The sequence below is a fragment of the Mesoplodon bidens genome (genome assembly GCF_964165515.1).
Source record: "Mesoplodon bidens genome assembly, chromosome: 16".
Classification (NCBI taxonomy): domain Eukaryota; kingdom Metazoa; phylum Chordata; class Mammalia; order Artiodactyla; family Ziphiidae; genus Mesoplodon; species Mesoplodon bidens.
In genome coordinates, this window is record NC_138173.1 from 70,187,880 (window position 1) to 70,330,683 (window position 142,804).

Sequence of the window (142,804 nt, forward strand, 5' to 3'; positions counted from 1 at the left end):
ATACCTCCAGACGTTGCTAGTTGTGACCTGGGGGGCAAAATTGCCTCGATGGAGGACCACTGATGTGGCCCTGCAACACCACCATGTAAGGTGCGAGAGAGAATGAAGCTGAGGAAGACGAATCCAAGAGGCAGGACGGATACAGGAGAAAGAGGGTTTCAGAAGCCAAGTGAGGGAGGATTTCAGAGAAGAACAAACTGGACAGGAGAGGGGAGGGGAGGGGGGAGGGGAGGGGAGGAGAGGGGGAGGGGAGGGGAAGAGAGGGGGAGGGGAGGGGAGGGGAGGGGAGGGGAGGGGAGGGGAGGGGAAGAGAGGGGGAGGGGAGGGGAGGAGAGGTGGAGGAGGGGGAGGGGAGGAGAGGGGAGGGGAGGGGAGGGGAGGAGAGGGGAGGGGAGGGGAGGGGAGGGGAGGAGAGGGGGGAGGGGAAGGGAGGGGGAGGGGAGGGGAGGGAAGGGGGGAGGGGAGGGGAGGAGAAGGGAGGGGAGGGGAGGGGAGGAGAAGGGAGGGGAGGGGAGGGGAGGGGAGGGGAGGGGAGGAGAGGGGAAGGGAGGGGAGGGGAGGAGAGGGGAGGGGAGGGGAGGGGAGGAGAGGAGAAGGGAGGGGAGGGGAGGAGAGGGGAGAGGGGAGGGGAGGGGAGGGGAGTGTAAAGGCCAGAATCGAGACCTGTCCCCAGGCTGCCTGCCCCCAGGGGTCTGACTGGACCAAGAAGGAGGGTGGTACTGCCACCCCTACAGTTCAGGGATGCACAGCCTCTCTGGATGGGGCTTGGGGTGACCCTCCCGGGGCTGAGCAGCCCCCTGCAGCAGCAATCCCCTGCCCACGGAGGAGGTGGCCGGGGAAGTTCTGTCCCCAGCAAGCCTCCCAGGGCAGAGCACAGGAGGGTCACGGGGTGAGGTGCAGGGCAGCGCTGTCTGCCCATCATGTCACTGTGTGTGGCCCAGTGACCCCGTTCTGACCGAGCACAAGCAGAGCCCCCACCGAGTAGCTGACCCAGAAACCAAAGCCCTTTCATCCTTCTAAGCAAATCCCTCCCCACGGCCCTCTCCATCCCTGCTCGCAGCCCCAGCTCATCCCAGCCCGGACCCTCCTCTCTCCTGTCCTCAGAGGCCCCTTTTTTCTTTCTTCTGTCTTGTCCGTCCTCTTGTTACTCATTTATTCCTGCATTCATTCATCCGTCTCCCCTGCACACGTACTGTCTCTGCCCGTTCCTGTCTCTGGTTGCCGTGCGTGTGTGTGCCAGGTTGGACTGGCTTCCTCTTCCAGTCTTTCTCTTGGGTATCTTGTTCCATCTTTCTGTGAGATCTCTCCTTGATCTTACTGGCTTTTTACCTGCCTCCATCTCTAGCTCACCCCATTTTCCATGTTCTGGATGCCAGGATACACGCATTGATAGAAGCAGCCAAGAGTTGGGGTTCAGTTCACATTTACTGAGGGCTTACTAAGGGCCAGGGACAGCTTGAGCACTGTCACGTGTCTGAACCCATCTTTTCTGTCCCCAGCCTGGGACAGGAGGGAGAGAGGTGCAACTGTCAGCCCCTCTTACAGGTGGGGACATGGAGGTGGGAGCTAGTTTACTGGAAGCTATCCAGCTACTAAGTGGTGGTGCTCAGAGCTGAACCCAGGCCATTTGCCTCTGAAACCTGTGTGTCCCCTTAAGCACGATGCCCGCAGCATCACCCGGATGAAATACTAGTACTACAGTGCAGGTACTTCCCTTTGACCTTCCCCACATAACATAATCTCTGCAGGGGCAGGAACAGGGCCTTTTAACCTTTTATTCCCAGCACCTTGCAGATGCCTGATGTGTACTCAGTCAATATCTGGACCCTTTTATGGCCATACTAGCCCTGCAAGGCAGATGTTATTGTTGTAGTGAAGAGGCTGAGGCCCAGAGTGAGTTGTCTAGAATCACGCAGCCTCTAGGTGGTCAAGCAGGAATTGAACTTAGGTCCACCTGTCTCTAAAGATGGTCCTCCCTCCAGAGAGGTATAAGGAGCTCAGAACAGCCCTCCTCTCCCTGGGAAACTGTGCTGGTTAGAAGCCAACTTGCCCTCTTGTGCTGAGGGACAGCCCACCTCTGTCCTGCCTGAGGTTCAGGGACCCCAGCCCTTAGGGCGGTGGCGACAGGAGTCGGGGGCTGACAGAGAGTGGAAACTCACAGGGCATCTGGTTCCCATCCGCAGCAGCCATGGATGAGATAGAGCCATGGCACAGGAACTGCATAGCCTACAGCAGCCCCTGGAGCCCCTGCTCCGCCAGCTGCGGCCTGGGGGTCTCCACCCGCATCTCCAACGTCAATGCCCGGTGCTGGCCTGAGCAAGAGAGTCGCCTCTGCAACCTGCGGCCGTGTGACGTGGACCTCTGGCCACACGTCAAGGTGGGTCCGCCTCCCAGGGTGGGGCAGGTGTCTCGGGCGTAACAGACAAGCCTGGCTTTGAGCCCGGCTCCTGAGCTTGCTTGTGGGGGGCCATTTGTATAATAATTAAGCCCACGTTGTAGCAGTTTCTTGGGATAACATGTGTCACTGGGTTGGTGGGTTGTGACTTTCACTCAGTGGAAGTGGTGACTGTGTCATTACAACCAAGGTGGCTCTGGAGAGATCCCAGGGTCCCTCAGAAGTGCTCTCCTGTGTTGATTCCAAGGACCCCTCACCAACTGCTCCTGGGCCAGCCCCCACTCACGTGACAGCCACACGGGGCGGTAGGGGACAACGGGACTCAGGACTGCTGGAGTCCAATGCCCATCTGCTGCTGACTGTGTGTGACCATGGCCAATCTCCTTGCATCTCTGAGCCCCAGTCCCCTCATTGATAAAACACCAGAATTGATCTCAGACATCCCTTCCAGCTTTGAGAGTCAAAGAAAATTAAAATAAAGGATCAAGGGTGTAGTGGCCACAGTAGACTAAGACCCGGTCCTTGGAGTTAGAAACGGATCTGGTCTGCTTAACCCAGGACCTCCTTGCTAACGCCTTAGGACTGGTCATCTGCCTTGGTGTCACGTGAAAAATAAAGAGAAAGAAAAACTCAGCACCGATTCCATTTGGGGAGCCCTGGTGGTTTCTTGAGGATGCTGAGGAGAGGGTTGTCCAGCAGACAAGACAGCCTAGCTTCCCACAGTTCCTCCCCTTGTCTCTTTTCCCTCTCTGATTCATTTCCCCTGCCCTACTAGCCTTTGTATTCTTGGTGCTTGGTACTCAGCAAACATCTCTTAACTGAAAGCACGGAAGGGAAATGTACCAGCCGCAGGACAAAGAGGATCAGAGTCCTAAGCTGGGTGCATGCGCGGTGCATGCGAGGTAGAGGTGGGTTTACCACCAAACTAAGTCACGTCCCCTGCTGTTGGCTCATGCTTCCCACCCAAGTTCATTTCCATCATGATGTGCCTAAGAGAGCTCTCAGATCAGTCCTACAAGCCTCAGACCCACCCCACATCGCCTGGATCTGCTCTACCCTCGTTTCTGGCATGGTGCCGGTACCTAGTAGACCCCGACAACCATTCATTCAGTGAGTTTAGTAAGTGCCTACTATGTACCAGGCACAGAATTAGACGGCAGGGACACAGAAGGAGCCCCACTCTCGAGTGGCCCACAGCCCTGTGGAGACACAGAGCTCCCTTTAGATAATGCCAGTCCCGTTGCAGGGATCGTGAATGAATAAATTGCATGGAAAGGGTGTGTGCGTGAGTCTGTCAGAGGCAGGGGAGGAGGAGTTTAGGGTAAAATGCATCCCCCAATCAGGGAGGCCATGATGGTTCTGCCCCTAACCAGCGAGGGGTACTTGATTGGCTAAAGCAGCCGCAAAGGCATCCCGTGTTAGTGAAACTGACCGGGGACTGGGCATTGGCAAGGCACACAGGAGAGAAAGGAAACTGCAGGTTGAGAGGTACCACCACCGCAAGGCAGTCCCCTCCTGTGCTCTTGTTTCCTCCTGCGTAATATGACGGGGTCTTGCTGTATTTGGGGTGGTCCTTCCCAGTTGGAAGATGCTGCAAATCTGAAAGTGAAGTGGAGCGCGTGGAGAGGGAAAAGGGAAGAACTGAGGGCTTGGAGGGAAGAGAGTGGCTGTTGATCCTCTGAGCATCTCAACTGAAACCTCCTTTCCTGCAGGACGGGAAGAAGTGTCTGGCCGTGTACCAGCCAGAAGCGCCCGTGAACTTTACACTGGCCGGCTGCACCAGCACACGTTCGTACCGGCCCAAGTACTGTGGGGTCTGCACGGACAACAGGTGCTGCATCCCTTACAAGTCCAAAACCATCGACATCTCCTTCCAGTGTCCCGACGGGCCTGGCTTCTCCCGCCAGGCCCTGTGGATTAATGCTTGCTTCTGCAACCTGAGCTGTCGGAATCCCAACGATATTTTTGCCGACTTGGATTCCTACCCTGACTTCTCAGAAATTGCCAATTAGGCAGGCGCAAAACACGAGCTCGAGGCCTGGCCCCATGCTTGTAAAGCAGGCAGCCTTCTGAGGCCCGCACTGAGCCTCCTTTTGTCCACCTTACCCTGATCCAGACCCGTGGACCCCTTTCCTGTCTCCGACCACCCAAAGCACCCACCGTGGTGCCGCTCAAGCCCAGACAATGGGTCCTCTCCTTGACAATTCCACGTACACTCCAAGGAAAGTGCCTGTCTCCAGCTGTTCTGGTCAATACCCAAGCCTGATCTGGCCTGTCCAAGTCACTGGAAGTCTTGCTGGATCTTGCCCAAGTCTCAAGGAACAGAATCAGCTAGGCATTCAATGTCATTAATTCCTTCTTTAAATACCAAATCGTAAGACTCTCTGGGTCCATTCAGAAGGATAGATGGGATTTAGAACTACTCTGATCAACAGTTTGGACCACTGCACACCAAAGTATCTCTCATTCCAAAGATGCGTGCCTCCCAAGGTCACCCAGCATTTGCCAAGTGAGGTGAATTGCTGTTTGGGTTTGGTTTTTTTAATGAACAATTGTATCCATTATTCCGGGCATTGTTGAGGTTAGGTTTCTCTTCACCCCTGCACTGTGAAGGGTGTACATTGGGTTCATCCCAGTCAGAAATGCAAGATGATAAACTTCCTTCTTGTTCCTGGGAGAAGTCCCCAGTCAATACTCCAGGGTCAGAGCAAGGTCAGCCAGTTTTCAGAAGGAGCGATTGACCCCAGCACTGAATCTGCTGCTCGTGGACAGGGCAGGGCGCTGGGCAATCAGCCAGGCTTCTCACCTCTGGATCCTCTCCCTGCACGGGGGCTCATGGGGTTGGTGGAGTCCCCTGGGGTGATGTCTCTGACCCCTGAGAATGGTGCCCTGTGACATTCCTGTTCTCTTAGGGAGCCTTGGGTCCAGGTTGAGTGTGGGTCAAACCAAGAAGTGGTTTCGGAAACCAAGAAGTGGGTCCAGTCTGCATCAGCCTAGGGTGGCAAGGGTCCCTGGGCCCAGGACATGTCTCTTTCTGCCTCAGTGACCCATTTCACAGACTGTGGGTCTACTGACCCATAAAACCCAGTTCTGGTGCAAAGACAGAGGTTAACCAGTTGTTTCAAAACCGAAGTATATTTAACAGGGATGAAAAGCTGAAAGGGCTTGAAGCTATTCAACAAAAGGAAGAGGAAGTTGCTCTTAATGGAAATGAGGCTATTATTTATTTTATTAGTAAAATATAAATATTTACAGCTATAATTCTTTTGTGTCAGACGTTCTCAGTGCTTTACGTAACCGTTAACACTAGCTCATGGAAACTTCGAGGTCATGTTGAAAAGTGCCTGTTATTATTTCTGTTCTTACAAATGTGAAACAGAAGCTCAGAAAGGGAAGGGAGCTTGACTGAAGTCACCCAGCTGGTCAGTGGAGGAGTCGGAATGCAAATCCAAGTTGAATTGACTCTATAACCCATCTTTTCCCTCTACTTTTAGAGCTTCCAGATGTGTCAGAGCAGGAAAACATGTCAGGACAGGCGATTCTTGCATCATTTTTGGTTCTTATTGTTGTCTCTCTAGCTCTTTTCACAAGAGAAGAGAGTGTCTGACTTTCAGATTATTTACGTGCCTAAGAATCAAACAAAATCTGGGCTAAACCAAAATCCATGAATCCCCTACAGATCGTTCCCTCCTTCAAATCTGAACCAGCTCTCATATGTGTTTGAAGATGATTTTGTTACCCAATGCTGCAGACTGAGTGATCGTGCGGTTATTCATGAGGGAATTCTGGGTGGCGAGCAGAGGGATTCCTAGACAGGGAAAAAGGGTTGAGAATGTGCCCTCCTTATGGTGACCTCCCGAACGCCCGATGCAAGGCATACAGTGGTGCTCAATGTGTATTTGATGAATAAAGGAAATTGTGTACATGTCCGTGCTTGCATTCAGGAGATCTCTTTCTTCCAAAGGTACATGACAATCTGATTTTTATCAGCCAAATCTTAAATGCCATAGAAAGACATTTACTATTGAAAGAAATGTACATTTTTATTGGGAAAAAAAAAACAAAACAAAAGAAGAATTCCTGTGTGAAGAGAATTTACCCCATGAATAATCTCTTCTCTAAGTCTACATGGAACATGTTGGATTTTTGTAGAGTGAAATCACCTGCCACCTACAAACTACAAGGACTAGATGAACGCTGACCCCATTTGAAATTCAGCAGACACCCGAGAGCTAGGTTCTTACTGAATTTGCTTCCCAGTTTGGGAAAGTGAGCATGGCTTCCAAGATCATAGGAAGCCTGGTTCGTGGAATTGGGGGTTTTATCCTGGGAATGGGTGGGATGGCGTGGCTGGAATGCTCTGGTTTGAGAAATGGATCTGTCCTATTCAGGCCCCAGAGGGAACGTCTCAGCCCCGTGTTTCGAAGTCATGGGGAAGGAGCTATGGGCCCAGCCATGGTGTGCCCTGAGTCAGTAAAAGTTAAGAATAATAATCATAACAAAAAGCTTTCCCTTTATTTAGAGTGCTTGCTTGGTACCAAGCACTCTTTAAGTTTTGAATTATAGTACTAATCATTCACGGCGATTTGGAGTAAGCATCTCTTGCCCGTTTTATAAATGGAAAGTCTGGGACTCAAAGAGGCTGGGAAATCTGCCCCCCAAAGCAGCAACCCAAATCCCAGCTTATTCCACTCTGCCTTGCTCTTGGGGAGGCCTCCGGGGAGAGCCTGAATGAGCCCTATCGGAGTGTCACGTTGGCGGGGGGCTCAAATAGAGCAGGAAGCTTGCCACTCTAGTCCCTTGTGACCCCATGTTCTGAGGGAAGGGAAAGGTATGCTCAAGATTTGTCAACTTTTGGGGCTTCCCTGGTGGCACAGTGGTTGAGAGTCCGCCTGCTGATGCAGGGGACACGGGTTCGTGCCCCGGTCCGGGAGGATCCCACATGCCACGGAGTGCCTGGGCCCGTGAGCCATGGCCACTGAGCCTGCACGTCCGGAGCCTGTGCTCCGCAATGAGAGAGGCCGCAACGTGAGAGGCCCGCATACCGAAAAAAAAAAAAAAAAGTTTTGTCAACCTTGGGTGAAGAAATTCATGTAGATGCTTGGAGTGAACATCTTTTGTGTGTGTAGGTGTGTGGGGGAAAGAGGAGACCTGAACTTACTGAACCACTGATGCTTGCTAGACCTTACCATTAGCATCTGTTGAGCACTTACCAGGCCTTATACTGGGTGCTTTACTGCAGTGGCTTATTTAATCCTCAGAGCAAACCTATGAGATATGGCATTATTATCATTTACCCATTTTAGAAATAAGATAGCTGAGGCTATTAAAGGTTAAGTTAATTTGCTCCTTGTCTTACCAGCTAATGAATTACAGACCAGGATTGCAAACCAAGGTTAGTCTGACGCCCGAATCAAAAGGCACAAGACGTGCTTTACTGACAATAGCTGCAATTTTAACTTTGAAAGTGATTCAGAGAGTGATCAAAGAAGGTAGATTCAAGTGATATGATTGTCTAGACTCTCATTGACATTGTAAGTACTGTGTATACCTAGAGATTGTGGGGAGGTAATGTAGAGCCTGTGACTATTATACTGAATTAGGTCACTGATTTTTAAAGACTTATCTTGATCCAAAGTAACTGCAATGATACCCCTGCACAGCTGGGAATCATGAATGGTCAGAATGGCCAGCTGTGTATTTCTGCACATATACATATGTGTTGTATGTATGTGTATATGTGTGTGTGTGTATGTGTGTGTATCTGTTTTCAGACTATGACTTAATATTTAAGTATTCCTACTGCCATTTTGGTGACTAAAAAATACATATGAAGAAATATCTTGGAATTTCCCAATAGAGGAAAAATAGCACTTGGGCAATCTGTCATGTTTTACAACAGTCCTCATTTTTCTCATGATTTGTGTAGCATGGAACGTGCTTATTTAATGTGAAGGGTTTTCACTGCTCAAATTCCCTGTTTATAGCTTTTCGCCTTAAAGCAATAAATCATCAGCAAAGTGACTTACTGGATTGGGTGAATTTTCTTGTATATTCAGTTATTATGAGGCAATGATGGAACACTGAACACGTTCAATAAATGTGAAGATGGTGGAAATTAGGTCCCAGATATTTTATACATGACAATAAAAATAGCTAAAAGTTTGGAAATGCACTGAGAAATATGAATTCTGGCATGTAGAAAACACCAGGGGTACAAATGTGTCCAGGCCGGAAGACATCTCATGTAAATATAAAATGAACATTTGGCATTCATTCATTCATTCATTCACTTACTCATTTATTCAATGCCTTTTTATATCCCCAACTGCCCTGTGGGTACCTGGAGGTCAGAGACCATGACTGCATCCTCTGAGCCTTGTACATGTCAGGGACTGGGTAGCAGGGGTTGGATGGATGGAGGGATGGGTGGATAGAGATCTATTGCCGGCTGCCTTGGGAGCCAAGGGGAGTGAAATGAAGTATAAGGAAGGTTGCATGACGCGATGGGACCAGTTCTGACTTTGGGAGTCCGGTGGATCTTTATATCTTTTATTCTTTACTGGAATTCCTCACTTAACCAATCTGTGCTTCAGCTTCCTCAGCTGTGAAATGCAAAATATGACAATACCTTCCTTGTGGGGGTGATGATGTGATAACCAAAATGCAAAATGCATGAAAAGCTTTAGAATAGCGCTTGGCACATGGTAAGCACTTAACAAACACATCTATTATTTAGCTGAGTTGGTTTCCTTATGAACTGGGAATAACCCGCAAGGCGATGGTAGGAATTGAAGTCGGTGTTTGTGTCTGCATATTTTACCTATTTAGTCCTATCGCAAAGGTAAAGAAAAAGTGTCACTGATATTCAGTTGAATGCTTTAATATTTCAATCCTATGCTTCTCGATCCCTTAACTTTTTATTTTTATGTTTTCATCTTATGCTGTAATTTGATTAAGCTCCCAGCTTCTTGAAGGCAGGAAGGGTGCCCAAACCCAGTGCAGTGCATAGCACATGCTCAGCTCTTTGAACAGATGTGCAGATGGCTGAGTAAATGAAGTGAATGATGCATTTGACACCTTCCAGCTAAATCCCCCTCATCAACCCAAAACACATTATGTTATCATAATAAAATCTAGGGGAGAATCCATTCCAGTACAAAAATAATTGCCCCATGAATCATTTCCAAGTACACTTCTATCCTGAAACATACTTTTTTCAAATTGGAATTCAGATCGTGGAGTCCAATGGATGCCTCCAATTAAGATGAACGTGTAAACTCTGGGAGAGATTTCAGATGATATCAGGTGGTTGAAGTTTTGGGAAAATGGGATTCAGGGAAAATGGCCAGAGCATTTTATTATGAAGGTTAAAAAGCATATAGCAGAGAAGTCAGTGTTCTCTCTCACCCTCCACCGATGAAATGAAAATGCAGAAGCATCCTATATATTCAGAGGTCCCAGTTCCAGCTGAACCTGGGTTCTTTCCAATGTAGAACTGAGCAAAAATGATTTCTAAGGAGATGAAAAAGCTGGCACCAAATCCACGTATGGTTTCGTATATTATATGCTGTAAAGAATGTTTCCAGATCTCCACGCTAAATCTTGTTTTTCACACACCACTAGCAAAAGTGGGTTTCTTAGTCCATCCCATAAAGAGGAAGAGGAAGCTGCTAAAGCCTGGCTTACTGAGGGCAATGAGAAAATTGTCAGCCTGCCAGGAGGAGACAGAAGAATTAAGAACCAGATGAAAGATACGGTAAAGGCTGGTCACCGCCTGGGCGGGACCACTTAATGGGGGGACACGTGTCCCCATGGGCAGTAAAAGCCGCAAGGTCCTCCAGTTTATTAGTCCCAGGAACTAACCAATGTTCTACAGTCCCAAGACGTCAACAGGTGGTTGCATTAGTCATGTTCTCAGCCAACTGTTTTCCAGACAAGAGGGACGTAATCCATTTTAGAAATGGTTGCACAAGCCACTTCATCTCTGTGAGCCTGGGCTTTCCCATCTGTGAAGCAAGGATAACTCATCCTCACAGATAAAGATAAAAAGGGAAAAGAAACTATAATAAACACTACATATTCCTATTATTAGTGATGCATTCTCTGCAGGATGCCCTTGTCACGAGGTCATATGGTCAGTGCTTCCTGGGGAGGGCGGTGTGTTCAGGAAATTTCTCGGAGCAGGAATGAGGAAGGGCCTTTCCGGCAACAGTGAGTTTGGCTGTCCGAGGGTTTAATGGCAAAGCACATAGCAATTCACCAGCTACAGCTACATCAATTACTCGGAATCCTGCTGTGTGTACGTGAGGGAGGGGACGGGAGTAGTGTGAACTAACCTCTGATCGCAATGTAGTGTCTCCTCTGACCTAAAGGTGGGCCACAAACCCTAACGTCACCCGTTGAAATCACTTACATTTTTCTTATCACAATGGTGGCAGTTATCTCGAGATGCTCTTACGCTCATAGTTGATTGGACAGCGAGTGGACACTTGAATCAAGCTGGTCCCATTCAATTCTTACCCTTGAAAGACACAAAGACCCGTTTGGTTCCGGGTCCAAGAACCAGAAGGTCAAGGATCCCATCGTTTTATGCGTTAGAGATGCAGGGAAATCTGTTCTTAGAAAGACGGAGGCTCATCTGCTCACTAGGCCCCCTCCCTAATCCCATCTCCAAACCCACAAGGCCAAGCTTCCCCGCTGCCCTTGGATTCCATGTGGAACACAGCTGAAGTGTTTCCATGCAGCCTGAGAAGCCCACGATGGATTTAGGCTATATCTAGGGACCCATCCAGTGACCAATAGTGAGGCTGTGTCTGAGAAGCAGAATGAGGAAGGTGGCAGGTGGCCCTCTGTTGCCCCTATAGAGCCTGCACGTGCTTGATCTTGGTGCACACTTGGTCTCCCAGCTGCTGCTGACACCCAAGGGTCTGGGGATCGAAACCAAAATAAGCAGCTAGGAAAACAGAAATAGATCCCCAGCTGGCAAAACAGCCTCTGGGCAAACCACCTCTAAATAGCATCTGATACATGCAAACACCCGCCACAGTTCATTTCTCTCGATGGAAGCCTGAGCTCCAAGGAGCTGATCGTGGCAGGTCCAGGGGGCCTCTGTGCCACATATGCACCCACTGCCATGGTGATTCCTTGCTGGCTCTCCTATGCCTGCCTTTCCTTTGTTCCTGACTCTCACACAGGGTCCGTCACAGGAAAGGCCCTTATTGTGAATGTAGAATAAGGTAGAGCCTACATGCTTCTCCTCCTGCATCTAAAGCAGGGCTCCTTAACCTCGGGTCCTTGGACCAGGGATCCATGGATTAAATTCAGGGGTCGTGTGCCTGGATAGGGGGGAAATGAATCTTTGTTTTTACTAATCTCTAATTGCAATGTGGCATTGTGGGCCACAAACCCTGATATCACCAGTTGAAATCGCATGCATTTTTCTTACCACAGTTGTGGCAGTTTTCTTGAACTGCTATTATGCTCATCACTACCTTGAAATTATATTGAGACCTGCCTCCGCATCTCTATTTAACTTTATTTATTTATTTATTTATTTTGCGGTACGCGGGCCTCTCACTGTTGTGGCCTCTCCCGTTGCGGAGCACAGGCTCCGGACGCGCAGGCTCAGCGGCCACGGCTCACGGGCCCAGCTGCTCTGCGGCATGTGGGATCTTCCCAGACCGGGGCACGAACCCGTGTCCCCTGCATCGGCAGGCGGACTCTCAACCACTGCGCCACCAGGGAAGCCCTATTTAACTTATTAATAAAGAAACGTCACACAATCGGAACATTTGGAGAATTACACTTCACTATCAGTGGTTCCTTTTGCACTATTCTGTGCTGTATTTCATGCGTTAAAACCCTTCCTGACGTGCACACCACACACGGTCACCTCATCCTTCCCTGCCCAGGCACTTGCTGCATGATGATGCAGGCTGCAAAAGTGTTTACAGCTAATTATGCTAAGAAACTCTTCAAGGTACGTGAAGAAAACACCAATATAATAAACAGTAAGATAGTTGTTTAAAAAGGAGGGGGGTGTTAAGTGTGGGCTGCATTTAGGGACTTGCTTCAAAAGAACAAGTATGGAAAAGCAGAAAAAGGAACTTAACAGTTGAGACACCTGGCAAACACGACCTCAGCCAGGCGATCAAAGTCAACCTCATCCGTGTTAAATCACGTTGGCCCATCATGCTGACAGCACGAGGTGATGAGAATGGCACTGAGCCTCTGAGGTCTTCATTCCAAAAACTCAGAACCCCAACTGAACCATGAGAAAACCATATACGCAAACCTCAATTGAAGGCCATTCTACAAAATGCCCCACCAGGGCTTCTCAAAACCATCAAGGTCATCAAAAGCAAGGATAGTCTGAGACTCTCTTACAGGCCAGAGGAAGCAAAGCAGGCATGACGACGAAATGTAACCTGGTATCTGGACGGAATCCTGGGATAGAAAAAGGACAACAGGGAAAAATGAGTGAAATTCCAAGAAAGTATGGAACTTAGTTCATAGTAATCTATCAATGTTGATTTCTTTGTTGTGACCAATGCACTGTAGTAACATAAGATGATAATAATAATAGGGGAAACTGGAGGTGGGGTATATGGAAACTCTCTGTACTATCTTTGCAACTATTTTGTAAATTTTAAACTAATTTTAAATAGAAATGGGAGGTTGTACCGAAACCTGTTGTGTCTACATTTTTTTTTAAAAAAATACAAGGGCCAGAAGCATTACAGGGATTGTCACTGAGTGGTCCTTCCACATGCTTTTCTATAATCAAAATAAAATGTGAAAAAAGATGTTTCCTTCTAATTACAGGTTGAAAAGCTTGATCCCTTTGTCACTGTATTATTCAGCTATTGAGAGCTTGAAACAGGGCTGGTCTGAATTGAGATGTGCTGTGATGTAAAACACACCCTGGATTTCTTAGTAGGAAGAAATGAATGCATGATACCTTAATAATTATATTGATCCTATGTTGAAATGATAATATTTTGGATATGTTGAGTTAAATTATTAAAGTTAATTTCACTTGTCTCTACCTTTTTTAATGTGGCTACTTGAAAATTTGAAGTTACATCTGTGGTTCGTATTATATTTTTACCGGACAGGGATGCTCTAAAGCAAAGAATTCCAAAGGTGAGGGGCATGTGGTAGGAAGCCCCAGGTAAGGAAAGACCCATCCCAATGCACGACCTCTCAGGCGGAGGAAAAAGACACAGGCCACTGCAAAGTTACAAATTTATTGGTCTGGAAATAAATACAAATATCTCATTAAGAAACTCCTCTGGAAAGACTTGTACACAACAGTTTCTTGTTCTGATTCAGCCATTTCTGCTTCCCAGGGGGTAGGTCGCAGATAAACGGACTCATTATCCCCCCAAGCTACCTAGAAGGCTTGACTATTCCTCCCAGTAACCACTAGGTCCCGGCGGCTGAGTCACAACGTTCCGTTCACTCTGATCAAACTTCCTATAAGAAGACCCACGGTTAGCCAAAGTAAAAATCAAAAGGCAGTAAGTAGTAGAGGAACTTGACAGCTACGCTGACGTTGCCCAGAAGTGTCAGTGGTGCCACCCGTTCGGCGAGAGGTTAGAGGGGCAGGGTAGAGGGGAAGGCAGGAGAGGGAAGGAAATCCCATGGAATACACATTCCAGAATCCTTGTATCTTCTGGGCCACCACTCCCCAAGGGAATCCCCACCCCCTACAAGAGCGAACAGTTCTATCTGAAGATTCCGGAAGGTCACCAGGTCAGAAATGTTTGGCCGTCAAGTTCAGGTTCAACCCGGGTTGTCAGAGATTGGAAGCTAGATTTAACTCAATCACACATGGTTCCTGGGAACCAGATGGGATCAACTGAAATCACAACTGCACTGGATCCCATCACAACCACGAGGAATCCTTTACATCTAATAACCAAAAATACCACCCCACCTCGATGCCCCTGCCCCCCTCCCCCAGCCACTGCATGGAGACGCATCACAGCCAGGCACGGCCCTCCGTTTCAAAGAAGCAACTACAAATCTACATGATCTTCCCCATGAATGAAAGAATCACTCGTCCATGTATTTGGGGTAGAAAGTAGGCGACGTGGAGGAAGAGGCAGGCAGCAGAATCAAAGCCTCAAACCCCCGATACCAAACGTTTGCCAAGACCATTTCTTTGAAAAACTGGGAGATTTTGTCGCCTGCTTCTGTTGTCCATTTAAAAAATGCCAGAAAAACAGGCTTCTGGCACCGGCACTAAAAAGTGTATATATGTGCAGACGTTAAAAATCTACTTCTTCAAGTTCATGACAGAGATTTGCTCTTCCAAACACTTCGGAGCCTCTGCATAAATTCCACCTCTTTCCCCGCTTCCTGTTTGGCTTTGTTAAAAGCGCTCGCCACCATTCCCCGCTCTCCCCCTCTCCCAATCAGAAAGGGTTTGGTTTCCAGAAACTGGGTCTGTTTTTTCTTTAGTTGGAAGGGAAACAGGAAGTAGGTGGGCCGGGCTTCCAACAAAATGTCCCTTCGCGCCAGGATGCTCAGGTCAGCCTAGCCTTGGATTGATCAAGTGTTTGCTCTGTGTTTCTTGTTTTTGGCAGTTTGGTGTCTCTGAGGGAGGGTGAGACAGTGGCCTCTAGGCCGCTCGCTAGTGGAAACAGGACACTGAGATGCTCCTTTCCCTTTGGTCCACCCCACCCCCCCCTCGCCAGAAAGGGAGCCCTCCACAAACCCAATCTCACTTTGTCCTCACCAGAGCTCACTCGTACAAAATAAGCTTTGGATTAATACCGAGCTACATGTGGTTGGCAGGCAGGGGCGGGGAGGGGCCGGAGGAGGAAGGGCAGCTACAGCGATCGATCCCAGAGTCCAGGGGCGGCCGTCCCCAAGGCCACCTAGCAGGACACCTCCGTGGAGTTGGGCCCTGCACTGCTCCCGGGGCCGCCGGAGTTGGGGACGATGTCCAGCCGGGCGCCCTCGCTGGTGTGGGAGCGGCTGCGGGCGCCCTCCACGGACGTGACGCTGGAGCCCGAGGCTGTGCGGGACCTCATCAGGCGCGTCATGCTGGCGGAGGGCACTGGGAGACAGGAGAGAGACCCGTGAGGGGATGGGCCAGCGCTGGAGGCACCTGCACACCGGGGATGCTGCCTGCTGTGTGCCCCACCCGCCTGGGCACCTTTGCTCCTGTCCATCCTCACAGCCATCTGGCTGCTGGGCTCCCCATCGTTTCTGTCTCTGCCCACAGAGGTGCAGCGCGAGACCCAGGTGCAGCAAGGACTTGCTGCGATCCCACAGCAGCGTGAACCCACAGCTGGTCTGAATGCCAGCTCTGTCTGCTACCTGCTACTTGCATCCCAGCTCTGGGACTTTGGGAGTGTCCCTCTCTGAGCCCCCGGTCCCCCCTATAAAATGGGAATACTACCACTGACGCCCTGGTAGCAGTGCCGGGGTGTGTGCCCACCACCCTGTAAGGTCAACAATTGCCAGAGCTGGGAGGACGTTCAAGGTCGGCCAGGCTAATCCCCGCGCGCCACAGGCTGGAAACCAAGGCCACAGAGAGTGGTCAGCTGTCATCTCTTCCTTCAGGGAACCTGTGAGCTCCCAGGTACTATCAACGGCACTGTCCATTCCAAAGGATTTAAAATGGTACAGCCACTATGGAGAACAGTATGGAGGTTCCTTAAAAAACTACAAATAGAACTACCATATGACCCAGCAATCCCACTACTGGGCATATACCCTGAGAAAACCATAATTCAAAAAGAGTCATGTACCACAATGTTCATTGCAGCCTTATTTACAATAGCCAGGACACGGAAGCAACTTAAGTGTCCATTGACAGATGAATGGATAAAGAAGATGTGGCCCATATACACAATGGAATATTACTCAGCCATAAAAAGAAATGAAATTGAGCTATTTGTAATGAGGTGGATAGACCTAGAGTCTGTCATACAGAGTGAAGTCAGAAAGAGAAAGACAAATACCATATGCTAACACATATATATGGAATTTAAGGAAAAAAATGTCATGAAGAACCTAGGGGTAAAACAGGAATAAAGACATAGACCTACTTGAGAATGGACTTGAGGATATGGGGAGGGGGAAGGGTAAGCTGTGACAAAGTGAGAGAGTGGCATGGACATATATACGCTACCAAACGTAAAACAGATAGCTAGTGGGAAGCAGCCGCATAGCACAGGGAGATCAGCTTGGTGTTTTGTGACCACCTAGAGGGGTGGGATAGGGAGGGTGGGAGGGAGGGAGATGCAAGAGGGAAGGGATATGGGAACAGATGTATATGTATAACTGATTCACTTTGTTATAAAGCAGAAACTAATAAAAAAATAAAAATAAAAAAATATATAAAATGCCCTTGAACACAGCAGGTGGCTTATAAGGTGGAATGAAGACAGAAAGTCCCCCTGCCTGTACTGGGTGGAATAGCATCCCCCCAAACTCATGTCCACCGGGACCTCAGACTGTAATCTTCTTTGGCAATAGGGTCTTTTCAGATCTATTTAGATACGATGAGGTCACCCTGGGTTGGGGTGAACTCTGATGCCATGGCTGGTTTCCTCTTAAGAAGAGGAGACACAGGTACACACGGGGAGAAGCCATGTGAAGACAGAGCAGAGATCAGAGTGATGCAGCTACAAGCCAAGGACTGCTGGCGACCACCAGAAGCTGGGACAAGGCAAGGAAGGATTCTTCTTAGAATCTCTGGAGGGAGCATGACCCTGCCCACATCTTGATTTTGGACTTCTACCCTCTAGAACTGTAGCACTGTGAGAGAATAAATTTCTGTTGTTTTAAGCCACCCAGTTTGTGGGGATTTGTTATGGCAGCCCTGGGAAACTACTACACCACCCAACTGAAGCATCATTGCCAAGGCCATATTGAATAATGGATATCACACACTGAGGCAGCTGATAAATACACAGGCATGTAGGGGTTACATTATTCACTCAAGGGGCATAGGTGTTGGCTTTCTGTGGCAGACACCCACAGACAGAATTCATTCTTGCTGTACCGAATCCTCTTCTTACAGAGCCAGTTGCTGAATCCAGAAAAAAATTGGGAGCAATCCTACATCTGTTGCTCACACATTTTCTCTGAGCCCCTATTTCTTGACCCCAGATCTGGGGGCTTACTGACCTTGCAGGGCTCTGGTGACCCTAGCATGGTGTCATGGATGCTGAGGGCTCATCATTCTGGCCCACTGCTGTGAGCAGGCACTCAGTAAATGAATGATTACTTTGTCTTTGGTTGATGCCTCCAGCTCTCTCTACTGTCTTTCCCTACGACCTGCAGGACCCTTCAGCTTTCTGGAAATAGAAGCTTATGTGGGGGGGAAAACAAGGCCTGCCTTTCACTTCCTTTCTCCCCAGAATGCACTTTCAAAGCAGAAATCTAAACCCAGGGCAGGTCCAAGATAAACGAGTTGCAATTCATGGCTGCAAGGTAAATGAAGGCCTTCTCTAGTTACTGCCTTTGCCTGCACATTTTCTCGGAGGGAGAGAGGCTGGAAAGGCAGGAGACCCACAAGCAGATGTTTTCTGTTGGAAGAGGGCACGTTGGGACAGGGATCCTGTCCGAAGCATGTAAATCAGGCTCATCCACTCTCAGCCACTCTAGAAACTAAACACAGCTGAGGCCAACCTTAAGACTGCAGTCAGTTGACCAAACATAACATTACTATTTTAAATGAGCAAACAGTTTAAGCCTCAGCAAAACACAAAGGGGGGGAAGTGATTAGACGCTCAGACTTCCTTGTTAAGGTGGGCACATGAATTATAATTCCAGGCAGCAGACAGAAAGAACCAACGGAACCACATCAGGGCCGGAACCGTGGCCGACACACCAACATATACCAACGGTGGCTGCTGCCCAGCAGTGTGCTTACACTTAGTGTTGTCTGTCCTGGTCATGGGACTGCATTTCTGAAAATGTGTCTGTGAATAAGTGTCTGTAAATAAACGATAATCATAATGCAAGAAGCTCCAAGTTCTTTAACTGTGCTTCTATTTATCCTTCAATTCCCAAACCTAATGATTTAGCAAAGACATGCTCTGTCTTCAATGTAAGTGACTTTATCACCCACTTATTCAGAGCTTTACAGTTTTCAAAGAACTTTCACAGATCCCCACTCTGCTTTTTACTTAATCTCTCAAAGCCTCAGTTTCATCATTTGTAAATGAGGGTAAGAGTATCTCCTAGGATTATTGTGATGATTAAGTAAGAAAAAAATAAAGGATTTATTAATCTTTCATCATCACCACCATCACTACCACCATCCTCACCACCATCACCACCACCACCATCACTGCCACCACCATTATTGTCATCACCACCATCACCACCATGACCACCATCCTCACACCACCACCACCATTATTGTCATCACCACCACCATCATCACCACCACGACCACCATCCTCACACCACCACCATCACCACCCCCACCATTATTGTCATCGCCACCACCATCATCACCATCATCATTACCATCATTATCACCACCATCATCATCACCACCACCATTACCACCATCATCATGATCATCATTGCCATTACCAGCAACACCATCATCACTCCAAGTCTCTTAGAAAGTATGTAATTAAAATTAAAAAGATTTTCATGGTCTCATTGTTTGTTGTCTTCTTGGTGCTCAGAGGGATAGTCCTCACCTAAACCTTAAAACATTCCCTGGTGTGAAACAGCTTCTGTTCAACAACGGAGGGAGAATGAGGCACTATGGTCTGAGGAGATACTAGAACCCCTGCCCTGCTGCCCGTCCTCCACACACCTCAATACTTCTTCCCTGACCTGCCCAGTTTGCAAAAAAGCTGAAGCTGGCCAAGGTGATACAGAATCCTGTACTCATCCCAACCTGGTTCCAATTCCCACACCTGCCTTTCAACCCACCGCCTGCTAGGAAAGGCCATACTCACTGTATCCCATGCCCTGCACGAAGTACTTGAAGGCCTCGGCAAGCTTGGCCGGCTGCAAGAGAGAAGAGGGAATGTGTGGTCAGTCACCAGAGGTCCAGATCGTGCAGCCGTGCCTGTGGTCACCTTCCTTAAAGAGCTTGGCCCAAGACAGAAAGCCACCTCAGGTTGATAGGACAAAACACAAAAGTAAAGGAAAGACTCTGGGATAATTATGGAGACCCAAATTAGCTTTGACCAGAAGTTACAGGACCTGTCTGAGCCAGTTTTCTCACCTATAAAATAGGGGCAGGGTGCCACACCTACTCCTGAGGGCTTCTCTAAAGAAGACATCATTGGATAAAGTGATGTGTCCAACTCAGGGTCTAGAATGTCATAGCCACTCACTGTGCTAAGGGCTTTGCAGCATTATCTCATCTTCCTGACAACCTTATGAGGTTAGTACCATCTTCATATATATTTCACAGCTCAGCAGACTTGGAGAGATAAATAATCCGTCCAAGGTCTTATGATTCATCAGTGGTCTTGTATATTAACCCAGGGCTTTCCAAACCCCATAACAGTTTACTCTCAGCCTCAGTAGCAGGCTAGCTGGCTGGATGGATGGATGAAAGGATGGTGGATAAATGGATAGATGAAAATGAAAAAACATGGAAGGAAGGAAGGAAAGAAGGAAGGGAGGATGATGGATAGATTAATGAAAAGAAAGGATGGGGCTTCCCTGGTGGCACAGTGGTTGAGAGTCCACCTGCTGATGCAGGGGACACAGGTTCGTGCCCCGGTCCGGGAAGATCCCTCATGCCGTGGAGCGGCTGGGCCCGTGAGCCATGGCCGCTGAGACTGCACGTCTGGAGCCTGTGCTCTGCAATGGGAGAGGCCACAACAGTGAGAGGCCTACGTACCGCAAAAAAAAAAAAAAAAAAAGAGAGCCACCCAAGGCCACCTGTGCCTGCTCACTCTGCAAGGGAGGCTCTCAGGGAGCTCAGGGGGACTCGTCAGGACTAGGGGGGGCACCTAGAGCTAAAAAAAGGCACACATCCGATTGAGAAATCTCTGGATTACCGAAGCTCTGAAGTCCCTTTCAGGACTGGAGGGAGAAAGAGGGTCAGGGCACAGTCTGGTGGAAAAGACAACCCAAAATGCACAAAATATTTCATAGTAAGATAGAGTGAAAACTGTAATGATAGAAAATTATAAGAAGAGATAAAAATTCATTCACTTGTTAGGTTGGGGGATGGTATTTATGGGTGGAGACTTGGAGGGGACAGTTATTGTGCAGCCAACACACAATGATTGATATGTTTATATGTGCAAACACACGTACACATGCATACATGTATACATATACATACATACACACATATACACATGTGCGTGCACAGACACACACACACACAAACACAGAAACACACCCTTTGGTCCATCTCCTCTCTGCTCTCCCTGCTTTGCCCCTGGGCTCCAGGAGCCTGTGGCTCCAGCGGAAGCCTGTGGTCTTTGGGGTCAGGCACACCTAGATTCTAGTGCACGACTGCCAAGCTGTGTCCACTTGGCAAATCCCTTCACCCCTGTGAACGCCAGCATCAACTACTCCACAGGGGCTTCTGGGGGAGGACCAAGGAAGTCCTGACGTGCAGTCGCCTTTTATAAACGGTAACAGGTCCAAATGTGTCATCAGAGGTAATAGCAAGGTGGGCGGCCAGCAGGCAGTGAGGGAAAGGGGTTAACATGTCACAGAGGCACATGTCCTCCACCTGGGGAGTGGGGACAGGTGTAACTCACCTGGGAGATCTGTGGGAGGCCTCCACAATCTGCCATCTGGGAGAAAGAAAGCTGGTTAGTGCCAAAGGTCTGAGTGGAGGGGATGCCGGCTCTGTGGACCAGCTCCAAACGGGCATCCACTCTGCCCGCTGCCCTGCCCCGGGCCTGCCTTGCTGAGGAGGGCCTGGACATGATACAGGTGGGGAAACACCCGCGTCACCTGGCATGCCTGCTTTGATTACTATCCGTCTCGGCATTAAACTCTGCCTTCTTGGCAACCATTACTTGCAGCTTACAACAGGCCTGGCGCTGTGCTAGGCCCTGTAGATGATTTCTCTGCTCCCCCAAAACCCTGGAAGGGATGACTGTCCTACTTCAGAGGCAGAAACTGGGCCAGAGAGAACTTGAGGAACTTGCAAAATTCTGGCCAGGGTCTGTCTGACCAGAAAGCATTCACTGCACGAGGCCCTGGACACACAATCTCTTTAAAGACCCCTCAGAAGGAAACTGCAGGATTCAAGGCTTCAGGCCTGATGGGGCTCCTGGTTGGCCACCCTTGGTAAATGCTATAATTTCCAGAGTTGCCAGTAAATCACCAAACCTAAAGCCATCACTGCTTAAAGCCATTCCAGGCATGTGTGAATATTTATCCAAAGCCCAGGGCTCTGGAGCACTTGGGCAGTAAGGTGAGGATGGGGAAATAGGACTGGAAGGTCTTGGTGAGACTGAGTGGGGCTGTGGCCAGCCTATAGCCCAGAGTGTCAAGACTAAATCCCAAGGGCTAGCCTCCAGGTCAGCTAACTTGGGGCAGCCTTCAGCCCAACGGGAATGCAGCGACAGAACTCCAGGGGCCCATTCAGCAGGGCAGGGTGGTGCAGTGGGGAGAGTCTGTCTAGAATCAGGCCCTGCCCACACAATTCCTATCCATCCCTCTTCATAGCACCATGGCCGGCAGCCCGTAAACCCCTGGGGTGCCAGAGAGGGATCCCCTCATCTTTGCAGCCTTGGGTTACCAGCCAGCACCCAATAGATATTTGTGAACAGACATATTAAATCACCATTTCTGTGATTTCTGACCACCAGCTTTGCCATAATCAGGCACAACTCAATTTTGCAGGAAACTTAGGGATTTCTGAGAAAGAACAAATGTAACCCTCCATCATTTTCCCTGTACCTTGAGAAGAGTGGTCTTCGTTGGGTCCAGTTTCGAGTTGCACTCCACCTAGACAAGAAGAGGGAGAAGAAATTTGCAAATTGTCTACTTGGAGCCAAAGTCATGAATTTTCGCCCTCTCCCTGCTACTCTGCCACCATCACCAGTAGCTCCAGTATTCCTACTGTCATGGAAGAAAGAATGTGGGCTTTGGGATTCAACAGAAGTGGCTTTAAATCCCAGCCCTACCATCACTAGCTGTGTGACCTTGGACAAGTTACTTAACTTCTTTGAGCCTCAGTTTCCTCATCAATAAAATGGGGATAATATCTTTTTCAAAGGGCTGTTGTGAAGATTAGTTAAAATGTAGAAGGTGCTCCAGAAACAGCTACTAAATGAATGGGCTTGTTTAACCAGCTGCTGCCAGTAATTCTTTAGATCCAACAACCCCAGTCCTGACAACCATTCTTCAAATGAAATCATATCCACCAAGATGGTTTCTTTCTTCAGTTTGTCAATGACCTTCTTAAAAGTGCATCGAGAAGTGGGCAAAATACCCACCTGTAACCTGTGATGTTCAAAATGCCTATGGTAGAGTTATCACCTCCCTTAATGTAAACAATATATCTTTATTGATGCATCTTATGATTATGTCCAGTGGACTAGATTGCAAGAAATTCATGGTTCATTTGGATACCCCAGGTCTTTACTAAATGAACATTTGCTGCCCCTGCTCTAGCCTACTGCACAAGGCATGTCACTACTCTAGGACTCTGCCCACTAGCCCCCAAGTCTCCCGTGTCCTAGGCTATGGGGGTGTTGGAAAGATGGAGTCCTGTTTTGCCTCCACCACATCACAGGTGGGAATTAGGGGGTGAAATGAGCCAGAAAACCTTTCCTAAGCCCCGCTCCCCAGTTGCCTGTCTGCCCCACCAGATGATCAGGCTCCAACCAGGTCTGAAAGCTCCACCTGATTCCCAAACATGCAGACAGTCTCCTGGCCAGGAAGCCAAGCGGAAACACGCCCATATAAACAAGCCAATGGGAGGCAGATCGGCAGGTGAGGGGGCCTGGGAGAGGAGACAGCGGCCCCACTGCCAAGCCACTAGGGCTGGCAGTCACCAGGGAAGGAGGCTGGTGGCTGGACCCTCTGACTAAAGGCCAATACGGCATCTAGAAGATGTCACTTGCCCTGATGGGAGCAAAGGAGGGGAAGAGGGTGGGCAGGGAGACTTCATACCAAGGTAACCAGAATTGGACGGTTGAGTTAAGCACAGAAACCAGTGGCTGATTTCTACATACCACAGCGTCCACAGCAGGAGAACTGTCCCCAACCACCAACAAAGCAGGACACCTGGGGGCAGGGAGACAAGGGGGAGTTAACACAAGGTTCACTGACAGATTCTCATGCTCCCAGCCCTGCCAGGCTGGGGCCAGAATTCTAAAAAAAAAAAAAAAAAAAAAAAAAAAATTACTTTGTTTTCCCCAGTACCTTTGGCTCTTTTTACTACCTTCATTCTCTATCCTCTGCTTTATTCTTAGGAAAAAACGGGTTAGTAGTCATTTACACCTTAGTATGAATTTCAGGCAGAGAATGTCTATGCCCTGATGTTTTATTTTCAAGCACCCTCTCCACAAGGAAGGATGAGTAGGATTTTGCCAGCAATCAAAAACAGGGATGAAAACGACACGCCTGACAAAGAAAATGCCATGTGCCGAGTTCAGGGGTCAAATAATACGGTTCACTTAAGGAACTATAAAAAGACATAGTTGTTACTGTTGGAATCCAGGTGGCTGTACCCACGACTGTCTTTTCCTTCTAGCTTTATAGGGCACTTCAGGGTGGGTCCTATGTCTTATTCATCTCCAGGCTCTGTGAAGCAAAGCCTCACACAGTATTGGGCACAGAGTAGGGGCTTCATAAATTCTGTCCAGTTGTGGTTATTAGCATTCCTTGTTTGAGGTCCAAGGCTCCCCCCACAGCTCTCGGGGACACCCTACAAACCAAATTCCTGCACAAGGAGAAGACGAGTGAGGCTGGGCCATGCCCAATCCCTGGGCAGAATCCACGCAGTTCTCGCTGACTGAGCTGTCCTAGCACAAGGCCGGGCAGTCCTGCCAAACTCACAACTAAGGTGCTGCCGGCAACGGTGAGCACAGCTAAAGAGACGGTGCAGGAGAGAAGGGTAACTCACTGCAGGGTGACCGCGTGGGTTCCGGGCATCGGCCGCTCAATCTCCAGGTCCCGCCGGCTACAGGCAAACAACAAACAAACACACCTTTACATCAGCAGACCCTCCCCGGGAGGAAGCCCCTCCCACCGAGCCGACCCCAGGAGCTCCTGCACTGGCCGCTCTGGCAAACACCCACCTACATCCCAAGCTGTGTGAGGTCCCACCCCAGCCTCTCTGGGTCCATAGAAGTGGCTTCAGAGACAGCGGGACTCATGGACCCCACCTCACTGTCCCCCATGTGCTTTTTTCCTTTTATGTACAAATCGCATCCTCCTCTACAGAGGGCCCCTGCTTCCCGCCGCCCCTGTAGAAGCCTCTACCTCCCGAATGGTGTCCAGCCTCTTCTCTTAGCCTCACTCCCACTCTTGCCCCCAACTCTGAGTCCTCTACATAGTAACCAAACCAACTCTTCAGAACTCAGACCTGATCCTTTCACTCCCTCATTTTAAACCCTCTCATGGTCTCCCACTGTACCCAGTGTGGCTCCATTACTCTCCCCTGCAGACGGACACCAGCCTCTCCCTGCCTGGCAGCTCCCACCATGAGACACCCTTTCCCAGCTCACAGCCCGGAGCCAGCCCGGCTGCATTCAAATCACGTTCCTCTGTTTCCTAGCTGTGTGACCTTGGGCAGGATGCCGAACCTCTCTGTGCCTTCGCTTCCTCAGCAGGAAATGATGGTGAGAGCACCCTCATCATAGCGTTTTTCAGAGGCACCAGTTCGTCCCTGCAGCATGTGGGGCAGCGAGGGGCTGTTGCCCGTCTCCCCTGGGTGCCCACCGCCCAGCCGAAAGCCTGCCCACTCCAGTCCTCACTTAGCGCCTGCTGAATAAATGGGCACTCAGCCTCCGTGTCTTTGGTTACACGCTGGGGCCATTACCAGTCCCCCCTGCACTGAGAGGCTGGGTGGAGGGTAAGAGGAAAGGGACACGAATGCCCTTCATGAAGGCCAGTGATTAACACGTGAGAGACACAGAGCCCAGGGGGCTTATTCCTGCCCCCTCTGTGGGAGCCGCAGGCTGAGTTCCCTGGAGATTCCAGAACCCCTGGCTGCTCCCAGTGGCCCCGAATTGTCCCCTCCCCTAGCTGAGCCCCAGACCAGCACTCAGGTATCCTTAAGAGGGCTGGGCCCTCGCCAAAGGCCTTGCTCATGTGTCCTTATCCTTGGAGTGACTCCTTGGCCTCCCAGCAGCCTCCCTGGATTCTTCCCGTCCTCCCCCAGTGCTTTGCTGCCCTCGCTCTCAGCTCTCCCCACACCCGGACCTTCCTTAGGGTCAGCGTTGGCACAGGCGTGGACGCAAACCCTTTGCGATGTGACTGTTCCCACTCGTGCGTGTGCCCCTGGTGGTCTGGAGTAGAAGTTCAGCTCCTTGCAAAGCACTCAAAACTCCAGGAGGCACCTGACTTCCCAGGGGCCCTTACTGGGCACCCTCGTTCTGTTCATCGATTTGCTCAGGGGCTGCATCTTATATTAATTTTACAATCCCTCCTCTCTTGCCCCATGTTCGTTCCGGACCTAAAAAATAAGCCTGACAAGCGGCCATCGTGTGGCCCAGCGGCGTCCTGGTACCTGTTGTAGACGTTGATGAACAGGTGCAGGTTGCCGGGGTTCATGTCGTTCAGGATGTGCTGGCGGCAGGTGTGGACCACCTCCACGTTAGTCTGCATTTCCTCCTGCATTGACAGACGGGAGAAGGTCGTTCGCGGGAACCGCGGCCGCGGGCCGTTCACTACCCTCACCATTCTTCAGGTTATTCAGCTACGTAGTGAAGGCAGTAATGCCTGTTCCATGAGCCTGCTATGGAGCCTGGGGGAACCTTCAGGAAAGCGGAAGCCGCACCCAGATGCAGACTGATGTCTGAATATCAGCTGGGAACAGAGGGAACGCAAAGCTGGGGGGGCAAGCACGCCCTTCTGGGCTCGGACTTCAGGAGTTTTGATCTGAAGTCAGTCCTCCTGGCTCCGTCACTGCCCTTTCGCTGGGCGAGTGCTTCACCTCTCTGAGCCTCAGCTCCCTTTTAAAGAAAAGAGTGGGGATGACATCACCCACTTCATCAGACTGTAGGATTTATCAGAGGTTGGCCACTCTGGAAAGCCCACTGACAACAGTAAACATCGAGGCGACTGTTAGCAATTACTATTATTTTCTTTTTAATGGGGAGAGGTGAAAAGAAGTTTTTCATGTTTGCAAAACAAAACCAACTCATGCAACAGGAAGGTGCCAGAATGAAGGGCAATCCTGATTTCCAGGAGGGCCAACCAGACCCTTGCAGAAGGCTGGCCACAGCCTTCTCTCTCCCTGGCTCCTTTTTGAATGTGATTTGGGACAGAGAAACAAGTTATGAGCTTGCTCTGTTTCTCATTTGTACAACAGCGGATGCTACAGGTTTCACGAAAGGGCCTGATGTGATTGACAACAACCAGATCAGGAGTGAGAGGGAGAAAAGGGGGCCCAGTGTCTCCCTGAGCTGTGTCAAGACAGTCCACGGTCACTGAAGCAACAAAGAGACCAGCTTTTCCCAAAAAAACATCAGGAAAAAAATAGTCCGAGGAACTGTGCTGGGGTTACAGATTGAAACACAGTTGCAGCAACTCGGGGGTACCAACATATACCCCAGGTAATTTGGGGAACAGTCAGGCAAAGTTCTTACTCTATACTTGACACCCCTCTTCCAAGAAAATACAGATGCTGGCTCTGATCTTTCCCGTATTGCTGTCAGATTCAGATTATACACTCAGGGTGAAGAAAATGTATTGCAAACCGTGAAAAGAAGCATCATGAGAAAGGAAAGAGGGCTCTAGTGGGCTACAAGGTGGCCCCAAGGACATGTTTCACATCAAATTCCTGGACTCTGCGAATGTTATTTGGAAAAAAGGTCTTTGCAGACGTAATTTAAGTTAAGGATCCAGAGATGAGGTCATCCTGCATTATGCCGGCAGGTTCTAAATCCAGTGACGAGTGTCCTTGTAAGAGAAAGGCAGAGGGAGATTTGAAACAGACACAGAGAAAGCCGTGCAAAGATGGAGGCAGAGACTGGAGTGAGAAACCACAAGCCAAGGAAGGCTGAGGCTACCAGAAGCCGGAAGAAGCAAGGAAGGATCCTCCCCTAGTACCACTGGAGGAGTGTGGCCCGGCCAACACTCGGTTTCAGACTTCTGGCCCCCAGAACGGAGAGAAGATATATTTCGGTTGTTTTAAGCCACCCAGTTTGTGGTACTTTGTTAGAGCAGCCACAGGAAACTAATACAAGGACCAGACACAGTGCACACTTCAGCAGCCCGGCAAAATCTCTGCTTCCCTGGGTGTCATATGGTCACACGCCAGATGGTCACACTCTTCAGCTAAGGAGCAAACAGTGGTGTGTAGGCCACACACAGTGAGCAGAGCAAGTCACCTCAAGCTGGGCAACTTGAGGGCCACACCAGACCCCTGCATCAGAGCAGTACATCCTCCAGCCCAGCAGGAGGTACAAAGCCAGAGTCAGGGGCCACGCTGGCCGGGTGACAGGGTAGAAACACACACCACTCACATGCTGCCAGGGGCCTGGCTCAGCCCATGCTCAGTGGGGATAAGTGCACCACAACCCGTCTGAGAGCCAGGCACCAGCAGAGGCACAGATGGTTACTGGAACCCACACTGGAGCGAGACTCATAGGTTCCAGTCCCAGCCCCTCTCGCTGGCTGTGAGACCTCACACAGCTCACTCAACCTCTCTGGTCTCAGCTTCCTCATGTACAACTGAGAAAAAAAAAATAGATCCATAACTAGGAACAAAAGGTCCTTCTCATATGGGTCATAGAGTCCTTAAGACCAAGGCTGACACACAGCAAATTCCACGGATGTGTTTGCTGTAGGCTTTGTTAGAGCCCAGAACTGGAAAGCACCCAAATGTCCATCAACAGGTGAATGGAGAAGCAACCTCTGGTACACCCGTACCACAGAACACCACTCAGCACTAAAAGGGGACGGACTCTTGATTCGCCCAGTGCCAGGGATGGATCGCACAATAATTTAACGTTGAGTGAAGGAAGCCAGATTTAAAAATAAAAGAGCACGAACTGATACTGTTTACATAAAAATCTAGGAAATGCAAATGAATCTACAGTGACCCAAAGCAGATCAGAGATTACCTGAGGAGGAGGGAGAGGATTCCCAAGCATCCCAGGGGAAGTTCTGGGGGTTACGGTATTTTGTTAGTCATCTGTGATGGCTTCAGTGATGGTTTTAGAATGTCAAAATTTGTCAAATGTGTCCAATTTCAATATGTGCAGTGTATTGTACTTCAACAAAGCTGTTAAAAAAAGACTTCTGTTAAAGGGAGAACAAGAGAGAAGGAATGGCGAGACGATTGTGCATGAGTAACGCTGGGCTATTTCAGGAGGGTCAGACGGAGTGGCCCCTTGCTGTGCCTGCGCCATCTCTGCGCTCTACATGCCTGGCAGCACACGACTGAACAACACAGCGCCAGGCCACGCTGCTCACCTTCCCGAAGAGGTGAGACATCACCATGTCTGGAAGGGCTTGGGTCCATCCGGAGATCTGGGAGGACAGAAACAGGGATTAGAAAGCCGGCGTTCACAGTAGCCGGACAAGGGCAGGCCAATCCCACTGCCCTGGGGGCGGAGCAGCAGGGTGGACTCCCTGGCACTCAGGTCTGAGGACACCCCTTTGATGGGAAGGCGGTTACCTGTCTCCAGTTAGTTACTGAACCTGGGGCCCCGGAAGGCAGGGTCATCAATTCCTTACTCTCAGAGCCGGGGGCACAGGAGATGTGGAGAAAATGCGTCTGAACAAAGACCCCACATACTCCCAGCTTTTGTCAGGCCTCAGCTCACCAAGTCCTCGGTAAGGGGGGCCTGTCCGTGACTTCTAAACACACACTGAGCTCCCAGTCTACACGCCAGGATCTGCTTACCTCAAACTATCATTTCTATATCATCCTCTAGATTTTCCCTCTTAAGCCAGTTTCCTCTCTCTGAAGATACTGACCTTCTCTTCTCTACCTGCTCCCACCGTCCATGCTAGGTATACCGCAGGAGCTCCATAAATGCTAGGCATACAGCAGGAGCTCCGTAAATGCTAGGCGTGCAGCAGAAGCTCCATAAATGCTAGGTACACAGTGAGAGCTCTGTAAATGCTAGGCATACAGCAGAAGCTCCACAAATGTGTGTTGACCAACTTCAGTGTCAGGCAGGAACCCACAGGGGTGAGAAGCTCTAGACCTGGGGGACCTAGGCTGACCCATCTGCCAGCTCCTAGCTGTGTGGCCCTGGGAGAGTAGCAGAGCCACTGGACCTCAGACCTCTCATCTGTAACCAGGATGCCAGGAGCTTCAGACTCACAAGGCCAAGGTGAGGGTTACACATGGCAACTACACATGTCACAGGATCAGACCCCAGTGCCTGACACACACTAGACCCCCAAGAGAGGCTGGGGCTGGAAAGGAAAGATACGGTGCAAATACTAAAACCCCCCAAACAGCCCTCAGGCTTCACTTTAGCCAGCGGTCAACGTCCCAGCCCCCATGTCTGGCTCAGAACAGCTACCAAGAAGCCAAACTGGCCGACCGCAGTGCCATTCCCTTTGCTGGAAAACAAAATAAAAAACAGGGAGTGTGTTCCACTCCTGAATAGCACACCGGTGGGAGGAAAGGGCTCCCTCATCCTGGTGGAATGTTCCAGGAAGAAATGAAGTATCACAGTGGCCAGGATGGGGTGGGAAGTAGGGGGAGGGGGGACCCCTTCAAACCCCCTGTCCCCAACAGCCGTCCCAAACTTGGCAAAAACACACTTTCAAAATGAGAAGCCAGGATCACCCCGGCTTGAAAGTCTTTGTCCTGTTAGAGTTGGAATGGTTTCCCCCTCTCCTTGGCAAATACTGGGGCCTTTATGAAAAAAAACAATAATCTCTTTAAAAGATAAACAAGGAACCCAGCCAGAGCACAGCTTCCTGAGACAGCTCAGGCCCTTTCCCCAGCCAGGGATGTGTCCTGCTAGCTCTGCATTCCCAGACCTGCGGTGCTTGGGTCTCGGCGGGCATTTGACACCTGCTGATGGAGAGACGGGGCCAGCGGTGAGCCCAGCTCAGAGGTGATTCCAAGGACCACAGAGTCCAAGGGATCTTGTTCGGCCCCAGTCCTCCCACTGCCTGGCTCTGTGCGGCCCTAGACAGCTTCCTAACCCCTGCGACCCTCAGTTTCCTCCTCTGTAAAATGATTATAACAATCCCCACTCCTGGAGTGACTGAGGATTGAATGAGGTCATGCAGGTATAGCCACGGAGAGTAGAAAGAGAACTTGATAAACATTCAACAGTTGTTAGCTAATAAAGAGAACTTGATAAACATTCAACACTTGTTAGCTAATTATTATTATCGTGAAGTTAAGTGGCATAGAATCAGTACCAGATACGTTACTTCTTTTTCATTAATAATATGTAGGTGACTGGGGTGACAGGCATTTGTCTTGTTCATCTTTTTATTCTCAGCATCTTGATCTAAGCCCCACATATGCTAAGTCCCCAGCGAACACTTCTTAACCCAGGCTGTCCTTATCAAAGCTGGCTCGGGACCCATGTCCCACTGGTATCGCTGGCTTGGACAGCAGTGTCCTATTGAGATCTGAATGGCACGTGGCTGAGGTCATATTCACTACCCAAAGCCAGGCGGAGGAAAGCTGCCTTCTTTGCTGGGGGTGGTGAAGGGGTGGGGCTAGGAGAGGTCTCTTGCATTTTGTGCTCCAGTCAGAGTCAGGCACACCTGCCCCTCTGCAGACTGGGACACCCCCTGCCCGACCCAGGCCCCCAGCCTCACCTTGGAGGCGGCCCAGTCCATCCAGCCTTCTGCACAAGGGTTCACGTTGATGAGGACGAGGCCCTCCACCATCTCGGGGTTGTTCAGCTGCAATTGGAGACACGAAGTGAGAGAGACAACCTAGCCATCTGAGAGACTGTGAACTTTAACGTCAAACCAAAGACTGAGAAAAGTACCAGAAGAGGACCCGTGTGGACCCCCAGAGCAGGCTGCTGCTCTCGACACTGCCCCCCTTCCAAAACCAAGGTTCCAGCTTAGTAGACAGTAAATGGGGTTCCTGAGAGAAGGGAAAGAGGAAACCATAGGAGAAGTAGGAGCACATGTGCTTGGCAGACCTACGTGGGACAAGTCACTTCACACGGCTGCCCCTCAGCTTCCCTAGCTGTGAAATGGGTACAACATACCATGGACCTCATAAATCAGACAAGTTAATCAGCTCTTCAGTAATCAGTAAGAATTCTATTACTTCTCAGAGATATGGAGATAGAGACCTAAGATACAGTTGAGACCTTATTTTATCTGCTCAGAGCCTAGACAGCCAGACCATTTTGTATTCGTGCCAGCATGCCTAACCTCTAGCAAAGTCCAGCAAATAACAGGCCATCAGATTACATATGGCTGAATAAAATGAGCATCACTGCATTTTGAAACAAATGTTTGGTAAGGATACAAAGGACCCAGCAGCACCTGACCTGGACCCCTGGTAATATAAGTGACATCTGTCATGTTAACACATATATCTCTGATTAGTTTAGAATTAGTCAGGGTCCAAGAGTTCCCTGACTACAAAAACTGTGCAGCTATCACAAAGAAGTAGCACAGTAGAGTACTCAGTGACATGAGGACCTGGCCACAATCACTGCAGAGCGAGCAAAGATGAACATGTCTCGTGCGGCATTTCAGTGAAATGAAAGAGCTGCTGGTGTGTACCTGAGTGCACACCCACACACCTCACGTGCATAGGTAACTCTGGGCCACGTACTCCGAAGTGCACTGTGGCTCTCCTTTGGGAAATGGAATTATTTCATTTCATTTCAAAAGAAATATAATCATTTCTTTTTCCCTTTGGGGAGTTTTTTTTTTTTTTGGTGCTTTTCTAATCTTCTTCCTTAATCTTGAATTAATTTTCTTTAAAACATATATATATATTGTGCATAGAGAGAGAGAGTTTTTTTTTTTTTTTTTTTTTTTTAACGAAAGAACTCACAGCAAATCGAGTGAGGATGTAGGCACCCGCTCCGGTTCCCATGCCAATGATGCTTTTCAGTCTGGAAGGAGAAATAAAAATTCATGTCCCAGAAGGAGTGAGTGATGGGAAGCGCCCTTTGAAAACCTTCCCCGCCCCTTGCCCTGAGGAACCTCATCTTCCCAAGGGTGTGTCGTGGGCATCGCTGAGGGTGGCTGGCAGGCTAGACAAAGTGGGACCACGCTGCCATACGTGCCCTGCGGGACCTGCAATGCATCATGCTTTATGTCTGGACAGAAGACCATGACCTTGGAAAGACCCATGCCTTCCCCTCACTCCTCTCCCGACCGTGGACAGGCTCTGACAGCCCCCTGTCATTTACGGGAAGGCCTAGTTACCAAACTGCTTTTTCCTGCTCTTCAGCTTTATTTTGGATTCTAAAACTTGGAATGAAAATGAATTGGGCAAGAACATGGAGGTGTTATCATCGTACAAAAGGCTCCACTAAGAAGTTTCCTTGAGCCCTGAAGAAATAAAGGCCTGGAGGGAGACGTTGAGGGTTCAGGCAACCCTATTCCAGAATGTTCCATGGGAAAGAGAAAGCAATAAAAGAAGAGAGGTGAGGAAAGGATGGGTGGAGTGGCTGTCATCGGGTGATGGATTTTGACTCGAGGAGAAAAGCCCGCCTTGCAAGAGGCAGATGGGAGTAAAGAGACTGCATGAAAAACAGTGTCTGCAGAGTGTGACAAGCTGATTTCCTCCCTGATCTTTAAGCATTAACCTAGATTTCAGTGCTGGGGCCAGATCAAGACCCCAGGAGAGGCAGAAGCTAGAGATCACCCTTCTCTGCAAGCTGGTGGCAGGGTGGATCCCTCACTCTTACCCAAACTGGTGAAGGACTCCGGGCAGCATTTCCGCCAGCTGGTCCATGGAGGGGTACATGTACCTTGGGAGAGGCCATGCAGAGGCAGTTAACAAACGCCGGGACCCCGGCGGAAATGAACAGTGCAAACGAAAACACACTTGATAGGCGGGGACCGTGCAACAAACCGCCCTGTTCACCCAGACGCCCCAGTCTAGTCCCCTCCCGTGGCCCCCATTCCGAGCACCCCACCGTGTACGCAGCCTGCTCCTCTGAGCAAGGATGCTCTCCATTCCAATTCCCCTACCTTTTACTTTGTAAAGTGACCCTTTACAAACCGCTTCCTATGTTCCAGGTCCCACAACAAGCATTTGATGAGCATTGTAAGCTCATTTAATCTTTACAACTAGTCTATGAGGTTGCTATGATTTCCCTCATATAAAGATTGTAAATACCATTAAGCCTAAGAGATAAGTGACTTGGCTTCACAGACAAGCAGGGATTTGGAGCTCCCAGGATTTCAAGGCCCAGGTACTCACTTACCTTCCCAAAGGAGGCCTCCTGGAAGCCCTCCCGTGAAGCCCTCCTGACCTTGGGGAAGCCCCTCCCTCTCATCTCCTCTCCCCAAGAGATGCTTGAGAAGAAGACTGGGAGACAAGGCAGAGAAGGCAAACCCACCCTGATTGGCTGGACACAGTGGCTTCGGGAAATGGATACCCAGGGCGATTTTAAGGCACAGAGATGCCTCGACTCACACATCTTCCGGGACCACTCCTCCTGTTTACAGAGGGCTGGGGGATCTCCTCTCTGTTCAGAACTGGCCCATGACAGCAGGAACTGAGGAGGGTGACAGTGGTGAGGACTCACACTGGGCGATCAGGGAGCCTGCAGGCTGCCTGGGTCTGTACATTAAGGCGAGGGCTTCCCCTTTGCAGGAAACAACAGTTTCCCATCATCAACTCCTTAGCAGGGCCTGGAAAGGGTCTCTTGTTCCCACTGTGCCCACCTTTCCAATGGGGACAGCAGAGGCCCACCTCTGGCACTACACGAAGCCACCTCCCAGGCTGGATCCTTCTTGGCCAGCAGGTTCTCCTTCCAGATTATCTACCATTTCTAGACTGGATCTCCTCTTGGCCTTTGCACATGCTGTTCCCTCTGCCTCTCCAGAAGCAAGTGTATGCTCACCTGCCTTGCATTTCCAGAAAGAAGCCCTAGAGCCTACGCCCGGCCAGGTGCCTACACCCCTGGCCAGAGTTCTAGCACATTTCCTTTCCCATCTTCCTGGAAGGAACTCAAAGATTTGTCCTTTTCACCAAGGTCTTGGCTGTCATCAGGGAGTCTGGCCCGCTTTATGGAAAGTGAGTCCACACGGCACGCTGTGTTAGGAGCCAGCTCCTCCGAATGTCCCGTGATCCTGGAGGCAGGTTCCTGGGGGAGCCGTCAAGATGCCTCACAACACCTACTCGGTCTAGGTGCTGCGGGGAGGGGCGCTGACACCCACTAGAAGGCATTCCACAATGCCAACTTCGGGGCTCAGGAATCAGAGCAGGCAGGAAGGAGTCCTTTCAATAGAGGAGTTGTTGGGCCTTTCTCATGCCAGGCTTCTGGCGAGGCAACGGGAACCCACGTGAGCAGAGCAGACACTGTCCCATGCAGGAGCCGGGGGGCAAGTCAGCAGAAACAAATAACGCTAACTCATGACAGTGGCGACCACCGCGGAGGGGAAGGTGCTGAGAGGGGGAGGCTGAAACAGCGAGATCTGTTCTGACCAAGTGGAGGGCTTCTTGGAAGAAGTGCCATTGAAGGGGACGTGGGTTGGGGGGAGCTTGAGGACTGAAGAGTGTAGGGAACACTCTAGGCAGGGGGACCAGCATGTGCAAAAGGGAAAGAGCCAGGAAGACCCTGGTTGGCGGGGCTACACATCAATGAAGCCGTTGTCTTTCTGAAATGGCCACGGCTCGGTTTGGAGCCAGCAGCCCCCAAACGGTGAGAGTTGGGGAGACACCTAACTCCACAGCTTCTTTCCTCACTGCTCTTGGGGGGTGGGTACACAGCCAGTAGGCAAAAGGATTCTACTCATGAGGCCCCATGTGTAGAAAGTTGACTCCAGAGCCGGGAGTGACCCGGCCAGGGGCCCCTATCCCTGCTTTGCCGTCTCAGCCTCAGGATGAGGGGGGTGCACCCTGGGGGGCCTAGGAGACCCCTGACCACGCCGGACCCCACTCAGACAGTGGGTCCCACCAGCCACACGCTGGAATCGCCTGGTAACTTAGGGGAACAAATACCCTGCGCCTTGGCCTCCGGGTCAACTGAATGAAAATTCCTGAGAGCAGGGCCCAGGTTTCAGAATATTTTTAAAATCTCCCCGTGGGGAGCTGAGAGTCACTGGGTTACCCCAAGTCTTTCAAACAATTTGTCCAAGCAAAGATGGATATACAGACAGACGCTTAATCTGCTGCTGTATTAAGAAGTTTTGAACTCTTTTAACGTATGTCTGGGCATCCCTTTCCTTCCTCTCTGATAAAGATTAAGGATTAAGGATTTTTCAGAACACTAACAAAAAAGATCTCTTTGTGATACCAAGAAGACCTCTTTGGCAGACTTTAAACCCAAGAACCTGGTCCCACCTTGGTTGAATTACAGCACGGTGAGGGGTCTCCGAGAGGTCTGCCACCCCCACGTGACCCTGACTGTCCAGTGCCCTCGGTAAGCCTGCCCCCAGCCTCACAACGAGAGCTGAAGCCCACACCAGCCACGCACTGGGGAAGAGCAGGCAGTGGAGACACCCGGGATCAAGGCAGCCTGGTGTTCCAAAGAGAGTTTGAGTCTTAGAGCCAGCAGACTGGGCTCAAACCCGACACCCCCACCCCCCAATTAAACCAGCTGCGTGAGCTTGAGCAAGGCAGTTAACCCCTCCATGCCTCAGTTTTTCCATCTAGAGAACGGGGCTACCAGCACCAGCCATGTAAGGATTAAATACAAATGACATTTGTAAATAAAGACGATTAAGTCTGGCCCACAGGACATACTTCATCAATATAATTTCCAATTATGGTCTCTATTTTTCTTCCCAACTTTCTAGATCTTTCTCCTAACTATTTCATCTTGTCAAGACCCTCTTCCACTTCAGTCCTGTCCGGGCCATGTACCCCTAGTAAAAAGCCAGCCTAGCTGGGCTGCCGTGGTGGGGTGGGGACAGGGTGTCTGGAGGGTTGAAGGTCGGGGAGCTATTGATTGATGGTTATGGGGGTTCAGTTTAGGCTAAGTAAAAGGTCCTGGAGATAATGGTGGTGATGGCTGCACCACAATGTGAATGTATTTAATGTCAGTGAACCATATACTTACAAATGGTTAAAAACGGTAAAATTTAGGTTATATATATTTTATTACAATTAAAAAAGAAACCTTAAAAGCCTGACTCATGCCTCCTCCCACCACCTGTTCCCACCCTGCAGGGCTTTCCTTTCCCTGTGCTGGGGCCCGAGGCTCCCTCCTCTTACCCCGTGGGGAAGGACGCAGCACTGTCCTGCTGGCCGGGGGCGTCCACGTGGCAGACAGCAAAGTGCTGGGTGATCTCCTGCATGTCCTCGGAGTTGAAGAGGGGGTTATAGCAGGTTTTGTCTGGAGAACAGGCACGGGAGAGAGAACAGGAAGAAGTTAGGAGAGAATAAAGTCTGTATTCATTCTGTTGGTTTCATGCCTACACAGCAGGGGGAAGGAACTTTCAAGAAAGAATGGCTACATTTTCTTTCCCACTTTCCTCTGGTGATAAAAAGCAAGAATAAGTCACGGGGCAAGGGAGTGGGTGTGCAAGTGGAGACGGTCAGTAAACTCTCCTGCCTATGCTGGCGGATGACATAAACTTCCAGGCAGCACTGGGAGGGGATCCCATTCCAGCTCCTGCTTCTTCCTCCAATAGTCGTGGCCGTGATGGTCCTCGTATGAGGTGGGGTTGCCCCACTGACACTCTCTTTCTCTCTAGGTCTCCTAAACCCTCACCTCAGGGATACTAGCCAGGGCACACAGGATTTTCAAACAAGGAGGACCACTCTTACATGGGCTTGGATGAGCCTCCTAATTGCTGAGGCAAAGATGGCCAGCTGGTCACCAAAACACTTCCCTTTTCTTCCAGGACACACTTCTGGACTACATTTCCCAGCCTCCCTTACAACCAGAGGCAGTCGTGTGATCGGATTCTAGCCAATAGCATGTGAGGCTCCCCATTTCCTCATAACACCTGCCACCCAATCCTCTAGGTTTCTCTCCTCTTTCTTTCATGACTGCCAGGTGTGGAGGAGCCAACAGAAGCCTCGGAGGCTCCAGGGGACGGTGGAGTCACAGCTAGAAAGGGCCTGGGTCCCTGAATCACCACATGGAAGGTGTCCCACAGAATGTCCACTGAGTTGTTACACCAGTGAGAACTAAACATATATCATGTTAAGCCACAGAGGCCTTGGGTCTTTTGTTACAGCACTTACTGTACTCTAACAATGGAGGAGTAACACCACCAAATGCAATTCCATGTCCTCATCAGAGTCAGTGGAATAAGGTGGTATATATCAAAGTACCTAGCATCGGATCTGGTACATAATGGTTACAAGGGGGCATATGGGGGGGGGGGAAGAGAGATAAAAGTGAGAGTGAAGGAGAAAAATGGTTTTCAGTGACTGACATCATTCGCAGCCTCGAGGTATTAATAAGCTGTTGGAAAAACAATGTCATTCAGTCCATCTGTTAATCAAAAATCAAGCAAGCATCCAGCTCGCAATACGCACTGGACCAGGAAGGGCCATAAGCGCCTTCTGAATCATCACAGGAGCATTTCTGTTCTGTGTAATTGTAATACTAAGTAGATCTTATTCCAGTCCCATTTGTGAAAAACCCACATTTGGGAACACTTCCTGGTAATCTTAAGAATTCGCAATCTAAACATCCATAGCAGCAGTATTCAGAAGAGTCGAGAGGTGGGAAATCCAAATGCCCATTAAATGACGATACACAAATAAAGCGTGTTGTATCCACACAATGGAATATCATTCAGCAAAAGAGAGTAATGTGCTGATATACAGTGGCACAATGCCGATGTACCTTGAAAACATGACGAAAGAAGCCAGTCACGAAAGACCACACGTTGTGTGATTCCATTGATAAAAAGTGTCCAGAATTGGCAGATCTTAGAGACAGAAAGCAGACTAGTGGTGGCCCGGGGCTGGGGGCATGGGAGATTGGGGGGCGATAGATAAGAGAACAGAACTTCTTTTCAGAATAATAAAAATGTTCTAAACTGGATTGTGCTGAAGGTTGCACAATCCTGTGAAGATACTAAAAACCACTGTAGGCCTTCATTAAAGGCAGTCACTGTCACACAGACTGATGGTGGAGGACTCCTGAGTCCCCAGCATCTCCCAGCCCCCAGGCAGTGCCTTCCGGGCTCGTCCAGTCTGTGGCAAGAGTTCTCCCCAGAACAGCTCCGGGAAGTCCCGGCAAAAGAGGGTGAGGCGGACTCCCTGCCAGCCGCCCTTCCTAGCGGTCCTCTCCTCCAACCCTGGCAGACACCTGCTCGCCCAGGACATGCGGCTCCTCGGAACTTACGGTTCATGCCAATGTCGTGGTAGGTGAGGATGACGGGTCGGTTCCCCTTGGGGGTCCCACACAGTGTGACGTGAATGGAGCCATGCAAAGTCTCGATGTCCTGCTCCTGGGGAGAGACAGACAGACGGGCCTGTCATGTGGGACCCGCAGTCACGGTGTGGCTGGAATTACAGCCTGCAGACACCCAGCGCACGTCTCACTGCGGATGGAGGAAAGCTCCTAATTTGGTCGTGGGAGCGCTGGGCTTCGGGTGGCAGCTCTCTCTGTCCTGAGAAGCAGAGACAAAAGGGAAAGGGGACCAAGGAAGCACCCCACCATCGTTGAGGTCAATGGCTGCCAATCTGAAGAACTTAGCTCAAAAATAATTACACCCCAATTTTCAGGTTCCACCTTGAGAGCGGGAAAACTCAGTATCTGCGCTCTGAACAAAAACCCTCTCCCTTCTCCATCCCAGGCTGAGAGATGCTGGGGCTTCCAGGCATCCACTCTGAAGACCCCTGAAGCATCTCCCAGGCGGCCGTTGTGCTTCTGCGAAATGGGAAGAATAATAGAACCTCAGGGGGAAGGGTGAGTGCTTAGTGCCCAGGCCCATCCCCAGCACAGGGGTCCTCCTGGGCCACCTGCCTTATCCCCTCAACCAAATGAGTGCCCTGAACACAGAGGCCCCCATCTCCCCAGCCTTCTCTCTCTTCCTCTGAGTGCCCGTTCACTCCTGCCTATACAAACGCTGGAAAAATCCGCAAACGGTGGGGCAATGGTCCAGCCCCCAGGGGGGACCACAGATCATCTGCTGGGCGGAGCCCTGGCCCTGAAGCCACCGTGGGAACAATGGTTCACTGTGGGGACCTCATTCTCCATTGTCTCCTCAGCTGACCCACAAGGCGCCCTCTAAAAATAGGCCAGGCTGGGCAATGTCCCCACCAGCCTGGGGCATCAGGGTTCAAATCCAAGCTCTGCCTTCCCCAAGCCCTCTGAGCCCCCAGAGCCCCATCTGTAAGAAGGGAGGGAGCTGACCACCCCAGGTTCCTCAGCAGAGGAGATAAGCCTGGTGAGGAATACAGTCCCCGGCGAGATGGGGCTGCTTGGGACACGGGGGCAGGGGGTTACTGAGGCGCCTGAGCCCCACCTTGGTGGCAAGTGTGGGATGTCCAGCCCTGGCTGGCACCCAGGATGTGTCTAGCAGCCCCGAGGGGTGGGAATGGGTAACAGATGCCGATGGATCTCTTTGAAGACCTTAAAATTATAAAGCCGTGGGACCAGAGCTAAATTTGTCCAAGAAGGAAGAGGCTGCCTCTCTCCTGTTTACTGTGACATCCTCAGGCCCTGGCACAGCTCAGGATCTGCTGGATGAAGACCTGACGCTCGCATGATCATGGTAAACATAGCTTCTCTAGGGAGTCCATTGGCCTGTTTTGGGTTCAGCCTCCACTCTGTCCCTTAATTGGCTGTGAGGGTGTCAGCAAGCTCTCTCCCCACAGAATTCCCAGGACTGGTGTGAAGTCTCCCAGGATTGGCATGAGCCCCATGGAGCACTAACGCTTCACCCCCCACGAGGCACCACAGAAGTGCTGTGACCATGGCCCGCGGCCTCACACCACTGCAGACTTCAGCCTGTGCCTCAGAAGAGGCATCAGCTGTGGTTGTCCTTATTTGGAAGGATAAAGAACCCAGTCTCAGAAGCTGGAAGTGGCCTGGTGTAGGTGTACAGGTGTGGTAAGGTCGCCGAGATGCAGGGATAAGATTCGCCAAGTGCCCACCAAGAGTCAGATGAGCTGATCGAACCCATTTTCCAGATGAAGAAATCGAGGTGACCCCCTCCCAAGAGCACACAGCTTGTAGTGTGAACCAGGATTACAACCCACGTCTGCTGGGCCCTCATGGGGGTGTTGGCCCCCATCAGCCCTCCTCTGAGTTCTGTGTCCACCTGCCCACATGGGGAGGAGGAGGGAAGGTAAGTGTGCCCTTCCCCGTGCCTGAGACCCACTCCTCAAGTCACCCGTGCACACGCACAAGGTCCTCAGCCGGCCCTGGGCCTCTCCCTCCACTGGCACAAACCAAGAAGGCTGGGTCTGAGGTTGGATGGAGGAATTAAAACTCTCACAGACACGTCCCTTTGTCCTCTGCTGTCCCAAAGGAACATTCTTCCCTTCTGTCTCCGTAGGGATGAATCACCCAGTGTCCTGGAGGGAGGAACCCACCTGTGTCCCCCACGTTCTCCCAAAGAGAGGGCACCGAGGGACCCAGAACTGCAAGGTCCACTCCCTGTGCTGATAGGGGAAAGCCCTGTCTCAGGGATCCTCAGGGGTCCCCCGTCTGGCTAGGGCAGTGGCTGGAAACACTCACAGAACCCGTCCACCACCCAGACCGCCATCCTCAGCTCTTCCCAGTTCAGAGCCAGATCTCAGAAGTCCGGGCTCACAGGGGTCTGATCCAGCCAGGGGCATGCAAGAAAGAGAAGGCCAGGCTGCCTGGATTTTCCTCTCACCGCCTCTGGAAGAATCTAGAAAGCCACTCTCTCAGGGTGCAGAGGGGAGGGCAGTATGATAGCAATAATCGTTGTATCTGGCCCTGCTCTGAGGATTTTACATCCGCTCTCCCGTTGAATCCGCACAACAACCCCACTGGGTAACAACTGTCCGCATTTCACAGATGAGGAGACTGAGGGGACTTTGCTCAAGGTCACACAGATGGAACAGCGCGGCAGGATCTGAACCCGAGGCCGTCCAAGTCCAAAGCCTGTGCTCTTTGCTGTCTCCATTTTAACACTGTGCCAGGTGCCCCGTGAAGAAAGAAAACTTTTAATATGCAACATGGACAGTGACTCTCTAAAGAGGGATGCAGGAAGTCAGGTCCCCACTGATGTGACCGTAGATTGCTTTTTATCTCCCCAGCATCTCCAAAACCCAGTAATCCACGGGGCAGGTGCTGGGATACGCTGGTACATAGAACAGAGAAATAACACCTGCTCCTCCCACCCTCCCCAAATACACATCTGCCCCCAAACTGCAGGAATGTACAGCAGGCGTGTCTGACTTGGAACAGCCTCGAGCACAAACGTCACTTCCTCAGGGTGGCCCTTCCTGCCACCCACTGTACACAGGACACATGGCTCTTGTCCTCTTCCTTGTAGCGTGTACCACAATGGCACGTATCTGGTTCTTAGCCATCTCCCCAGCCTGACTGCAGATTCCCAAGGAGAAAGGCTTGCTCTGCCCTTCAGAAGGTGCTTAGAGATTTACAGAGTCTACACCACCCGTAAGCTGGTAAGTTGTGAAACGGCACCAATGAGTACTGTCTACACTGCCTGTAAGCTGGCAGGTGGTGAAAACAGAACCTACCACTAAGTGGTCCTCAAAGATTTCAGCTCTTCGGCTGCCAATTCTGGCTTGGGAGCTTTGTGAGCTATGGCAGACTAGGTCGGTGGGCCTCCCAGACATTCGTTGTCCTCTTCTTTGTGACAAAATTCCCAGCAATGTGCCTGATGAAATTCTCTCCTTCCGCATCTCCCTTGTAGCCAAGGATGGTCAGAAGGTTCAGTTCGGGCCAATGAGATGTCAGCAGAATTTGCTGCAGCTTTGAGGAGAATTCTTTTAAAGATTCAAACTTGGCCTTTTAATTTTTCTTTTTCACTCTTCCGCCTGCTTACTACCTGGAACATGGACGAGACGCCCAGGGATTCAGCAGCCATCTTATGAGCATGAGGACAAAAGCTACACGCTCAGGGTGGCTGAGCAGGACGCTGAAAGGAGTCTGAGACTGGGTGATACCCACAGCCTGCTGTACTAGGCCTTCTGGGTCAGCGAAAATATCAGCCATTTCCTTGTTGAGGGCACTGTTTGTTGGGTGATATTAATTCTAACGATACACCCACCATGGGACCTTGGCCAAGTTACCGGACTTCTCTGAGAATTCCTTCCCTCAGCTGTAAACTGAGGTCAGTAACGAACCCTTCTGCTTGTGGAGATGCTCCCAAGACTTTCAGTAGGGACCAGAAAGTGTATTGGAAATTGCAGCGTTTCCCTCCGTGCTGGCTGTTACAGATGCCCACCCCAGAGACGATTCCTGTGAAGCCACAGCAACCAGTCCCCAGGGTTTAAGGCAACTGGTTGGATGATCTAGGAGAGCTCTGAGACCAGCTGCTGCACCTCCCTCCATAATCCGCCCGCCCAGCAGGCCCTAGGGAGACGCTGACGCTTTGGACTCTAAGAGGATGACACACTTACCCAGGCCCTAAGTCAGCTGGCGTGCTGGGCCGCCCCTCCCCTCCATCTAGCAAGCCTTGGTCAAGGCACAGCCTGAGGGCAGAGGGCACCCTTTGGAACAGCAGGCAAAGAAAGCTGATTTAGGCTCATCAGACGTAGCATTAGGTCAAGGCTTGCTGAGGCAAGCAAGGCAAATCATGAGAACAGAGGCTCCAGAGAAAATGCCAGGGGCTTGCCCCACCACCAGCTTTATGTGGAATAACCCCTCCCCGCATCTTCCCGGTCCATCTCCTGTGCCCGCAGTGGGGGAGGGGAGGCCTGGCTGAGCCACTGATCTTGTCCTGACCATTCAGTAAGGAGCACATGGATTATGAAGACCGAGAGGGGAGGGTACGTGTGTGGAAGGAGCACAGTCGTATTTGCATAGGAGGGCAGCCATCCCCTTACCGGACAAACACCATGAAGTAAGTCAGAAAGAGAAAGACAAACACTGTATGCTGACACACATATATGGAATTTAAGAGAAAAAAAATGTCATGAAGAACCTAGGGGTAAGACGGGAATGGAGACACAGACCTACTTGAGAATGGACTTGAGGATACGGGGAGGGGGAGGAGTAAGCTGTGACAAAGCGAGAGAGTGGCATGGACATATATACACTACCAAACGTAAGGTAGATAGATAGTGGGAAGCAGCCGCAGAGCACAGGGAGATCAGCTCGGTGCTTTGTGACCGCCTGGAGGGGTGGGATGGGGAGGGTGGGAGGGAGGGAGACGCAAGAGGGAAGAGATATGGGAACAGATGCGTATGTATAACTGATTCACTTTGTTATAAAGCAGAAACTAACACACCATTGTAAAGCAATTATACTCCAATAAAGATGTAAAAAAAATATATATATATATATATATATATATATATATATATAAATGGCATACAGATGCAAAAAAAAACCAAACAAACAAAACCCATATCTGGCCCTGGTGCTCTCAGGACAGCCATTTCACAGATGGCAAAAGCCAGCCTCCAGGGCTGAAGCCTAGCACCCAAAGGTACACAGCTGCACGTAACAGAGTTAAGATTCCGGACAGGCCCTTGGGCCTCTGAGTCCTGATACCTGGCCCACTGGGACACCTAGAAGAGAAGAAGATGTCGGAAAGGTCAAGCTCCCTCCGTTTCTCAGCTTCCTTTAATGTTTTCACGTCACACCGAGGAACAGAAAAGTTATAGTCGGGAAATGATCTGTAGTGGGGCAAAGGGAACACAGTGGGAAGCTGGAACCCACGTGAGGACGGCGATTCTCCAAGCAAGAAAGAATCAGGAGGAAAGTCTCTCTTGGATTAGGGAAAAGAGGAAGAGTGCAAGCAGGGCCATCCCCGGAGCAGAGGGAGGCAAAGGAGGCCCGTATGCTGAGTCTGACGCTGTGTTTATGTCACAGTCGTGACACCCTGGGGACAGTGCTACTACTCCCATTTTTACAGATTAGAAGACTAAGCCCCTAGGAAGTCAGGTGACTAGCCAAGAACGCAGGGCTAGCGGAGGGAAAGCTGATCTGAACCCGCTTCTGTCCACTGTATCTATTTTGCAACACCAGGAGATGTGCATCTACACTAGGTCAGCCTGATGGCCTGGGCTGCACCGACCTGGGAAGCCCATCGGAGCCGATGCTGTCGGCCGGGGTGTTCCGTCCCCTCCACCGGGAGGGCATTCCCAGGAAGCCCACAGAGGAGGGCAGAAGAGGCAAAGCCTCCCTTGGCACTGACCCAGATGCCTGCCGCTGCCATCTGTCACTCGGAGTTTGCTCTAAGTCCCAACGGCTTTCTCAGAAGTGAGGCTGGGGGCAGGCGGGGATGGGAAATGGTGGGTTGAGGATTTCCAAGCCTCCGAGGTCTGCCCACCTTCAGTCAGGGGGCAGGAAAACAAGAAGCAATCGTGTGCAAAGAAAGAAATTCGTAAAAGGTCACCATTTCCATTTTCCCTGTGAGCTGATCTGCTTCCAAGAGACGGGAAAAAAAAAATCAGCACCCACACAATGGGGATCAGACGTCCCCCCTGGCCCAGCTCCACCAGACTGGGAGCTCCAGGGCAGGAGCCAGACCCCAGGAGACCCTCCGGCCCACTGCCCCTCCTGCCCCAGCCCCCTCTATCCCCTCCACCCAGAGGCCCTGTGGGTAACATCAGCTCATTGCCCGGACATCCCTGGTGAGCACACAAACACAGATTCCTATGGAAACCGAATCAAATCAAACCATCCAAATAACCAAAGATCCAGGTGGAAGGAATTAGAAATAGCGCCAGGAGAGGAGATTTGGGGCCAAAGGAAGTTACCCAGCCCCTGAGCGGGGAGTGACGAGCAGTGGACTCAACTCTGCTGTCCCCACGCTGCCCTACCCACCACCCGCCCCCACTTATATGGCCTTTGGCTCCACACTGAGTCAAGCGTTGCCATCTATCTCATCACCGTGTGACACTGGGCAAGTCCCTTAAACCCTCGTCTCTTCAGCGCGGTTGGCAACAAAACCTCTTTTAAAGGGTTGTTTTGAGGATTAAGTGAGATGATGCAGGAAGAGACGGCGGTACAGTTTCTGACAAACAGCTAACGCTCAAGATGCACCAGCTCTTACGACTCCCAGGGTTTAGTATGTATCTAACAGTCAGATGGACCAAATTTAGGACTATCTCAATAGTACCCTTTGAAGAGTTTCTTAACATCTCCAAACTGGTCTCTCATCTGCTAAGGAGAGTGTCATTTCCCACCTTGGCAGGGAAGCCCTGAGACAATGGGTGGGCACGCAAATACCCATTTGCTCCCTTCCCACCTCTTCCCTCCCCTCAGTGGCCTTCCACAAAGTCTCCCCACCTGGAGCAGAAGGGGTAGGGCTGGATAATAAAGCATCTGCCAGCTCTGATATTCTTGGATTCTAGAATTCTAGCCAAAGAAAATAAACCAGAACCCAAAATACTCTCACTTTCCCCACTCATCAGATTTGCAAACACAACTGCCTAGTCTGATGCCAGAACCTTCTCTGCAGAGTCAGATCAAACCACTTCCTTCCTGCAGCCCCAGCACCTCAGGCCAGCCGCCCACCCAGCTCTGTGCTCTGAGGGCTCCAGAGCCTCTCCAAGGGGGGACAAAGTAGGGTCTCGAGAGCTGCCCATCCTAAGGTGACGTCAGGCCAGAAGAGATAAGGCCGAGATCCCATCTGCTCTGGCAGCTAAGCTGTCTCCTAAGACAGCAGCTCTGGAGCTGCTTCTCACTGAGGACCTCTGGGCTAACAGTGTGTATTTTGATTCATGCAAAAAAAAATTCTCGACCACTTTGGGAAAGGAAACGAATCTGCCCGATTTAGTCAAAATGCTGAAGCACCAAATACTCCTCAAAAGATAACATTGGCTGCTTTTGGACACACACAGTGAGGCAGCTCAGCCTCCTTAAACTCAACTCCCAAAGCGCTGCCCAGACAGGGCCCTGATTCCATGAGCCGTAAGGACCAACTAAATGAACAGAGGAAAGTGGGCTGCCGTTGAGGCATGTCAGTTCTCGGGTCCTTACAGCAGCTCCCTGTCAAGGGCTTGAACATAAACCCACCATAGCACTGTTCAGATTATCTACCTGGCCAGATCTTTTTGGATAGAAATTGCAGAGGTGACCTAGAATCTAGCACTGCAGTACATGTAGTGGTTGAGAGAGCTGATCTGGGGTGGAGTTGTGTTCGATGCAGCCCCTGCACAGTTGCTGGCCATGGGAAAGCCTCAGTTTCCTCATCTGTCAAGAAGGCATGAGGGTACAAAGACCCAAAAGATTCAACAAAAGCCCCTGGGAAGGCCTGGGCCCTCGCCTGGCTGCTCAGAGAAGCTGAAGCCCACAGCAGGCAGGAGACCATCATGTTGCAGGAGCTCCCGCGTGAATCCAAGGTCAGGGTGTGTGGGAGAGTCTCCGGGCTGGTACGCTCTGCAGCCAACCTTGACCAAGGTGCTGTTAGTCTCTGCTCCCGGCCCTGTGACCCAGAGAACATCAGCCATCACGGCGCACGGCATCCTCTGAAGGACATCCTTCAGCAACCCACGCCCATGATTTTAGAGACTGCTGGAAATCTGGAGGAAACCTTCACAGATATCATGAGTCAACAAGATCTAGTAGCCAGGTCTAAATGAACACAGTTTTATCCAAAGATCTTTTTGGAAACAACCTTGACAAAGTGTCACTCAGCACTCGGATGCAGCTCAAATATTGTGATTCATTTGTAAGATGGATCCTATTAACAGCTTACAGGAAGAATACATTTCGCCCCTGGAGGACTCAGAATCCAAGCCAGAGGGATCTCTGCATGTGCCAATGCCTCTGCATGGGTGATCGGTCCCTAATCTTCTCCTGTCATATGACTTCATAAATCACTCAGGTCTCAGTCCAATGTCACCTCCTCCAAAAGCCTTTCCCGACCCCTTAACCGAAAACCTGCCCCATCTCATCAACCTGCACCATCGTCTTCCAAGCCCCTACAGTATCTGGGGTTGTCATTTTGCTGAATCCTTCATGTGTGTTGCCTCCCCCTTCTAGGGAGTCAGGAGGCTGGGTGCAATCCTAGCCCTACCCCTCTCCCACCCCGTGACCTCAGGCAAGCAACTGAACCTCTCTGCGCTCAGGCTCTCCATCCGTCAGATGAAGACAGAGCTCGTTGTGAGCAGTAGGAAAGCAAAACAGGGCAACACGCTGGGAATGGTGTGAGCTATTCGTTTAGAACTGAAGCCCCTGGAAAGAGGGCTCACGGCCTGTCAGGCTCATTCCAGTATCCCCAGCACCTAAGACGATGCCAGGCACAGAGCAGGCATTTGTTCAAGGAACAAAGGAACGCACAATTGGGAAAACGCATCCACCTCCCAGGACAGCTCTGGGATTCACTGGGAGGGCTCAGCCCAGGCTGGGGCACGAGGTTGATGAGCCGTATCCTGCCTCCCCAGCCCCTCGCCGAGGCTAACCTCTGTGGTCTTCAGGTTGCCACTCTGCTGATGTTGAGAGGACGTGGCCGCCCGCCCACTGCAGCCTTAGCCACCTTCAAGTTTGCCTGCGCAGGGACCAAACTCCTGTTCCCTGCTCCTGCTACTACCTGTGCCCGGAGAAGGGAGTGCATAACAGCGCTTGGCAAACTGTCAAGAGTGACACAGAAGCGAGGAATTATCTTCACAGAGAAGAGACAAACTATGTTTTCCAGGTTTCTTGAATGACCAAAATTTTAGAAATCTACAATAACCACAGGACCCAACAATTCCACTTCTGGGTACGTACCCAAAAGGACTGAAAGCAGAGTCTTGGACAGATGCTGCACACCCATGATCACAGCAGCACTATTCATAGCAGCAGAAGGGTGGAAGCAACCCAAGTGTCCACTGGTGGATGAAAGGATAATTAAAATTCGGTCTAGGCATATAGAGGAGTATTATTCAGCCTTAAAAAGGAAAGACATTCTGACGCAGGCTACAGCGTGGATGAAACTTATCTCACGTGACATTAGGTGAAAGAAGCCAATCACAAAAGGACGAACACTGTGCGATGCCACTTACGTGAGCTACTTAGAGTAATTAAATTCTTAGAAACGGAAAGCAGGATGGTGGTTGCCAGAGGCTGGGGGGAGGGGAATGGGGAATTAGTGTTTCATGGAGACAGAGTTACAGTTTTGCAAGATGGAAAGCGTTCTGGATGTTGCCAAGGGGAAGGGGGTGGGAGAGGGATGGACTGGGTGTTGGGGGTTAGCAGATGCAAACTATTACATATAGAATGGATAAACACCAAGGTCCTACTGTAGAGCACAGGGAACTCTATTCAATAACCCGGGATAAACCATAATGGAAAAGAACGTAATAAAGGAGTGTATAAACTTGTATAACTGAGTCTCTTTGCTGTGCAGCAGAAATTAATGCAATTTTGTAAATCAACTATATTTCAATAAAAAAGTTAATTTAAAAATTTTTTTTAAAAAAAGAAAGAGTTCTGAGATGGATGGAAGTAATGGTGGCACTATATTATGAATGTACTTTATGCCACTGAAGTGTGGACACTTAAAAATGGTTAGGATGGTAGATTTTATGTTGTATGTGTTTCACCACACACACAAAAATAAAAATTGGAAAAACTTCATGATAGAGTTGGTAGACCGGGTGTGTTATTGGACCAATACTGATTGGGAAACATCACATCAGGGTTCCCCTCTGTCACTGTCCTCTCTACACAAGGCTGGAGCGACTTTCCCCATTTCACAGATGAGGAAACTGAGGCTGAAGGGAGGTGAAGCATCTTGCTCTGGGTCAAATAGCCAAGAAAGGGCAAACCCGGCTCTCGAGTCTGAGTGAATCTGTGGCCTTGACCTGGGGGAGGAGGGACATCACAAGGCTGCTGCAGGAAGACAAAACCACAGAGGGGATAGCTGCTTCGGTGGCGGGAGCGGGACCAAGAGCTGACATTTCAGTGACAGAGAAAGTACGTTAGTCTCCCTGCCCGGAGCCCCGCCCAGCCCAGCCCCGAATGATCAGCCAGCCCCTGGGGCTGCCACTCAAGCTTCACAGCCCCCAGAGCCCATCAGACAGCCAGGGCCATGGCTGCCACAGCTGCTGCATCTTTGCAGCTCTACTGCCCTGTCACTCATCTCTCCCTGTTCTCACGAGGGTGGGAAACGATCAGACAGAGGATCAGATGTCATCACCCTCAGCTGCCTGCACCTCACAACCCTGGACAAACGATTCCCCTCTTTCTCTGTCCTTCAGTTTCCCCAGCTGTAAACTGAGGGGCTGGGTGAGCCAAACCTGGGGCGCCTGGAGACAACCTATTCACCTCCCACTTTCCCAGAGCACCCCCATGTGCCCAGTGCCCTGTGAGACAAGAGACCAGCGGGCGGAGCTCTGGCCCGGGGACGGGAGAGGCAGAGACCTCGGCCCGTGAACGGCACAGTGAGAGCACGGGCTTCCTTCCTGCTCAGACAGACCTGGGTGGGATGTCCAGTCCCAGCCTCCGGCCTCAGTTTCCCCATTGAACGATGAAGATAACGGTACCTCTGCTTATGCTGTTGTTGAGGAGTTAAATGAGATATTGGCCGGGAAGCCCTTAGCACAGGGCCTGGCTCGCAGGAAGCACCGTTAAACCAGCCTCATCAGGCGTTGGCAGAACGGGAAGCTCTCAGGGCTGGAAGCGGGAAGGCCCGGGGTCTGGTGCCCTCTTCCTGTCACTGCAGGGGACCTCAGGCAAGTGACTTCCGAACCCTGACTCTCTTCTTCTTAAACAAGTATAACAAAGAGTAGAACCAGAGGCCATGTCCCACGAGACCAAGCGCTCCTTGAAGACCAAGGTCTGGGTGTTCTGGGTGCCGATGCAGCCAGTGAAGTGATGGGTTCGGGTCCTCCCATCCTTTGATGGCCTAGAAGGTGCAGGGAGCTGACCGTCTGAGTCACAGTGGGACAAACGAACCAGACATGGTCGGTGATGGGTGGGGCTGGGTGACTAGCCATTGTCCTGGGCCTGAGGTACTCATAGCCCCGCCTCCTGGTTCAGTCTTGGACCCAGGGAGTTGTCCTAGTCCTACCCATCCCAGGTCCCTCTCTGTTCCTCTGCACAAAGGTGGGCTGAACCCACCGGGTGGCCTGGCTTCCAGCTCTAGTAGGGCTGCAGGCTCAGTCAAGACCACCCCGCTGAGCCCCCACCAGCAGTGACCCCAGAGGAGAAAGTGTGCCTGGAGGTCTGAGCACATTTCCTCCCACCTCCGGGGACATGTGCAGGGGGAGCTGGTGGCTCAGGGGGTTCCCAGACCCCAGAGTCTAAGGGTCACTTCCACATGTCCATCCATGCCTATAACCTGCATTCTTGCAGAGAGTATGGCCTCTGCTTTCTGAGCAGTAAGTGCCGCTGTGAACAGCACTGGTGTCTGAGTTACAGCCGGGAGAGAAGGGGAGGGGGCCCTGAGGTCTGGGGGGCCTCCCTGTCTGCATGACCTGGAGGCACCACTCATCTGTAATAAGATGATACCAGAACCCACACCCAGGGCTCCTGCAAAGAGTAAATGAGCGCACTTAATTAAATTAAAGTAAAGTAAAGGCGGCATGCTTAGAACAGTGCCTGGCACATAGTAAGGGCTCAAAATCAGTCACTCTTACTGTTTTATTAATTTTACAGATGATGGGTAAGGGAGGCTCAGAAGAGTTGAGTAACTTGTTCAAGGGCACACACCTTGAAAGGGTCAGCTAGAATTAAATCCGGTTGGCCTGACTCAAAAAAGAGGGAAAAAAAGATACTTTTGTTCAAGATGCCATGACATCTCAGCTGTGGCCTGACTGTGGCAAGTTTCACCGTCTGGGTGGCTCAGTTTCTTCATTCATAAAATGGGGAGATGCCAGCCCTGATCTGAATTCATCCACTGCAGATGCACCGAGGCTGGGACAGCACTGATGCTATAAACCCAGGGCTGATGAGTCAGAGAGCTGCTCCTGGGGGGTGAGAGGGCACCTCCAGGCTCAGCTGCTTTTAATCACAAACCCCTGGGGTGGAAATGACCTGCCCCAGCCCAGGCTTGTCCCTGCAGCCTGCCCCAGACGCCCACTGGCAGCGAGGGAGGCGAGAGGGCCCCAGGCTGGTCCCTCCCTCAGGCAGGCGGCACCCCTGCCAGCTCACGGAGTCGCCTTCAAGCCAAGCCAACACCGCTCTTAAGTAAATGGCACGTGGTGGCTGCTAACCCTTGCTCAGGCTGCCTGCTCTTGGCCCTGACACAGACGCTGCTAGGAGGCTGTAAAAGCAGGTTTCATGGTCAAATCACACAGGGCACTGTGGTAGCCGTGCAACTGAGGGCCAGGCATGCTTAACCTCTGAGCCTGGTTCCCCAGCTTTAAGAATGGAGACAGCAATCGCGACTGCATAGCACTGCTGGGGTTCAGTGGGGTGTCCCCTGCAGAGTTCAGGTGCCACACGTCTGGATGTCCAGGGCCTGGTGCACAGTGGTGGTGTAGTAAGTGTGCTCTGAACAAGTCAGTGTTACACAGTAGGATGTGTTGGCCTCAGAGAACAAACGGCCGGACAGAAACCAACCCCTCGGACACACCCCGTGGGTTCCACGGGCGCGGGTCAGGGGGGTCTCCAGGTATAGCCAGGATGACGCATAAGTGCACTAAGGCCCACACACCTTGACTGTGCTCTTCGCACATTCACCTCCCTGAGTTCACACCAGCGACGTTTCCAACCCCTCTCCCTCTTACACCTTCCTTCCAAAGACAACGCCAAGATTCCCAACCTCTGGTGGATGGTGGGCCGATCGTTGAAATACGAGACTCAGGAGGATGAGTGAGCTATTTGGGGTGGGGAGGGGGTGAAAGGTATGATGGAGACGCAGGGCTCAGAATGGGCCGGAAGCCGGGGCACCTGTGTGATGTGCAGGCTGAGGTCCAGGTGAGCGTAACGGCCTGCATCTGGTCTGTCTTCGGTCCTGTCTTCTCCGGGAAGCCCACAAGACCCGGATGTGCTCAGGCTTCCGGCTCCACCCCCAGGACCTGGCACAGCATGGGGCCCATGCAGCTTTGGGATAATGAGTCCAGGATTTACAGTTCCTGAGGTTCTGACCCGCCCCTGGGCCATGAGAAGCCAACCCACTCTCCCCAAAACTTGTTCTTGGACAAACCTTCAGATGCACCTCCCACCTTGCTCTCATATCAACCTGGAGCAGAGATGGGGCCAGAAAACCACAGAGAAGGCTGGTTTCACTTTCCCAGGCAGAGCCAAGAACATCAAGCCTCTGCTTCCTCCATTCCCTCCCATCGCGGGGTCCCAAGCCCACTCAGTGTCTTGTCATTTCCTCCGTACATGCCCCACAGCTCTGCCCAGCTCTGCAGGGTTGAAGGGGGCTGGATATCTGTCCTGCTTTCACAGGGGGTAACTGGCTCCTACGCCCTTGGCCAGAACTCAAACGCACTTCTCTCCGGGGAGAGAAGCTGAGTGTGGGGAATCAGCTGAGGCCACTTCCTTCTCTCCCCTTACCCCTAACATCTGAACACTGATCCAACCAATGGAAGAAAGAGGAAAAGGGAGAAGACAGAGTAGGAAAGGGGGAAGGGAAGCCACGTCTTCTACTTGCCTGAACATCAAACTCTTGCAGGAGGCCAGTGATAGTCTGTGGAAAGACAAGAGAGATGGTCAGTTTCATCAGTTTCCCGGGGCAGAGAAATAATGTCAGAACACACGGACCTCTCCATGCCCTGAGTCTGTTATATCTACCCTATGTCCTTTGTGGGGCCTCTCTAATGCCTTACAGAGAGAGACTTTTCATCTCAAAGAATAGCAGTCCAGCAGAAGAGTAGACACTGTAGATGGATTCCTTTTTGACTGCAGCCATAGTGAAAATAAAGATCTGAAGGTCTAAGCTGACCACAAGCTTGAGAGATACAGGATTGTAATTGCCTAGTGACTGATCTCTCTATCTCCATCTATGTGCTACACTTTTTTTTTTTTTTTTTTTTTTTTTTTTGCGGTATGTGGGCCTCTCACTGTTGTGGCCTCTCCCGTTGCGGAGCACAGGCTCCGGACGCACAGGCCCAGCAGCCATGGCTCACGGGCCCAGCCGCTCCGCGGCATGTGGGATCCTCCCAGACCGGGGCACGAACCCGTTTCCCCTGCATCGGCAGGCGGACTCTCAACCACTGCGCCACCAGGGAAGCCCTATGTGCTACACTTTTAAAGCTCAAACCTGACCATGTTACTGCCTTTAAATTTCTTCCACGACAGCCTATCATCTAGATTAAAACCCAATCTCTCATGGGTGGAAGAGGAGAACAGAGCATTTCCCTCAATCCAACAATTCTGAGTGTCCAGCCCAAATTCCATCTTTCACCAGAGCTGACACTGGCAGGCTAAGCCCAGGAAGACAGGAAAGGGGCCCTTGTCCCCTGGGTAGCAGTGAAAGTACAGCTCAGCGTTGAAGTTGGAGCCACCCTGGGCCAAAGTTTCCAAGAGATGTTACTGGCATGCTTTCTTCTCAGCTCAGAGATGGAGTTCCAACACCCCCTGAAAGCGGAGGCCCAGCTAGACCCACCACTACCCACCATGAAAGAAAACAGCTCAGCAGAGCAAAAGGCAAAAGAGGTGACGGAAGGGGAACGAGGACCCCTTGGGACAGCCAGGGGTTGGAAGATAAGATTGTAACAGCCGCCTGCTGAGGGAGATTAAAATAGCTTCACACCCCCTGGGGCTGGGGTTAAGAACATTAGGGGTTTGATAAATTCAGGTGGAAGCAAATGTGGCCAAAAATACTGTGTGTGTGTGTGTGTGTGTTGCTAGGAGGGAGTAGAAAAGCTATTCTGAACAACCCTAACCTTCAATATGTTAACAAGAGTGCAGATGTCATGGAGATTGAGGACAGACATCAGGAAGAACTTCCCAATAGCAAACCTAATTAAAAACACTTTGCTGAGTCAATCTAAGGAATTGGAAGGTTTACTTCGATCTAAACCTTGAAAGAAAGGGTCAATCTCTACTTAGAGACAGACTGACATGTAACCTGGAGTTGATAATCTTTTAGATGTTTGTTTGAGAAGTAAAATTTTCCAAGGGTAGCACTGTGCTGCCTAAAATATATAAATGCTGTGTTTAAAAAATGCATTTACCCTTGCACTCAGCGATGCCACTTGGGGAGTTTACCTTAGAGCTGCACCTGCATGTGTATGAAATGATGTACATGTAAGATCCAACGAGCGTATGAACATCCTGCAGCACTGTTGGTAATGGTAACGTGGACCCAAGTGTCCACATACAGGGCACTGGTCAAATAAATGTGGTGGAACACTGTGACACTGGAAAGAGAGAAGCAAGTGCTCTATGGACTGATGTTGGAGAGGTCTCCAACCTAAGTGGTTAAATAAATAAAGCAAAGCATGGTATACTATTTCATATGGTTTTTCAAAAGGGATAAGAATATGTTGATATCTATTTGTATCACCTAGGGGGTTTTTTTTGTATGTTTGTTTGCTTTTCAATACTGTGTCAAAGATTCAGACAGAAGAGGAAATGGATTTGGAGCATGAATAGTGAATAGTATTATAGTTGGCAAACTATGGCCCTCCCCATTCCTCCACCTTTTTTTTGTAAATAAAGTTTTATTGGAACACAGAAAGCCCATTTGCTTACATATTGTCTAGGGCTGCTTTCATGCCGTAACTGTAAAACTGAGTAGTTACAACAGAGACCATGTGGTCCTCAAAGCCTAAGATATTACCATCTGGCCCTTTATAGCACATGTTTGCAGACCCCTAGCATGGGAATGATCTCAAGCGTTCTGCAGCTTCACCTGGCCTGGCTTCTAATACTAGCTGTGTCACCTATCCAAATGAACTTGGGCAATTCCCTTCCCAACAAGACCAGTTTCCTTATCTATATAATGGGAAATAGAAAGTTGCCTCCCACTTTCATAATGAAAAGTCCATGAAATAATGGACCTAAAACAGAGCAGCCACTAGCAGAGTCATAAAGGAATTAAATAAGCCCATTCCAGTGGCAGCTGGCCTGAGCTTGGCTCCATGCCCCACAATTTGTAAACATGTGACCGACCTAAGAGGACAAATTAACTTCCTGGAGATTCAGCTTCCTCTTCTGTAAAATGGGAACAATCAATGAACCTAGTTTCTAATCAACCACAGCCTTATCCTTCCGTGTAGCAGGAGAAAATCCATGAAGTATGACTGGCCCAGAGACAGGCACACAGGACGTGGCTCATGCATGCTAATTATTACTTTCAAAAGCATTTAGTTGACCTTAGAGTAACTGAACTTTTGAACCTGAGCTTTACATTTTTAAAAAAAGGTGTCTCATCACCGGCCGTTATGAGGCTCCGTGAGAACTGGGACATGAACATAGTTTAAAAATACAGTGTCAACAATGTAAGTGAAAAGGCTTTTCATATCCATCTACAGCCGGTCCAGGATGGATCATGCCAGGCTGGGCTGTAGGGCAGGGGCTTCTGTTTCCAACAGGGAGGCTTTGTAGACATGAAAGCTTTGGCCAAAACGATGGTAATAATTGTAGCTACAAGAGCTCATGAGCAAAGCTGGTCCCCTTCAGGGCGGACAGGGTTCTAACAGCTCCACATGAATTAACCCACTCTATCCTCACCCTGGCCCCATGACATAAGTCCTAGTGTCACTGTTTTTTAAAGTTGGGGGCCTGGAGCACAAAGAGGTTGAAGGATTTGCCAGTGGTCACAACGCTGCAGGTGTCACAGGCAGGATCTGAACATAGGTAGTCTGGTCCCAGTGTATGTGGCCTTAACCTCTAAGCTATGGGGCAGACAGAGTCGCTGGACAACGGGCTTCATGCTGCAGGTTTTAGAACCACAGGTTGCCAGATGTGGAGGTGCTTAGAGGAACTCTGGTTCAATGTCCTTACTTCACAAATGACATCAGTGAGGAGAGGGCAGAAAAGCCAGCGGTGGGCGAGAGGCCTGGCCACAGTGCCTTAGCACTTGGGAGCCAAGCTGGGACTTGAACTGGTACTGCTTGTCCCTTTGCATTCCTGGACAAGGTGACCTGTGGAAACCAGGAAGCAGTGGACATGTGCGTGTGTGTGCATGTATACACACGTGGCAGTGTACATGCTTGCGTGTTCCTATTGTGCACACACGTATGCCCGTGTACGAGTAGGCACGGGATGGGGTCAGCCAGGGGCCTCTGCACTCACCTCGCCTTTCTCCACCAAAGGCTTCACCTCAGCGAGGTCCACGTCCTGCAGCTCCCGAGACATGTCCTTGCTGTCACCTGCCTACAAAGGGACAGAGACCAGGAGGTGAGCGCTTCCTGCTGAGACATGTTTTCAGAAAGGAGCAAATCTGAGGCCAGGGAGCAAGGCTTCACCTGCACAGCCCAGCAGCTCCGACCCCCTACCCAGCGCCCCATCCCATCCCACTCTTGCCCCCCGGGGACCCAGGGGAGTAGATTGCCTAGGATGGGAAACTGAGGCTTACGGACGCATCTACACTCAAACCCAGGCCCTCACACCCAGTCCAGGACCACCCACCACACCGAGGACGTTTCTCCCCGCATTTTAGAAGGACACCCACATCGCCGAGCCCAAAGTCAGGCAGACCCAGCTGGACGACCAAAAGGGGACGGAGGTCGCGGAGGCCCGCCACAGGCAGGCGTGGCACTAGCTTCCTCCTCCTCCTTCCTCCTCAGACTAGAGGGGCCCCAACAGAGGGGCGGCCACGCAGACGCCCCTGTGTCCAGCTCTGTGCAGGGCATTCTGCTCCATGCCAAGGGGTCTGACACTGAACACTCAGGAGGGTTTTGAAAGAAAAAGGACTTTCGAGGCAAGAAGCACTGCATGAGCCAGAGCAGGGGTGGGAGAGCAGGGGTGGGGAGGGCAGGGATGGGGGCAGAGGTCGGGGTGGGGCAGGAGACGTCCTCCTTGGCTCTGACACCCAGGCAAGTGCAGAAGAACCAAAAGAGCTAAGCTGAGCAGAGTTCGGGCGGTGGAAATGCCATCATAATCGACTCCCTGGGGAGCGAGGCTTGGGTGGTGACAGTTGCTAAGCACACCTGGCTGCCTAATCAAGGACCTGGTGGCATAAACGTTTCTTGTTACGGATGAACAGTCAAACTGGGAGAACGAAGCACCCACTGGTACCGGGGTGAGGCACAAAGGGCCCAGAATGAGGGTTCCGTGCTGCAGGCAGAGGCCCACGAGACAGCGTGAAGACGTAAGTGACAGGAGGAGGCCAGGGACCCTCAGGTCACAGACCCAGACCTTCCGAATCGGGTACTTGGTGAAAAGCCGCCTGACCTCGGCCCTCACTCTGCTCCTTTCCAGGACGGGGACCTCGCCCCAAGCTCCCCGCAGACGTTAACAGCCAGAGAGAGAATGCAAGTGTCTGAACTTCCAGTCCGGGGCTCCTCTGAACATCCAGCTCCCCGAACCCAGAAGAGCCCTCTTTGTGACACACCTCTCAGAGGTCAGCAGGCGACAGAGCAGCGGCCACCCGGTCCCCAGCCCTGCGCCGCCGTACGTGGCATTCCGTGGGCAGATCCCCTGGGACGCTCGGGTCTGGGGCCCCGGCACGATTTTCCCCAGTAGATAACCAGCCCCATAAGAATGCCTTTATGCAGCCTTTGGAGTCCAGGCTCCAGAACATTCTGAAAACAAAGTCGGTTTTATATTTGTGAACATAGCTGGGCAGCTGCCAGCTTGGAAGCAGGAGGCATGAAAAGCCAAGGTCTGTCGGCCTTGCTAACTCAGCGTGTTCGTGGTCCCGAGACCCTGGCCGTGGGACACCTCGCCTACACTGCCCAGGGAGACTTCCAGAAGCCCGGGGCTCTGGCAACTCCACCCTTCGTGCTCAGAGGGAAAGGACTTTACATTTCACAGGGGCTCCTTCAGAAGCCAGGGATGAAGTCGGGGTCTCCCGCTACCCCCTGGGCGGGCCCGGGCAGGCCTCCTTCAGCTCCCTGTGTGAGTTCCTTAGGACAGGTAGCCTACCTGGCCCCTTCCCTTCCCTGCCTGTAGCTCCTAGCATCACAGCCAGGTGCAAAGTCGGGCCTCAACTTGCTTGTTAAATAGATAGATGAACGGCTTTTGTGCAGCTTCAGAGCAATGTCTGTACGTAAATTCACTCTTACATGATCACTGGACCACAAGAGTGAAACACTTTGAAAACAGATCTACATTTATAAGGGCTCATCCCAGACTGCAGTTCAGCCCGGTGTGCTCAGGTCTCCTTGGCTGCCAGACGCCATGATTCCACTAGACTGTTGGCCTCTACCTGCCCCCTTATCCTCTTTCAGAACAAGAAATAGTTCAAGTCCAACCTTCCTGGCTTCCCAAACGTGCTCCCAGAGAAATCTCTTTACTCCACACCTTCTTTTCCTTCCGACAACCCAGCTTCCCAGACCCCAAGAGACAGTGGGTTGAAAACTGGCACGAATCCCTTAAACATCAGCATTTGAGAATCGCTGCTTTGGGAGGGTTGGGTGAAGGCGCCTGCCGGAGCCCCACCCTCCACGTGCTCAGGGTCTTGGGGAGGCTCAGGGCGGAGCCCATGGAGAGCTATCGCGGTGTTTGTCTAAACGAGGGTGATTCTTCCCCTCACCCTCCATTTGGCGCTGTCTGGAGACATTGTTGATCATCGTGACCGGGCAATGCTACTGGCATCTAGTGGGTGGAGGCCAGGGCAGCTGCTAATCATCCCACAGTGCACAAGATGCTCCCGCAGCAGAATTATCTGGTCCCAGTAGGGAAGAGGCTGAGACACCCTGGCCTAGACCAAGCAGCAGCTAGTGAGGTCCCCAGGACCCTGAAGTCTTCAGGGAGACCAGATAAAGCAGAGGGACGCTCCAGTTCTCCTTGTCCGGGGCAGGGGGGTGCCTGCAGGCCCGGGGCAGCCTGTAGCTCATAACTGTAACTGCAAATGTCCCAACAGGAAGAGTTGGCCAGGACCTCCATCTAGGTCACTGCTCGCAATAACCAAGGCTGCCCAAATGGACTGCAGAAAGTGCACCTTGAAGCTCGCCCCTCCCCATGCCCCCCACCGCCCTCCCTGAGCTACTGGAGGAGCAAGAAGACAGCCTGCTTGTCACCCAGCTCTGCCGACTTAGGTCTCTTGAGGCCAGCCCTCACCCTGTCTCTGTTGCCTCAAGCCAAAAACTTCGCAAACTTTTGGTTCAGAAGCTGTTTGCCTAAAGGAAACCTTATAAGGAAGTTCAGTACATAAAAATTGATTGTCTTTAAGGAGAAAGCTGACATGCTTTGGGTGAAGCCAGAGACATCTCCCGGCAGCCCCTCGTGCCCCCCCTTCCTATCATCTGCCACCGCCCCCCTGGCAAGACTAGCCTTCAAAGACCATCTAAGTTCCAAGAAGCGTGGACCGTATGGCGATTTACTCGGAGGTGGCTTTCCCGTACAGTAGGTTCTCATGTGACAGGCACTGAGCAAAGAGAGAAAGGACCCCTGATAGCTCCGTTGACAACTCTACTATGTGACAAGTCAGGGACCGATGGGAGGTGACCTGATTTGGGTGCTCTGGCTGGTGCCCCCGCCCCCACCAGGTGCCACTCGGAGGGTCACACCAGGGTCACTCCCCGCAGCCGACCTGAGGCCCGACTTGGCTCAGCAAGCTCTCTCCCTGCACTTGAGGCCGAGCACTGGATGCTCGTCCCTGCCTTTCTCCACCGCCTCCTGAAAAGTCCCAGCGCAGTGTCGGACTGAAAAGGGCTGAGGCAATCATGCAATGGACAGGGGGTGACAGGGCCAGGCCGCACAGGGCACAGGGGTGGGAGCCCAGGAGTCTGACTCCCAGCCACCCTGAAGCATGGGGATAGGGCCGTACCTGCCAACTGTGTCTCAGCACAGAAGGAAGCCGCTCTAGACAGGAAATGAGATTGGGACAGGCCTCCTTCTGCTAAAACCCCACTCCGTGCCCAAAACAGGGCTCCAGGTCACAACGCCAGCTGCCAGACTGGTTTATACCACATTTTCCTTTCCCACCTACTTGCCCAGAAGGAATTCTGAGAAAACCAACATCGCAGAAGTGAAAGGTAGCCAGGAGCTAGGCGGGGAGACTTGAGGGTCAGACCTGGGCATCACCATTGATTGGCTCTGTGATCTAACCTCTGAGCCTCAGTCTGCTCATCTATAAAATGGGCATAACAACTCCTGTTCCCAGCGAGTAGCAGCGGGGCTTAAATGAAACTATGGCACACAGAATCTGGCAAATAGCTGCTTAATTAATCAGTGCACTTTTCTGGTTGCCTCAGAGACCATGGACATCTGTGGGAACACAGGTCTATGTTTTATACATTCTTAGTCCCCGAGTGGCCCAGCAAGCAGGGGACACAGAGAAGAGCTTCAGCAGGTGCCACATGGGTTTCCAGCAATCAGACCCAATGCACCATCACACAGGTCAATGAGTAACAAAGGCCCAAGGGGGGGGCGGGCAAATACCTTTCCAGTTCAACAGACCCAGGAGTCAGTCAGCAATTAGCTGCACTTCATGGGTTCCAGGGAAGCCAAGACTGAGATTTGTCCAGAGGAGGGAAGTAGGTGACCTCGGGGACTGGGAAGGCAGCGGGCAGAGGCACTTCAGGCAATGAGGTCACGTGAGAGCTATTAACCAGTCACCGGGAGAGCGAGGGGACACAGAGCCTGGGATTCTCAAAAACGCTGGTAGAGCAGCAGGAACACGGCTTAGAAGTCGGGGCATGGGAACCCTGCCACACGACTTTCCCCAAGTCATTCATCCCCTCCCTGGGCCTTGGCTTCCCATCTACAAAATATGTGGCGTGTGTTCTATGGACAGCACATGGTCCCCAAAACTCAGGATGGATGGGAGCCTAGGTGGGAGGGTGCTGCACGCAGACAACAGGGCCGTGCACCCTGGGGTCCTACCAGGGCCCCATGCAGCTTGGCTCCGCCTGGATCCATCTGCCCTGGGAACCTGGAAGAACCTCTCCTCCCGGCGTCGGCCCCTCCCTGTCCGTAAAACAGGAGTCTCCCTCCGGCTCTGGCACTCGTCTAGCAAGCCACACAGGGGGACCTATCTGCAAGTTCTGCTGGGCCCCTAGAACTCCCCCGAGGCAGGGCGGGGGTGTCCAGCAGACACACATCCAGGATGTGCTCTGGGAGCCTCAAGATGCACCTATCTCAGCAAGGGTGGCCAAAGCCCTGCACAAACGCAGCAACAAGAACTTCTATGGCACCTCCTGGGCTCCAAACTCTGTCCCTCCTTTGAGCTTTCCAGCCACCCTAGAAGGTGGACCTTCTCGTGAACAATCTGACAGGGAAACGGAGGCACAGAGAGATTATGAAATGTACCCCAAGTCACCAAGCATCAAGATGGCACAGCTTAAAGCAACCTTAAAGGGGACAGTTGACCATGACACCAGCTTGCTCTAAATAGACATACATACCGTGCCCCCAGCCCCAGGGTGAGGATGTGCTGAGGATGGGCTATATGTGTGCCCAGGAGGCTTCTCCTGTGTGGACCAGCTGGGGGAGTCATGTGTTTCTCCCTCTACCATGGGCAGCTCCCCCTAGAGCCACCACGAGAGGCCCCCTTCCCTGCAATACCACCCGGGATCTTCCTGTAGGTTCTCAGCCCCCCTGAGCCGCCATGAGAGGCCCAGTCCACGACTTAGACTTTTCTATTCTCCCTTCACAATACCCAGAAGGACTTCTGTGTTTAGCTTTTCCCCAGAGTGCCTTCCTGACATGGCATCCAATGACATCCAATACTTTGAAAAAGGGTTCACTGCATCGTTCTATCTGTTCCTCAAGGAGGTCCCTGGAAGAATGTGGATCTGATCGTCCCAGCTTGCAGATGGGTCACCTGAGGCTCAAACGCCAAGGCCCATGTGACTCCCTTAAGGCCTAGACTCCATCCTTCGACGTGGGTGCAGGTGTGCAGGGCAGGGGCAGGCAGACCACAGCCTCCTGGAGTCCTTCAGTGAAGCAGAGAGAGAGGGCCCAGGAGCGATTGTTGATGAGTTGGCATCGATTGTGACGGTCAGCCAGTGGTCCAGATTTTGTCTGCTCCAGAACATGCCTGGTTTCCAAGCCACATGAAAGCGGTGTTTTTTCCAGCACACTGGGCTCTTGATAGGACAGAATTTAAAAGGGGGGCGGGGGGGTCAATGGGTGCTGCTGTCGTCGCAACATCTTCCCTGAAGACAGGGATCCCCGGAAGGTTCCAGAGAACAGACCCCCGTCGGCGTTAACCTCAAGGAAAGTAGCCTCGGGGTATGCCTTGCCTCTCTCTGCCTTGCTGTGAACGCGTTCTTTGGTCCTTTCTTTGCCAAAGAGGTTTTGATGCCAAGCTACCAGGCAGTTCGTGGGTTCTCTTGATGTTTTCTGGACCTTTCGAAACCCAAGGCTCTGGGGAGGGTGAGGAACTTGGTGGCCTTAACTCTCAATGTTTTTCTTAAGTAATAAACCTAGTAAAAAATATGGCTGGACTCACTGGACCTTCAAGAAAGTTCCCCAGTTGAGGGGAAGGAATGTCAAAAATAGGGCTTTCAGAAGTCAATAAAACAGTGACAACACAATTGCAGAAAAGATCAGACAATCAGAATTCCTCGAGGCCCCTGCTGCTTTGCATGGAGGTTGAACCTCAGCAGCATTCAACTGAACTGTCTGATACTGAAAGAATGAAAAAGGAATCACTAAAGAGAAGACACACCCAGATGCATGCATTCCCCGGGTACCAGTCTAGAGCTGAAACGGAACTTGTCTGTGTTCGGCCAGAGCACAGAACTAGCAAGAAGGTCAGAGAGTGTGTCTGGGACACAATAGCAGGAAGAGGGAGGGGCCAGCACTTGGTCCTCACCCACCCCCTTCCCTGCAACACCACCCAGGATCTTCCTGTAGGTTCTCAGCGGAATTTTGGCAGCCCAGCTACGTGTTTGGCAGAGAGAAGATCAGATCGTCTGCAAGGACCAGCAGAATAATGGAAGTCCAAAGGAGGATGCTGGGTGGGTTAGAGGATTTTTCTGAGAATCTGTGGGACAAGCATGGGCGGCACTGGATGGTCTGTGGGATAATTTGTGGAAAGCACACAGACGGAGCCAGTGTTCGCATTGGATGTGGATGTAGTTTCTTCTTACAAAACCCTTTGTCCCTGAGATGGGATGAGTGCCACGCTGACAGGATCCTTCCCCGAACTGGTCTTGCTGCTTCTACCCTCTGGATGGCCTTCTGACCTTTCCTACACAAGAGGGCCCAAGTTATTGCCTTAATAAGTGGAGATTTCCTTTGGACCGACATTAATTGAGTGCCTACTAAATGCCAGGCTCTCAGGTCTACGGGAAAAAGGGTGAATAAGGAGACAGCCCAGAATGATCCAAGAAGGGTACCTAACCCAGCCTGCATGCCTGGAGGGGAAGGCCAGGGAGGGCTTTCTGGAGACAAGAGACAAGTTCAATGATTAATAAGGAGAGGGGAAAGGAGGTGAAGCCTCCCAGCTAAGAGAGTCCTCAGAATTACCTGCCTCTTAAGAATGCCTCTCACACCCACATTCAGAGAGGGCTGCCCAGAACCTTCTCAAAGCCAACAGGGTGGAGTCGGGGGTCAAGATGGGGCAACAGGATGGAACCCCGGTCCCCATCCACTTCTTTCAGCAGAGCTGCACATGGGCGTAACATTTATATGTACAGAGGTTTCCACAGGTTTAAGGAGGAAAAAAAATCTATAAAAGATAAGGCCCCCAGACTGCTAACGAGCCCCATTTCCTACCACCTGTTGGAGGAACAGCCCTGACGGAATGGAAACGCCTGGAGATGGAGCCCAGGTGAGCAGGGGTTGGCAGGTCTTCAGTAAATGATGAAGTCAAAGATTGGGTCAAAGAGAGGCCTATGTGTGGACCCGAATTCTGTAATCCAGTCTGTTCTGCAGTGCCAAGTCAGATTCCCAGGATTACCCAGGTCTCTTCTCACAAGGCGCCCACCCTGAAGAGCTGGGCTCCATGCACACTTGATCAGAGTCCCCCACCCCTCCTGCCCACCCCCCCTCCAACAAGCCTGGGCGGGCACAGCAAGGGGCCAAGTGAGTGTCCAGGGAATTTAACCTCCTCAGTTTCTGCAGCAGAAATGGCCAACCCGCCCGTCTCTGTCTCCAAACATAAAGAGAAAGAGCAAGCAGAAGGGCAGGGAACCAGACTGAGATCAGGGAGACAGCAAGGGCTGCTTGAAATGAATCCAAGGAACAAAGTTCAAGTTCTACAGACAGGTCCAGAGGGATCTGGGCAGGGAAACATCCAGGGCGGCTCACGTGGAACAGAACCCCATCACTTGATTCTGGACAAGCAAGTGACCTGCGCAAACCTCAGTTTTCTGACCTGAGAAATGGCAAGGATGTCTCCTATCTCAACCGAACCAGGCGATGCCCTGAAATCACAAGTCACGTTAGCCAGATAAGAGCTACTTACTGAGTACTGTGTCCCCAGACCCTGGAGGTATGAGAAATGTGGCCACCTCTTTCTTTTCCTCTCCCCCTACCCATTATTCTGGAGCAGGTATCCTCAACTCTGGCTGCCTTCAGTACACCCTACCCCCAGTCCAGCCCAGGGAGCTTTGAAACAATGCAGATTCCTGGCATATCCCAGACCTACTAGGCCTGGAAATCTGCATTTCAGACTAGGTTCCCATTACATTTTTAAGCGTTCAGCATAAGCCTAGCTTTTTTTTTTAAATAAATGTATTTATTTTATTTATTTATTTTTGGCTGCATTGGGTCTTTGTTGCTGTGCGCGGGCTTTCTCTAGCTGCAATGAGCAGTGGCCACTCTTTGTTGCTGTGCGTGGGCTTCTCACTGCAGTGGCTTCTCTTGTTGCAGAGCGTGGGCTCTAGGCAGGCTTCAGTAGTTGTGGCACGCGGGCTCAGTAGTTGTGGCCGGCGGGCTCCAGAGTGCAGGCTCAGTAGCTGCGGCGCACGGGCTTAGTTGCTCCGCGGCAATGTGGGATCTTCCCGGACCAGAACTTGAACCCGTGTCGCCTGCATTGGCAGGAGGATTCTTAACCACTGCACCACCAGGGAAGCCCAAGCCTAGCTTTTTGGAAAAACTTCTAGAAGCAAAACATGAGTCCAGCATTTGCAGGTGCTCCCACTGGTCAGGGTAAGTTTAGAACAAAGGTTCCTGCCACTGATTGCCAAGGAAATGCCTTGTCATTTGTGGAACTGATTGACAGCAAAGTCCCTCATGTGTCCTCACAGGCGAGTACTGTTCTCAGTTCCTTGCATGGATTAACTCAATTAATATTTACACATCCCAGTGAGACAGGGTCTGTTATTCTCATTTTTCAGGGGAGGAAACTGAGGCCCAGAGCTCCTGATTGCCTCTCTGTACTTTTTATTCAAGCCCTTATGCGATCACCCCAACATGCTATCATGAAAAAGAACAAAGGCTTTCAAGTCTGACTCTCTGGGTTCTAAGTCTGGCTCTCCCACTTTCAGTCACGTGGCCCACAAGCATTCCCTTAAACATTCTTGGCCTTGGTTTTCTCATCCATTCAATGGGGCCAAGACAGCCCAAGCAGAGCTCTTTCAAGGATGAGAGGGGATGCGAGGATACAGCCACTGATCTGAAGAGAGAGAGGTCTTGTCCCTCCCCGGCCCCCTCCGCCTGAGTCAGGCCCCCTCCTTGCTAGAATCTCGGATGCTGAGTCATCACCTTGGCTTCCTTTCTGAAGCACAGGGCCTTCTGAGTCACGCCTTGGATGGGATTCTCTGGAGTTGGGTCCCAAGGAAGAACTGCAGCTTCAGGCCATCAGAAAAACACAATGCGATCTTTCTTCCCCATCCTTGCTGAGGCAGCTCAGGCCAGATTTCAATGCACTGAGGGGAGGGAAAGGGGGGTCCAGCTCTGTTTAGATCTGGGGTCCAAGCTGGAGGAGGCAGCCCGAATCCCATCAACCACCGCTTAGCGGGGCTGCAGCCCTTTCTCACTAGACTGAGTCTGCTAATCTCTCAAGAACACACAATTCACACTGAAAATCAATCAATCAATCACCCACATTCTGTCTGGAAAGTTTCCTCACCAGAAACTCCGTGAAGATCCAATTTATTTTTGCCCCTCTGACAGCAGAAAATAAATCTCTCAAGACTGAGACCCCCTTTCACCACCTTCAATCCCAGCCAGGAGACCCCTGGACAGGGTCTTGGAGAGCCGATTCCCAGTTTCGGCTCATCCTTCCTAAGTCGTTCCCTGTCTCAGTTTCCATCTGTAAAATGGGTAGAAGTTGGACCAGTAAGTTGTGTGAGTTTTTAATTCCAGTCCAAATTATCAAACCAATGGATAGTAATCCTGGATTTGCATCTCAGGAGAGGAGACCCCAAGAGATGCTCCAAGGTCTCCTTGGAAAGCCCAGGCACATGCTACCCCCAAAAGGTCTACTGCCTGCTTGGGATGCTGGCCACCCGCGGGATCATCGGGGAGTGGGGCAGAAGGGAAGGAGCCATTCAATTCATTCAGCGTCTGTGTTTGATCCCTGCCCAAGGACCTGGCCCTGGGCCAAGTGCCAAGTGACGGGCGAGGCAGGCAACGCCTTCCTTCTCACTCTCTAATGAGAGACAAGGGACCAGAAGGGACATCCCAGGCTTCGATCCTTACACCAGAGCACTGTCCCTTTGGAGGTCTCCCAGCACTTCCGGACCACCTCTACCTCCCCTCCTCCCCTGACTCCCACCCTGTGCCGCTGTGCTCCAGCAGTTACCACCACAGAGGGCTGGGGGCTGCACCCGCACCTGCATTCCTCCCCTACTCGGTGAGCCCCTTGAAGGCAGGTGGCGGAGCCGGCACTCTCTGTACCTTGCTTATTTCACTTCACGTTTGTGAAATTCAGTAACGATACCAGACTTTCTATAAAGGAGGAGGCTGTGCTGGAAGGTTTGCCTTGAAACTGCATTTTTCATAGCAAGAACACGGTTTGTGTTTAGATATTTTGTTCTTTAGGAGAAGGTGAAGTATGGCTAATGGCCATTAGGAGGAGGCTAAAGCCCTCCTGCGTGGCCACTGGCTGAACTCTCTTTGAATTTTTAATCTTTCCCAGTAACTCAAAGGAACCAGACAAACTTCAAACTGAAGCGCCCAGGACATCTGCGAAGAAGAGTTGGTCTCGGGCACAAGACAACCGGGCCCTCCGCCACCAGATTTCCCTCCCCGACCAGCTGCCAGGCACCTCCCCCTTCCAAGCCACAAATCGGTGCTGCCCCAGACCCACAGGGACGTCTGACAGCAGAGGCGACAGACGGCCGAGTGGGACTGGTGGGCTGGGGTGGGGGGGGGGAGGGGTAAGGAAAAGAGCCACTAAATCCCAGCGTCAGCCACTAACGTGACCCAAGCGGTGACCGCGCGTTTGCCCCGGAGCGCACCGCTTTACACACGCCCTGCCCACGGCTGAACCAGAGACCGCGGCGGATGGCCCAGGAACGTCCGAGCAACTCCAGCGGCTCTCCTCCTGCAGGGCAGGAGAGGCGGGCCCGGGAGGCAGGAGAGAGAGGCGAAGCGGGGGAGGCTGGGCGGAGGCGAAAATGACGCCACTCGAAGCCCCCTCCGGCCCAGGCCACCTCTTCCGCGACGCCACAGTGCCCACCCCGGGCCACCTCGGGGGCCGCACCCTGCCACCTCGCTCCCGCGCGTGTCACACGCGCTGTGACACACCTCGGACCCACCCCACCACGCACACACACACACAAGCGCGCCCCACCCCGGCTTCCAGGCTGAATGGGCCCCCGCCCCTCGGACGCACCCTGATTCTGGGCACAGTCTGGGAAGCAGGCACACCCACGCCCCCTTCTCCCGCCTCATCCCCATCGCCGCTCACCCCTGCCCACCGCCTTTCTACACACGCGCACTCAACCCCTCCTTCCCCAGACACCCCACTGCAGGGACAAACGCCACCCCGCCCCCGACACACGCACTCTTGGTCCCTCCCCCTGCTCCCAGCTCCAGCTCGCCCCCCGGCCCGCGGCGCCAGCTGTGGTCTGGGAGGGCCCCGGGAGCGCGGTCAAGGTGTGCCCCGAGCCTCTGCACCCCCGACCCCGACCCCCAGGATCCCACTTTCTCAGCTAGGGGGAAGGTGAACGGGGACCTTTTTTTCCTCTTGAGGCCGAATCGAAACCCCTCACTCCGGCAGTGCCCGCGCCCCCAAAGCCCCTGCTCGCTCTCGCCCTCGCGCCACGGGGAAGCCGAGCACTTGCAGCTCCGCGGGGCCACAAAGGGCGGTCCAGGAGCTGCAGCAGCACCCACGGGCGACCGATCCCTCCCCGCCCGGCTTACCTGAGGTTGAGAGAGAAAAGCAAAAAGAGCCGGAGCTAGGCTGGCGGCCCCAGAGGGAGCGAGAGCGGCGAAGAGAGGCGTGCGCTCTCGAGCCGGAGATGGGAGCCAGGAGAGGTTTGTTTATGCCCCGGAGGAGGGCGATTTTATAGGCGCTGCGGCCCCGCCCCGCCGCGCTTCGCCCCGCCCCCGCCCTCCCGGGCCCGGCTCGCAGCGGGGACACACCCCTCGCCGCTCCCTCCTCGCGGGCGCTCCTCCCGCTCCCTTGGGCGCCACTGGCCGTGCTGGAGCTGCGCGCGGCGGGCGCCCGCCGGAGCCGCCGCCTGTTGCGCAAGCCCGAGTAGGGGCGCGGCGGGGAGGGGCCTCCGGTCCCGGCGGCCGTTAGGCTCTGCTGTCCCTTCCTTCGCCCGGAAGGCCGGGGCCTCGGCGTGTGCAGCGGGCGTGTGTGCACCGGGGATGCGTTTGTGCGCGGGTGCGTGTGCCTGTGCGCGCTCGTCCGTGTGCATGCGGACTTCCGTGTGTCTCTGTGTGACCATCTCCATCTCAGAGTTTCTTCTTCCGAGTCCCGTCGCGCCACGCCCTGACATCCCCCACGGGCGACTCCCCACTTCCTCTAGGTTTTAGCTCCCGAGCCCCATTTAGCTGCCTCCTTTGCTTCCCGGAGACCCGCTCCCTGCGACTCTCACCCCAGGCCCCTGCCTTGTTGCATCAGCTCTCCGCTGAAATGCACGCTCCCATTTGATCACGTCCGTCTTGCTCAGCCCATCCTACAGCCTGGACACCGCCCCGCCCCCACCCCCCGCACCGCTTCCTATCCTCCTCCCGGGTTCTGAGCCCACCCGCCGTTTCCCGCCCCGGCGTCCCTCTCCCCGCCCCCAGGACCCTGGCTGGAAGGGAAGATTCTCACTCTTTCCTCTCCTGGATCCCAGAACTTGTCCTGAGCACCCTTTCCACGCTTAGCTTCCTTGTCTGCTGTCCGGTTTTTGCCTCCGTGTTCTCAAGCCGCTCTGCAGATCAGAATGCCCGGCGTTCTGACCGGGCATTTTTATAAGGTACGTGCCAGGGCTCCACCCCAGGACAGTTTGATTAGAATCTCAAGGATGGCAGACCAGACGTCTTTTAAGAGCTTCCCAGATGGTTCTAATGTGCAGCCCCGGTGAGAATCACTGCACTGAGAGAGCATCATTTTATGGGTGAAGAAAAGACCCTGTCGTTGTCCCCAGGCCCCTTGCCCAGACTTGTGTTTGCAGGGACCTGCGCCCCTCCCCCTCCATCTGCCTGCCGGTGGTAAGCCTCTTCCATCCACCAGCCCACGCTTTGCTCAAGGCAGTGGCCTGCCTCTCCTCTGTGCGTCCCATTTGCCTGCATGGGCCCTGCTATTTACCTATTCTGTCATTCCACAAATATTTATTGAGCCGCTGCTGTGAGCCAGGTCCTGTGCTGAGCTTCTGGGAAAAGGAGTGAAAAGGCAAGGTCCCTTCCCTGGGGTTCATAGCACAGGAGCCCCAAGGCTCATTTTCTCCATCTGCACAAGGAGAAGTTTAAGCTCAGCTCATTTACTGGGTAACTGGCTTGAGCACCTTTTCTGTCCAGGCTCTGTTCTAGACTCTGGGGACATGGTAATGAACAAAAAGTTTGCCTTTTCCAGATCCACCCTGTTGTAGGAACACCCTCCCCGGTCTAACAGTCTGCAGGCCAGCTTTCTTTTACCCCACTCATGTACATCCATTTTCCCTTACCTCCCCCATTTTGACTTTGAACACACATTTCTTGAGCCCCTATGGTTTATTACCTGGCAAAAATATAGAAGGTCAAGTTCAAAAGTGGAGTAGGCTGCCTGCTCCTTCATTAACAAGTGGAAGCTTTGAGGAAGACTTGGGGGTGGGGCACAGAGAGCAGCCCAGACCTGCAGCCAGATTTGCCCAATGGGAGGCTAGGCTTGTGCTTAGGAGCCCCAGCCTTCTGGAACACTATGAGCAGAGAACAAGTGAGAGGACAGAGGAGACAAGGTACCAGAGGCAAAGAGAGGAGAAAAGAAGAATTCTACAGGGGAGTGGAATTTTCTGAGAGGGGCGGCGTTCTTCAACCAGGGTGAGAGGAGATCGTTGCAGAGTCCGAATAGGCTTGGAAAAGTTCTGATGAAGGTGTCGTTTGGGTCCCAGACTCCCTCTCATGGGTCCAACGCAGCCACTTTTCCCTTCAGTGCTGCAATGCATTGTTGTTTCTGCGATGCCCTGAGTACCAGATGAAGCAGTTTTCTTGCGTTTCGCTGTAGGAAGGACTGACTTGGGGGCAGCCCCGGCTGCACACACACGGGTAGAAGATGCTTGTCCTGTGGAGCAGCCCCAGGGAACTGAGAGCTTCCCGCACCTCCGCGTCCCCAGCCCAGGCCAGCTGAGACAGCAGAAGCTCTCAGAGCCAAACGTGGGTGCAATTGTACTGAACTGTTTAAATTATTTCTCTTTCTCACTGGTCAGCAGTAGAATTAGGTTTGCTTAGTAAATGCACGTGTGCTGCAAAGCCATCACAGAATGAGACTGGATTCTCTGGACTAATGTCCCTGGAAAGTTCTAGTTAGCAGCACCAAAACTTTTTTCATAGGCTATTCTAACTAAAAGGACCATAGGCATCATTCATTCCCGGCCTTCTTTCTTGGAGTTCGTGGGTACTCAGGGTTGAGAGAGACCCAAGAGAAAGCTGGAGTTCAGGGGAAGAATGCCTGATTTCAACACCCAGGAGCTGTGGTACCTTGGGCAGTTACCCTGCCTCTCTCTGCGTCTCCTGTGGGTAAGAGGAGCCGTCAGACCTTCCGACCACATTTTATGAGCCCACTGCTGCAGTTCCGTATTTTCCCCTCGCGTTAAGATGAGAAAGTGTCCCTGAAAACCCAGCATCCCCCAGCTCTAGTATTGGGCTCCGCCCCCCATCTTCGAGCTTCTCCAGAATCCATATCTCCCTCTCCTGTGGGTCGTTCTAATCAACAAGTACACATTCACGGCAGTCACTGACCCATCCTAACAATCCTGTCTTACCCCAGATTCTCCTCCAATTACCGTAGCCTTAACCTCTCCCTCTTCCTCCCCAAACTTCTGTAAATAGATGCCCATCCACATAGTCTCCACTTCCTCATCTCCCCTTTAACTTTTTTTTTTTTTTTTTTTTTTTTTTTTGCGGTACGCGGGCCTCTCACTGCTGAGGCCTCTCCCGTTGCGGAGCACAGGCTCCGGACGCACAGGCCCAGCGGCCATGGCTCACGGGCCCAGACGCTCCGCAGCATGTGGGATCTTCCCGGACCGGGGCACGAACCCGTGTCCCCTGCATCGGCAGGCAGACTCTCAACCGCTGCGCCACCAGGGAAGCCCCCCTTCCTTTAACTTTTTAGTGTTTAATTTATCAAGTTGCTCAGGGGTCAGTCCTGGCTTAATAATTCTACAAAGCTTGTTAGGAAAAACAATAGCCTTCTCCGCCTCCACACCCCACCCCCCAACTTTCTTACCTGCCCCTCCCCCTCGGAAGCCAGTACTTTCATCTCTTTGCAGATCATCTGTGTCTCACCTCTGCCACTCACCAGCTTCCTACCCCTGGGCAAGTTCTATAATTTCCTGCCTCAGCCTCCTCATCGAGAAGATGTACTCATAATGACAGAGCTAACTTCTAGGGTTGTCGTAAGAAATATGAGTTACTACATGTAAAGGACCTGTGAAAAGTCCTAGAACAGTGCCTGGCACATAGAAAGCCCTTGAGAGAATGTTAGTCACCACCACCATCATCATCATCACCATCATCATCTCATCCCACCTCTCCTGATATCTTGCAAAGTACCTGATTCATACAGAAATCCAGTAAATATTGGTCGAGTAAGTGAGTGATTGCAAACGTTTATTCCTGAACTCTCCTTACTTTATGCAGCCTTGCTTGGAAACTTTGTTGGGGGTGGGAAGGGATCTCTCTACTTGCTTCAGGAGCCCAAGTGGAAGGATCTCTATCTGTGGACGTCCGTACATTCTCCCAGTTCTCTGAGAGCATCCTTGACATATAAGGTCCAGTTGTGAGCAATGGGGAAAATCTGCAAAAGGAAAACAATTCCAAAGGAGGGTGGGTGTTAGCATATGTTCAGGGTCTGTAATGAATCTTTTTTTTTTTTTTTTTTTTTGCGGCATCCGGGCCTCTCACTGTTGTGACCTCTCCCGTTGTGGAGCACAGGCTCTGGATGCGCAGGTTCAGCGGCCATGGCTCACCGGCCCAGCCACTCCGCAGCATGTGGGATCTTCCCGGACCGGGGCACGAACCCGCGTCCCCTGCATCGGCAGGCGGACTCTCAACCACTGCGCCACCAGGGAAGCCCTGTAATGAATCTTTTACTTTGGACAGAAATGAAGAGGTATACAACTTTGGGCCCATAAAAATCAGGGTCTCTTTGCTCCTGGTTTGGAATAGTTTGTCAGGGCTGCTGTAACAAACTACCACAAACCGGGCGGCTTAAACTAAGAGAAATGTATTGTTTCACAGCTTTGGAAGCCAGAAGTCCAAAATCACCGTGTCAGCAGGGCCTTGCTCTCTCTGCAGCCTCCAGGGTAGAATCCTTCCCTGCCTCTTCCAGCTGCCGGTGCTTGCAGGCAATCTTTGGTGTTCCCTGGCCCCGTAGCTGCATCACTCTGATCTCTGCCTCTGTCATCCCGTGGCCTTCTTCCCTTGTGTCTCTGTCTCTGTATCTCTCCTCTTCTTATGAGGACACCAGGCATAGTGGCTGAAGGGCCCACCCTAATGCAATATGACCCCATCTGAACCTAACTGATTACCTCTGCAAAGACCGTATTTCCAAATGAGGTCACATTCTGAGGGGTGAAAATGAGTGTGTTGGGGGGGGCAGTGGTGACAGGATTCAACCCAGTACATAGTTAATATGTATTTAACAAATATTTTTCATGTCTTTGCAGAGAGACCTACTTACCTGCTGGCTGGGGGCAGCCCTGATGAAGCTACTCTGCGATGATCCCGCAGTGGTTCTTGCCCGGCTTCCCACCAGCTGCCCCGCTTCTGGCATCTACCCTCTCCATTCCCTTCATCCCATGCTTGGCTGGCATCTTGAACAACCTAAATCATAGGTCCTGCCTAATTCAACGTTCTATTGCTCTCTCTGCCTGCCGAGTTCACCACCCCTCCCCCGTGTGTCAACGGAGATGTCCCTGGACATCCCCTTCTCTGGAGTTGTCACTCATCTGGGGAAAACACTGATTTAATCTAGAAAGGACCTGCCTGAGAACAAAGCTAGTGTGGAGCAGACTGATCTGGGAGAGGCTGAGAGCTGAGATGCCACCAGATTGGTCACCCCCATTTCAGCTCTTCCACTGTCCCTGAAATGAGGCACATGGGTACGATTTTCACCGTCAGTGAACGGGGAGTGGAAGTGATTTGTGTCCCTTCCAGATGGGGACTTTAACAGCCAGCCTGTAATTCACCTCCTGTCCTGATCATTCTTAGCCCAGCCACACTGACGACTGCAGATGGTAAAAACTCCATCCCCTGGGCCCTGGAAGGAGGAAACTCAGGGCAGAGTCCCCAGCTGACCAAAGTGGACGTGTGACCAGCAGAAGAAATAAACCCTGTTGCCACGTGCCACTAGCATTCTGAGGGTGTTTGTCACTGCAGCCCAACACAGCCCATCCTGACTGGGTCACCGTCTTCCAAGGCTATGGCAAATGTCAGCTCCTCCAGTAAACCTCTCTTGTTCTTCTCCAACTAGATTCACTTTTTTTTAAAACTTCAGTACGTAGTTGGTCTAGCATTTAAAATCCATCAGGCACTATGTGAAGTGGTAGCGAGAAAGAGATGAAGACGGCATGATTCTATAATTGGAATTGTTACAAGTGTTGTTCAGAACACAGAGTCTTAGGGCCTCCCCGGTGGCGCAGTGGTTGAGAGTCCGCCTGCCGATGCAGGGGGTGCGGGTTCGCGCCCCGGTCCGGGAAGATCCCACATGCCGCGGAGCGGCTGGGCCCGTGAGCCATGGCCGCTGAGCCTGCGCGTCCGGAGCCTGTGCTCCACAACGGGAGAGGCCACAGCAGTGAGACGCCCGCGTACCGCAAAAAAAAAAAAAAAAAAAAAAAAACCACAGAGTCTTAGAAGACTATATAATCCAAGATCTCACCTACTCTCAAGGTTTCAGAAAAATCCTCCTGAAAAAGGGGTATTTGAAGCGGGCAGCCATTGGACTAGGCACAGATAAGCATGCTCTTACCACCTTCTGCCCCCAGAGCATTGTGCGTTTTCCTTTCTTGTCATTAGTTAGAACTCATTAGTGTATAGGTGGCATAAACATAATTTCAAATGGCTTAAGCAATAAAAGGGGGACATACTTATGGGCTCATGTAGCAATAACAGCCAGAGGAGTGTTAGCTTCAGGCATGGCTGGATCCAGGGCCTGGTGTCACTAGATCTCTGTCTCTCTAGCTCTCAGGATCTCCCAGATCAGTTTTACTCCATGTTGGCTTTGTTCTCAGATGGGTCCTTTCTCGAGTAAATCAGAAGGCTGTCAGTTAAGTTTAGGTCAGTTCGTTAGAGAACTCCTAAGCTCTGAGGAGGACAGAACCCTGGGAAACTTCCCCTATTTTCTCTGAGAGGTCATGGGGCCTTTGAAGAGCCTGCGTGTATGTTTGGCAGCCACTCATCCTGAAGCTGCTGACCCTTCACTCTCCACCCACCTTCCTGGCTTGACCGCCTGTCTCCACCACCACCTCCAACTGCACTTTCCAGCCTAACCTGCCTGCCTGCCCGGCCCAGCCGTTCTGGCTCCTTCATCCTCTCTGCTTTGCTTGTACCTCTGTAGGCAGAGCTCCCTGCAAAAAGGAGCAGCAGCTTCTCTGTCTTGGGACCACACTACTTTGCACAGGGCAAGCAAAACTTAAATAATATTTGCTAATTGAACAGAAGGAAGGAGGGAAGGAGGAAGAAGATTTGAACTTATGTACAGACAGTCGACGTAAAACTACTGTAACCAAGCAGGACACTGTGGGGCCTTCCCAGGACAGACACCTGCCACCCTTGTCCTCCACCTGCCTCTTGTCTGTAGGAAAACTTTAGCCAAAGAATAAATTTAATCAGAGAAACAAGAAAAAGCAAAGGAAAGCAATCAAACAAGACCCAATAGTAATAGTTTACCCATTAAACAAAGTCAAGGACTTTTAGTTCCTCCTCAAGGGCTATAGATAATATTCTGAGCCATATCCTTTGAGCTGTTTCTCAGATACTGAAACCCCCGCCAGGTGGAAGAAGTTAACCATATGCTGCCCACAAGCACGTAGACCCACACAGGTCGGAACCAGAAGTTTGATGATGCCAACTCCCGATTACCTCCCCACCAACCCATCAGAAGAATGTCCCCAAGCTGATCACATACCCCTACAGCCTCTCCTTAGCATGTAGCCCTTTTACTCTTTTCCCTGTATAATCTCTGAGCAAAACCTGGGAAGCGGGGAGTTGGTTTTAGGGGGACATGGGTCCACCTTCTCCCCAGAACTGCAGGCTTCCTCAATAAAGCAATCTTTTCTTTTACTCAACACTTATCTCTCAGTTTTGGATTCTTGAGCCACGAGCAGCTGAACTTGAGTACAGTAACACAACCACTAATCATCCAGCTTTAGGGGATAGGATGGTACTTTGGCATTTCCTAAACTTTAATCTGCTCTTTTGGCCTCCAAATCTGCATTTACCTTATCTCTGCAGGTGCTCGCTGGTGTTCTGGGCAAAACTTTAGATTGTCTTAGTTGGTAGGAAGTGAGACCAGAGTCTGATAGGTGTCCCTGGGGGCTCCTGGCTGACAACTCCCCATCCACCATCACCTGGGACCAGGTCAAGAAATGCAAAAGGATTTTTTGGGTAGCAAGCATGAATTTTACTTCCCAGCCAGATTAGAGAAGGAGTATCACGTGACTTTTTGCATTCCTTGTGTTAAATCTCAGCCACCACCCCCCCTTTCCTGGACCTAGCGGCAAATTCCATCTTGGTCAATAAATTATCCTGCCAGGCCCAGTGTTATTACAATTAGGAAAGAGAGTTTACTGCCTTCTTCCCCCCTCACAATGCTTTCTGAAGTTAAACCTGAATGAGTCTTAGCTTCACCGCTTGCTGGGAGTATCCAAAAGCACAGCTCAGCGCAGCCCTGCTTCTGCAGGGGCCTGTGGCTCTCTCTTTCTGGACAGAGACTGAAATGTTCACCCCACCCAAGCATTCAAGCAACGTGTGCCCTTGACCACCATCAGGATCACGTGCAAGAGGGGGGGCCTCTGCAATGCACCCGGAGGAACAAGGTGCAAACATTCCCCCTGCAAGCTGCAAGGAACCAGACGACAAACGTGGGCATGTACAGGGCAGAGCGGGCTGGAGCAGAAGTTAGGTCATTTTCAAGGTACAAGGCAGACAAAGAATAGCTGCCCTGTTCCTAAGCAAAGATCAGAGGGATGTGGCGGGAAAACAAACAAGTCTTTACTTAAAACCCAACCAGGTTCGGGGCTTCCCTGGTGGTGCAGTGGTTAAGAGTCCGCCTGCCAATGCAGGGGACACGGGTTTGAGCCCTGGTCCAGGAAGATCCCACATGCTGCGGAGCAACTAAGCCCATGCACCACAGCTACTGAGCCTGTGCTCTAGAGCCCCCAAGCCACAACTACTGAGCCTGCAGACCACAGCTACTGAAGCCTGCGCACCTAGAGCCCGTGCTCCCCAGAAAGAGAAACCACCGCAGTGAGAAGCCCATGCACCTCAACAAAGAGTAGCCCCCGCTCACCATGACTAGAGAAAGCCCACGCACAGCAACAAAGACCCAACACAGCCAAAAAAATAATAATTAATTAATTAACTAATTTTTAAAAACCCAACCAGGTTCACCTGAGCAGGTGGACAGGTTTGTACCTAGTATTCTTTCTACAAGTGCAGAGCACAGACTTATCAGAGGGAAGTGCCACTTGTTCTGTGGGCAGTGTGGGCGCTTTTAGCCCCATTTCACAGATGAGGAAGCTGAGTCCCAGACTGGGCTGATAGCACAAAGCAATCCAACTCTTGGCCTAGGCCTGGGAAGGTGGCCCTGGTGACCTGCAGGCTGCATGGTTGCTGGACAGGGAGCCGGTGACCTGAGCAGATTGTCTCCGAGGAGGAAGACAGCCGGGGAGTGTCCGGAGAGGAGAAAAAGTGGCTGCCACCGTCCCTCAGCCTTCCAGGGAAGCAGGGGACAGAGCCCCCAGAGCCATGTTGGGGCGCAGGCGGGGAATGGAGCCTGAGTGGCCCAGTCCACCCACAACAGACAAACAAGCCCTTGTTTCTATCAAGTCCAAATGCATGTTTGTCCAGGCAGATGCTGACTTAACCTTCGGCATGTGAGCACCAGCGGCAGTGGACCGTGGCTTAATCCTGAGCCTGTTATGAACCGGGGGATGCTATAGAATGGGTATTACTCCATAATAAGAAACAAAAAACGTTTCAGAAACTAACGCCCCCTGTAGAACTATTAGAAAATTCAGAGGAGGGCTAAATACATGTATACATACAACCAAAAAAAAAGTACAGAAAATTCAGTAAACAAACCACCCCCCAGAAATAATCTCTATTAATATTTTAGTGCTTGTCCTTCCAGATATTTTCCTATGGGTATGTGTGGGTAAATGTATATTTACAATTGTATGATAACATTTAATTGCAAATAGATATTTTGATGACAGCATTTAAAAATGCTTTCATACTATATTTTTATATGTTTTATATATAAAGATTCATATATGTTTATAACCTGCTTTTTTTTACCAAGCCATACATGATAGACACCTTTGCATTTTTAAAAAATCGGTCCATACATTTTTTACTTTCTTCTTATAAAATGCAACATCATAAAACAGAAAATGCATCAAATGTAAGTGTACAGTAGACTAGAATAATTATAAAGTGAACACCCATGAATATGACAGCCTCCTGGCGTAAGACAGGGACCATGGCCACCCCCTGGATGGTTTCCCCACTACCACCAGCGCCATCCACGAGGCTATAAGATCCTCCCTAGCGACACATAGTATTTATTCCATTACATGGATGGACCACACTTCATTAAACATGCCCCAGATTGATGGACATTTTGGGTGTTTCCAGTTTTCTGCTGGGATGACTATCCCTGTATATGCTTCCCCAAACCCATCATTGTATAAAGCTATAGAGCAAAATCTCTGGGCCAACGGGTATATATATATACATATATATATATATATATATATATATATATATATATATAATATAAATAATTATAATATATATAAAATATGTATTATATATATTTTTTCAAGGCTTTTGATACAGTGTTGCAAACCACCTTCCAATAGACAGTGTGAGGTGGAGTCCCAGCAGGTGTGCGTGGGCACATCCCCGCCCCTGGGACTCTTTGCCCATCTAGTAGGTGAAAGCTGGCACCTCATTGTCTTAACGCATTTGCACACCTTTGTTTGCTGACGAGGCCGGATGATGTCATTTATTTTATGTATTTATACTTGGCCTCCCAGGATTAGAAGTGAGAGGTCTTATTATTAAGACATGTCATCTCAAGAGTTTGTCCCCTCTCTGTGTTCATTCCTAAGAAATAAAAATCCCATCTCACCCCTCCTCTCTCTTACCCCACGTCCGGAGCCAGTTTTCAGCTCCTAGGCTTGAAGCCAAACTCTGTATGATTACTTTAGACAAAGTCCTTGGCTCTAACAAAGAGCTGTGGGAACAGGGCTGCCACCCCCCTCTCTGAGCCTCATGATCCTCGGCAGACAAGAGGAGAGAACAATCAAAGTGGAAAAGAATTTGAACTCTATTTCTTTTTTTTAGAGACTACTTATTGAACACCTATTTTACACCAGATACTGCATTAGACACTACGCATTTTATTTCTAGTTTTTACAGCAACCTGCAAAGCAAGTATTATAATCCCCATTTTACACTCGAGGAAACTGAGGCTCAGAGAGGGGAGGTGACTTGCCCAAGGACACACAGCTAGGAAGACTAACCAGTGTGGCTGATTCCCAAGAATCTGCTGTCTCTGGAGGGCCTGGCTCCATCAGCAACTCTTTCCAGTATACTGTTAAATGGTATCTGGGAAATATTATGTCTCAATCTGGGAATTTTCTTGGAGAATGTCACTCTTCTCCTGCGGTGGTACCATTGCTGCCTGGTGCCACATCCAGGCTGATGGAGAGACTGCTTCATACCTGTCCAGAAGGCTCTCCCTGATGGAAACTCAGAATGTCTAACCTGATGATTCTTAGAAGGAAAAAAATGAGGGGAAGGGGCTTTCAGTGACTAAATGTCAATTCTACACCAGGGTCTTTACATACACAATCTCCTACAATTAGCAGTATAACCTCAAAGTAGGGGTTGTCTCCATTTTGCAGATGGGGAAGCTGAGCCTCAAACAGATAAAATCCTGGGCCAAGGATTCATGGCTAAGGTGAATAGCTAATACCTATTAAGCACAAGGTACTGGGGACTGTTATAAATCATTTGCATGTGATAATCGTAATCTTCACCACATCTCTAAGACTTAGGGTACCATTTTTGTCATCTCTACTTCATAAATGGAAACACCAAGGCGGAAAAAATTAAGTAATTTGCCGAAGACGGCCCAGCTAGTACATATTAGAGCTGGGATTCAAACCCAGGCGGTCTGGCTCCCAAATTTGTCCCTGACCACTGCGTCTGGAGGGTCCCCGAACCCACATTCTTTCTCCTAAACCACCAAGTGCCTTCTAAATGCAAGAGGCTCTACAAACACTCTTGTGTTTGTATGTAATGTTGGCGGGGAGATGCTTGGAGCCAACACTTTCTCTCTGTAGGTGGAGGACCTGACAATCAAGAGAGAGTACGTCGGGCCCCAGGCCCCCGGCCCTGTGACTCTGAATCCAGTCTTCCCGCAATCCCAGCCAACACCACTTCTTCTCAAAGGGAGGGAGGGTTTTGCCGGTGATGTCACTCCTGCCTGCTCCAGGGCAGTAGGGCTGCACTCTGGGAAGGGGTGACAATGTGTTTAATCATTAAGTGCATAACCGTGGGTGGCTTCCTGTGGCTGATTATTAATAGAAGCTGGGGAAGGTAGGCACACTCACTGACGGGCCAGCGGTTTCTGGCAGCACCTGGGTGATTCAGATTTTAGGCCGCCTCCCTTGACGCGCCCCCTGGCTGAGGGCTGGGCCTCTCACCACTGGGACACCGCATTCCCGAGGCAAACTGCAATCTCACCTTCCTCCTTGTTCCTCACCTACATCATCTGTTGCCAGGCTGGCTGCAGGAGCTGAAGCTTCTAGTCCATGAGACCTGGGTTTAGATCCTGGGAGACCTTGGCCAAATCGTCTGACCTCTTGGAACCTCAGTTTCCTCATCTTTGAAATGGGCACGATGATAACTAAGTCGCGAGGACTGGCAGGAATAATCACATAGCAGACACTCAGTGAGCTGCCACCATTCGGATGAACTACCCTGAGGCTGCCCCACTGGAATCTGGTTGCCGCGGAGCTTAATGGCCTCTGTCCCTTTGCACATGCTGTTCCCTGTCTGTGAAAGTCTTTTCCTGGCCTCTCGCTTTCTTCTCCTTGTGGGGCATCACAGTTTTAGGAAGAAGTGTAATTAATTGCAATATTAAACAGTGGGGTTCTTTTTAAGTTTTTTCAGTAGGGTTCTAGGGAAAAAAACCTGGCCATTTTGAGCCTTCGTGACCCAGAGTTGGGCTTACTGGGCTCAAAGCAAGACACAGCCCCTGCTGGTTTTTGTTTTGGTAAAGGCTGAAGCGAGTAAAATTTTGGTTCTGGCCAAGAATACCAGAAGGGAAGGAGAGAAGCCTGAAGGTAGAGGGGGGAGATCTCTCTGTCTGGGGTGCGGACAAAGTCTAGGGTTCTATTAGCAGCCGGGACCTTTGACCCCATGTCTTAAGGAGGGGGAGGGACGGCAGTATCCTCAACCCACCCTCTCCAGAGGGTCCTGGTACCCAGGAGGCATCCCCTGCCCGGAAGGAAGCTTGGGTTGCCCAGTGTCTGGCTGCTCTGTAACCCAGCCCTGGAACCTTGCTGTGACACAGGTGTGGGAGAGCTGGGTGCCCATTCAGGACTGAGACTGAACTTCCCCCAGAGCTGGCAAAAAGGGAACTGCCAGTCAGGTTTTATCTGTCTTAAAGAAAATAAGGAAATGGACGTTTCCTGTGCGCCTGAGTGTGTGGCCAGAGGTGTCAACACCACACCTGCAGCAGGGTGCCCGCATCCCCGCAGGAGACAGGGCACCAGGGGCAGGAGCCAGAGCAGCAGGGCATGAAGCGCCCCTGGAGAGAGTGAGCCTTAGGAAACAGGGTGGATGCAGGTCTGATGAGGCGGCTTCCTTGATGCCCAGCCCTGCGCTTTCTAATATAATAGCCAGTAGCCGCGTGTGGCTATTTTTAAATTAATTCCAATGAAATGAAGTGAAAGATGAGCTACATCTCAAGGGCTTATGATAGCCCCACGTGACCCAGTGGCTACTGCACCAGACAGCAAGTATTTCCATCATAACAGGAAGTTCTACTGGATGCCGCTGATCTGGACAATTCCCTGGGAAACAACTTTCTCTACTCTGCCTGACAGCAGGTGAAGACCTCCGCCCTTTCCGGGGACAGTTTTAATAATTTCCAACTATCAACATGGAAGAAGAGGCTTAGAAGAAGCATATGGGGGACAATAAAAATTTACTAGGAGGAAGTGTTCATACAGTCTCTACCTGGCCTGCGAAGGTATTCGTGGTCATTTTGTTCTCTGAGACACATCTGTGGGTTCCTCCTTCTCAGACCTTCCAGGATGCCATCTGGAAGGTCGCCATTGCCATGTCGCCCCATGGCACCCCTAAAGGAGGTTCTCTGTGATGGCAACATTGCAATGAAGCCTGAATGTTTTGTTTGCAGGGCTGTCTCTTCTTTTGTGCTGTTTCTTCTTTATCTCTTTGAGAAAACTCTCCTGGTGACCAGTGTGTCCCCAACATCCAGAGCCTGGCTGGCACAGAGAAGACACAATAAACATTGATGGAAGGATGCCTACATTGCCGCATGGCAGGCTGGCTTGGGGTGGCTGGCTTTAACGTCTGATATAATTGTATTTAAACCTTATTATCTCCAGGAAATTTCTGCCAACTACAGCCTCCAACTCTGGGCAGAATCATAGGTATTTAAAGGCCAGAATTGCTCTCTGTAGGGATCCAAGATTTCCCCATTGCTTTCTTAGGTTCACAGAACTGGCTTTGGGATTACAGGTAAAAGGGCAGAGAGATCAGTGACCAGAAAATGGGGAGGGTCTGGGGGGAGGGGGAGCGTCGAAACTCAATACGCAAAAAAGAAGGAGAAAGATGGATGTAGTCGGGGCATTTGGAGTGGACAGGCCCTTGTGTCTGCCCAGGGCAGGTGCCAGCCGCTATGCTAACAGGCAGCCCAGCTGGAAGGGCGTCTCGCCTGTTTCTCTGACATCCTCACCCTGCTCGCGTGCTTGGTCATGTCCTGCTCATCGGCCACATCCCCCATGCACGCTGCGTCAGCCTCACAAGATGCAGGTAAGCCTCTGGCCCAGGCCCAGGTATGTCTGGTAAAGGTCACCTGCTGGGCAGTGATGACTGAATGTCACTGCCTCTCCTTTCCCCCAAATACAGAAATCCCCCATTTTGACACTTGGACACTGACTTTGTTTTTAAGCATTTCCATCTAGATATTAGAGAGAGAACAACTGAAAACAATTTTAGCCCTGCCTTCTTCCAAGCAGCATTTAAAAGGACATTCATTCATTCACCCATTTGTCCAACACTATTCCCTTCTAGGAGCCGACTATTCTGTATTCCACTGAGTGCTAGACATTGGGAAATGGGTAGGGAATCTCTGCCCTTGAAATCTGGTGGGGCAGGGAGACAGGTAATCATCGCCATAATTATTCATTTACTTACTGAGTGCTAATTCTGTGTCAGGCCCTGTTCTAAATATATTCTGTGTTTAAAGCCTCAAAACATTCTTATGAGGGAGATCCTATTGTAACCCCAATTTTATAAATGAGGGAAATGGACACAGAATTTATGTGAAAAGATGTCACATGGCTTGCATTAGTTTGCTAGGGCTGCCATGGCAAAGGAACACAGACTGGGCAGCCTAAGCAGCAGAAATGTATTTTCTCAGTCCTGGAGGTTGAAAGTCCAAGATCAAGGTGTGGCAGTATCGATTTCTTAAGTCTTCTCTCCTTGGCTTAGAGATGGCTGTCTTCTCCCTGTGTCCTCACATGGTCTTCCATTTGTGCATCTCCTTGTCCTAATCTCCTCTTCTTTTGTTTTTTTATCTTATTCATTTTTATTTTTATTTTTTTATTCTGTATTGAAGTGTAGCCAATAAACAAAGTTGTGACTGTTTCAAGTGCACAGCAAAGGGACTCAGCCATACATATACATGTCTCTTCTTTTAAGGACAGCAGTCATATTGGATTAGGGTCCACCCTAATAACCTCATTTTAACTTAATTACCTCTTTAAACACCCTGTCTCCAAATACAGTCCCATGTTGAAGTCCTGGAGGCTGGGACTTCACCACATGAATTTTGGGGACCACAGTGGCAGAGTCAGGATTTGAACCTAGGCCGGCAGCTCCAGAATCCATGTGCTTGGGCCAAGTACTGCCCCTTACAGACAATTGCCACTGTGGATGATGGAGCCACAGAGGTCCCCTAACCCGAGGTTGGAGGAGTCCCACAGTGGGGGGCACCAGAAGGCAGTGAGAGGGGATGATGGCTGGTGTCCTGCAAGCCCCCTCACCACAGCTCTCCAAACCCTGGTACCCCACATTCCCTGGGAGTTCTCAGGCTCCAAAAGGTCCTCCTTACAAGGCCAGGGAATCTCTCTTCCCCTGCAGCAGAGCGACAGACATGTAAACAGAAGAAAAGTCCCTGCTCTCCACCAGGCACTCTGCTGGGTGCGTCCCCTCAGGACCCACTCAACTCAAACAATAACCCTGCAAGTAGGGTGATTGTTATCCCGGAGAGGAGAAAATGGAAGCCAGGTTCTTTGTGGTCCTGCCTTTTCCCACATCTCAGAGACATCACGTCAGAAAATATTCTAACTGGGAGGTTTATATGAGCTACAGGATTCAAGAATTCTATAGCCGAGGATCGACTGAGGATAAGAGAAGGGATGTGGTTTACTGAAGCCACAAAACTCGCTCAAAAGTCATAGCTAGGACACCCAACTGGACTGTGAGCCTATAAGGGCAGGGATGTGGTCTGCCTTAGTCACCCTGAATCCCCTGCATGGAAAATCCAATGAGCAGAAAGTAAGCCTTTTGTACATATTTGTGCATATTTGTTTGAAGAATGAATGAACAGTGAATAAATTAATTCCTACCCCAAGCTTGTTTGCTTGTTTTTGCCCCATTGCACTCCAAAAAGAATGGGTTCTATCCGTTCTCTTCATCTTTCTCCATCATAGAACACCAGTTTTTAACACAAAACCAGCCAAAATAAACATGATATTTCCATTTCTCTTGTATGTGACTAAGTTTGGAGCAATACTAAGTTTTAAGTAGAAGTAGTTGAAATCTAAGAAATATGTTTAAAGGGAGAAAGCATGCACAAATTAATTTGCTTCCTCCTTAATGATGGCAAGAATGAAATGCGATGGCTGGAGCTCCAGCAGCCATGGTGAACCATAAAGTAACCTTAGGAATGAAATGTAGCATAGAACATGAGAGAAGGAACCTGGGTTATTGATATCATGGGGCACCGTACCAGCCCTGAGCAGCTCCTCTGGACACCTTGGACATGAGAGAGAGTTAAATTTCTATATTGCTTAAACTACTGTTATTTGTTGGGGGGGGGGCGGGTTTCTATTACTCAGAATTAGACAATACTATTCCAGGTCTCTAGTAGAGAAACCTATTTAGCAGGAAGGCCACATGGAGAATTAGTCAAAAGCTAAGGCTATAAATTTAGATGTACTTTCTAAAGGATCACCTTGTACAAGTTACTCTACCTTCTAGAATCTCAGTTCAGGTTTAGTAATAACTTCTACCCCGTAAGGTTGGTGTGCAGATTAAGTGAGATATATCATATAAGTACTTAGCACACAGCTCACTGCGAGGTCCACGCAGTGGAATATTCCCGTAGAGATCCTGCCCTGAGCACCCAGGCCCCAGCATGGACACAGGATCAGCTTTTGTCAGATGATGATGCTAATGATGATGCTTTCCTTTCTGTCATAGGTGACCGTGAGTCAGCCTGGGCTTGACTGCGGCTGTCCGTGGGACAGCCCAGGACTCTTGGCTGAGCCTTCATCAAAGGGGCCAGAGAGCTGCCAGGCAGGAAAAGGCACCTGGGGAACTCCCTTGACTTTCCAGCCTTTGCCAGCTCAGAGAGTTCTCTGGAAATGTGGGTGGGCCTAGGGGGAACTGGGATGACTGTTCCACCACACAGCAGGAATCAGAACACCACAACCTCTAACCATGAAACCATGTGCATTCAAATCAAAAATTTGTACCACTCTATGCCCCCAAACTGTCCAATACTTTAAGTTATAGGGACAAAAAGAAGTCTGGCTCAGACAGTTTTAGTTTGGAAGGGTTTGTCCTGTCTCGTATCTGTTATGTAAACAGGCAGGAAATTCATTCACTTGGTTTACCTGCCCTGGAACCTTGGGGAAGAAGCCATTTTAACTCATTGAGCCTTAATTTTGTCACGTGTACAATGGGGATAGTAATACCAACCTCAAAATGTGGCTAGGATATAAAATACAATTTTCTGGCAAACAGTAGGTACTTAATAAATATTCTCTGTTCCTTGCCTTACCCACCCCACCCCCCAGGGCCACAACAGTGGGCCCCTAGAGGACACAGAAGTTATTGCAAGAGCGCAAGTGGAGAAGGATGTGTATTTGTCCTACGTGATCTCCTGACCTCAGGTGAGCCAGACAGGGGCGGAGCTCAGGCCAAGTGACAGCGCGTCCAGGTGCAGCAGGTGTCTTTCAGGAAACCTCTGCTCCCTGGCCTGGTCCACATCACACCAAAGAGAAATGTTTTAATGTGAATTAAATGTTAAGTAATTTGGAAGTGGCAATATCTTTTCATTGTTTAATTAAATATTTAAATTATTTTATATTTTAATTTCTGATAGAATCTGAGATATCAGAGATAGCAAGATCGTAACGGGACTTTGGAGATCGGTCTAAAATGGATAAATGGATTTCACCTCTCCTGCATGGCGGTGGATGAGAAACAGGTGCCTGGAGTGCATTGCGTTAAGAATTCTCTCGTCATAGCAACTAGTGATGTCTGCCCTTCATGTCAACTAGTGATGTCTGCCCTGGGCATAGGGCAGAAGTGTGACCATATACACATGTCAGGGTATTTTCCATCCCTGGGTTAGTCCCTTCCTATCATCTGGTTAAACCTCATGAAGCTAGGTAATAGCTAGGTAGTAACTCAGAGACCTTCCCTTGGTGAAGGTCTTCTCCAGGTAGAGCTGGAAGTGAAAGATACAGTGATACATGGATCCTGTGTTGTTATCTATCCAGAACTGAGCACAGAAGACTAAGCATTTCACACACACTGTTTCTGATCCCCCCAACAACTCTGCAGCGAGACAAGAGGATACCCACTTTACAGATTAGGAATTTGAGTTCCTGAGAGTTTAAGTGACTTTCCAGAAGTGTAATGAATTGTTAAGTGGCAGAGCTGGAATCTTCCATTCAGCCACACTGTGTCCCCATGGGGCAAAGGAGGGGACCCTCCAACTAGACCATTACAGAAGCTCTCTTTTCCTTGGGCCTCACAGAGTTACCCAGGCAACCTCTTTGGTCTCCATTTGGCTTTGACTCTGGGACACAGTCTTGGCTTTCACCAGACAGTGGGGTTGTTCTTCCAGGGGTTGGGAAATGCCTGTGTTTTGTCCCAGACAGTTCCGCTTGGGCCAGAAGCACGTTCTCCATGGACTCACCTTTGAAAGTCATTTCTCTGCATGCAGAGGCAGGGCCAGATGCTGACTCAGGGCTGCCTGGATGGTACGGGTTGCTTATTCCAGCAGAGCTGGGAGTATTAATACCTGTGTTCTCTCTACCAGCTTCTCGCCTGTGGGCCAAGAATCTGGGGGGCCAAAGCAAGCTCTTCGTGGGAGCAAAGGAGACTTCGCTCCCCCTCACCTGCACCCCTTCTTCTTTGTATTGCCTTTGTGCTAATTCTGCAAATGTTTTCATGTTAAGTAACTTTGAATAGGGAATAAATTTTAACAGCTTAACAAAATAAGCAATATAAAAAGGTACAGATGAAAATTTCTTTTTTTTTCATTTTTTTAAAATTCTTTTTTTTTATTAGTTTCTGCTTTATAACAAAGTGAATCAGTCATACATATACATCTGTTCCCACATCCCTTACCTCTTGCGTCTCCCTCCCTCCCACCCTCCCTATCCCACCCCTCTAGGTGGTCACAAAGCACCGAGCTGATCTCCCTGTGCTATGCGGCTGCTTCCCACTATCTATCTACCTTACGTTTGGTAGTGTATATATGTCCGTGCCTCTCTTTCGCTTTGTCACAGCTTACCCTTCCCCCTCCCCATATCCTCAAGTCCATTCTCAAGTAGGTCTCTGTCTTTATTCCTGTCGTACCCCTAGGTTCTTCATGACATTTTTTTTTTCTTAGATTCCATATATATGTGTTAGCATACGGTATTTGTCTTTCTCTTTCTGACTTACTTCACTCTGTATGACAGACTCTAGGTCTATCCACCTCATTACAAATAGCTCAGTTTCGTTTCTTTTTATGGCTGAGTAATATTCCATTGTATATATGTGCCACATCTTCTTTATCCATTCATCTGATGATGGACACTTAGGTTGTTTCCATCTCCAGGCTATTGTGAATAGAGCTGCAATGAACATTTTGGTACATGACTCTTTTTGAATTATGGTTTTCTCAGGGTATATACCTAGTAGTGGGATTGCTGGGTCATATGGTAGTTCTATTTTTAGTTTTTTAAGGAACCTCCATACCGTTCTCCATAGTGGCTGTACCAATTCACATTCCCACCAGCAGTGCAAGAGTGTTCCCTTTTCTCCACACCCTCTCCAGCATTTATTGTTTCTAGATTTCTTATTCCCGCTCCTGTCCCAACCATTGAGTTCCCTCCCCTCCACCGTTAACAACCAGTTTTGTTACCTTTGTGCAAGTCTTTCCTAGTTTCCTAGAGAAAACACTCTCATATCTGAACACATCTGTTTATCACCCCACTTCTACTAGGCAGAAGTTAGCATACTGTATATATCACCTTAGACCTTGTTTATTTCAGGTAACAATATATCCTGAAGCTCTTTCCTTATAAAACATAAAAAAAGTCCTTGTTCTTTTTGACATTGCATAAATTCTATCGAATGGATAACTAGAGTATTTGATTAGTCTTCACCTGATAGATATCAGGTACATTTCCAAATTTTTACTGTAAATAATGCTGCAGTAATACATGTCACATAGTAACTGAGTGAGTTTATCAGTTGGATGAATTCTCGGGAGTGGGATTGTTGGTTCAAAGGGTACATGCTTTTATAACTTTGCTAGTATTGCCTAATTGCCCGTCATAAAGTTTGTGCCAATTTACACACTCACCAGCAATGAACCAGTTTCCATCCAATCTCACTAATAGAATGTATTATAAATATTTAAATTTTAAAGTAAATCTGATAGGTGAAAATGGTGTCTCAGTATTATTTTAATTTAATTATCTTTTATTTTGTGTCAAGCTCTACATCTTTTTAATATTTTTTAAAGCCATTTAGGGACCTCCCTAGTGGTCCAGTGGTTAAGACTGTGCTTCCACTGCAGGAGGTGAGGGCTCTTTCCCTGGTCGGGGAACTAATATCCCGCATGCTGCACAGACAAAAAAACCAAAAACCAAAAACCAAACCAAAACAAAAACCATTTATGTTTTTTACTATGAAACTTCTATTCATATCTTTTACCCATTTGGGGGGTTTTAGTCTTTTTCTTGTTTATTGCAGAGCTCTTTACTTTTTTAAAAAATTAAAAGCTTAGTTTATAACATAAGTTGCAAATATTTTGCCCAGTTTGGGTTTGTTTTTTGTTTTGTTTTGTTTTGTCTTTTGATTTTGCTAAGGGTTTTTGTTTTGCTATGTAGAAATTTTAAAAGATTTCATATAGTAACATTTATCAATTGATTATTTTATGAACCTTGGATTTTGAACTGTATTTTGAACTCCATATTTTCTTCTGGTGCTATTATGGTTTACAATTTTACAATTAGGTATTTTATCTATTTTGAGTTTATGATAGTGTATGAAGTAAGGTATGCTTAGGAAGATGCCCAGTTGTCTCGCTATCCCTTATACTATCTTTCTCTGCTGATTTAAGAGGTCACCTTTATCTTGTCTTATACTAAGGTACAGAATATATTTGGTTCTATTTATCAACTTTCTATCCTGTTCAATTGGATTGACTATTTATGTATCATTTATGTATTATGCTAATTTAATTAACAGTAATTAAAGTAATTGATCATTGAGCTTCATAGCATATTTTAATACCTGATAGGGCTGGACCTCCCTCATTGTTCTTATTTTTTAACCAGATTTTTCCTTGTTTGTTTTCATTATGAACTTTCTTTCTTTCTTTCTTATTATTTATTTATTTTGGCTGCATTGGGTCTTCGTTGTGCACGGGCTTTCTCTAGTTGCAGTGAGCAGGGGCTACTCTTCCTTGCTGTGCATGGGCTTCTCAGTGTGGTGGCTTCTCTGGTTGCAGATCATGGTCTCTAGGTGATAGGGCTTCAGCAGTTGTGATGTGCGGGCTCAGTAGTTGTGGCTCACGGGCTTAGTTGCTCCGCGGCATGTGGGATCTTCCCGGACCAGGGCTCGAACCCGTGTCCTCTGCATTGGCAGGCGGATTCTTAACCACTGCACCAGGGACGTCCCCTTCATTATGAGCTTTAGAATCATCTAGTCTACCTCTCAAACGAAAACAAAAATTTGGCATTTTTATTGAGATTACATTAAATTTAGAAGTCAACTTAGAGAGAATTGCCATCATTGTGAAAGGGAATCTACCCGACCAAGGACAGAGTATGTCTTTTCATTTGTTGAAGTCAACCTTTGTGTCTTTCAGTGGAGTTTTATACTTGCCTCCATAATGGGTTTTGCTTATTTCTTTTCAAGTTTATTACTAGATATTTTATCTTTTTATTGTGATTGCTCGTGGATTTTTTTTTCTTCTCCTATATCTATTTTATGGGTCAGGATTAGTCAGTCAGGAAAAAGAAATTCTGTTAGGTATTTTGGTTTGAAGGGATTTCATACGGGAATTAGATTCAAAATTACTGGAAGTGTCGAAGAGCAAGAGAGAAGAGGTTTTACCTTGAGATCAGGAAGCTGCTAACATAAAGGCTGGAGCTCAGAGCCTGCCCTGCCTCTTGTACTGGAGGCCATGCCACTGCCTGTGCTAGACCCCCAATGAGGGCCATGCACTGTGGTCCCTGAAGTTCTCATCTGCCCCATCCAAGCCTCTGTCATGTCTCTCCCGCCCCTACAACTCCAATCTCCTGCTAAAGCCTCCTATTGACAGAACCTAATAGGAACTAGGTTGCTAAGGGAGCTTGGAAAATGTAGTTTTGGGTCTTCTAGCCCCCAAAGTTCAGAACATCCTATAGAAGGGAGGTGTGGGGCTAAGAGAGAAAGGTTTTCTCAGAAGTATATAGGTATGTATAAAATTATTTATTTTATATTAATTTTTACCTGACTACTTTACTGAATCCTCATAATATTTGTAGTAGTGGTTCATTTGAATGCCTTAATTTTCCAGATATACAATCATATTTTCTTCAGTCATTCTTTTACTTTATCCTTTCCAAAATTTCTCCCTCTACCTTTCTTTTAGAAATGTTAATTGTGTAATTAATTGCCTTGTACCTCAATTAACACAAATACAACAGTCATGAAAGTTAATAATAAATTTTTGTTTTAAAGCAAAAAACAAAAAGACGCTAAATAAAATCGGTGATTGTGAATATCCTTGTTGATGTTGCCTTTAATAGGATTGCATCTATGTTTCCTCTTGAGTAGAGAGAGACACATTTTACCATGTTAAAGAACTATCCATCCATTCTTATTACTTTAAAAAAATTCAAATTGTTGTTGGATTTTTCAAATGGATTTTCTGTTTCTATAAAAATAATCTTATGGGGCTTCCCTGGTGGCGCAGTGGTTGAGAGTCCACCTGCCGATGCAGGGGACATGGGTTCGTGCCCCGGTCCAGGAGGGGCTGGGCCCGTGAGCCATGGCCGCTGAGCCTGCGCGTCCGGAGCCTGTGCTCTGCAACGGGAGAGGCCACAACAGTGAGAGGCCCATGTACCGCAAAAAAAAAATAATAATAATCTTATGATGTTTTCTTCTAGATCAATTAATGTAATACATTATATTAAAGGATTTTATAATATTTAACACAGTCTAAAATTTTTGGATAAATTTTACCTGGTCACCATTCTTTTAATGTGTTGCTAGATTTCATTTGTTAATGTATTATTTAAATGTTTTGCATTGACATCTATTAGTAAGACTTGTCTCTTTGTGTGCACCTGTGCCTTCAGAAGCACGTGGCCAGCACGATTGCCATGGCAGGAAAAAAGAGAAGGTGTGATGACCTGCAACTGACACAAGTCACTTTTGCTCATAGTCCATTGACCAGAAACAGATATAGGGTCCCAAAGTAAGTAGAAAGGATCAGGTAGATATGGGGTGAGCATTAACGTCTTCTGCCACAGGTGTTATGATTAGTGTCTGTATGTTATAATGGTATCATTAATAACAGCGGTAATGTAAAATGCTTTCTGCTTTGGGGGCGGATAACAAGAACTGTTTTGTGAAACACATGTGTTAACTTTCCTACTCCTCACTGAAGTCCTATGAGGTGGGTCAGATCATGATCCCCATGGACAGCTGACTCAACCAGGGAGAATGAAGTTAAAGAACTTTCTCTCCATGGCTGGCTAGGAGAGGAACAGGCAGCCTGCTGTTAGCGCTCACTGGACCGCTTCATTAGACAGCTCATGGGACTGGAAGCGTGTTAACTGCAGGTGAGCTGGTAATAACACGTTATTCTACAGCACACCTGCATCTTGAAAGAAGAGAAAGGGGTATAGTGGCAGCTTCTTTGATAAGACTTGGGCAGAACTGAGATTCCCTCTCAGGAGCAAATCACGGTTGTCGTCACCTCTCTGGTGGGTTTCAGCGGAGAAACATGAGCGATCTAAACCGTCCATCATTCGAGGAAGAGAACAGTGTTGGAAGACAGTTGCTTCATACAGAGCGCTGAGTATGTGCCAGGCTCAGACATTTGTGTCATTTAGTTGTCACAACCAGCCTGTGAGTATGCATTATCACCCCATTCTCCAGATGGGAGCTGAGGCTCATGGAGGTGAAGTGGCCGGACCAAGGTCATAAATGGAGCACAGTCAGGACTCAAATCATGTCCTGTACTGTCAAAACCCACGCTCTGGGCTACACCCATAGTCTACCCCCAGCTAAGATGCCAAATGATCTTGGAACATGCTTGGAGCAGGAAGGAACAGCCTGGAATTGGAATCAGAAGACCCGGCTTGGATTCCTGATAACTGCGTCCTGGAGCAAGTGACCTAAACCCTCTGTGCCTCTGTGTCTTTAAGCACATAATAGACTTAATATAAGGTACAGAATGTGAAAGCACTCTGCAAACAGTAAACTCTGGGAAACATATACAAGCCCCTGCTTCCTCCCCTCTCCTCCCTCTCCTGTGCCTGCTTCCCAGTCTTAACCTCTAGGGAATATTTAAGTCCCCTTCCTGAGCCCCGGACCAACAGGCTGTCCTCCTAAGATGAGGCAGAACAAGGTTCAAGCTTGCTTCTTCGGTGAATAAGAAACAATCCCATTTGTGCTTATGAAACTTCCCATTTTAGGAAGAAATTCCAGGGCCTCATAATGTAGAAAAGACTTAGCATAGGGAGGGGTGGCTGCTTCATGCCATCCTGTCTTCTAATTGCACAGCAATGCAGGGAGGTGACCGTGGTGGGCACAGCCTGGCCACTGCATTTCCCAGTGAGTTACACCGAGGTCAGAGGAGCCAGCACCTTCCGGAAAGGCTCGCGGCAGAGAGGTGATGGGAGCTGGGCTGTCTGATTCCACACTCCCTCCTGCCTCACCTGTCCTGTCTCCCCATTCCCTTTCCCAGATGATGACTTCACTCTCCACTCTGGGCTTGTGGGTGTTGCCCTCTGGCTGCAATTAGGCAAATCCCAGATTTGAGCTAAAGAAATAATGGGCCCCAAGAAGTCAGATTTAGCTTAACGAAACATCACGGGGATTACCCAGGGGGGCTTTATTAAGTTGGAAAGCTAAGCTAGAAAGCATCACTTCTTGCAGGGCTGCTTCTCGCAGGCACAGATAAAGCAGGCCCGCTCTGCTGCTCAAGGATGTGGTAGAGTCTGCAGAGCTTTCTGAAGGCGGTTCCTCAACTTTCCTGGGAAGAAGATGAGTCAAGCTTGGGGAGTCTACTTTGAGAAGAGGTCCAGGTGGCACTCCCCAGGGGCCTCCCCGCCTGGCTGCCATCATCGTGCACATGTGGGTGCCCCCCTGCTCCTACGAAAGTCTCTTCGCACCACCCAGGGCTGGGAAAGGGAAGCAGGAGGGCCGCTCTGGAAAGCTGGGTTGGTTCAGAATCCAGTCCCAGTGGAGTTGATCTGCGGCAGCCACGGGCACCCACCTTTAAAAGGCCCTTGCAGGGCTTGTACGGAGAGTAAATGCATGGATTCATTTATTTTTCAATTATTACTTCATCCATTTTGCCCACTGCATTGAGGCCGACCATTTGTCAGGCACGAAGACTCCAACGGAGCCTCGGAAAACATGTGCTCGCCCTGGGGGAGCTTACCAGCGGGAGGAGATGGGTGGTATCACAAGGTGACCTGGAGAGCCAGGTGAGCTAAAAGGTAAACAGAGTGAGAGGGGGTGGTTGGGAGCACCATCCAGGAGATGCTGAGAAGACCTGAAAGACAAGAAACGTCCCCTGCAGATGGGGTGGAACAAAGGAAAGTTCTGGTAAAGGAGAGAAGGGAAGGCAGTGGGCGGGCTGGAGTGCAGGAAGGAGGGGCTGAGCAGATTGAGAGGGAGGCTCCCCAGGCTGGTGGGTGTGCCCGGGAGCTCAGGTTCGCTTCCAGGTCCTCGGCAGGGGAGCCAGGAGATGATTTGACTGCTGTGTGCAGGTGTGGGGCGAGGCTGGAAATGCAGCGATCAGGAGGAAACTACCACAGCTGTCCTGGTGAGAGGTGAGAGTGCCAGGTCCCAGCCTAGTGTGGGCAGGTCACGTGGAGGGAACGGACGGAGCCGAGATGCGTTTTGGAGGTGTTACTGGTATGCTATCCAGCCCAGACCCTGGCGCATAATAGGTGCTCAGTAAACGTTAGCTCCCTCTGCTGTGGGCTCTGAGCGTGATTAATTTCCGCACTCTCCCTGCCTAGCTCGGCCCTTGTATACAGTAGATGCTCATGGGCATTTGTTGTGCTGAACTAAACACCCTTTACCTGTGTGACCTCAAGGAAGTCCAGTAACGTCTCCATGTCTCAGATTGCGCATCTGTAAAATGGGCGTGATACCGGGACCAACCTCATAGAGTTGTTGTGAGGATTCAGTGAGTTTAGAACAGGCCCCAACCCCTAATAAAAATTATCAAGTGGTCGTGATTGGTTTTATTAGCATTATTTATCTCTCCTCTTCACTCTCACTCCCGCATACATCAGGATCTGGCTAATGTGAGTCACCTAGAACTGTTATCATACCCTGTGCGGTTTATTGTACAACAAAGATCCCCCCACTTAAAAATCTCCCACTGGACATCCACACAAGTAAAACAGTCTTTCATAATGGTCTGAGCCCGGAACCCATGTCTCTTTTGCATAGACACTTGAAGGGGTTTTCGCACGGAGTTAATATTCCCTGAATTTTCTAGGAGGCAGCTACCATGTAAATTGAGGGAAATGTGTGCTCTGTTGGCTCTGGGGTCTTTTCAAGAGTTGTTCACTGTTTTGGAAAATCACATCACTCCCAGAAGTGTTTTTTGTTACCAACAGAACACACCCAGGTTGGTCTGTATCTGTAACTATTCATGGTGATTTTTTTATTTATAGGTGTAGGCAATCTGACTGCTTCGTTATGTTTTCCAGTACAGTCTTGCCCAAGCGTTTACATATCAAAATGCGTATCAGTGTATTGCAAAACATTTTCCTCTTATTCCTCCTTTGTATTAAAGTTAGAGCATCATATATATTTTCTTAAAATCATACATCAAGTATGCTCCAATATAAAATAAAAATTGTTTTAAAAGAAAAAATATCATACGTAAAAGCAGCTTATACTATGATTTTGATTTCAAGATAGTACAGGATTACTTTTAAAGGGGGGCATGGAGTTGCTGATTTTTGCTAGGAGATAAGTAGGTCAGGAAGAGGAAGTGCCTTGGTAAAGGGTCATGGTGGAATTTGAGGCATGTAAACATCACTTAGGGAAGTTATTTGATGCTCCTCCAGTAATTCCCGCCCCCCCCCCCCCCCGCCTCTAAGGCTGCACTTTCTTCTGGTCTTTAAGACACCAGCAATATCCATGTGTCTTTGCCCTTAAATGGCTTTAGAAATAATTAAGGGTTTTTGCTCTTCAGGATATGGGTTGCATGTATTTGTCTTTTACAGGGCAAGGGGCCCGGCTGGGAGGCAGAAGTCCTCAGTTTGAGTTCCCTTGTGAGGCTAACCTGGGGACCCTGTACTTCTCTGAGCTTCTGTCTCCCCATCTGTAAAAGCAAGAATGATAGTCCCATCTCCGAGGGGGCAGTGTTTGGGGATCTGTAAAGGGTCCCGTGAGCACAAGGCAGCTTGCCCTGGAGGCTGCAGCCCCAGGCACTGCGGGGAGTAAGTCAGGACACCCTGGAGAGTGAGGCATGCGGAGAAGACCTCCAGATCCTCTCTGTCCACCCCTCCCCCTCCCCCCTCCTGCCCCCTCGGCACTGCCACCCCAGGTCTGCAAGGCTTACCTTCAGTTTCCCCATCCGAAAAGCAGGCACAGAACCCACTCACCAGACGTGTCCTAAGGCCCATTTGCCCACGAAAGTCCCATGAGATTAATTTAAGGTTAAACTTGTTCACGGAAAGGGGACGTACATTTACTCAGAAAAAGTAATCTCTATTCTAATAATGCAAAGAAGCTAAACCTCAAACGTTCCACATGTCTGGAAATAGCCTCAGGAGGAAAAATGACTCCCAGGGAGGAGGGTGATGACGGCCACTTCCACGTGCTGTGCCAGCTCCCAGGCAGGGCTCCTGTGTCTGAGCTGTGAGCAAAAGGCTTTCCCTCCTCAGACACCAGGTCAGCCCAGGACCATCCATCTTTCATTTGATGAGCACCTTCCCCCAGGAGGCCCCTCGGGTTGCTCCAGGTAGTGAGGAGATGGGTACAGAGAAAACTAAGCACAGGCTTGTGTGCCCACTGGATGACTGAGGTAGCCTCCAAAGTGACGGGAGCACAGGGGGGCAGTTGTTAGGGAAGGTGCTCAAGAAGCACCACACAAGATAACATTTTTAGACAAAGAGTAGGATTAGAAGGCATGGCAGTTCCAGGCAGTGGGAACAGCAAAGGCATGGAGGCACGAGAAAATGTGGCGTGTTTAAGACTGATTAGTAATAGATTTATTGGGCATAATATGGGGGTTGGAAAATCTAGAATCGAGTTTAATTGGGTAGATGGGGGCCATCCAGGAAGGCCCTTGTAGATTCTCATAAGGATTTTTTTTTTTTTTTGGCCACGCCTGGCAGCATGCAGAATCTTAGTTCCCGACCAGGGATCGAAACTGTTCCCCCTGCAGTGGGAGCACAGAGTCTTAACCACTAGACCACCAGGGAAGTTCCTCATAAGGAATTTTGATTACCCTTTGGGCACTTGGGAACCATTGAAGTTCTGCAAGCAGGAGAGGACATATTTGTGTTTTCAAAAGGGCTTGATGTCTTCCATTGTGTAGTGGAAGCACAGAGCAGGGAGAGAGTGGGTGATGGTTATAAAGGGAGAGACCACGGAAACTGAAATGAGGCTGTGGCCATGGGAATCATTAAGAGGAGATGGGGCTGAAAGATGCTAAAGAGAACACAGTGATCAGAGTGCAGCCTGAGTAGCTATCACCAGCAGGTCCCCGGGCAGAGAAAATTTGCCCAGAGGTGTGAAGGACAAAGCTGAGGATCTGAGGTACAAGATGATGATGAGTTTTATATGGGTTGCACCTGACCTGGGACAATGTCACACGAATCTTTGGACCAATCCTGAGAGTTGGTTGGTCCTGGGATATTTGTTCTTCAGAGAGAGAAAGTGACTTGCTCAAGGTCACACCTCCAGGAACCAAGCCATGATTACATCTGCTTATTAACTGGGACCCTGAAGGACAGAATTTTGAAAGGCCCTCCCAGAACTCTTGGTTGTCTGCCGCTGTGACACTGGAATGTGTTTCAGCATCTAAGGAAGGGTGTGGGTTGTCCTCATGGGAACGCTGCCTGGATGTCATGGCATTGTGAGCCTCACGAGCTATCCTGGGAGAGAAGATACAAAGCCATCGCTCTAAGCAGAAGGGTCTTTGGTTACCATGGTGACTGGGGATGGTGAGAGAAGCTTCTTGTTCTCGTTGTTAAAAACAAACAAACAGAAACAAAACAAAGTGAGGTGTGGTTACTTCTGTGATAAGTTATAAAATGCCTGACATGTTCTCCCAATCTGGATGCCTCTCCTCTCTTCTCTCTTCCCTTTGACTTGTGGATTTCTCATTACTGCTAAATAGGTCAGTTGAACTGGAAACATTGATTGTTTGTGCTGTTGGATGCCAAGGTTCCTGCCTGGCCTTCCTCACCTGGCTCAAGTTCACACACACTTCAGAGCCCGACTCAGATGTCCCCTTCTCCTTGAAGCCCCCCACCCCTGCTTGCCGGCTCCATGGCCCCTACAACATGCCCTTGGCTGATTGAGGAGGTCACTGCCTCTGGAGCCCTCCTGCAGCATTGATGTGACCCCTCCTGGCACCCATTCCTGAGGGGTCTCCCCTACCTAGACTCTGAGTGTTCTCTCCTTTGTATCTTCCCACCTGGGATGTGACTGCCACCAAATTGTTGAATGAATCAATGAACAAAGGGCTCAAACCATGCATGAATTTAAAGGACAATAGTAAGATACTGTAATGAAAACACTGTCTTTGATACATACATTTTAAATATTTTATTACAATATTTTTATAAAACACAAATACTGGATCCAAAAAGATCCTGTAGTGCCTGTTTCAGTGTATTCAGGCTACTGGAACAAAAATACCATAGACTGGGTGACTGCAACAACAAACACCTGTTTCTTACACTTCTGGAGGCTGGGGAGTCCAAGATCAAGGCCCTGGCAGGTGAAAGCTCACTTCCTTGTTGGTAGACGGCCAACTTCTCACTGTGTCTTCATGTGGTGGAAGAGGGTGAGGAAGCCCTCTGGGGTCTTTTTTATACGGGCACTAATCTCATTCACCAGGGCTTCATCTCATGACCTAATCATCTCCCAAAGACCCCACCTCCTAATGCCATCACATTGGGGGTTAGGATTTCAATATATGAATTTGCGGGGGGACACAAGCATTCAGTCCATACAGTGCCCAAGGGTGTCAGATGAAAAGTGAGTCTTTTTTCCACCTCCTAAGACTACTCCCCAGGTGTTCCAACCCACAAAACGGTTTTTTATATTTTTAGAAATTTCCCTTTTATATGTGTTACATAACTGAGGACATGTTATACAAGTTGTTCAATTAGAAGAAATAAACAAAACAAAACAAAATAAAATCTTTTTATTTCTTATAACAATACTATGGAGATACGTCAGTCTTTATTTAGAGTTATATAGAGTTCCATTTGATGGATACGTAATAATTTATTTAACCGCGTTTCTATCAGAAGATGAGGGTGATATGTCAATTAATGTGCTCACGACTAGGGCCTGTTTTCCTTCATCTTCAGTAGCAGTAGGTACTATTTAACTCATTTTTGGACCTCACTGGTCAACTTCTGGATGAAAGAGGTGGGGTCGTCAATGTGTATTTATCCATGCCATTTACACTGTGCTATACCTAACAATTAATATGTCTGTGCGTTTTCTCCGAAGACTGTGAAGCTGCTTTGAAGGCAGGGGCTGTACCTTGCATAATTGCTGTTCCCCATGTTCACTCAATAGGTTTGTGAAATGAATGAGTAATTGAATGTCTGAATGGTCAGGTCTGGATGACGTGAGGTAGGAAAGGTTGGCAAATATTTTCTGACGCCAGGTCAGTGGCATAAACACCAAATTCATTAAGATATTTACTGCATCGTGTTCCACTAAATCAACGCAACTATTTATTTGGTCCATGATTAATGGATAGTCAACTTCCTTTTAATCTTTTACTATCTAAACAACACTGTATGCTTTTCTGAGACTTTCCTTACCGAAAAGTTCTGGGAAATCCTAAATGTGGAACTGCTGAATCAAAAGATTCATTATTTTTAGAGATTTTTGTTCCATCTTATCAAAATTTCCCACCGGGAAATTTACAGAAAATTTTTATTCCAGCAATGGTCTATGAGTCTTGGCAATACTCGCTTCCATTCTTAGGTGGGGAAAAATTAGGTGAAGTCTAAATGTGTATTTCTTCAATGATGTTGGGTTGAATATATTTTTATACATGTGTTGGCAATTGGTATTTCTTATATGAATTATTTGTTCTCATCCATTGTCAGTTTTTCTGGTGGGATTTTGTTGAATTTCTCATTGTGGCCGAAGGTTACTTTGGTGTTTCCAATGAGCCATGTCTCCTGGCACTCATGCCTTTGCTCCCTTCCCCCTTGAACCTGGCCTCCTCTGGTGACCTGCTTCCACTGATAGAGTGAAGCAGAAGTAACACTGGGACAGTTTCAGGGCTCAGCCTTCAGGGACCTTAGCGGCTTCTGCTTTGGCTTTCTCGGAAGCCAGTTGCCAGGATCTAGTCCTACCACCCTGACGCCACCGTACTGTCAGAGGCCCAGTCTAGCCATATGGACAAGCCCCAAGGTCGAAAACCGAGGCTCCAGCCAACAGCTCCGGCTTGGCTCCTGGCAGCCAGCCACGTGAGTGGCCACCTTGGGAGTGGGTCCTGCAGCCCATTCCACCCACGGCTCGCTGATGAGCAGACACGCAGAGCTGAGAGGAATGGGCCGTGCCAAGCCCTGTCCAGTTGCAGGATCAATAGCAAAATCGATCAAACAAATCAAATTGCTGCGTCAAGCCACTAGTTTGCAGTCATTTGTTATACCCCAGTAGCTAACCAAAACGCCTACTATTTATACAAATTCTACAGATTACAGTTTATATATGGACAATATTAAATGTCCGAAGTTAACTGTCAGTGGTTCATTGTATTTTCTCCAGAATTTATTTGGCTGTTTATTATAGCTGATTGATTTAATCAAATCTATTCCTTTTTCTCTGCACAGCTTCAGCTTTTGAGGTCATGCTTAAAGCTCCTGCTCGACTCAGTAAAGTACACTAATACTCCCCTATATTTCGGCTATTGTTTTATCTATTTGTTTATGTTTATTTATTTACTTTTATATGTTATATTGAATGTTTTCATTAATCTAGAATTCACACTGAACCAGGGTAGAGGTAGAGGAGAAGTCGGTGGGTGCCCAGCCAATGTCAGGGAAAAAAGACCGAACCAAAAAGGGGCAGGCAGGAGGCACACATCTAGGTTAAAAGAGACTTAAAATACGTCATACGTGATGCACTGCGGGGACGTTGATCAAATCCTGATTTGAAAGGAAGAAAAGAAACATAAAAGTTATTTGGGAGACAGTTCTGTACATTTGACTATGGGCTGGGTATTAAATGATATTAGGAATTTATCATTAATGATCTCAGGTGAGGTGATGGAGTGTGGTTATATGAGACAAGGTCCTTAGTTTTAGAAGATACTTGTTGAAGTATTTAGGGATAAGTGATCATGATGCCTGCATCTTATTTTCCAATGTTCCAGCAAATAAAAAAGCAAAATAAAAGTAAAATGCGAATCCTATTGAATCTTAAGAAGTAGTTATAAGAATGATCGCTGTGTTGTTTTCAAAAATGAAAGATAAAATGCAGGCACGGTGCCAGGGAAAATGAGACACAATCTCTTTGGGTCCTCTCTCAGTATTTTATCAAGATCCTCAAGAAAATGCCGGTCTGCCTCAGTGGTACTCTAGGGCTCAGGGCCCTCCCTCCCAGAGCTGAGTCTCTAAGCGCCCATCATCAGGGTCTGGGCATGGCAGAGGGAGTGTCCTCCCTCATGGAGCTGAACTTTAGGTCTTATGGATCCTAGAAACTCAGCCAGGGCAGCCCTCAGCAATTTAAGGAACCTCTCTGAGGACAGGACCCAGGCTGGGAGGGGCGCCCAGAAAGCCCACCACCAGGGTGAGCTGAATGAAAGGGTATAGATGCGTGTGATATTCCTTCGCCCACCATAGGAGGTGTGTTGAGATCCAGGGTCTGGTCCACACGACCTCTCTGGCCCCCTTCCTCTGCCCTGCCAGGCTGTCCGGTCCGTCGATCACTGTGTCATGCATTTGAGCCTGGCGATCGTTCTCTAGGGCGTAACTTAGAAAGTGGGACACAGATCACTATTGATTGCTGGAGACCGCGAGCATTTCCCCATGGGGCTGGGAAGGTCATTGGCAGTTCATTTATTCACTCATTCAAGAACCTGGCTCTGCTCAAGTGCTGTTGACCTAGGGATTGGCAGATAAATGAGACACAAACGGTGGTTAAGTCTACCATGGGCTTTGCCTTTAGAGTCAGCATGGCACCGCAGAATAAGAGGAGGGGCTTACCCAACCCAGGGTGAGGAAGGGAAAGCGTGGGGCAGGGAGGACAGTGAGTGGGGCAAAGGGGCTTAGGATGGTCTCATGAATGGCGATGTTGATCTTTACTGAGGTTCTTGCTCACGTCAATGTGGCAGGCATCATCGTCTTCAACCCTCCCAACAATCCTAAGAAGACCTGGTTCTCATGCCCCATCTCATCCCCAGACGGGACATCACGGTTGAGAGAGGTTAGGTGACTTTCCCTAAAGGCAAGCGATGCGGGTGAGATCTGAACCCACCCATGAGGCTACCCACTCCTGAGCTGTGCAGCTACCATCGGGCATCGCTGCTTCTGCACAAAAGCCAAGAAGGGGAGAGCTGCCCATTAGAAGGGCAATGAGTTTGGCAGAGCAGGACAAAGGGTGTGAGGGGAAGGGTTGAGACCTAACGGGGCATAAGCCACAAACCCTTTATTAGCTCACTTTGCCAGAGTGGAGACTATGCTCAGGGAGGTTAAGGGAATTGCCAAAGATGCACAGCCCCAGCGGCTGAGCAAGAATTCAGACCCATACTCTCCGCATGAGGACCTGTGGCTTTGAACACTACTGGGGTGGCCTGGCAAGCACTGGTTGACCTTGGTCTTGAGTGGGGCCAAGGTCAGCTGGGCCTTGGAGTGGAGTGGGAGATATGAGCAGGGGGCAGGGAGCAGGTATCTATTTTTTTTCTTTTCTAGTTAAATAAAAACTGGATAGCAAAAATGCCGCCTCAGCACTAAGCCCACATGTGCACAAGGACATGTACAAATGCATTGACTGGGCTGACTGGTTGAACTCCTCTGAGATGGGGCCAAAGCAGGCAAATATTTAACCACGGAAGGGACAGGTGTGTCCTGTGCTTCCCAGAGCCTACAGGACTCAGCCCCAGCGCTGACCCCAGGCACTCCTGAGAAGTGCTGTGTGAGGGCCCTGCCTGGGGACGCCTTCCCCTCCCCGCTCTCGCCTCCCCTGGGGGTGCTTCCTGGCAGCTCCAAGCCTATCGGGTGCAGGCTCCATCCTTTTCTGGGTCCTCAGTCCTGATCAGCTAAGGGGCAGGCATCTCCTATAATCAGGTCAGAAACCCTTAGCTATAGAGGTTTCGGGGGATTAGGACTTCCGCTTTACAGACAGGGAAACTGAGGCCCAGAGCAGGGAACCCCTTGCCTAGAGTCCCACTAGCAGACGAGGGATACAAACTCAGTCTCCTGACACCCAGTCGGGGGCCTCATCCTTCTTGTCTTCGTCTGCTCAGGCTGCTGTAACAAAAGACCACAGACCAGGTGGCTTAAACAACAAATATTGATTTCTCACACTTCCGCAGGCTGAGAAGTCCAAGATCAAGGCAGATTTGGTTCCTGGCGAGAGCTCTCTTCCTGGTTTGCAGATGGCCACCTTCTTGCTGTGTCCTCACAAGGTGGAGAGAGAGTTTTCCTGTCTCCTGTACTTTTCACGAGGGCGTTAATCCATCATGAGAGCTCCACCCTCAAGGCCTCACTAACCCCATTCAACATATGAAAACAGTGAGCTTCAGAATGAGAAAAATAATCACATAGCAGGCAAGTAGCAGAAACAGAATTCTGCTGGGTCCCAAACCCATGAGACTGATTGAGATCAATCTCTGTGGGCAGGTTCCTGCACCTGGGAGAACAGGGATGGGCAGAGAGGCCAGAATGGGGAGTCCAGGGAAGGTAAGAAAGGAATCGGGGAAGCTGGGGCCTCCCCGCTAAGTCTGACCTACTTGTCCACTTTGCTGAGGGCAGCGCTCAACATGGGCACCACCCGGCCTGGACGGGTCCTCCCCCGGCTGGCTCTGAGCCCCAGGGTCCTGCCCCTCCGAGAGGCAGCAGTGGGTCAGGTCGGAGCTGTGCCAAGTCCCCCCACTGACCTGCCCTGGCAAAGGTGGTGCCGATGTGGGCAGTGGGGAGGAGGGGAGGGGTCGGAAAGCATCTATGGCGTCCCAGGCTCCCTCTGCACCAGACCCTGGGGCAAGGCCATGCCCACAGGGCAGTGGTATACCAAGGGTCTCTCTCTACTCCCTCTCTCCACTTAGTACCAGAAAATGTTTCAGGAGGCTGACAACGTCTGCCCTGGGATGCTGGGATCTGGGATGGCTCACCTGAGCGGAGCAGCTCATGAAGAATAAAGGGACACTACATCTGTTTGTCATTGCAAGGGTCAAGTACAGCCATCAGAGGAAATTCACAACAGCCAGAAAAGGTGAAAAGGAAAATAAGTTGCCTACGATCACACTGGCCAGAGACCACCACTGTGAACAAGTTGATGCATTTTCCTCCCACACCTTTTCTTGGTCCAGCAAGAGAGAGCGGAAGTAATTCACTCACTCACTCATTCATTCATTCATTCATTCTGCTGGGTGCCAGGGACTCTTCTAGGCTTGGGGAATGTATAGTCTCAAGATCTCTTCCCTGGCAAATTTGGATTCAACTTTTGCTCAGCCTCCCAGTGGCCCAGTGACTTTGGGCGGTGACTCCATGTTCCTGGAGTCTGTTGCAGAGTCTGTAAAATCAGAATCAGGAGGCACAGCTCAGTGCCAGTGGCCTGGGAGGCAAGCGTCTTGCGGATTGCTCTCAGGGGAATGGTGGTGATCATCAGTACACTCTCCCCAGGCTGCGCATCGGTCCCGGCGCCCGTGATGGGGATGGTCCAGCCCCTGTGGGTGGCTGGCCATTGTGTCTCACAGAGCGGGTCCATTCCAGCCGACACCCAGAGGCTCCGTTACACCCCGGGCTGCTGCCTGGAAAACGTCCAGCCTTATGCCTCAGTCTTATGTCTTTGGGTCACAAGAGCCAGTCCACACCTGTTCCAATCTGTGGCAGGACCCCATGGAGCTGGAGTTTGAACCCAGCCCTGGCTCCTAGAGAGGCTGGTCCTGACTCACATCACCCTCTCCGCGTCTTGCTTTCCTCAGACCTAAAACAACGACAATAATGATTACCTGCCGTGAAGGGTAAATGAGATAACACCTACAAAATGGTTAGCACAGCTGCCTGTCACGTGGTAACACCCGATAAAGATTAGAGATTTTATTACCTCAATTCCATTTGTGAGCAAGATGTAAGTTACCAAAAGTCTGCCTGGGAGGCTTCTCATAAGCTTTAGGGTGGGGAAAGCGGATTTAGTGGATCTCATGGTTTTATTTTATGGTCGCCTCCAGTTAAAGCCCTGGATGGCTGTATAATGAGCTGTGGTGATTATCGTTATTAAGTCACTGGTCTCTTCTCCAGACTGAGCACACTCTTCACGTGACTAGTGTCCCAGTGGGCCATGCCGTAGTCTGTCACCAAAGGCCCCCCCAGGACGCCTCCCCAAGGTTTGAGGACTCTATGGTCCCTCCCACAGCCCGTCAGAACTACTTCCTCCTGACAAGAGCACTTCCTGCCGCCAGGACAGACTTGCTGGGGAACAGGCTCTGCTCAGCCCACAGGCCTCTGCTCATGGAGATGGGGTTGGGGGCTGCCAACATCATTTTCTGAGGCACAGTTTCAAGGCATTAAATGAAATCACAGAGGATGAAAATTATTCCCAAGTTAATTCCTTAAATCCTCCCTGTTACGTCCAGGAGCAAGTCTCAGTTTGCTATTTGACATTTCTCTAACACTTATTCTCCGTTCCTTGTAACAAGGAGAAAAGCAGTCTCTGTGCTCAGAAGCTCCCCTGGCAGCTGGATCTAGCTTGAATTTAATACCTCTTTTGCCTTTGATGGTGTTTATTTCTTCCAATGATTTCAATTTATGACCAGCAAAAGGGCTTCTCCACTTAGAACAGTGATGCAATGTTTTCCTTAATTTTTTATGTTTCAGTTTATATAAGGGAATCCATTAAAATTTTTTTTAAATGTGAAGTAATAAATTTTACCTAACGTGCTTGGGTAATGGCGAAAATCATAAATGTAATATTCCAAAGGCTGCCGTTTGGGAAACATTACTCAGACACAAACATGAATCCAGGCAGGGGAAATGAGGCCCCAGAAGGGGACGCCAGGCAACCAGTGTGTGGAGGAGATGGGACCACCCAGGGAGTCACATTTATTATGTACCTACTTTCCCCAGGTTACTCTTGCCACCAGCCTGCAAGATGCCACTTTCCCTGCTGCGGTTGTGAAAACTGGGTTTCAGAGATGTTAAGTGACTTTCCCAAAGTCACACAGCCAATTGAGGTGGAGACAGGACCAGAGGTCTCGTCCCCTGGGTCAGTGCCCTTTCCACCCTGGCGTGAAGCTTCCCCGTTCAAGGTCCCTTCTCCCCTCGCCTGCACATTTAGGGGGCTGAGTTTGCAAGTTCAGAGCTGTCTTTCCTGAGCACACCTCTGTCGTCAGTACTAACTCTAGTCCTGGTTACACTGGCTCCATAGAGAGGGTGGGATTCCTCATGGTGCTCACCCTCCATGAAGTGCTGATCCTTCTCCTAAATCTGCACCAGACTCTCTCTATTTTCTCCTGCAAGAAGCCACACCTGGCCATTGAGAATTCTTGCACCAAGGAGCACCCTCTCGGATCTGGGGCCTTATTTATATTAACTTGACCTTGCACACAGCCTTGTGTATTACCCCACTTTCAACCTGAGTACACTGAGGACCAGAGTGGTTCTGCCACTTACCCACTCACCCAGCAGAGAAGGGGAAGCACTGGCATTCCAGCTTGGTCCCCCTGCCCTTGACCTATAATTTCAGAGAAGCTTCCATCTCCCTTGACCGTAGTATCTCTGCAATAGCCTGAGTCCCTTAGCTCTGGGCTCTCTCCTGGGGCTGGAAGCATCGGCCACTTGATGCTGGGCCATCAGTTGTCACAACAGTTTCCTGGGACGAGGTGGGGCTGGGGGATGGAGGGGAGGCAGGAGCACCTGTTTCCTCTCCTAGAGACCCCGCCCCTGGGAGTGCAGACCCTTGGCTGCAAGGGCAGAACGGAGGGAAGAGTCTGGGCTGGGAAATCGGAAACCTCCATCCCCGATCACTCACTCACTCGTAGGGACGGACCTTGGGCAACTGTAGCCCCTCAGTTTATTCATCTGTAAAATGGGGAGGAGCTTCAGGAATTGTGAACGCAAGGGCCTTATGTGGCCCACAAACACTCTTTTGTTCCTTTCTTTCTTTATGTTCCCACACTGCCCCCCAGCCAACAGCAATTTCAAAAATCAAAACATTTCAAATAAAAATCCAACTGTCCAGATTTTTACTTGAAAAGGACAAAGCTGGCATCCGTGGCCTCATTTCCTGCAGGACACAGGTGGCTGGAGTAGAGTTCTGGCCACCCTGGGGTACGGGACACCGGCTCTCCAGACCTCCCCATCCCCCCTAAGCCCTAGGGTGTCCCCAGGTCAAGGGTCAGCTGCTTATAGCAGTGCGTTTCTTCTGGTGGTTTATTACAAGGGAGGAATAATTCTCAGTATCTGTGTCTTTCTAAAGTGAGAGAGGAAAAAAGCTGAATAGAGAGTTTATCTAGGAAAGGAAAATTTTTCCTTTCTTTTACAATTTTTTGGTTTTTTGTTTGGTTTGGGGTGTGCGCACACACACGCACGCGAACACGCTCACTTATGCACACATACACGCACACGTGCATGGAAATGACAGATCTTCTTATTTAATATGCAAAGTGGGTCTCTCATTTCCGTGGTGGGCTGTCTGCCCCTGGAGGCCCTGGAGAAGGCTGTGGCCCAGGGCTGGGAGAGCTGGAGCTTCCTTCCTGGGGGACAGGCTCTGCAGCAGCTGGCTGACCACAAGGCAGCCCAGAGGGTCAGCTGCCCGGAGGTTGAGTCCAGAATGCACTGTTTTGTTGTGTAATTAACACACAGTGTTCATTTTTAGGGCCTGACTTGGGAACCAGAGCCAAGAGCATTCCGGAGGGGTCAGAGGGAGCGTGTTTACTGTCAGGCTGGAGAAGGCACTTCCTCCAATAAGCCCTTGGGGTAATGCTTTCAAGATCCAGGACTCAGCAGATTCTCATCAGGCACCTATTGCGTGCAGGCTCTGGACCAGGCCTGGAGGGCAGTTCCATCAGTTAGATGCCGTCCCTGTCCTTAGGGAGCTCCAGGGCTGCCCGAGAGGCTGCCCTGTAAAGGGACAACCCCAGGGGAGTAAGAACAGTGACAGTGATAAGCCCAGGGAACTGTGGGGAGGAGGGTAGTGGGCAGGGAGGCTGGCGGCCTGGGGCGATGAATCCAGGGAAGGCAGTAGAAGGATGAGTTTACCTCTCTTAGAAGGCCATTTGCAAGTGTCTTCTTTTGGAATCAATGATTTCTTTTCCCGTCTGCAAGTGTGTCGTTTGTTCTTTTTCCCCAAAATGTTAAATGCTATGAAATGTGTGATTTCAACCATACACGTGCATCGGAGATAACCTATGACCACTGTCGGCTGTGTACGTTTCTCCAGGATTTTCTTCCAGGCGTCAGCATAACCAAGACCCCTGGGGGCTCGCTTTGCTCCAGGCCTGAAAGCACCACATGGTTTCACTTATTTAATCTCCACAACAGCTCCGTGAGGAAAGTACTACCTGCACACCCATTTCTACATGGGGGAACTGAGGCCCAGTGAGAGTGAGTCACCCGGCTGGGTAGCACACAGGAAGGAAGTGGCAGGGCCAGGACACCTGGCTCCAGGTCTGAGCCCTGAACCCTGAGACACAGGAAGTCAAGATCCTCACCCACCCTCACCCACCCTCTCCCAGCTGGTCTTATTCTAGAACCCTTGGACTTAACCCCGCTTTCTGCTGCCTTCAACATAACAATTCAATATAGACACCTACTTTAAAATGTTATTTGCCCAAATGGTCTCCTGGTGTACTAAATATCCTGCATTTCAGGTACATCTTGTGCTACTTTCACTGTTACTACAAGTAAATCTACCTCCTTCGTTTCAAAATCTGGTATTCCAAATTCGAACATACCGTCATTGATCTGACCCATCTCTTCTATTTATGGTTTTTTGGGTGGTTTCCAGTTTTCTGCTCTTACACACAATGCTCCCATGGGAACCTTGGCAAAGGCTGATGAGCATTTCAACTGGACTGGTTCCTAGAAGAGGGACTGCCAGGTCAATGGTGTGGACATGCAGCCCAGACGGGCTTGCCAAGCCACCGCCCAGGAAAAACTGCTCAAGGGCTCACTTCCGTTTGCTGGAGCAGGAACGTCTGAGCTGGGTGGTGTTTAAGTGCCTTTTCCCAGCCTCCATGCTCTTTGTGTTTCCATCTGTGCTCTTAGATGGCTTTGAGAAGGTCATTAAAACAAACAAACAAACAAACAATCGTGCAATTAACAAAAGCCGCGATGTGGTCAGCAGCTACAGTTCCCAGGAGGACAGGTTGGTTTGGTGGTCCTCGTGTGTAAGTCACTCGGAGGTGCCTCTTCCTCTCGGCAGCCCCCAGCCAGCATACACAGCCCAGAGAGCAGAATTCAAGCTGGACTTCAGCCTCCACGTGTGCCCCTGCGCAGGGTACAGCCTGACCAACCTCGCATGTCGTTCTCGTTGGGGCAGTGAGCTGGATCCCGGCTGCCTGGATTCAAATCCCACGTTTAAGTTCTATGAATCATGTGCTCTTGGACAAGCCACTTAAACTCGATGTGTCAATTTCCTGGTGTGAAATCGATGCCGGTTATAATACTGTCTCTCTGCCTAGGCAGCAGCTGTGAGAATTAAGTTGAAATATCTAAAGCCTTTAGAGGTGTACACGGTAAAGATTCAATAGATGATTTCTACCAGGCAGTTAATCATCCCGCTGGGCAGTTATTAAGGTCTGACCATCCCTCCCGGAGGCTTTGTTTTTCTCCAGCAAAAAGGCTTCCTTTGGCCTTCAAGGCTGCGTGTTTTAATGGAAAGATGCTCAATTTGGGAACCAGAGAGAAAGGAGCTGGGATCCTGACTCTCCCCTCCAATCCATGTGACTTCAAGCAACTCCCTTTTCTGGTCTGATCTTTACATCTCAGACTTTTGTGTATATATTCGAGACCTATCAGTGTACCTAGCCAAGAGGGGCCCCATGAATGCTGGCTTCTCTATCAATTCAAAGAAACCAGATCAGTAGAGGGTGGGAGGTGGGGAGCTGGGGACCAGGGGGGAGGAGAGGTGTGTGGAAGGATCCAGAAAGGAGCCCATATTTTTGGCTTCCAGGGCAACCTTCCCAAAGCCATCCATGGTGGCCAGATCCTGCCTTGCCAGACTCCCCAGGCCCACCGCAGAGCCATCCCGAAGCCAAGGCACCAGCAGGCTCAACACCTCAGGGCCCGGCACACCCCCTCCTCCAAGCCCACTCATCCTTCAAGACCCAGCCTCGTGCCACCTCCTCCTGGAAGCTTGGACATTTTCTCCAAACTGGAATTGTCCCCTCCTGGGATCTCCCCCAGCTCTTCTCTTGTACCTTTTAGCAGGGGCTTTGATTCCACCTGGATTTCAGCCCCTGTGAGCTGCTCTGTTCTCCCTGGGAGATGGAAGATTCCAGAGGACGGAGGCTGGTGTAAAGCAAGGCAGGTGGGGGGCTGGGGGCTCGTAGTCATGAGGTTACCATCAGGCGGCTCCTGGGGCGAGGCACTTAACCTCTCTGCCTTAGCATGAGTCGGGGCGACGCTGGTCACCCTTTGCGAGCACCCACTCCACCCTGCTCTGTAGCTGGAGGGCTGCGTGCATTCTGTGGATTCTTAGAGCAGATGGGTTCTTCTCCGTCTTTCGCTTTTGTAGGGAAGGAAGCAGTGGAGACTCAGGAGATAGCAAGAGATTTGCCCAAGGACACGCAGGCTGTAAGGGGCAGAGCTAGGATTTGAACTCAAGTTTGCAAGTACATGCTCCCAAGTGCCACCTCCTTCACAGCCCTGCAGGTGAGAGAATCAGGGGAGAAGTTGATGGGGGAGAGTTCTGTATCCTATAAAACACGGCACATGGATTTCCGATAAGGAATTTGACCCGGCAACAGCATGCAGATGTTGATTGCCTTGAGTCATCGTGATTCGGGTTTTCGAGTCCAGGTAGAGCAAATGATGCCAGACCCCCAACCAATCCCTTGCCAAGCCGGGAGACCCACCCTGCAAGAGAAAAAGAGCTGGGGCCACAAGTCAGGAGATGCGTGTTTACCCCCCAGCTCTACCCTGACACTGCTGTTCTCCCCTGAGCCTTGGGAACCTGTTTTGCTGCGACGATTTGGAAGCAGCATGTGTGAAAGCCCTGGCCCCGTCATGAACATCATCACAGATGAGGAAACTGAAGTTTAGGAAAGTGAAAGAGTCCCCGGCCTTCTAACTCAGGTGAGCCAGCGGCATAATATTTAAACACCAGACTAGACTGCGTACGTTCATCCGCCCTGCAAGATGCCCGCACATGGGGTGTTTATATGAGAAATGCAGACCCAGGGGCTGACATCGCCTGGGTCTACGCCTTTCTCCACGCTGCCTGCCCCCAGCTGTTTATAACACTATTGGAGTTTATTTCTGCTAGGCAGGCAGCAGCCTGCCCAGTAGCACTTCGCTTGTTTTACGACTTCCACTTATAAGATGAGCTGAAACCCAGCCAGATAAGGCCTGATCCAGTAAACAGCCTGTGGAATGACAAACGTTTCAGCTTGTCCCTGCAGTGGCCACACCCTGTGCCTCCTGTTGGCTGAAACTGCTGGAGATGTGGTGTCCCCCCCCAAAGAGGTTGCACCTTTTATTTTTTTTGAAAATTGTGCGAAGAAGGGTGGAAGAGGTCTATTCCTGCAAAAAGTTTGTTTCTCACCCAACTGGCTCCTTGCTCTAAGTGGACTGGTGTAAGGGAAGAGCATTCTAATCACAGGTTCCTGGGCCAATATTAAAGCACCGGCTGTGTGACCTTAGAGCAAGTGACTAAACATCTCTGAGCACTGCTATCTTCAGCTGGGACAATTCCACATATCTACCACCCGGGCAAGGAGAAATAATAAGATAGAAAAAGCAAAAACAGTGCTGGCAGATGGATGATGCTTGGTTTCTGTTATTTTTTTTTCTTTGCCTTACCGTTAGAAAGAGATAATTTTATCAGTTCTTTTTTCAGAAATGCGTTTTGGTCTGCAGAGACATGTGTTCATAAGATGTCGCTCCTGGGAATGTGATAAAAATCACTCGGCCACGTTGTTTGCTGGTTTGTGAGTCTGTATCTAGGAGCTTACTAGATGGCTGCCTGTTGCATTATTTAAGCTGCCAGCATCTATCCTGCACCACTGTAGACCCAGACTCGAGCGAGGAGCCTGGGGGTTGAAGAAACCCAGGTCCAGTCTGCAGGAGCTCACAATCCAGTGGGAGAGGAGACAGCTCCAGCCAGAATGGACAAGCACCCCGGGGGATGCCCCCAGGGAGTTATTGCTTCAGACTGTGGGGCTCTGGGGGTGCATCCTGGAAGGGCTGGCATTTTAAGTGCCTTCAAATATGAGCAAGACTGCTGCAGGAAGAGCTGGGGAAAAAGTTATCCAGGCATAGGGAACAGTCACGGAATGACTACGGTGTCAAATTTGTTAAACCATAGTGTAGATAAGGGCTTCTGGAAGGCTAGTTGGCACCAGAATCACCTGGAGGGTGTGTGAAAAAACAGATCACACAACCAAGATGTCCTTCAGTAGGTGAGTGGGTAAACTGTGGTCCATCCAGACAGTGGAATACTATTCAGCCCTAAAAAGAAATGAGCTATCAAGCTGTGAAAAGCATGGAGGAAACTTGAATGCATACAACTAAGTGGAAAAAGTCAAACTGTACAGTTTACATACTGCGTGATTCCAACTATATGACACTGTGGAAAAGGAAAAGCTATGGAGACAGTAAAAAGATCGGGGGGGCTTCCCTTGTGGCGCAGTGGTTGAGAGTCCGCCTGCCGATGCAGGGGACGCAGGTTCATGCCCCGGTCCGGGAAGATCCCACATGCCGCGGAGCAGCTAGGCCCGTGAGCCATGGCCGCTGAGCCTGCGCGTATGGAGCCTGTGCTCCGCAACGGGAGAGGCCACAGCAGTGAGAGGCCCGCGTACCGCAAAAAAAAAGACCTCGTCTTGACCAGAGTACCCCACGATGTCTGAGGGATGGATTGCCGTGCCGTGACTCTTGGTAATGGAAGGCTATACAGACCGTTTGTTGGACTATAGGGTCAGCTGCTCCAACAGAGACAGGGTTAATCACGACCAGAACAAGAGAAATTTTATTTCTGTCTCCTGTAACAGGCCAGGCTTGGGCAGCGCATGGCTGAAATGTCTGTTCCATGCTGGGCCCTGGAGGCACTCTGTTCTTTCCCTTCACTGCTCTGATATCCCTGGGGGTTGCTTCAATCCACAGAGGTGGAGATGACCTACCATCCAGCTTCTGACTGCACGACTCTGGGGCCACTTGCATGGGATGCGGTGAGAACGATGTTCCCGGGAGTTGTGCAATGTGGCCCCACGTTGCACCACAACCTCTGTGCAGAGGCAAAGCGGGAACGGGGGTGGGAAGGGGAGGGAACGTCCCTTGAAGACTCACCCTGGAAACTGCACACCTCTCTTCTGTCCACAAACCACACAGCCCAACCTAGTCACGTGGCCTTGCCCGGCTGCAATGGACGTCGGGGTGGGAGTCAATGACCACGACCTATTCTCTTTCCTGTCGCTCTGTGTAGCGATTCTTTCTGAAATGTCATATCCCGCCATCTGGGCTTCCTCCTCCTTTTATGGAAGGAACCTGCAGAGATATAGGTATTGCGGACAGTCGTTCGGTCCCATCACCATTCTTTCGAAATCTTCTGACATTGAGACAGAATTGTAACTTTGCATCAGAATCATCGGGGAAGCGGGTGCTCTTAAAAATACGGATACCCAGGCCCTTTTGCCAGAAGATCCAAATTTAATTTCATTGGGGTGGGGTTGGGACGTTGGGCATGTTATAAAGCCTCCAGGGGATGCTGAGGTGCAGCCAGAGCTGGGAACGCCTTGCCCAGGCTCACGCCCTGTTTTCTTTTTATTATTAGGTTGCGACTCTGGCTTCAAGGGGCTGGAAGATTCCACCATATTAAAGAGGAGGTCTTCAATGATCTGCTTTGGAAGGCGGCGTCCAGGATGCATGCTATGGCTTGACATACACACCATCGCTTGGCTTGACATAAACAGCAGCTGCACCCAGGAGGGCTTTTTCTTCACTGTTCTTCCTTCTGGGTCTGCAAGCAAGAACAGTGAGAGCAGCCCTCGGAGACCAAGGCGGTCATCGTCACCAAGCCCCGCTGCTGGGGAGTTCATGCGAGAATAAGGGGTTTCCCAAAGTCTCAGCCAATCGCTGTGGAAAGTGCGATTCCTCCGATGTCACGTGCTGGGTGGCTGTCCCCAAGGGTGCCTTCTGCCTCTACGGCCCTGGGCAGAGGACAAAGGGCTGGGTCTGGGGGACCCCTCCAGGGTGCTGTCCCGCACCCACTGAGTCAGCTGCAACCTCCTCGGCCTCCTCCCTGTTGTAGCTGGGGGCCGACTCGGGGCTTAAGAACGATGGAACAACAGCATGGCCTGAAGTCCGAGGAACCAGCACACGTCTCTCTAACTCTGGGTGGTCCCCAAGCTGTTTCTCTTCCCCTGCAGTGATGGCCACCTAAGGCAGCAGCAAGGGCCTGCGAGGAGATTCTGTATAGATTCTTGGGATGTGCGTGCCTCAGTCCACAAGGTGAAGGGCACAGACCTCCCCTTGGGGGTCGTGGAGCCTCCCTGCTCTCTGTGTCCAGGGTTCAGGGAGGCAGTGGTTTCCTGAGCTCCCGCCTAGGGGTCTGGACATTCAGAGGGGACCAGGGTGCCCAGGTCCCAGCCCTCAGGAAGAGGGGCACAGTCAAGGAAGGGAGACATCACATACACACCCCATCTCAGTCCAAGGCGGCACAGGGCGATAGGGGAGGCTCAGAGGAGGTCCTCGGTCCTTCCAGGAGGAGGTGGCAGAATGGGAGAGATGTGTCCCTGGCTCCCTCCGGACCCAGTGCCCGGCACCCACCCCTGACACTTTGCACCCTCCCCTCCCTGCCCCACCCCCTCCCAAAATAAAACAAAAGGAACTTTAAGATCCTGACTTGCTTACCTTGGCCACAGGTACCCTGCTTACAATAAAATGTTTGCTCAGGCTTACCTGGATTCTGGCGGGGCAAGGTATGATAACTGGGCTGATTGACACCACAGTAGTTCAGAGGGGAAGACCGAAGCCGGAGAGAGACATCCCTCAAGGTTCTTGAATCCCCCTGCCAGGCCCAGAACTTGGGTTCTCTAACTGAGTTCTCCATTGCTGGAGGTAATCAAGGATCCGCAGTGGAAAGCTTGCCAGGGAGCGATCAGGACTGCGGCCCCCCTGTTTTCCCATGCATAGGCTCTAAGGCTCAGACTCTGTGTCCCCTACGCCTCATTCACACACCGTCCATCTGTCCTCACACATTTACTGAGTGCCCCATGCCTAGGCCTAGGTCTGGATCTGAATCCCGGCTCTTTCTCTCACTAGCTGAGCAACGTGGGGCACCTAGCTTGTCTCTGCGCCTCAGCTTTCTCATCTGTAAAGGGGGGATGGTTACCTCTATCTGCAGAGTTACTGGAGAGCGCCCAGCACACTGCAAGCGCTCCGTAAATGGCAGCTGTCACCAGCCCTTAAGCCGTGAAGAGTTCTGCAGGCTCTGGGAAGTCCTGAAGATCCCAGCGTGTCCCTGCTGCTGTCCCATCAACCTTGGACCCCCTGCCAGTGGGACTTGCTCCTGTGCAAGGAGATAGCAAGTCCCAGTGGCAATGCAGTTTCCCTGAGAGCAATGGAGCTCCTGGAAGCACCAAACCTGCAGGAGTGCATGCCCTCCCTCCCCCAGACTCCAGCATCAGCCTTGAGCACAGTTAATGTTCTCCCCAATTTTCCAAACACCCAGAGACATAAAGTAGCATGTTCAAGTCAGCCGGTTAGTCTGGAGCGACACAGACCCTGAGCCCAAGCATCCCTGTTCCACAAACACGTCTGTCCACCCCATGCTCCTGGGATACACATAACACCTAAGTCACCTCTGCCCTGCTGCTCCCTGAGCCGGGAACACCACTCCTGCCTTCCAGGCTCTTCCAGTTCCAGAATCTTCTGCAAACCCTCGTTCACAAAGCCCCTCCTCCTGGAAGCTCCTCTGTGGGCTCTGGACAAAGGTTTTGGTTTCTCCTCATCTCCCACAGTCCTTTGCCCAAGGCTCTATTACAGCCTTATCTCCACCACCTAAATTACCTGTTTGTCTCTTTCCCAGTGAACTGGAGCCACCCAAGGACCAAGACCTTAACTGAGAAGTAGGTCTATTATCTCCAGGACCTTATCACTCCCCTCCCTGAATTATAACTATTTAGGTTCCTACCTCCTCTCCCCACCCTAGCTGGCTGAGCTCTGGAATGATTTGGAAACCATTGCACTGTTTGTTAGCCAGCGCTTTCCCAGCAACAACTAGGCTGAGGCCCCTGACAGTTTTCAAATCACAGGTTGGGGACACAGGTAAGAGGGAGAGGCTCTGGGAGAGATGGGGACAGAGAGAAAGAGAAAGAGAGAGAGAGAGAGAGGGAACAGAGAGAGAGAGAGAGAGGGCTTGAAATGCTTAAAATGCCCAATGAAGGGACTTCCTGGCAGTCCAGTGGTTAAGACTCAGTGCTTCCACTGCAGGCGGCAGAGGTTCGAGCCCTGGTCAGGGAACTAAGATCCCGCATACCTTGCGATGCAGCCAAAAATAAACTCATTAATTAAATAAGACAAAATGCCCAATGAAGACAGAGTTTACCCTGGTTCAGATGCATCCCCCAGGACAGCACTTTTCTCCAGCTCAGCCCTGGACCTGGTCCTGGCTTCCAGCCACCCATGTGGCTGCTGCAGAAGCTGCTTCCTGGTGGAGACCCCAGGACCTCGCTCGCCAGTGTCTGGCTCCATATTTACAGAGGGTAAGCCCAGCCATGAGGCCAGACCGGATCCTGAAGCCGGCTTCGGCACCAACAAGCTGTGTAACTGTGAGCAAGTTACTAGGTCCATCTGAGTCTCAGTTTCCTCCACCTTGAAATGGGACTAGGACACCTAAGTCACAGGGACCCTGGGAGGGTTCAGTGAGATGATGGAGGCAGAACCTGGGGCACAAGGTGGGAACTCTCTTTCTGCTGAAACTGAGCAGGACACTGGGGGGCTCCTGCGCACTGGAGCCTTTCAAACATTTGCTACTCAGGGAAGGCAGGGGATGCAGAGACAAGGGAGGAGCAGTCAAGAAACACTAGTGCAGCCTTGGGGCAGGGTCCTGGTTCCCCCTCAGGGATACACATAACAATATCTCTGAGCTCTTCTGCAGAACTAAAACCCGCACCAAATGGAAGATGTTCCAGAGAAAAGGTCACAGTTTGATAACCTTGAGAAGCTCATCAAGAAACCACCTGAGGCCAGATTAAAGGAACCAGAGAAGCTCATCAAAAGATTACCTGAGACCAGATTAAAGGAGTGCAGGCCCTGCACACACCCTGATCCTTATCGAGAGCCCTGCCCTTGAACCATAGCTATAAAACTCCTCACCAAATCCTCCAGGTTGGGACCGAGTTTTTCAGGGCACCGTCCCACTGCGTCCCCCTTTGCCTGGCAAAGTAATAAAGCTATTCTTTTCTACTTCACCCAAAACTCTGTCTCCAAGATTTGGTTTGGCATTGGTGCACAGAGGCTGAGTTTTTGGCGTCAGAACCAGAGACTAAACAAATGAAGCCCAGGACCTCCTGCTGCTCCCACTGTGACTTGTGTAATTGATGGCGTAGCGTCATCACACACACACTTGGGATGAGTGCACTCTGCTCACTTTTCTCTAGTTAAGTAATTTCTCAATTAAACAACAACAGCAAACTTTCAAGGCAGCAAAAATCCACCATTTGGGCCCAACCAGCTGCCTTCTCTATAAGATAATAACACTCATTCATCTGACTACTTGTTGCATCTTCAACTACCCATTGTACAGATGAGGAAACTGAGGCCCACGTGGTCAGACACGGTGCAAGGGTTGAGCAGTTGGGCCAGATCCAAGCCGGTCTGCCCACCAACTGCTCTGGAATCACCAGGGTTCGTGGGGCAACAGGCACCTCCTCTCAGCAGGCCCTCTGCCATTCACTGCCTTTTGTTCATTCAACAAACATTTCTGAGGGCTTATTAAGCACAGGAATTGAGGACACCGCGGAAAGCAAAGCCAGGAAGGCTCCTGCACACACAGAGCTGAGTCTAGAGGGCAAGACACACAAAAACCGAGTAAACAAGGTGACTCTGACTGACAGTGACACGCATTGTGCCAAGTAAAACCAAGTAAAAAAGAGCCAGTGAGGTCCCCTGGGTGGTCAGGGAACACCCACCCACCTCTCACCCATCATCTCGTTTCTTCTTGAGGGCACACTTTGCTGTAGGAAGAAGATGGAATATGCCCATTCGACACAGAGGCAAACTAAGGGAGGTGGGGGGGATAGGTAAGACCCCAAGTCCTCCACCCTCCAAAATCTTCCAAAAGGCCAATCCGGGCATAGCTGCCCAGCAAGAATCTGGGTCCCTTCCTTCCTGAGGCTCCCCTGCAGCACCCCTAGCTCCACCAGCCTCTCCATCTGACTTCAGGGAGGCCTTTGGGCAGTCTGTGCTCCACTTGTTTTTAGCAGCCTAGAAGACAGGGCGGAGCAGTGTCATTTATGGCCATTTTGCAGGTGTGCCAACTTGCAGCTCAGAGAGCAAAGAGCTGGGCCCAGGGTCACTGCTGCTGGATGGCCAGGCCTGGCACCTGAAGTCCCTGTGCCTTGGGATAAAATTATAGGTCTGTCTCTCACGCGGAGCCGTGGGCTCCAGGAGCACTAGGCAGGGTCTGGGTTCCTGAACCCCAAGAGGGCTTTTAGCTGGTGCCCAGACAGCTGGGTCTTTTTCTGGTTGGGGCTGCCCATCAGCGGAGAGGAGCTGGTGCTGAAAGCCACCCTCCATCTCCCCGCTCCTGCCCGCCCCAATCTGGGACGGGACGTGCTGTGCCTCATGCCCCTCCCAAGAATCCCTCAAGGCTGAGAGGTGACTCAGCGCCCCGTGAGCCAGAGCCGGCGGGAGGGCAGCGGGGGTGTGGGCCAGTAGGCGGGGCGACCCCTCCCCCGAGCCACCAACACCTGCCCTGCCAGCCTGCACTGTTTTCATCCCCTGCCACTCCCTCCAGTTCCCTTCCACTTTCCTAGGGGCGACCTCACACATCTGTCATGTCCTCCATATTACCGTCCTCACTCCCTGGGCGCAGTGCTGAGGGTTCCACGGACGTTCCTTCCTGCCACCCTCTCCACAATCCTGCCAGGCCGGCATGGGGAAACTGAGCCTCAGAGAGGGACGGTGACTTGGGCAAGGAGCTGAGATTCAAAGCTAGCTCAGCCTGACCCCAAGACCAGGAGATTTCCCCATGGCAGTCACACTGAGTGGGGATGGTGGGTCCTTTGGGGACTATTGACAGCCAACCCCCTTTTGCCCATTTTACAGAGAGGGAGACTGAGGTACAAGGAAGGGAAGTGGCTGGTGGGGGAGAGACAGGTCACCATGACATGGTCCTAGGACAGGACCATAATTCCCTCTCTGCTCCTTCTCGGGGTGGGCTCTGTGGCTGACAGAAGGGGTGGTGAATGAATGAATGAGAGAATGAATGAATGAGGTGTTGGGACTGTACTGCCCATATGACAGTTTACATGTGGTTTTAGAGCACTTGGGTTGTGCCCAGAGCAACCAAAGAACTGAGTTTTTCATTGGATTTCATTTTAATTTGTTAAAATAAAGTTAAAAACTGATAGTCAATGCAGATACTGGAAAAGTTTGAAGTATGTTTGGAATGGGTTGAGTGCGTGAACCTACTTTTCCCCACTGCAAATTTTATGAAATCTAAATACAGATCAAGTACTTCAGATGAAACTTTAGCATCTGAATAAAGATGTACTCTATGCAGTGTGAAATACACACCAGATGTCAAAGACTTGAAAAACAGAATATAAAATACCTCAGTATTTTTTTTATTGATTATATGTTGAAATCACGTTGGAGACATTGGGTTCAATAAAAATATAAAATTTGAGTTCATTTCATTTGCTTCTTTTAACTTTTGAAAACACGGTTACTAGAATGTTTTATGTATTAAATTACATGTGTGGCTTGCATTAGAGTTTTATCGGATAGCATTGTGTTGGGGAGTGACTCGGTCAGGATAATTTCACACTTTTTCCAAAGAACTTTGCATCCTTAAGTTCAGAGAGGCCAAGGGACTTGCCCAAGTTCACACAGCCAGGAAGTAGCAGAACCAGGAGAAGAGAATACGCCTATCCTGACTGTCTGCCAGCTTCCTTCCCGATTTGGGCTTTAATCATAGCTTACTGGCAGGCCCACCTCTAAGTGCTGCACCTGCGTTATCTCACTTAGTCCATCCACCTCCCTAAGAGGGACTTGCATTACTCCAGTTCTAAGACAAGCAAACAGAAAAGTTTCATTCCTTGCCCAATACTATATGGTTAGAAATCTGCAGAGTTGGGATTTGAACCCCAGGCGCTCTGGAGTCTGGATTCTGAGGCCTAAATACTATGTGAACAACGTGGAAGTGAATGGTGCATGGGGCCTGTGGATTGGGCAGCGCTCCTGTCACTGAGGCCTTTGGGTGATACCTTGGCCTCTGGGCACTAGGAAGCCCTGGACGGGGGAGGGGGATGGCGGTGAGCTTGGGACATGCATGTCAGACAGGAGCTTTAGGAGAAGGCTCTCGCTAAGACATGGGGAGGGGCTTCAGGGAATGAGCTTGGGTTCCGGATTCCAGGTGCGAGATTGCTAAAGAGCCAGGTGAGAGATGACTCAATTCTCCGAAGGTGATGCAGAGAAGAAAGGACACGGAAACAGATACGGAGCTTGGTTGCAAAGCCAGCTTGTCAGACGTGCACTGGGCAAAAGCCTGGGAAGAAGCTGAACCAAGAATCTCAGGTGGCAGCCTCACCTGCACAGAGTGTGGCTGGTGGCAAAGACACCCTGGGGGAGAGCTGCGCAGGGAGCCCACCCACCGCCCAGTAGGGCCCTCCTAGGGCCTGGGCCCTACTGGGGACAGCTGGACAGAAACTCGAGGGCATGGGGTTTACCTTCAGACAAATCAGGATTTCAACAGGAGGTTGCTGCTCAGTGGCCTCAGGACCTTGCGCTCACGGTTTAACTCTTCAAAGTTGCAGTTGCAGCCTCCCGACCCACCCAGGACGCCAAACACACCAAGTCATGGCATTTCAACCAGACACGGTGCCAGGGAAGATGCCTTCACCCAGCATCTTCCAAGGGCTCCCTAAACACTAGCTTTAAGAGAGGGACAGAAATCCTGGAGGGGAGTGAGCAGGGAGTAAGATGATTGCATTTGTAAAAGATAAACATATGCTTAACTTGGACGGATGCTTAAAAATAGCTTCATTGGGTAGTAATAAAATGTTTGCTTACTTAAAGGAACTACATAGTTAAAATTGCAAACCACCCACACTCCTCATGCCCTGTTCCTCTTTCCCAATTGTCTCTTTCTTTGTAATACTGATCACTGTTTAATATTCAGCTCTGTGTCATCTATGAATTTATTTTGCTGAAAACCTATCCCCCCCAAATGGAATGTAAGTTCCATTAGAGGAGGGCAGTTTGGGACTGCTTTGTCCATGGAACTCACAGTGCCTAGGACCGCACCAAGCACTTAGTAGGTGCTCAGTAATCATCTGTTCAGTGAATGAATGAAAACATGGTGACAATAAGACAATGACCGAGCATATAGTGTGGTGTCCCCAGCAGGAGTGGGGGATGAAGCTAGGAGGTTGGCCCATCACAAGGGCCATGCCTCTGACATGCATTAGAGGCTCACTATGGACCAGACCCTGGCCCAGGAGATTTACAGGAGGAGTCTCACCTAGGAAACCTGGCAGGGAAGGAGAACATGGTCCCCTAAGTCCAAGTGTGTGGCTAGTGCAGCCCAGGTCTCAGGGAAGTCACCTTAAGCTCAGCTCAATGCCAGGTGCAAGGTGATGAGCATGATTGTCTGCTGCAGGCCAAGCCGGCCTGGCTGTTAGCAAGGAAAGAGGCGTGGTGTACTGGAGGGGCGTTGTACCCAGTGGGGCTGGGGAGAGGCCTTCTGGCTTATCTTGTACCCTGGGTGTGTCCCCTTCTGCTTCTCTTCACCCCACCCTGCTCCCCCGTTTGCCCTGGAAATAATCATTGTCGCTTTGAAGCTGGCTGGTCACTCTGGGGAAGCTGGAAGCTCTTCTGGGAGTTCAATGCAGGGAGGACTCGCTGAGGTGGAAAGAGGCAGGCAGTGCCAGGCTGGCCTTGGTGGATGCAGAGCCCTGGAAGGAGCAGCTCAGGACCGCCCAGGGGCCAGCAGAGCCCATCTCCTCTGTTAGCTCTCCTTGGTGTGGACTGTAATGGTGGGGGTCCCCTGGGCTCTAGAACTGCCAGGGTCCTGTTCAAATGCACCAACAAAACCTCTTAGCTGTGTGACCTTGAGCTAGGTACTTCCTCTCTCCAGACTTTGGTTTTCTGCACACGAGCACACACACACACACACACACACAAACACACATACATAGTCATTATTTTTTTGCCTTACAGGGTTAATGTGACTAGTAAGTGGCATATATGTAAATACTCCCTTTTCCTCCTTTAAACCTGACTTTGAAATCTTTTTAAAGATGATCCACACTCAAGTCATACATGGTTATTCCAAAAAGATTTGAAAATACAGGAACTCAGAAAGAAAAATATTTAAAAATCACCCATCATCAAGAGAACGAGAAGACAAGCCATAGACCGGGAGAAAATATTTCCAAAAGATGTATCTGATAAAGGACTGTTAATCCAAAATATACAAAGAAACCTTAAAACTCAACAATAGAAAATAAACAATCCAATTAAAAAATGGGCAAAAGACCTGAACAGACAACTTTATCAAAGAAGATATACAGATGACAAATAACCATATGAAAAAAATGCTCGGGGGCTTCCCTGGTGGCGCAGTGGTTGAGAGTCCGCCTGCCGATGCAGGGGACACGGGTTCGTGTCCCGGTCCGGGAGGATCCCACATGCCGCGGAGCAGCTGGGCCCATGAGCTATGGCCGCTGAGCCTGCGCGTCAGAAGCCTGTGCTCCGCAATGGGAGAGGCCACAACAGTGAGAGGCCTGCGTACCACAAAATATATATATATATATATATATATATATATATATATATATATATATATATATATATATATATGCTCTTACCATACAATTCAGCCATCTCCCTTCTTGGTATTTACACAGATGAGTTGAAAACTTATGTCTACGCAAACACCTGAACATGAATGTTTATAGCACCTTTATTCATAACTGCCAAAACGTGGAAGCATCTAAGATGTCCTTCAGTAGATGGATGGATAAATAAACTGTGGTGCATCCAGACAATGGAATATTATTCAGCACTAAAAAGAAATGTGTTGTGCTTCCCTGGTGGTGCAGTGGTTAAGAATCCTCCTGCCAATACAGGGGACACAGGCTCGAGCCCTGGTCTGGGAAGATCCCACATGCCATGGAGCAACTAAACCCATGAGCCACAACTACCGAGCCCATGTGCCACAACTACTGAAGCCCACGCACCTAGAGCCTGTGCTCCACAACAAGAGGAGCCACCACAATGAGAAGCCCGCACACAGCAACGAAGACCCAACATTGCCATCAATAAATAAATAAATTTATTAACAAAATAAAAAGAAATGCGTTATCAAACCAAGAAGAGACATGGAGGAAACTTAAATGCATATTTTTTAAATTTAATTAATTTATTTCTGGCTGCGTTGGGTCTTCGTTGCTGTGCGTGGGCTTTCTCTAGTTGTGGCGAGCAGGGGCTACTCTTCATTGCGGTGACCAAGCCCAGCATCTGGCCTGGGGGTCTAACAGGGCAGCGGGCACTTGTCATGTCACCACTGACCATCCAGCAATAAAGCCACTCGGGCCTGGGTTTGAGGCCTGAGGTTGCCACATTTTAGCTGTGTGTCTTTGGTGAAGTGAATTAACCTCTCTGAGTTTTAATCTCCTTGTCTGTAAAGTGGACACAATAACAGCACTCACCTCCTGGGGTTGAGGATTAATGGAGATAATGCAGTGATGCCCATGGGGCACTGTGTAAAGCGCCCAGCATGGGCTGAGAGTTCATCCAGAGGGAGCAAGGTGTTATTATCACAAATCCACACACAGCACTTACTGTGTGCCTTTCCCACAGTTCTAAACATCTCCCTATTCTAACTCATAGCATTTTAGCCTGAGTAGGTGACTTGTTCTTGGAAATTTGTCTACCTGGGACAACAAACCCTGGGTCTGGAGCTTATTTTGGAAAGAAATGCCATCTCTCCTATGGTGGGACCTGTGTCCTCAGGGAGGGAGGAGACTTTAGGACTGAAGACCCGAGATGGAGCCGCAGCCCCCAGGAACTCAGGGTCCTGAAGTCACTTCATGCTCTGCTCATCGTGTCCATCTGTAAACCAAGAGAGGACGGCCTTGATCCCTAGGCCCTCCCAGCTGTAACAGTCTAAAATCGCTTCCCAGAAATGTTCAACACAGTTATCTATCCCAAAGGCTTGCAAACTACAACACACAGGTGAAATCTGGCCCAATGCCTGTTTTCATAGGGCCCACCAGCTAAGAATGGTTTTTACATTTTTAAGTGGTAGAAAAAAATCAAAAGAAGAATAACTTTTTCATGACAGGGGGAAAATGATGTAAAATTCAAATTTTAGTATCTATAAATAAAGTTTTATTGGAACACAGCCATGCTCATTCATTTACATACTGTCTATGGCAGCTTCAAGTTACTGAGGCAAAGTTGAGTGGTTGCCATGGAGACGGTGTGACAGGCAAAGCCCGAGATATTTACTGTCTGACTCTTTACAGACAAAGCTTGCTGCCCCCCGGTCTAGAGTTGACTTTTCTGATTACTCACTGTCTTTGGAATATTTCACATTTTTCTTTCTTTCTTCAAAGGTCACTGCCTCCAAAGACCAAGATGATTTAGAGAACAAAACAGCATGCACAGACAATTCCTTTAGCGGGACCCAGCTGCAGGGTCAGGGGCCAGAGGAACAGAAAGCCCACTGCACAGGTTCTGCAGGTTCGGCTCAGGTTAAGGGTATGTGAGTGAATGGGCTTAGTGCCACCTCCCTCCCCACGACACACTTACTTGCGGAGATGAAGTTTAAAAATGCATTTTTAAAAAGCCCAGAAAAGTATCAAAGAAAGAAAACCTGTCCAGTGCAGTGTGCCTGAGCACATGGGCTTGGAATCACATAGATATGAGTTCCGACCCCATCTTTTTACTTCTTAGCTTGTGACCTTGGATGAGTTACATAACCTCTCTGAGGCTCAGCTCGTATATCGGTAAAATGGGAAAAATAGTATCTACCTGTATTAATCTGTTAGGGCTACCGTAACAAAGTACCACGGACTAGGTGGCTTAAGCAACAGAAATTTATTTTCTTATGATTCTGGAGGCTGTAAGTCAAAGATCAAGGTGTCAGCTGGTTTAGTTTCTTCTGAGGCCTCTCTCTTTGGCTAATAGATGGTCGTCTTTTCCTGGTGTCTCCGTGGTTTTCCCTCTGTACCTGACCCTGTCCTAATCTCCTCTTTTTATAAGGACACCAGTCATATTGGCCAAGGCCCACCCTAATGGCCTCTTTTTAACTTAATCACCCCTTTAAAGACCCTGTTATCAAATCTCGTCACATTCTGAGGTTCTGGAGGTTAGGACGCCAACATACGAATTTGGGGGAAAAAAATTCAGCCCGTGACTCTAACTTATAGAATGCTGGGAGGATTGAATGAAATCAGGAATGTTTAGCACAGTTTCTGGAATGTTACTGAGTCTTTAGTAAATGTTAGCTCTGATTTTCATTAATGGTAATTACTATTATTGCTGGCATGGTGGAGCTATTCCATCGGGTGTGGAAGAGCCCTTGAGGGACTTCCTTAGGGTTGGAGGGTATCTCGAGTGGCCTCCCAGCAGCCCCACTGGGTACAACCCTACTTGGCCACTCGCTCACTGCACACCTCCAAGGGGCACCATTCACATTGTTATTACTAATGATTTGTGTGTTGATTAGGACAATTTTTCTGGCAGATGTCAGTGGAGGAAAAGGCACTTTTTCTCAATTCCTATGAAGTCACAGAGTGGCCCAAGGCAACGCTGCTTCCTAGCCTGACAGAATTTGGTGGAAGAACACGGCACAGAGAACGGAACCTGGCACATAGTTGGCCCTCAACACATTTGCGCTGGATAAATGCATGTCAAGAATACCTCTCCTGACATTACATAGAATATGAACTGCAGGAGAGCAGGGGCATTTTCACATTTTCTGTCTCCGTCACCAATGTATTCCAACCCCTACACAGTTTCTGGCACATAGTAGGTGCTCAGTAAATATTTGTTGCATGAAAGAAATGAACCGATTAAAGCAGCCATTCTTTCCTTGCATTAAACAAGTCTTCGGCACATGCCATAGAGACTCGAGATGGGACCCAGCATACATTTATTGAACACTTACTGTGCTCACTTATTCATTATAGCCTCTCCTCTTCACCCTAGTTCTCACCATCACAGCCCCATGAGGGAGATTTTGCGCTGGAAAGAGAGTGCACTGTCAGTCAGATCCAGCCTCTTCAGTTCTCTGAGCTTCAGTTCCTCTTCCACCAGGAGAAGCAGATGATGGCTTAGCTGAGTGCCTGGCAGATGGTAGGTGCTCAATAAATATCACTTTCCTTTTCCCCTTACCCTAAGATGGCTGGAATAATTCTCTCTACTGTTTGCCCCTGGAGCTTCAGAGATGATGAAGAAGCAGAGCTGGGGAAAGGGGAAGCGAAAGGGAGACCCACCCAGTCCGTGTGGCCGGGCCAAGATGCCTAAGCCTCTGAGACGAGCCGACCCAGGAGTGTTTAGGGGAAGGAAAGCTGCCTTCCCCCTCACAAACTCCGGGATGTGTCAGGCAGGCCTCAGCCCCAGAGCCCATCCTGTGCTGCAGCCGGGGGTCACAGGTGGCTTTGGGGAAGCCAGGCCCCAGGGTAACTGTGAGCACTGCCCCGAGCTCCAGGCCTGGAGGAAGCATGGGGCGCCCAGGGCCAAGAGCTGAATGGGCCCTTTCTCTTTCATAACAAACACAGCCCTTGTTTGTAGGTTTGTTTGTGTGTTTGTTTCTCCAGGCTGTTTCTGTTCTCCTTCTCTTCCCACAGGCCCTGGCCTTGGGCAGGCATCTCCCAGATCCCCAGGCTTTGAGACTATCCAGAGCATTGCTCATCTCTTCCCAGGCCGGGGAGCACCTGGGGGTCTAAAAAGAAGGGAGGTCTTTCCCCTTTGCAAACAGACTTGGGAAGACAAATATGTCCATGGAGGGAGGCCTGACCTCTAAGAAGTGCTTACCAAGGCCCAGGAGCCATGCTGGGGGTTTGGCATGAATTCTCATGCCAGCCTCCCCAGTTGGGCACCATTAGCCACACTTGATGGATTATGTCACCACCTTGCTTGAAACCCTTCAAGACTCAATTTTGCTGGCCAGAATGGGGAGTTTGGGACACAGAGATTGAAACTGAGCGGGACCCTGTGGGGTTCCTGGGCACGGGAGCCTTTCTGTTCAGCCTCCAAGACCTTCCCTGAGTTCCAAAGGGCAGGTTCAAACAGATGCTAATCAGGGAAGGGAGGGGATGCAGAGACAAGGGAGGAGCAGTCAAGAAACAATAGTACAGCCTTGGGGCAGGGTCCCAAGGGGAACTCAGGTTCCCCCTGAAAGGATACACATAACAATATCTTTAAGCTCTTTACAGAACTAAAACCCAACAAATGGGAGATGTCAGCTTTCTTCATTCCAGAGAAGACCACCTGAGGCCAGATTAAAGGAAACAGAGAAACTCATCAAGAGATTAACTGAGGGACTTCCCTGGTGATGCAGTGGTTAAGAATCCGCCTGCCAATGCCAGGTACACGGGTTCAGTCCCCGGTCCGGCAAGACCCCACATGCTGCAAATCAACTAAGCCTGTGCGCCACCACTACTGAGCCTGCGCTCTAGAGCTCGCGAGCCACAACTACTGAGCCCATGTGCCACAACTACTAAAGCCCATGCACCTAGAGCCTGTGCTCCACAACAAGAGAAGCCACCGCAATGAGAAGCATGCATACCGTGACGAAGACCCAACACAGCCATAAATAAATAAATAAATAAATTTTTTAAAAAAGAGGTTACCTGAGACCAGATTAAAGGAGTGCAGGCTCTACACACACTCTAATCTTATCAGCAACCCCACCCTTGAACTATTGCTATAAAACTCCTCACCAAATCCTCCCGGGTTGGGACACAGAGTTTTTCAGGGCAGGAGCCTGCTGTGTCCCCCTTTGCCTGGCAAAACAGTAAAGCTATCTTCTTCTACTTCACCCAAAATTCTGCCTCTGAGATATGATTCAGCACCAGCGCACAGAAGCCGAGTTTTCAGCATCAAGATCTCAGTGCCCTTCTAGCTGCAGTGGTTGAATTTGAACGCAGACCTGCCTGTCCTCCTCCCTCCTGCCTCAGGTTAGGACCCAGACTCAGCACCTGCACCTTCCCGTTCAGCTCCCAGCTACCTCGCCCTTGTACTCACTTCCACTCCACGGCCACTGAAATTCTCCTAAGCTCTCCGGGATTTGCTTCTGTAAGACAAGGTGGCAACAATTGCTATGGACCTCGGAGAGTGTGGTCAGGATGAAATGATTTCCTTCCGTGGAAGCCCTTAGGTCACTGCTTGGGAATAGATTCCAGCTGTTTTTGTTTCTTCACCTTCAGAAACATGTCTCAGGGAGATGCTCTTGTTATTCCATTTTTATAAATGGGGCCACTGAAAGAGAGCAATTAGGTAATCAGCCTAAGGCTCCACACTCCTAGAAATTAGAGCTGGTGTCGGAATTAGCTCCTTCTTGCAAATGCTCCACCCCATGGTCCAGCCTGCATGGAGGTAGTGCAGGGAGGGGAAGGAGGGGTCAGTCCCCCAAACATCCAGATCTGCAGAGAACCAGGGGGCCAGAGGAAGGCTGGACGTGAGGGCATTTGCAAGGAAGAGTTGATGTACTCACTGGTTTGTAAACTCTGAAGGAGTTTGCAGGAGCCCCGATGTCAGCCCCTGTCCCCACCTTTTGATGCTGAAAACTCGGCCTCTGTGCACTGGTGCCAAGTCAAATCTCAGAGACAGAGTTTTGGGCGATGTAGAAAAGAACAGCTTTATTGCTTTTCCAGACAAAGGGGGCCACAGCGGGCTCCTGCCCTGAAAAACTGTGTCTGAACCCGGGAGCATTTGGAGAGGAGTTTTATAGCAACAGTTCAAGGGTGGGGTTGCTGATAAGATTAGGGTGTGTGCAGGGCCTGCACTCAATCTGGTTACGGGAGATCTCTCTTTTTTTTTTTTTTTTTGCGTTACGCGGGCCTCTCACTGTTGTGGCATCTCCTGCTGCGGAGCACAGGCTCCAGACGCGCAGGCCCAGCGGCCATGGCTCACGGGCCCAGCCGCTCTGCGTCATGTGGGATCCTCCCGGACCGGGGCACGAACCCGTGTCCCCCGCATCGGCAGGCGGACTCGCATCCACTGCGCCACCAGGGAAGCCCGACGGGAGATCTCTTGATGAGTTTCTCTGGCTCCTTTAATCTGGCTTCGGGTGGTCTTCTTGAAGAGCTTCCCTGGTTCCTTTAATCTGGAATGAAGAATGCTGACCTCTTTTACTTCTTGGGGATTTTAGCTCTATAAAGAGCTCAAAGATATTGTTATGTACATCCATTGAGGCAGAACCAGGACCCTGCACTATTGTTTCTTTCCTCCCTTGTCTCTGCATCCTCTCCCTTCCCTGATGAGCAACTGTTTTAATCTGTCCTTTGGAATGCAGGGAATGTCATGGAGGCTGGAGTCTATTCCTTACAAACAAGAAACGGGGGATAGAAAAGCATCTGTGCCCAGGAGCCCCACAGGGTCCTGCTCTGTTTCACTTTCTGGGTGTCCCTTCTGAAACCAAACATCCCTGAGTAACTCAGGGGCCACAGATCCTTGTGAAGGTGGCTGCGGGGGGGTTGCTATGGCCCAGGCAGCAGCACACACTAGAGACTCTCCCCCTACATTCCTCAAGCTTCCACACAGGGCCGGCCTCCTTGACTCCCATCAGCTTCCTCCCCATGGTGCCTCCCCAGCCCCACCCCAACAATGGAGCTCTTGGCTCCCACCCCACTGGAGGGTGCAAAACAAAAGTTCTCCAGACAAAGACAGATCCACCAAGGCCAAGGCTGCGCCTGTCTGTGAGCACACCCTGAGGTCTCACCCAGACTCAAAGATGGTGGAGGGGGAAGCATATCTCCTTCAACCAGGCAGGGTCTCCCCAAAGGGATTCTGCAAGTGTGATACCCCCTCTAGGGTAAGGGAGGGCGTTAGCAGGTGGAGAATATGTGTGATGGAGGGACAAGACCAGGTCAGCCTAAAGCACAACAAGAGGGGTCCTCGGATCTCCCCTTGATGTCGCAGGAGAGGGGTCTTGGGCAAGTCACTGAGCCTTGTTGGGCCTCAATGGCCTCCTCTGCAAAAGGAGGCCAAGACGTCCAATGGTCTAGGCTCACTTCCTCATCTTTCCCCCAGACCACACTCATCTCAGAGCTAGGCACTTCGCCTCTATCACCTCTATCCCCAGGGCTCGGGCCACCCTGGCATCTGGGAGCTGGCGTTTATTGACGTTATTGAATACCCTGTGTATGCCAAGCATTCCATGTGGATTTTCCTATTTCACACTCACAGACACTGTCATGACCTCCATTTCACCAATGAGAAAGCTGAGGCTTAAGAGGGGAAGTCGGTGTGACCTGGTCATTGAGTTAGTTAGTGGTGGAGCCACAATTCAACCAAGCAGACCGATTCCAGAACCTACCAGCCTAACCACCATTCTACATGAGGGCCACGTGTGCCCAATAGCTGCTTCTGGAACACTGAGCCCAGGCTGTTGAGAAAATTAAATATGTAAAGAAGCTAACATAAGACCTGGTGTACAGGAGGAGCTGGATAAACCAGATCTGCTTGAATGAATGCTGTGTCTAGCCCAGAACTGCTGGATGCTCTATAAGTTTACCAAGTTCAGGTGTCCTGAGTTAGCGCTGGAGCGATCGCGGATCCAGTCCAACAACATCTTTCCCACGGAGCAAGTGGTTGGTCGCCTCACATAATTGATGTTTTGTCTGAGTCTAGGGTAGCACCATAAGCACAGCTGGGAGGTGAAGGCTGGATCCTGGCAGCACGCACTGGTTTCAAAAGAGTTGTTTTCCAATTCACCATTGGTTCATTAGAATTCTGTCTTGTGGGCTCCACGCAGGGAGAAGCATGGAGGAGCATGAGTCTTAGAACTCTATGGGGGCAGCAGGAGTGGATCCCTCGCTCCTCTGGGCGCTGGCCACAGAAGCAGCCATGTTTTCTGGACATGGCTATTGCCTGGAGGGAATATGATGAGGGCGGGGCCTTAACCTCCCCTGAGCAGCTGTGGGAAAAATAATAATAACAGCCAACTGCCGATGTCTATGGAGTCTGTATTATTGGGGCTGTTCTAAGCACTTTGCATGAATTAACTCATAGATGAGATCATCACTAGCATTATTCCATTATTTATAGATGAAGAAACTACGGCACAGAGTGGTCAGGTCATTTGCTGAAGGTCACATAACAGGCAGGTGATGGAGCTGGGATTTGAACCTGGGTTTGGGGTTTCGGAGGGTTTTATAATAATGCGTTCTCACCTGCCGCCTCTTGGGCTCTGAGCCAGCCTCTAGCCAAATTTTCAGTGACTAAGGATATAGCCTTACATGGTACTAATAGAACAATCTTTGCTTGATTTTTTTTTTCTGAATTATTCCGACAAACTTAGATTGGCCCAGAGATGAGTTAAGATACCTTCCCTGACTCTTGAAGGACAGGGAGAGGAAAAGCGAAGATCCAACTTCACTATCGCGATTTTACAGATGAGAAAATCGAGCCAGAAGAGTTGAGGGATCAGCCCTAGTGCCCACGGCGGTGAGGAGTGAAGCTGGGATTCCTCCCCAGGTAAGGCCCTCTCCCTGCCACACTCCCAGGCAAGTGTAGACGCACTTTGGCAGAAACGCCAGGCATGTCCCAATATTCAACGGGCCTTCCAGGGGAGAAAGCTCCAGCTCTGGGCTTCCAGAGGGCAGGGCTAGTCCCTTATTGGAATTTATAGGGAACAAACTAGAACCCACTGTGAAAAAGACCTTCCATTGAGGGAAGTTCATATTTCTCTGAGAAAAGCTTTCATTTCAGGGACAAAACTCTGTCTCTGGTAGGATAAAGAGACCAAGGTCTGAACCCCAAGTTAGCGCAGGATGGAGGAATACAATATCTTCTTTTTGTGCTTGATTCTGTCCTGTCTAGAATTGAAAGAGCTTCAAGGAAAATACCCCCGGTGCTCATGTTTTCCCACCCAGCACGAAGCAGACAGCATCTTGGCTGGAATAATATTATCCTGTAGGTTCTCCTCCATGATTCCCTCATAAATTCATGTCAATAAAAATCCGAGAGGAACCCAGTGTTTATGCAGGGCTCTGGTCTTTCCTTCTCACTCTTATGAAATTAGACTTGGGAAACAGAGGGAGAAAAAAAAATGAAAATATGTTCTTTATTTTTTACCTCCTGGTCTTTGTCTGGATGTTTGCATGAAAATTAACAAAAAGAACAAAAAAGAAGAAAAGAAAGATTTATGTTGCCAGGAATCGAATACACCTTAGAGGTTGGTGTCCTAAGCCTTGCCCGTTGGATAACACCCGTCAGAGATCTGGAAGTTAAGGAAGGGTCAGAATTCACTGCCTTGTTCTCATCTTAATGATCTGGTTAGGGAATACAGCCCCTTTCAAATCTAGCATTCTAGAATCATACATGAGTTGTGTTTTGTGGGGGGGTTTCCCCTCCTGAAAATGGTCTTAGACATTGCAGCACAGAATTGGTAATCATGCACTCCTGCATTCCAGTCCTGGCTCTGCCACTCATGACAATGACACCTTTGGAAATTTGTGTCATCCCTCTGCATCCTGGACCCCTCCTCTTGCAAAGGGGGAGGGGGAGCTCATCCTGTCCCCCGCGGGATTACTGTGATGATGAAATGAGATGATTCGAAATGCCTGGTGGGCTCATGGTGTGTGCTAAGAAAAGTTATTTAGTCTTTTCTCTTTAAAAAACCTTTCCTCATTGGATTTTTTTAATTGTAAAGTAATGGATTCTCATTGTATTTAGCCAGAGCATATGAAAGTCTATTTCAGAAAAAAAGTGAATAATCTTCTTGTGATAGGGATCATGACTTGCTTACCCAATATCCATTCTCGATTTCTTTCTTAGTAATAAAAGCTTTATATTACCAAGGCCTACTATAATAAAGTAAAATATAATACAATTATCATAGCCAGCTAAAAAAACTCCATTTCTCAGCCTCCCTTGCAATTAGGTATGGTTGGTGGGACTTTTGAGTTAGATTTCTAAAAGAGGCATAAAACAACTTCTGTGTTCCTGCCCAGGTGTGATGGCTGGAGCACCAGCTGCCATCTTGGACCACAGATGGCCTTGGGGCTAGAGGCCATTAGTCAAGGATGATGAAGCAAAAAGATAGTGCTTGAGCTGATTACCATCGAGCTGCTACCACATTAGTTCTGGACCATCTTGTTCTGAACTTCTTTTTGTAAAAGCAACGAAACCTCCTATTTACTTAAGCCAATGGTTTTTTTTGAGTCTGCCATTGTATGGATCTAGATCTAATTATAACTAATAACTTCTCCTCCCCTTCCACTTCTTGACATGACTGGTATTAACCATCACATCTTTTATAAATTTATGTTCACAGCAAAGATATAGTTATGAATGCATGCCTAGAAAATGATATCATACTACATGCCATACTTAGTAATTGCTTAACAGTATATATCAAGGTCAAGTTCTCAGGCCAGGGCACATAGAACTCTAACATATTTTTTTTCACATCAGGCTATTAAATTATAGTATGAATATACCATAATTTATTTAACAATTTTTCTATTGATATAGGAGGTTTCTACTTGCTTTTCAACTAATATAAACCTTGCTGCAATAGACATCTGGTATAAATACCCTCCCCACTATACTTTTATATTTCAGCAGACTGCCACAGTGGGATGACTAGTTCCTGTCCTTTTCAAACCTCACCACCTTCTTCCTTTTATAGATGAGGCAAGAGAAGTCTTGAAAGATGAAGTGCCAAATATAACAGAGGGAGACAGTGGCAACCATGCCTCCAGAATCCTCCCCATTATAATCCAAATTCCACACTCCTCTTTATCCAGTGTTTGGTAGCAGTGATATTTATTGAAGGAATATCTAAATAATCTTTACAGAAATAGTGTTCTACCAGCCTCTGCTTGAACTTCTCTGGTGGCAGGGACCTCACTACATTTCTTTTCATCTTTGGAGAGTATTGAATGTTCTTTCTTACATGGTGTTATAATCTGATTTCATAAAACTTCTACTTTCTGGTCTCAGTTTTGACTCCCGGAGAACTGGTCTACTTCCTCAAAGGACAGATGAGACTCACCAAGGCGGGCTTAAGAAAGGAATCCAAAGTTATCTACCTGGGGCTCCTGACACTCAGATATTTCTCACGTATGGAGCATATACAGTTGGTCAGGCAATGAGCGTGGCTTTGAGGATGCAAAGAGGAACAGACCTGACCTTGACCTGAAGACATTTACTCTCCAGGGATGGGTGGGATGTCTCACAGCAATGGGGTTCCTCCTCTGATGAACTTGCCTTTGGGGTGACATGAAAACTCATCGTTCTGGTCACAGGGGCACAGTTAGGAATGTTAGGAATTAGGAGAGGAGAGCATTTGGGTGGGGTTGAGGACTTGTTTGGGAGAAGTAACTGGCCAAGTGGCCAGCCTGTCCTCAACAAACAGAACAAATCACTTCCTCTATAAATGTTGATTTGTTTTTCCTGGAAAAGTTTCTTTCTCTTAAGCAGTCACATTCCCATGAGCCCCTCTAGATCGCTCTCTCTCCTCCTCTTTCTTTCTCTTTCTCTCTCTCTCTCTGGTAGAGACAATGTTTAGAAAAACAGGCTGAAAGAACACACCCTTTAGAAGATTTTCTCCTCCTGACCTTCCAAGGAAGCCTGACTCACTTGGTCATCTCAAAGTGGAATCATAGCAAATAAATCTCACTCTTATAAAATACAGTATAATTCAGTGGCAAAGTAAAAGGTAAAACTAATGGTTGAAATCTATAGGAATTAAATTTAAGCGGTAAAAGGGGCAGGCAAAACTTTGGAGTAGAAAGAACATAAGGTCTAAAGCCAACAGGTCTTATACTGGAACCCTACCTGTCACTCATGGCTGGGGGGGGCTGCCATATCACTTCTTATCATTTCATTTCCTTGCTGTAGACAGAGGATAGAATGGAACCTACACAAAGAAAGTCTACAGGAGTGTAAATGAAATACAATCAATAAATGACCTCTGTAAGGCACTTGGCTAACTGACAGTGATCGGTGTCTACGGACTCCTCCTTTTGTATTTTCATGTGGCATGGTGTGGGCACATATACTGAACATCCTTCCTGTCCTAGCTGGGTGGCTGAGGATGGACAATAGTCCTCTGAAGTGCAGGTGTGAAGAAAGTGGATCAGAGAAAGCACAGGACTGCACAGCATCAGGGGTCCCTTCAGCCTTTGTTCGAATCCAATGATGCATAACTGCCCCATGAAGTGACTAAGCCAATGGGTTTGGACTACAGGTTTGGTTCTCTTATCCAACATTAGGCTGATTGCACTCGTCGTAAGCCAAGAGGTGATAGGATAAATGCAATCAGTATGGGGGAAAGGGGCCTGAAGTCTTGTCCTGGTTCTGCCACTAACCACCTGTGTGACCTGGGGCAGGTCAGTTAACCTCTCTGAGCATCAAGTTCCTGCAGTGTAGAATGGGGGTTCAAAAGCCCTCTTTGCCTCTAGGAAAAGGATATGAAACACTTCATAAAATTACTTAGTGGTGAGGATGGGACAGCGGAACATAGTGACTGCATTAGTTAATGTACCAGTTTGACCCCTGTAACACATAGCCTTAAAGCAATAATAATTTAATGCAGAAATTTAGATTTAAGTATCTTTCCCATAAAAGTCTGGGTGGGCGGTCCAGGGCTTGTACAGCAACAGCAATCAGAGCTTAGCCTTCTTCTACCTCATTGTTCTGTCATTCTCAATGTCAAGTTTACATCTCATGTTCCAAGATGGTGGGGTGGGTCCAGTTCCACCGACCACGTTATTCCATCTAATGAGCAAGAAGAAAGAAGTTACACATAACCTTTCCTCTCCTATCCTTTGAACCAGAACTAAGTCACAAATTGCAAAGGACTCTGGGAAATGGATATTTTAGCTGGGTATCCTGCCCAGGTAAAGAGTTTATACCTCTAATAGAAGGGAAGAATGGATATTGGAGACCTCAGTTCCTTGCCACATGCATCTCCCCATAGGGCTGCTTGAGTGTCTTTGTGACACAACAGCTGACTTTCCTCAAAATGAGTGGTCCAACACAGAGAACCAAGAGGAGGTCGCAGTGCCTCTGAGGACCTACTCTTGTGAGTCTAAACCATTACTTCTACCACATTCTACTGTCAGAGTCACTAAGAACAGCCCACACTCAAACAGGGCAGTTAGTCTCCACCCTTTGAAGGAAGGAGAGTCAAACAATTTGTGGACATATTATCAAACTACCACAGCAAGTTAGTTATCCTTGCTCGCTGAAATGAATTTTCCCCATCTATAAATAACAGTAACACACAACTCATAGGACTGGGGAGGGACAACACATGGAAAGCACCAGACACTTAGTAAGCACTCAGCATGTATTAAGTAATATTGCCATTTCCTGATTTTCTTCTCCTCTCCCAGGCAGACACGCTCCCCATCACCCCACCCTGCCACCGCATCCAGCTCCATGTCCTGCCAAAGTCAAGCCGGGGTTAAACCTCCCCACCAGGAACCCTCCAAAAACCCACCCTCTGAATTCACCTTCCCTTCCCTGCTCTTCTGTCAAACTTTGAACCTCTCCAACGTACCTACCACCTCTTTTCTGATAAATGGTTATTAGTGTACCTATTGATTTCTTCCCACTTGACTATGAATCAAGGACTTTGTCTTATTCAACTATATAAACAAGAAAGTTGTCAGCCGGGGACAGCCAGTGCATCTCCCTGAGTGAGGGGCTGGCGTGACCCACCCCGCCTCCCACCCTCACTGCACATGAGGGCCAGCACAGGCTCCTGGTGAGTTTGGCTATGGAGGGGTCTCCAGAACCAGGGCCCAGAGATCCATGGGGCCCAATCTCAGGCTCCGAAAAGAGCTCAGCACAGCCGGCTCTGACTTGGAGCACTGTGCCAAGCTTCCCACCAACACCCCGAGTCAGCTGGAGGGCCCGGAGCCCACCTAGATGGAGGAAGGCCTCGCTATAGTAACGGCATGGAAAGAAGTAAGAAGACGTTCTGACGGCAGAGGGAAGACTCCAGTTTACCCGATTCTCTGCACAGAAAATGCTGAAGGTGACCCCCCTCCCCCCCAAAGGAAACAAAACAAAACTCAGGAAACTCAGCTTGATTGCAGGGTACAAACTACATCGACGCTACAGAAATCGGTTGCCTTTCTGTACACTCACAACAAACTATCCGAAAGAGAAAGGAAGAAGACAACCCCGTGGACAATGATGGTAACAACACAAAGAAAATACCTAGGAGTCCATCTAACCCAGGACCTACAACTCACAAAATGGGACGACAGTCATACTGATGAAAGAAAATGAAGACGACACACACCCAACGTAGAAAGATAGGTGGTGCTCATGGATCGGAAGAGCCCGTCTGGTGCAAGTGATTCCACGCCCCCGAGGCAAACCAGAGAGTCGATGCCATTCCTCTCAAAACACCCACGGATTTTCTCAGACAAGTACAACTAAGAATTCTGAAATGTGTCTGGAAACACAAAAGAACCTAGAGAGTGTCGATACATGCTTCAGAAAGAAGTGCAGGTTTCAGACGTCCCATGCTGCCTGATTTCCAACTAGACTGCAAACCTGCCGTCATCAAGACAGCATGGTATTGGCACAGAAGACACATCAACATAGATCCAAGGAAGAGAACAGAGAGCCCAGAAAGAAAGCCCTGCTTGTGCGGTCAATTCGTCTCTGACAGAGGAGGTGAGAAGGTCCCATGGGAACAAGATAGCCTGAGTGGCGCTGGGGAAACTGCACTGCTCCATGTACAAGCATCACACTGGATTCCTTTCTCGTGCCACATACAACAAGAACCTCACACCAAATCGACTACAGCAATGTCAAATCTGAAGCCAGGCCAAGCCTAGAAGAAACCCATGGGCAGTACGTTCTTGGACCCCAGTCTTGGGAGCAGGTCTGTGGATGGGTCTCCTCAGACAAGGGAAACAGAAGCACAATAAAGCCAGCTGGGGCTCCAGGCGTCTGAAAAGGATTTTCAACAGCACAGGCAAAGCGTCCACAGCGGAGCGAACGAGAGAAAACAATGATTTGCAAATGATGTAACTGAGAAGGGGGATCATCTGGAAAACAGACCGAGAAGTCGCACAACGCAAGCCTTCGAGACATAAGAACCGTAACCTGAAGCTTAACTCTAACAATGTGTGTGTGTGTGTGTGTACATATGTGCACCTGTACGTATTCTTTCCATAATATATCTAGATTATATATAATAAACATATTCTATACCAAAAAAAAAAAAGAAAGTTATCAGGGCCAATACCCAAAGTATTTATTTATTTTTATTTTTTGGCCACATGGCATGTGGGATCTCAGTTCCCCAACCAGGGATTGAACCCGAGCCCCCCTGCAGTGGAAGTGCAGAGTCTTAACCACTGGACCACCAGGGAAGTCCCAATACCCAAAGTATTTTGCCATCTATAGTAGCGTCCTGGCTGAAGAAAAGCCATGACTGTTGAATAAATCATTTTTCCCTGGCACATAGTAAGTACATAATAAGAATGAATAGTAAGAAATAATTTATGTAAATTCAATATTAAAAATCTGATTTTAAAAACGGGCAGACGATCTTTCTCCAGAGATGACATACGATGGCCAACAGGCATCTGAAAAGATGCTCAACATCACTAATCATCAGGGAAATGCAAATCCAACCCACAGTGAGTTTTCACCTCACAGCTGTTAGAATGGCTATTATCAAAAAGATAAGAGTTGGTGAGGATGTGGAGGAAAGGGGACCCTCGCGCACTGTTGGTGAAATGTAAACTTGTGCAGCCACATGGGAAGAACGGTAGGAAAGTGCTTCAAAAAATTAATAATAGGACTACCATATGATCCAACAACTCCACTTCTGGGCGTTTATCCCAGGAGAATGAAAACACGAATTCAAAAAGGTACCTATACCCCCATGTTCACTGCAACATTATTTACAATAACCAAGACGTGGAAACAACTTAAGTGCCCATCGATGGAAGAAAATCCCTTTTTCTCTGCATGAGGAGAAGCAGCCCTCCTGGGACCTGCCTTCCAGGCTGCAGTGTCCTTCTTGGCTCATCTTGGAGTGAGTCTGGAATCTGAATAGGAGGACCTGAGAGCTGCCCAGGGCCACCCGAGTAGCTCTGCCTTGGAGGCCAAGGAGTGAACTGAAATTTCTCCACCAGCTCATGGGCGTCTTTACATTTTAAATTAGGATTCCCAGTTCCTGGAAGCCCAGCCCAGGCTTGGTAGAGAAGGCAAGAGAGGGAAAGAAGCTGTTTTTCTCTCCCTCGCTCACTTAATAAGTATTTATAGAGCACCTACTATGGACCAGAAACTTCCCACTGGCTAAAAATTGGTGAATAGGAAAGACACAACCCTTGCCCTGGGTGAGCTTAAAGTCTTGTGAGGGCAAAATATGATAAACAAGTGAACAAATAAACAAATGCATTATGTAATTGTGATACGTGCTCTGAAGGAAAGAATAGGACTAGAGAATGAGAAAATCACAGGGGTTGGGGAAGAGGGGGACCGACTTAGTCAAGCTGATTAAAGGAGACTTTCTGCGCAAAGGAGACATTTAAGCCAAGACCTGGAGGGTGAAAGGAAGGCGGTCAAGGCAGCAAAGCATTCCAGGCAAGGGATCAGCCCGTGAGACCCGAGGTGGGAGAGGGCCTGGATCACTGGAGGAAGTGAAAGGCAGACAGGGAAGAGGATGGAGATGGGAGGCCAGGCCCATAGGGCCTCAGAGCCAGTGGGAGGAGTTGGGTTTTATCGGAGCCCCCCTCCCCCAGTGTCTGGCGGGACACTGAGCCCTTTGGGAAGCTGCTTATCTCCTACTAGGCTGGAGGTACGGGAGGCTGTCACAAGCCCCCCCGTCTCTCGGCATAAGCTCTGGAGACCCGGAGCTCAAGCCAGGCCTTGGCTGTCCCACAAAAGGGAAGCGTTCCCACAGTATTTTTAACACAGCCCAACACACGCTCCTCTCTTCCTGCGTGGCTAAGGCCCTGAGCCAGGTGGGGCTAGTCACCAGGCTCCACCCTGCACCCCTGACCCAGCCCTGGTGGCCGCAGAGGGTGGGGTGCAGGCAGGAAGTGGCCAGGAGGCCCGCCTGCAGCTGCACACACCCACCAGCCGAGCTTTGGGCAGGGCAGCAAATGCAGGCCTGGGGCTGGCTGGAGGGACGCAGGAGTCCTTGGAAGAGAGCCCAGGCCAGGCCAGACCTCTGGGAACCATGGTGGTGTCCTCCCCGCAAGGCTGAGAGTGAGGTGATGCAGCACCCATGACCAGCAGGGAAGGAAGAGGGGGGGTAATCAGAGGGCCTGCAGGGGTGGAGTGCAGAGAGGGAGTGGGCAGTTCCTTTCATTTGGTTTCCTTTATCATCCAAGACATTTGATTGTATGTTTCTAAGAACATATTGTGAAAGAGGTCAGTCTTAGTTTCCTGTGTCTGCTGTAACAGGTGACCACAAACGTGGTGGCTTAAAGCAACAGAAATGCGTTCTCTCACGGTTCTGGAGGCCGAAGTCTTACATGAAGGTGTCGGCAGGGTCGGGTCCTCCTGGAGACTCTGAGGGAGCATCCATCCCTTGTCCCCCTCCCATCATCCAGTGGCCGCCAGCAGTCTTTGATTTTCCGTGGCTCGTACACGCACCACCGCAGCCCCTTCCTATGTTTTCATATGGCCTCTCCTCTGTGTCTGTGTCACCAGTCTCTCTTTCCTTCTCTTATAAGGACACCTGGCATTGGATTTAGGGCTCATCCTATACCCAGCGTGATCTTAACTAGAGATGCTCAATTACATCTGCAAAGACCCTTTTCCAAACAAGGCTGAATTCACAGTTTCCAGTGAACATATCTTTTGGGGGGTGGAGACACCATTCAACCCACGACAGGGTCCCTGAGATTCCCCAGACTCCCAGAAGGGGGTCTTTGAGGATAAGCGTTGTGACTTTGGGTCTCCTCTGTGCCGTGAGCATGACGGTGCCGTCTCGCAGGGCCCGGGCAGGTGTCAAGCAGCAGGGATGGCTGCCCTCGTGAGCTCAGCAGGGGCCACGGCGTTCTCTCTTGTCTCCTCCCCTTGAGGAAAGGGGTCTTCTGACTTGAGAATAGAGGGGTTTTAGCTGCAGCTGCCCCAGGCCCCTGGAGACAGAGGAGGGAACTGAGACCCGCCAGCGGTGGGCCAGGGCCCGGGGGAGTCACAGACCAAGCTGAGAGCCAGGCCAGGGCTTGGGCTCTGGATCTTTGTATCACCTGGGAGAGGTCGCAGAGGTGAGAAAGGACTTGTCTGGTTTGAGAAACAGAAAGGAGGTCAGCGTGGCCGAGGTGAAGTAGGCACTGAGTGAGGTCGACGTGCGGGCAGGGCCCTGAGGCAGAGGTGCCGCTGTAGCCATGGGAAGATGGTCAAAGGAGGTCCCACTCCAGGACGGGCTGCCCACACGTGACCTGTCCCTCAGACAGCAG

The 142,804-nt window shown here is 49.9% G+C and overlaps 2 protein-coding genes and 2 long non-coding RNA genes across 7 annotated transcripts in view; 3 read left to right on the plus strand and 1 right to left on the minus strand.

The window, feature by feature from the left end:
- The window catches only part of CCN4 (cellular communication network factor 4), a 43,595-nt gene extending 37,271 nt beyond the window's left edge, over positions 1 to 6,324 (plus strand). The window contains exons 4-5 of one of the 2 annotated variants that reach the window (XM_081259042.1): positions 2,184 to 2,377; positions 4,108 to 6,324. In XM_081259042.1, coding sequence (XP_081115168.1) covers positions 2,184 to 2,377; positions 4,108 to 4,407 — 494 coding nt within the window. In that variant the 3' untranslated portion in view covers positions 4,408 to 6,324. The remainder of the gene's footprint in view (positions 1 to 2,183; positions 2,378 to 4,107) is intronic. The other variant, XM_081259044.1, reaches the window with a different exon arrangement.
- A 7,307-nt stretch (positions 6,325 to 13,631) lies between these two features.
- On the minus strand, positions 13,632 to 69,032 carry NDRG1 (N-myc downstream regulated 1). Of its 2 annotated transcripts, XM_081258844.1 has the most exons (17): positions 68,905 to 69,005; positions 66,298 to 66,461; positions 56,827 to 56,907; positions 53,237 to 53,272; positions 38,935 to 39,040; positions 36,843 to 36,963; positions 33,364 to 33,426; positions 32,502 to 32,562; positions 31,295 to 31,381; positions 28,967 to 29,023; positions 26,055 to 26,158; positions 24,447 to 24,503; positions 23,554 to 23,605; positions 22,274 to 22,321; positions 21,121 to 21,156; positions 19,345 to 19,396; positions 13,632 to 15,467 (listed from the first exon to the last, which is right to left on the minus strand). In XM_081258844.1, the coding sequence occupies exons 3-17, from the start codon at positions 56,887 to 56,889 to the stop codon at positions 15,286 to 15,288; spliced, it is 1,125 nt and encodes a 374-aa protein (XP_081114970.1). In that variant the 5' UTR covers positions 56,890 to 56,907; positions 66,298 to 66,461; positions 68,905 to 69,005; the 3' UTR covers positions 13,632 to 15,285. The 2 variants fall into 2 exon arrangements, with proteins under 2 accessions (XP_081114970.1, XP_081114969.1); XM_081258843.1 differs by lacking the exon at positions 66,298 to 66,461 and having other exon boundaries at positions 68,905 to 69,032.
- Positions 69,033 to 69,808: 776 nt separating this feature from the next.
- LOC308630306 lies at positions 69,809 to 72,789 on the plus strand. Its single transcript, XR_014017820.1, has 3 exons — positions 69,809 to 69,953; positions 71,177 to 71,325; positions 72,441 to 72,789. It is a non-coding gene; the product is annotated as an uncharacterized lncRNA (long non-coding RNA).
- Positions 72,790 to 72,851: 62 nt separating this feature from the next.
- Positions 72,852 to 76,457, plus strand: LOC308630351. 2 transcript variants are annotated; one of them, XR_014017830.1, is made up of 2 exons: positions 72,852 to 73,282; positions 73,839 to 76,457. It is a non-coding gene; the product is annotated as an uncharacterized lncRNA (long non-coding RNA). The 2 variants fall into 2 exon arrangements; XR_014017831.1 differs by lacking the exon at positions 72,852 to 73,282 and adding an exon at positions 73,314 to 73,475.
- The last annotated feature ends 66,347 nt before the right edge of the window (positions 76,458 to 142,804 follow it).

Coding starts and splice junctions, on each gene's coding strand:
- NDRG1 (XM_081258843.1), bottom strand. CDS start 56,889: ATGTCTCGGGAGCTGCAGGACGTGGACCTCGCTGAGGTGAAGCCTTTG. Junction 33,427..36,842: donor GCTGCGTCCTTCCCCACGGG/GTAAGAGGAGGG, acceptor GCCTCTCCCAAG/GTACATGTACCCCTCCATGG. Junction 24,504..26,054: donor TTCATCAACGTCTACAACAG/GTACCAGGACGC, acceptor GTTTGCCTGTAG/CCGGCGGGACCTGGAGATTG.